At 35.9% G+C, this 125,154-nt stretch overlaps 4 protein-coding genes, 1 long non-coding RNA gene and 2 pseudogenes across 10 annotated transcripts; 4 read left to right on the top strand and 3 right to left on the bottom strand.

Moving 5' to 3' along the window:
- Positions 1-3,393: 3,393 nt before the first annotated feature.
- On the bottom strand, positions 3,394-9,444 carry LOC110006959 (protein MAIN-LIKE 1). Of its 5 annotated transcripts, none has more exons than XR_016052218.1 (5): positions 9,174-9,444; positions 4,774-5,575; positions 4,552-4,674; positions 4,291-4,464; positions 3,394-3,803 (listed from the first exon to the last, which is right to left on the bottom strand). XR_016052218.1 is itself a non-coding variant. In XM_088862180.1 (5 exons), the coding sequence occupies exons 2-5, from the start codon at positions 5,068-5,070 to the stop codon at positions 3,532-3,534; spliced, it is 903 nt and encodes a 300-aa protein (XP_088718306.1). In that variant the 5' UTR covers positions 5,071-5,178; positions 9,174-9,444; the 3' UTR covers positions 3,394-3,531. The 5 variants fall into 5 exon arrangements, 4 of the variants coding, with proteins under 4 accessions (XP_088718306.1, XP_088718307.1, XP_088718305.1 ...); XM_088862180.1 differs by having other exon boundaries at positions 4,254-4,464; positions 4,774-5,178; XM_088862181.1 differs by having other exon boundaries at positions 4,254-4,464; positions 4,552-4,671.
- Positions 9,445-14,030: 4,586 nt separating this feature from the next.
- LOC18430832 (uncharacterized) lies at positions 14,031-39,522 on the top strand. 2 transcript variants are annotated; one of them, XM_011623807.3, is made up of 7 exons: positions 14,031-15,345; positions 20,377-20,975; positions 34,718-35,819; positions 35,965-36,249; positions 36,338-37,972; positions 38,082-38,635; positions 39,148-39,522. In XM_011623807.3, the coding sequence occupies exons 2-7, from the start codon at positions 20,524-20,526 to the stop codon at positions 39,212-39,214; spliced, it is 4,095 nt and encodes a 1,364-aa protein (XP_011622109.2). In that variant the 5' UTR covers positions 14,031-15,345; positions 20,377-20,523; the 3' UTR covers positions 39,215-39,522. The 2 variants fall into 2 exon arrangements, with proteins under 2 accessions (XP_011622109.2, XP_088718304.1); XM_088862178.1 differs by lacking the exon at positions 20,377-20,975.
- A 1,519-nt stretch (positions 39,523-41,041) lies between these two features.
- Positions 41,042-53,023, top strand: LOC105420381 (beta-hexosaminidase 2-like; annotated as a pseudogene).
- A 7,277-nt stretch (positions 53,024-60,300) lies between these two features.
- On the bottom strand, positions 60,301-64,154 carry LOC105420382 (obtusifoliol 14-alpha demethylase-like; annotated as a pseudogene).
- A 2,130-nt stretch (positions 64,155-66,284) lies between these two features.
- LOC148782764 (uncharacterized) lies at positions 66,285-67,567 on the top strand. Its single transcript, XM_088860350.1, has 2 exons — positions 66,285-66,417; positions 67,008-67,567. Exons 1-2 carry the CDS (start codon positions 66,285-66,287, stop codon positions 67,565-67,567), a joined length of 693 nt encoding a protein of 230 aa, XP_088716476.1.
- Positions 67,568-77,546: 9,979 nt separating this feature from the next.
- Positions 77,547-83,717, top strand: LOC148782765 (uncharacterized). Its single transcript, XR_016052217.1, has 2 exons — positions 77,547-77,844; positions 83,439-83,717. It is a non-coding gene; the product is annotated as an uncharacterized LOC148782765 (long non-coding RNA).
- A 16,169-nt stretch (positions 83,718-99,886) lies between these two features.
- Positions 99,887-100,851, bottom strand: LOC148782766 (mannan endo-1,4-beta-mannosidase 7-like). Its single transcript, XM_088862159.1, has 2 exons — positions 100,226-100,851; positions 99,887-100,112 (listed from the first exon to the last, which is right to left on the bottom strand). The coding sequence occupies exons 1-2, from the start codon at positions 100,559-100,561 to the stop codon at positions 99,960-99,962; spliced, it is 489 nt and encodes a 162-aa protein (XP_088718285.1). The 5' UTR covers positions 100,562-100,851; the 3' UTR covers positions 99,887-99,959.
- Positions 100,852-125,154: the final 24,303 nt, after the last annotated feature.

The following is a 125,154-nucleotide window of genomic DNA, read 5'->3' on the forward strand; positions in this document are numbered from 1 at the left end:
TTATTTTATTTTTTAATAGAAATTGTCCTAGGATAAGTCAAGTTAATTTGGGAGGAGGGAAGATTTTATGCGTGCTATATTATTAGTGAATGGGGAAGATTTCGTGCATGATGTATTATTGGTGAGTGGGGTTTCTAAAAAATAGGAGTATAAATAGGATAAGGTTAAATTTAGTTAGTTTAAGAGTATAAATAGGATAAGGTTTGGTCTACAGGGGTTTATCTTTTCAACAATGGGTAAAACGTGGGTGGCACGTGAATTTAAGAGAGAGAAGATAGGGATGAGAAAAAATAAGTTAAGGGAGATAAAATAGGAAAGTCATATCTTCTTTTCTTTTTTTTGGTCTATTTAAAGGGACGTTTCCCTTGATTTTAAGGGGGTGAATGAGTTAATAAAATTTGATCTAGTGAAGAGATTATTTTGGGGTGGATTCCCTCTCAGACCTTGAGAGATGGTATGTTCTCTCAACTTTTTTTTTATTGTTATTTTTTTGGACTTATTTTCTCCCTGCATCAATTGCATCACTTGAGTTCTGATACCAATTGATGCATTACTGTAGGGAGAAAACAAGACTAGAAAAATAACAAAAAAAAAAAAAGTTGAGAGAACAAACCATTTTTCAAAGTCTGCAAGGGAATCCACCCCAAAATAATCTCTTCACGAGACCAAATTTTATTAACTCATTCACCTACTTACAATAAAGGGAAACGTCTCTTTAAATAGACTAAAAAAAGAAAAGAAGATAAACAACTGACTTTTTATCTCCCTTAACCTATTTTCTCTCATCCCTATCTTCTCTCTCTTAAATTCACGCCACCCACGTTTTACCCATTGTTGAAAAGATAAACCCCTTTAGACCTAACCTTATCTTATTTATACTCCCAAACTAACCAAATTTAACCTTATCTTATTTATACTCCTAATAGAAACCCCACTCACCAATAATATATCACGCACAAAATCTTCCCCATTCACCAATAATACATCACACACAAAATCTTCCCTCCTCCCAAATTAACTAGACTTATCTATTAAAAAAAAAAAATTAAACCCCAATTTTATTTACATCGCAAATGGGCCAGTAGTTGGTGTAATTACCCTGGGGGGAAATGGACTTGCAGTTGGTGCAACCACATGGAGAGAAAACGGGCAGGCAATTGGTGCGATCACAGACAAAGAAAATGGGTTGGCAGTTAGTACAATTGCAGAGAGAGAACATGAACCTTCAATTGTAAAGAGAGACAGAATTGGCAAGTTGTCGATGCACTTATAGAGAAATAAACTGGGCCAGTCAGTGCAATTTTAGTCGAAGAAAATTTGCCAGCTGTTGATGTAATTGTAGACACAGAAAATGGGCCAACAATTGGAGCGATTGCATAGAGTGAAAATGGGTGTGCTACTTTGGATTGGATCCAGCAATTTGTGCTTAGAGAGAGAGAATGGGGTAATATGGAGAAAGAGAGAGAGATGAGGATCACAAGGAGAGAGAAAGAGAGAAGTTCGGGGGACTGACACGTGTAGAGAGAAAAGGATGGTTTTAAAAAGGGAAAAATTTCGAAAAACACTCTAAATGGATTATCTATGCAACTTACCCCCACTACAATCTTTTCTCTCACTTTTTTCCACCTAACAACCCTTTTTTGCAAAAACCCCCCCGAGGTAAAAAGTTAACAATTTTTTGACAAAAATACCCTTCTCGTACAAACCAAATCATTACGCGGATCCCAAGTAAAGTAGTACCGGAGTGCAGTACAATACTACTGAAGTGAAATGTCAATAATCCTTACCGGAGCGACGTGGTATATTATCGTAGCGCTGTGGCTCCAGGGACTCCATTGCCAGAGCAGACTGTCGGAGCGTGCAGTCCCACTACCAGAGCGCTATTCTACTTATGCCGGAGCACTCAAGGTCATAACCTACTGCTAGAGCGCACATATTAAATGTCGGAGCTAGTATCCTTAGCGCCAGCGCACAGTCTTCCATTGTTGGAGTGCCATGGCTCCAGGAGCTTCATTGCCGAAGCATTGTCATTAATCATTGGAGCACTGCGGTTCCAGAAGCTTCATTGCCAGAGCGTGGTCCCACATCACCGGAGCGTTTTGGCTCCAGAAGCTTCATTGTCGGAGCATGGTCCTACATCGCTAGAGCGTTGTGGCTCCAGAAGCTTTAATGTCGGAGTGTGCTGTCGGAGCACATAGTCAGACTGCCGGAGCGCGTAGTAAGACTACCTGATTACCATGGTATAACAACACGTTGCTGGAGTGCATGGTGACGATGCCAAAGCGCGTGGTGACGTAGCCAGAGAGAGTTGTGATGTTGCCAGAGCGCGTGGTGACTATACCAGAGCGCATTGTGATGCTGCCAGAGCGCGTTGTGACGATGCCGGAGCACGTGGTGACGCTGCCAGAGCGTGTGGTGATGCTACCGGAGCATGTGTTACAAACCATATTTTTGCAAAATCCACAATTGTAAAGTACCATGAAGTTATTGCAATTCACTTTTATTTTCTAAAATGGTTCTTCTATCTTGCCTCAGTTACCGAACTAAAAAGACACCAAGCAAATACACCTAAAATTTGAACTCGGGTCTCATACTTAAGTTTCAACTCTCAAGCAATATAATAAGGTCACAATATATTTCAACTCTCAAGCAATATAATAAGAGCTTCCAAAACATAGCTAAAGGTCATAATATATTTGCATTCCTCACAAGATGAACACATCAAACTCGGAGTAACGTAACTCACACTAATTTTAAGTCAAAATCCTTTAAGATAAAATAACATAACTGTGAATAGAGAAGAAGACATACACATTGCTTCATGGGCAAGTACAGTAACTCACACATTAAACTTGGAGTATAGTATCCAAGCACATTGCTTCATGGGCTTTCCCTACAAATGAGATTCAATAACTTAAAAGAAACAGCGATAACAAATGCATAGGTTCATTTGATGAGAACGATGCATACAAATCCATGAATATATGAAATCACGGAGGCCAAGGTCTATAAACCATAGAACACAAAAGTTACCCTTTGCATGATGTCTTAATCAAGATAACCAACATAAATGAACAAGAAGAGGAAACTTTGAGGGGAAAAAAGAACTTAAAGAGGAAAATAAGATCAGAGTAAACAAGATCAAATCGAAAAGAACCCTCCTCATATAACCAAGTTACATTGTCAAAAAAATATTCAATCTCCAACCTGATGACTTCCTCATAATTGAAAGGTAGATATAACATTTGTTTCAAATATACATATATATATATATATATATATATATATATATATATATATATATATATATATATATATATATATATATATATATATATATATATATATATATATATATATATATATATATATATATATATATATATATATATATATATATATATATATATATATATGTATATCTAAAGGTCATTTTCTTCGCCTCAATGCTTTTATTGGCCAACTAAGAAGATTCTTTCCCCTCACATCAGGTTCCTTATCGGCATTCCCATCTCTCCGCAACAGTAAATTCTACCTTGATTCCTCTTGCAACGCCGGCGCTTGAAAGTGATCAACGCTTTTCTTTGTTCTTCTCTCATATTCATACTCACTATCACCATCATCATTGCCTTCAACATCCTCTTCTCCATCATCATCATGTTCTCCATCATCATCCTCTTCTTCGTCAACATCTTCTCGTCTGTCATCATCGTCTTCTTCTCCATCATCATCCTCTTCTTCTCTTTCACTTTCACTTAGCACTTCTCCACCCATAGTCTGCGTTGTCTCCTCGACACCTGTCTCTACAAAAGTGTCATTCAATAGCAGATCATGAGCCGTTGGTACATAACGTCTGGATTCCCCAGCTAATACTTCATTATTAAGTGCAGCTTATAGCAACTCTATATAAGTATATCGCAGCAAGTAGAGAATAAAAAAAACAAAATTGACCATTAGATATATTTTTCATAATTTTAAGATATATTAAGACGATAAAATAAGAATAAACATATAATAAATAATATCCCAATCTATTATCCGAGGATTGCCTGCTGAGGGTTGTACTTGTGATTAGCCTGCGGCAGTTTGTACATTAGATTGCGACTGCGACGAGGGGCGAAATGGGGTTTTTCTTCCTTGTAAAAACATGTTGTACCAGGCCATATACTCTGCTGTAGGTACTCCACCAGATTTATCTACGACTACCTTAACAACATTACGCTCACGTGCTTTCCAATCTTTTATCTGCTTACCCGATTCTACAGTCCAATTTGTGGAGTGTAAACCGACCTTCTCTCTCCTATCCAACTTGGATGGCCTAACAGGAATATCTTGCAACTTCCCAAATTGTTGCAACACACGATCTGACATAGAGTACTCTACAATGTTGAAACTGATGAGGCATGATTGACAGATAAAGTACTCTGCAATTTCATATAACTCCTCATATGGTTGCCAAGTCACCTACAAAAATAAGCATGAGACGTTATCAAATAACTAACCACAAATTTATTAGCTAATAGATCATAAGCACATAAGCCAATAACTAACCATATCAAACGAGATGCTATCAAATGAGATGTTTTTGTGGTGCGCTTGTTTCTTCCATATGCAAGCCTTAGGCATTTCTAGGCTTATGACCGATGTGGGCTTGGTGGCTAGAGCTCGAAAATGCTCATAGATCCAACATTGTAGAAGAAGTAAAAAGTAAGAAATCAAAGATAGTGAGAAATTGTAATATTCTGAAATTAAATAATAAAGAGAGAGAAATACCTGTAGTAAGGTCACTAATCCACTAAAATGATTATTTTCCCCACTGATGACTTTAGACAACGAATGATACAAAAAAGCAAGCGCCACATCACCCCATCCATACTTCCTTGCCTCATCAAAATCTCGAAACAATTGCAAGTATATTGAAAGTGTCGATCCTTTAGATGAGTCGACAAATATAGTTGTGCCGACTAAATAAATGAGATATGCTTGTGTGTGTTGCTTGAGTTGTAATTTGGTCAGCTTTTTTGTTAGTTGGGTGAATCGACTCCTCAACCATGTATATTTGAGACGCATCGAGGTGACTTCTTTAAGGCAATCTCCCAGATACTCCTTGACGAACGAAACATAATCTTCAGGTCTGATGCCGGTTACAAGCTCACCTGTCACGGGTATCCTTTATATCTGCCACACATCGTATAGTGTTGGAGTCATTTCACCAATGCTTATAAATGCAATATTCGTGTCCTTGCACCATTTCCCTATAAATGCCCTCACTAGATTGCAATCGATATGCGATACTCTAACATCCATCAATGGGCTCAACCCGGTCTTTTGAATTAGAGGTATCTGTCGTTGATCGATCTTCCATTTTACTAGGGCTTGAGTTGATTCATGAATACGAAGTACATTTCTCTCTTAAATTGAATAATAATAAGAAATTGCAATAGTCAATAACATGAGAAATACGTAATCAATGTAAATCATTAACTAAAACAAATATACCATCGTACCTCTTGCCTTTGACCTGATGAACAAGATGGCTCCCCTGTGCCTCTTAATTGTTCCAGGTCTTGCATTGCTAATTTTATTTTCATAATTGACATAAAAAAATAACCACAGGCATCATATCCAATAAAAAAAGAGATAGAATAGTTGCATATTTAATATATGTGTGCTAATCTCGCGAAAGGAATTAAAGTGGAACAAACACTATAAACAAATCAGTAGCATATACAATAAAAAAGAGAGAGAAAAGTGATATATCCAATATATGTACTGGCAAAAATATATCTACTGACAAAATTTCCCACAAATATGTGCTACAATTTAAAAAGACAGAACAAAGAAGATAACTAAAAAAAATGCCCTCAAGTTGATGCTTTACAAGTTGCCTTGTTGTGACCAGTTCCTTTGCACTTACTATAGTGAATAGGTCGCACTGGTACTTCTTGTGACTCGATGCACTTCTTTTTAGGTCAACCAGGGGGCCGTCTTGAGTGAGGTGGAAGTACCCTTATTCCATATGGAGGAAGTTGTCTATGCATACGCCTAGATAGATCGGTCAAGGTAGCTGATACGATAGGTTCGGAATATGTTTCACGAAACTTTGCAACCATGAAATATCCCTCACAATAGTCAACAGGATCTCTATTCATCCATTGAAGGCTTTTACAAGCATGTTTGCAGGACAAGCCCTTTATTTGCCAACCTCGACATTCACATTCTCGTGCAATTATATCTACCTTATAATTCATGCGATCATCCCTTGCTTCAAACACTGCTCCACTTGATACAGTGACGCTAACATAAAGGGATTGCTTTATGATCAATCTAAGTTCGTTTTGCGTGTGCGGGGTAAGCGTTGTAGTTTATGTTTCAGCTTCCTAGCTGCGGGTGGCCATTAGTTTCATGATTTGTCTTCTAATCAAGTCAACACATTAGAGAATTAATACGTCTCGTGCTTCTAGAATCCAGTTGTTATATGACTCAGCCACATTAGTTGTTACTTCGTTATATCGTTTACCCTTGAAGAGTGATGTCGCTCAATGGTTTGGCGATGCTTCCATGAACCACATGAATGTGTCCTCAGAAATTGACCTAATTTCATTCATCTTCTCAAAATACTCTTGCGGCCTCTATGCTCTACATGCTTCGACAAAATATTTAACAACTGCCTTCTTAATATCATTAGGTATGTCTTTTGCTTCCTTCTTAAAATTCTCCGCTAAATGACGCTCACAGAAGCCATGATGGGTATTCTCAAAAACTTGACAAACAATATCAATTAGGCCAGGGAGTCTATCAGACAAAAAAGTAATTTCACAATCTGTCCCAATAGCAATCTTTAAAGATTCCATAAACCATATACCCAGTTGTCGGTACTTTCGGCATCCACAATAGCAAATGCAACATGAAACATTTGCTCTTCCCCATCGAGTGAGTTGGCAGCAAGTAAAGTTCTAAGGTATCGTGCCTTCAGTGATGTCCCATCGAGAAATATAAGTGGACGACATCTACTTTTGAAGCCATGTATTGAGCCATAAAAGCTTATGAACATTCGACGAAATTTGCCACCTTGTAAGACTTGTCATGTCGCATAACTACCAGGATTCGTCTCCATCACACGGTTTACATATGCGGGTAACTGGTTGTATGCCTCATCTTGCGAACCATGTATGTCTTTGATGACCGTTTCTTTCTCGCCAAGCCTCACAATAGGATATTTATAGCCCATATTCTTGAGACAAATCATTCATGATTTCTTTAGCTTGTAATGCGCAGTGTTACTTAATTTATCATTGATTAATGATGTAATAAATTTTTGTGACGTTTGTCTCTGTACATCATTGCTTATCCCAAAATTACATGAGTGTTCTCTTTTTCATGTTTTGATGCTAAAAACGTTCATCCTGCCTAATTTTGAAGCATATATTTCCTATTTGCATCCATGACCCTTGCATTTTGCCCTTATGCGGTACCCCTCATTTTTAACAAGACAGTATGTGAAATGGTGCGCTATAGCAAACTTGCTAAGGGCTTCTCGGAAGTCATCTAGATACTCAAATTGTTGCCCTATACTGGTAAATGCATCCTCCAATGAACTAAGCAACTTTCGCGCATTGTTTTGTTCGGAACCAGAGAGCAACATATTAGATCTAAGAGGGGGTTTGACTTCTTCGAATGCCTTATTATTACGTGAAGTACTTCCACCCCTTTGTTCACTCCCATCAAATACATAAACAAAGAGATTATTCTCTCTTTCATGTGTATTCAACATCCTCTCAATATCATCGTCAATGAATACATTCACAAAAAATCTTCTATTTCCCAAGACAAAATACCTCAATGATATTGGCTGCATATCCAGCGAGAAACGCTTTATTACCTATTTTCGCAGGTTATCTAACCTAGTTCTACTTTCAATCATAACTATACATGCATCACCACTAATATAATCCAAAGTCCCATCGATATTTGATTGGACTTTTCTACAAAAAATACAATAAATCAATCTGCTATCACTTTTTCTTTTTTTTTTCCTGCACAAGATTTGTAATAATTTACACTCCACAGATAGACAAACCCAATTATTATCTAAATACAAAACTAATGACTTTTTGACAAAACTAGTATATATCATGAAGATAAAGGAAATTGACAAAGGTTACAATTTTATGGATCGCCATCCCCAAATATGTATGGCGATGTAAATTGCTCAGATAAATGATTAACATGATAAGGGACCAATTGTGTAAAATAGAAACCAACAAAGAATAAGTGGGTTATCATTAAATTGGATGGTTTTTACTACCCAATTGTTTCTTTCACCATTTATTGACTGTTACCATCCCAATACAAACACAATGCACATAAAGTATGAACATGATATATCAAACAAAAGAACTTGAATAAAGGATAAATATCCAAAGGTAGCAAGTAACAATAAATCAGAAAATATAGCAGGTTTAAGTATAAGAAACACAACAATAAAATTTACAAATAAATGAACAATGCTACCTTACAATAAATCAATAACATGATGATTTGGATATATCATGTACAATAGAAAGAAATGTTCATTTCCAAATGGATGAATTCCAACATTGACATGCCTTTGCAGAATACAGATTTCAAGTTCTCCATTTAAATAAAATAAAATTTGTAGATATATCAATCTGTAACTATAAAATATCCAAAAAAATGCAAGTAATTTGACCTAAATCATTTTGATGAAGTATGAAATGCTAGAACATATAATAACAAAAACACCAAACCCATTAAAAAATGCTTAGATTGGTGGACATGAAGAAAAGGAGATCAATCAAAATAATACATCAACAAATGAGATAAATAAACAGTGTATCAAGAATTCGAAGCCCAGAACATGCTGCAATTTTAGATTTACAATGCAGCAAAGCATTGAGATAATACTTAATTGTAGTCGACAAATTACAATAAAAAAGGAAAAATTGAACAAAATCATGAAAATATCCACATCGATATGTTAATGTTTAGATAGAATGGCCGAACTGAGCTACATTCATCATACAACAACTCATTCTGATTTTTAATTTCTTTTTAGAAGATGTTGAGCTAATAGTGATATGGGATTGCACAAAATAATAAGATCCATAAAAAAATAAAATAAAGAAAGAGAACGAGGAACAGTCACGTACCTGAAAGAGGCAAAACCCCCATAGATCAGGCCTTTACAGAGAACCCAGAGTTTCGTGGTCTCTTTCGTAGAGAGAGGGGGAGAGCTATGGCCTTCTTTGTGTGGTAGAGATGTTGCCCCAATGTTCCTTCGAAGAGAGAGAAAGATGGAGAGGGAACGTGGGAGGTGGGAGATCGGGTCGGAGAGAGACCGAGAGATCGAGAGGGACCTTGGGCTGGAGAGAGAGCGAGAGATGGGCTGTGTGAGAACGAACCTTGGGTAAAAAACCCTTTTTTCCTACGTGGGTAAAAAGATAAGGAAACATAAGAGAAAGAGAGATAAATGGGGTAAATAGAAATTGGGAATTAGGAGAGAGAACCCGTGTGAGAGGAAAAGAGGGTATTTTAATCATATTTGATGGTATTTTTGGGTTGGGGGTTTTTGAGAGAAAAGATTATTTGGAAGAAAAAGTGTGAGAAAAAATTGGGGTGGGGGTAATTTACATAGATAGTTCATTTGAGAGGGGTATTTAAAATTTTCCTTTTAAAAAGGGCAGTTGTTCTACAATTTGTTTGAGTTGAAAAAATAGGATTAAATTGGGTAAAGTTAGTCTAGCGGTTTAGAAGATATATAAACCTAATATTTCTATGTCTCAATATATGTCTTGAAATCTTTGGTGTATGGAGATATGAAACTTAAAAATAACAAGAGATGGAGATATTTTTCCTATAAAATAATATATAAATAGTTTTTTGGATTCGATCGGCTCTGAATTCAGATTGGGATCGAGATTCGGATCAAATATCTCAATCCTATCGGGTCCAGATCCGAATCTAAATCCCATGTGAACTTTTTGGATCCAAATCCAAACACGGTTAGACCCATTCTCAGCCCTAAAAAACATAGATGAACCTACTGATATTGGCATCGAAAATATGGTATATGATGAATCAATCTTAGAAAAAGATGGATCAATTGAGAGTACAAGTGGAATCATATAATTTTGCATGAATACATTAGGACCATATTTAATAGCCATACAAAAAGGGTTTTATATTATTTTATTTTTTCTCATGTTATTATGATGTAACCTTGATTTGACTATAAGAAAGTTTTCATGAATAAAATTTTTAATCACAAAGTAACATATTTTGTACTATTAATACTATTGTTATGACTATTAATTGTTGTATATGTAAATGAAGATATGAACTACAGATAAGTTTCAATATGTATATTTAGGAAAAAGTTTATATAAGGTGTCAACCTTATACTGTACGAGTAAGGTGCACCCAAAAAAACCCATTTGAGAAGGTTGTTCCTATGCTCCCTCAAATCAACCATTTCGACCTTGAGATTCATAGACATAAAAAAAATCCATTTTTAGTCCTAAAAATAGTTCATCTTCCAACACATTATTTGGACCATCCACTTTCAAGATTTTCAAATTTTTATAGATTTGCTTGATTGTTACCATTTCTAGAACTTTAAATTTTATAATTGAGAGCAACAATAGATTTTCATATTAGCGCAAGGCTTTGCAGCACCGAAACTACATGAAACTGCATTTTCAGCATAGTTTTAAGGTGGTCCTTACTTCAATTGTATAAGGTTGACACCTCATACAAACCATATAAGGTGAACACCTCATACAAACCTTACTCATGTATGATAGATAGATATATGCATATAGGTGGACACACATATCTTGTGCCGATGTGTGGTGTCTGGATGACATTTGTTCTGACACTCACATCCACATTACAAATAGACACACATATCCATTGCAATGCAACATAGGTATTTACCGTCTCCTTGGTTTATAAGTCGGTGAAGGAAGTCAAATTTTAAGTTTTAAGGGTACATATCTTGTGTATTTATGAACACTTGAAAATGGATGGTCTAGATCATGTGTTATAATATAAATTATTTATAAAATTTGAATTCCTATTCTTTTCAAAACCATAATAATCAAAATTGAAATGATCGATTTAATGGTTTTCCAACCACTCAATACTTTTCCTTAGGGCTCGTTTGGTACGCGTAAAAGTTTGACAAGAAAATATTTACATGCAAAATATTTACATATGCAAACAATTTACGGGCAAAAAATACTCCTGCATGATTTTTCCCATTTTTGGCAAAACACAGTTGGAAACAAGTAGCGAGAGAGAGAACACAACAAACTTGTACTTTGGGTATAGTTTCTCTCATTCTGAAAAATTTGAAACAGTTTCTCTTTAAAATTTAAATTTGATATGGTTTCTCTCTCTAGATATTTTGAGATGATTTCTCTCCCTTAAATATAATTTTGAGATAGTTTCTCTCTCTAAAAAAATTGAAATAGTTTTTATTTAAAATTTAAATTTGATATAGTTTCTCTCTCTAAAATTTTTGAGATAATTACTTTCCCTAAAACAATATTTTGAGATAGTTTCTCTCTCTAAAAATTTTGAGAGTTTTGTTATCTAAAAATTTGAAATTTGAGATTGATTAGCTCTCTAAAAAACTTTGACATAGTCTCTCTTTAAAATATTTGAGAAAGTTCCTCGGTTTAAAACTTTTCATGTAGTTTATCTATATAAATTTTGATAATGCTTCTCTTTCTAAAATTTAATATACTTTATCTCTCTAAAGCTTAAAATTGAAAGTATTTTTCTCTCCAAATATATTAAGTAGTTTCTCTATCTAAAAGTTTGTAGGTAGTGTTTCTCTCTAAAAATTGATAGTCTCTCTCTAAAATTTTAGATACTGTCTCTCTCTAAAACTTAAAATTTGCGATAGCTTCCCTCTCTAGAAATTTCGAGACAGTTTCTCTCCCAAAATTTTAGGTAGTTTCTCTCTCTAAAAATTTGAAGTTTAAGATAGCTCTAAAGAGTTTTAGGTAGTTTTTCCCTCTAAAATTAGATATATTTTTTCTCTTTAAAATTTTAAGGTACTCTAGCTCTAAAACTTAAAATTTGAGATACTTTCTTTCTTTATAAATTTTGAGATAGTTTCTATCTCTGTAAATTTTTAGCTAGTTTCTCTTTCTCTCTCTAGAATTTGATATAGTTTTCCTCTCTAAAATTTTAATATACTTTGTCTCTCAAAAACATAAAATTTGAATTATCTCTCCAAAATTTTTGGGAGAGCTTTTCTCTCTAAAAATATCAAGTAATTTTTCTTGCTAAAATTTTAGTGAACAAGTATTTTGTCCACATCATGTTGACGGTGGCCTTTCCAATGGTTGAGATATCATATGCCATATCCAATGGCTGAAAATTAGTCTCGTATTTTATTTTTTACTTTTATTTAAATAAGATACTTATCTGAATTTTGGTATGTAGGCGGATTTTTATAAATATGGCTAAATAAAAATAATTTAAAATATATATTGAATAAAAAATTATTAAAATACCTTAAATTTATTTTGGTCAATACTTTTTATTCAAATTTTTATTCAATCTTACATATAAAAGAGACTCGAAAACCAGAATTTCATATTGATATCATTTTTGAATGAAAACTTAATAATAAAAAAAAAAGATTCATTATTGGGCCTTGGATGAGCATGGTTCAATTGGAACCATTATAATGTGCTTGTGACCTTTTGAGTGTCCACATGTTGTTGATGCAATACCAACCCAATTTTTTCTCTATCTAAACTTTAAAATTTGAGATAGTTTTCATCTCTAAAAAATTTGAGATAGTTTCTCTTCTTAAAAATTTTGTGAGCACTTTCTCTTTCTAAAACCTAAAATTTGATATAGGTTCTCGATTTAAAAATTTCTCTATCAGCAACAGTGATTGATGCACGGCCTCCGGAGCACTGCAATGAGCCTTTAGGGTTTAAACCTTAAAATTTGGAAAGTAAAAATGGTAGCCACTAGAGAGAAAGGGGCATGCCGCTAGAGCAGTGGTAGGGTATGTGCTTTTCTATTATAGATAGAGGAATTATTTCTTGGTTCACTTGCAGCAGCAGATCTAGGGTTCCATTTTGAGAGAGGGAGAGAGAGTTGCATGGGAGTTTAGGTGAAAGGGGAGAAGAGGGGAGATTGAGAGATAAGCTCACGGTTCTTTAATGGAGGGGTTCTTTGATGGAGGGAAAGGGTTTAATGGATTTACACGCTCACTTCCCATGCTATTAATTTCCCATTCATTTCTCTTATACTATTCTCTCTCTAAAAAAAACTAAATACAGGGAGAGAGATAGCTATTTGCTGGAGATAGGAGATGATCGTGGGATATGGAAGTTCTTGTGCCATCGTTGTTCGTAGACAATAACTTTGTGGCAAATACTAGGTGCAGAACTGTTTGCAGTGGTGGTGGGCTCATTCTCTTCACCATCAAATGATATTTTTGGCTTGGGAGATTGGGTAAAAAGGGCATGGGGTCTCTCTTATCAGATTGAAGTTCGATCGCTGGGAGACAACAAAGCGTTATTCTTTCTTAAATGTGTGGATGAAGTTAATTTTTTCCTCTCTCTAGATTTGCTAGGTTCTGTGGTAAACTTATGTCTCTAGATGCTTGGTGGCCCTCAATCCACGACTCGTGTGCTGAAAAGGAATGTGTCTGGGTATGGTTTTGCGGTATCCCACTACATGCCTAGAAACTTGCTATCTTCCAGAAACTGGCTAATGTGTGTGAGGTTTACTGTGAGGTTGATTGGAATTTGTTGAAGGTGGGCCCAATGGATTTTGTTCGTGTCAAGGTGTGGCGTGTAGTGAAGAATCCCTTTCCTTCTAAGATTCACTTGATGATTGGCACTGATATTTTTTTTATCGACTCCGTGATCGAAGAAAAATGCCCAGCCCCTGAAAAGATAACCCCAATCCCTAGCTTATGTGACGAGGGGTGGACGGTGGTTGATCATAAAAAGAAAGAGGAGGCGATCAATGGTGATGGCCTGTCTATTCAGAACCAGAGTAAGTACGAGGTTCCATGGTTGAAGAACACACGTGGAGGCTTTTTAGGAATCAAGCATTTGAAATTCAAAAATAGATGGATCCCGGTAGGTCGCTTCCCTAGCAATGTTTTTTACCATCTCTATTCATCTCCTATCTTGGTGGAAGGAAAGCAATCCTCTACATGTGCATTTGCTCCTGAGGGTCCACCGAAGTTGTCGAGGGTTGAAAGAGAGAAGTTATCTTCACCCCCTCAGGAATAGGAAGGCAGCGCCTAGCGGCACTGAAGAGACATCGAAAATTATGCCGGTGTCTCCTATCTTCTTCGGTTTGGGTCTCTCTCCTCATCCATGTGACCCAGTGGCAGTGCTGGAAGACCACACCTCAGGACCTTCCGTTAAAAGGCTTCTTCGTGGGGAAGCTCTACCAACGGGCTGTTCTCTGAAAAGCTCTATTGCCTCGTCGCTAAAGCCGGCAATGCCTCAGAAAAACCTTTTCACTGTTGTGCTACTGCTTTGGTTGAGTTGTGCCTTAAACATGAGGTATCTCCCGTTCTGGCTGCCAAGAAGAAGAGATCACAACATGCAAGGGATAGGGCGCCTGTAGATCCATTGGCTGTGATTATGTTCGAGGATGTGACTGATGTGAATTAGGAGTAGGAGATGGCCACGGAGGATCACTTCAATGCTGCGAATGTTGAAGATAGTTTGCAGGAAGGGGATAGCTTGGCAATGGTGAAAGTAGGCTAGGAGCAGCCGATTGGGATGCTCCCTCAGCCCGAGTCCCTGCTCCTCCACTTTGTTAGTGCTGGGGAATGAATAGGCTTGGAGATGATGACTAACGGAGCAAGGGACTCTTCTGCGGCCCTTGCCGTTGGAAGCCCAATCCTAGTATCTGAAGATCCACAAGAGGTCCCTATTCCATCTGCTAGTTTGGTTGATGATGGTGCTAAGGATGATCTTTTGGCATCCTTAATTGATGATTGCGGGCTCTCCTTTGAAGCCCCTCTTGCTGATGTGTTGAAAACTCTTAAGGAGATAATGAAGTTGGCGAAGGAGGCCAAACTGGAGGCAGGGAAAGCTCAGCCATCGACTCATGTCAAGAATGTTTGTACCAAAAAGGAGAACCCTGCTGTAAAGTTCTCAGCACATCTAGCTACTAGGGGCCCAAGGACCAAGCCTATGCAAAGAATCAAAATTTAGGGGGACCATGTGATCGAAATTAACAACGAGTCTTCAAGCAATGACCAGGATGAATTTCCTCCTCATGTTGCTGGTGACGACTTCGGTCCCTTCGAGGAAGGGCCAGGTTCTACTTTTAACTCTTAATGATAGTTCTTTCATGAAATGTTGAGGTTTGGGAGATACCAGACAAAAAAGTGATATTAAACTGTTAGTAAGGAAATGTAAACCTTATATTGTAATCTTGTAAGAAATTAAGCCTGTTTTTCCAAATTTTGCTTTGGTTAAGGATATTTGGGCTCATGGGGTAGTTAAATTTGAGGGTGTGGATGTTATAGGGGCCTCAGGTGGGCTCTAGATTCTATGGGATCCCCTCTCTCATCATTGTTTGAGTGTGGAGAGAAGGGATATGTTTGTGGCTATCTTTTTTCTGGGGCCGACTTTTGGTAATTCTTGGGGTATTGTTAACATTTATGGCCCTGTGATACTTCCGCTCAAAGAAGCATTTCTTAATGATCTTGGTGATGTTTTACTTGCTTATGATGTGTCAATCTGTTTGGTGGTGACTTTAACTTCATTCGTTGGCTAGATGAGACCTCGTCGAATATTGCGATCAATTTTTCAATGCGATTGTATAATTCCTTTATTGAGCGACATCAGCGCTTTGATTTACCCCTCGCGGGGGAAAATTTTACTTGGTCTAATAACAGTGCTAATAGTCTGGTTATGTCCAAGCTTGACCGTGTTTTGGTGACTCATAATTGGATGGAAGCTTTTCCTCTGGCAACAGTCAAAGCGTTGTCGAGACTTTCATCTGATCACACTCCATTATTACTTAATACTAGCTTAAGTAATAATGGGAAAAAGCCTTTTAAATTGGAGTTGGCCTGGTTGGATGAAACGGGTGTTGCCGATTTGATCAAATCCACTTGGGAGAATTCTATTAGCTTTGGGTAAATGGATTTCCAGCTTCATAAAAAGCTTCTCAACGTTAAAAATAAACTGGTAAGTTGGAGATCTGAGAACTTCTACTCAATCAAAACTAAAATTAGCAATATCCTGGATGAGTTACAGAGATGGGATCAGGACATTCAACAAACGAGCCTTATATCTGAGGTTGCTATTGGGTTGAGAAACAAGTTGTTGTCGTCTTTGGATGGCTCTTAATAGAGCTAAGGAGATCTACTGGAAACAAAGGTCCAGGATAAAATGGCTAAAAAAAGGTGACCGTAATACCAAGTTTTTCCATGCTATTGATAGTGCACGCAAGAGATGGAAGGGCTTGTCCGGTCTCCTGATCCCGGGTGTGGCTGAAGATGATAACACAGCTTGGGAAAATAGTATCTTGACTCACTTCCATAAAGCTTCTCTACTGAAATCCCCTTCAGGCCTAATTTGAACAGACTGGCCTTTTCGACTATCCCTTCTTCTGTTGCTGATAGTTTGGAAAAAGGGGTTTCGATGGATGAACTTAAGCTAGTAGTGTTCAAACTCCTTAGAGATAAGGCCCCAGGACTAGATGGCTTCCCCTTGGCATTCTTTTAGAGATTCGGGCCGGTGGTTAAACTAGAGTTGTTGAAGATGGTGAGGGAGTTTATGGTAACTGGGGAGTTTTTTAAAGGTATAAATGCCACTTTTATTGCTTTAATTCCTAAAAAGTCTGTTATATCTGCTCTCTCAGATATTAGACCTATCAGCCTTCTCACTAGTCTCTATAAAATTGTAGCTAAAATCCTTATTGAAAGGCTGAAAACAGTCATCCCTATGCTCATCTCGAATACACAGTCAACCTTTATTCAAAATAGGTTGATTTCAGACAGTGTTTTAATTGCTCAAGAGTGTATTCACTCTAGATTGATAAGCAGAGAACCGGGGGTAGTGATTAAGCTGCATTTGAAGAGAGCATATGACATAGTAGAATAATTTGCTAAAGACTATGAAACAAATGAGTTTTGTACATAGATGGAGAAGCTAGATCTTTGGTTGTCTTTCAACAGCGCATTTTTCTGTTCTCATTAATGGAAGCCCAAAAGGCTTCTTTAGAGCATCTAGGGATTTTAGACAGAGCGACCCTCTTTCACCCTTTCTGTTTGCTCTGTATGCGGGATGTTTTAGTAAAATGATATGTAAAATTGTGGAAAGGGTATTTTTCAAGCTTTAATATATCTCAAAATAATATCTGAATTTCCTACCTTCAATATGCTGATGATATACTACTCTTTTGTGTGCTAGTAGAGAACAAGTTGATAGGATTGAGAGGTTTTTTATCTGTTGTGAGGTATTAATGGGGTTGAAAGTTAATTTTAGAAAAACGACTATGATTGGGGTTAACTATGACGAGGATATGGTCAGAGTCCTTGCTTTGAGGTTCGGATGTAGGGTGGAAAAATTCCCCTTTAAGTACCTAGGTTTGCCAATATCAGATGGAAGCATACCGGTTGCTGCTTGGGGCAGTGTTATTCAAAGGGTTTAAGATGGAGTTGTGGAAGCCTAAGTACATATCCTTGGGAGCTCGAGTTACTTTACTCAACTCTTATTTAGCAAACCTTCTAATATATCAAATGTCTCTGTTATGTATGTCGAGGGCTGTGATAAAGCGTATCGAAAGTATGATGCACAATTTTCTATGGGGCTCTTTTGGTGAAAAGAGGAAATATCACCTTATTCAGTGGGATGAGGTTTACACACCAAAGAGGGAAGGAGGTTTAGGGGTGAGGAGACTGCCAATTATGAATGAAGCGTTGCTCTGTAAGTGGTGGTGGCGAAGTCTTACATGCAAAGAACAACTTTGGTGCAGAGTACTCCTATCAACGTATGGAGTCGATAATTTTGGTATGTGGATTTGCAGAGGAGAGGGTAGAGAAAGTACGTCTCCTTTATGGAGAGATATTTTTGCCCTAAGACAGATAGTTGATCGCAACACTCGGTAGTTGGTGGGCGAGGGTACAATGGTTTCGTTCTAGCATCACAAATGGCTGGGAGATGAGCTTTTGAAATATGTTTTTCCCCTTTTATATGAGAAGGCCAACTTGCCGCAGGCAACGGCAGCAGATGTGATGGAGTTTAAAGGCGACAAGATTAGCTGGAATATCACTTTTCCTTATAATAGAATTCATAGTCATCTCTACCTGCCGTTTGTTAATATGTTATGAGAACTTGAGCTTACTTCTATTACGCAACATAATGAGGATGAAGTGGTGTGGGAGATTGAAAATGATGGCCAAGTTTTGGTTAAGTCTGTTCCTAATGTTCTGTTCTTTGATAGGGTTTGTTGGACTCTACCAAAGATTTCACAAATATGGAGATGGCATATTCCACATAAAGTTCAAGTATTCCTTTGGTTAGCGACTCAAGATAAAATCTTAACTGTTGATAACTTGATTAAGAGATGAAAGATTATCACTAATGTGTGTCTCATGTGCAAGGAAGATGGCAAGAGTGGACCACACTTGTTTATTCATTACTCGTTTATATCCAGAATCTGGTGGTGGTGTTTTCAGTTGTTGGGCCTTAACTTAACCCTACCACAAATTGTCCTAGACCAGATAACTCAACTTGAGGTGCCTCTACCAAAGATTGGGAATTCTATCTAGAAGTTTCTCTGAGGCGTTATTTTGTGGGAAGTGTGGTTTGAATGAAGAGTTTGTAGATTTGACATGGTGTTAAATAAAATCAAACTTTCCCTATGGTCGTGGTCGTCGATGACCAAGGAAGGCTTGGGCTTGTCGAAGGTTGATGTCATGATTAACCTTTCTAACCTCTTTCTTTTGGATGTGCCAAAGATCAGACCATGCACCAGATGGAAACCACCAGATCGAGGAGTGCTAAAACTAAACTTTGATGGAAGCTCGTTAGGTAACTCAGGCCCAACAGGTTTTGGAGGAGCTATCCGAGATTGGGAAGGTCAGGTTATTCTCGCTTTTGTTGGGCCGTGTGGAGTTACCACGACTAACCAGGCTGAAATGCTCAGGATTCTCCATGGTCTGAAATTATTACTAGCAGAAAATTATGTGGGAGGTATCATCATAAAAGGGACTCAACGAATGTGGTTAAATTGTGTAAAAAAGAGCAATATATTCCCCTAGAAACTCAAGTGGATCGGGAATCAAATCTTTGAGCTTCTGTCCTATCTGACTAGCTCCTTGCAATGTGTGTATAGGGAGGCCAATGATTTAGTTAATTCCTTAGCTAAAAAGGGTGTCTATCTTGCTACTTTTGTTTCCTTTGCTGATATCGCTACAATCTTTTAATTCCGCTTATTATCAATAAATATTGAATTTTATCAAAAAAAAATAAAAATTTTGAAATAGTTTCTCTCTCTAAAATTTGATATAGTTTTTCCCTCTAAAATTTTAATATACTTTCTCTCTAAAACATAATTTGCGATTATTTCTCTCTTTAAAAAGTTTGTGATAATTTCTCTCTTTAAAATTTTTCAAGTAGTTTCTCTCTCTAAAATTCGACATAGTTTTTCTCTTTAAAATTGTTAGATATTTTCTTTCTCTGAAACTTAAACTTTGTGATAGTTTCTCTCACTAATTTGTGGGTATGTTTTAGTGGAATTAATTGTATTTAATAAAAAAAACCTCTGGTGTGTAAAAATAAACCCGCATAAATATTCCCCATCTCCATAATTGAGACTCTATTTTCACTTGAATTGATCCAATTTGTGGCAAATACCAAATGTACTTGAATTTTCACACGAAAATATTTTACATAAAAGTATTTTCGTACCCACCAATGGTACCTGTTATTTAGGCTATTTTGATATTTTCCGTTTTTAAATAGAATAACTTTGTCGACAATTTTGAAACTTCAGGAGGGGAGATCGTTTTTCGTAATTCGACGTGGCCGACACCAAATCCTTTTTTTCCCGTCACCCATCACGAGCACTGACGTAGTCGTGTGCCAAAACTCAAACGGTCGGGCTGACGCATATGTGTCAGCCCGCATATTGTAGAATGCGAACTTGACGATAAACATATTTTTTAAATATAATTTGATCTTAAGTTTTAGAAAATATTATAATTTTTATTGAAAATTAAGAATATAAAAAAAAAATTTAAAATTTAAATAATAATTATATTAAAAAAAGATTTGTTTCATATGGACTTTCATTATTAAGGTGGATCCTTTATGCTATCACCGCATATTGTAGAAATGCTGCCCAGCCCGCATGAAATAACTTAGAAAGCAAGTTCCCCGAACCAAACGGTCGCGTAGACTTCACTGATACAGAACCACTGCACAAGCCTTCTGTGCTGGTGTTCTTGTCTGCACCACAAACTTCTCAAGAGAGAGAGCCATGGATGTGTTCTTGAACTTCTGTCATAAGGACACGGGAAAGCGCTTCACAGCCCATCTCAACAACGCTCTCAAACAATCAGGTCTTTCAACTTCCTTCTTCTTTCAACAACAACAAGATGGTGATGATAGTACGAAAATAGGGGAGATCATATTACCCCGTGATACGCAGAGAGCCATTGAAAATTCTCAGGTTTTTATATGTATATTTTCCCGCAATTACGCTTCCTGTGTCTCCTGCCTTGAGGAGCTATCTTTTGTGGTGAGGTTGGAGGGGAGGACAATTCTTTCTGTGTTTTACCATGTCGAGCCTTCTCATGTCGGATGGCAAGCAGGGGTCTTTAAGGCGGCTTTCGAGGATCATGAAATTAGGTATGATGGGGAGAGAGTGGAGAGGTGGAGAAATTCTCTCAAAGAAGTTGGCAAATTTTCTGGTTGGGATCTTGGAGACGGGTATGGCCTCACTTGCATTTTATACTCTCTCTCTAGCCCACAATGTAAAATTTTCATTAAACTAGTTCAGTTGTATTCTCTTTCTTTTTCAGTTTTCTTATGATTTAGCATGATTAACTTAAGCACATGCTAAGCACATGCAATGCAGAAATCCTCAAGGCCTATTTAGGATGCCCTCTATATAAAACTAGAATATACAGCAATACCAAATTCCTTTTTATCTATGATCCTACTTTAATTTTTGCTTATAAGTTCTATTCCAGTTGCCATTAATTATTAATACATTAAAAGTGTGATTAGTCCCCTTCTTCACGAGTCTGCATTACAGAAATCTTTGAGGCCTATTTGGAAAGGCCCTTTATATCGTGACTTTACTGCAATGTTGTAGGGTACCTGACTGTAAACAGAGAGCAACATAATGGCCCATTTGAATAGCCCGTTGATGTACTCAACGTTTGCTTTTCTTGATGGAGTTTAATTCAACAAGAGTGAAATATTTTTTTTTTTTTCTTATGCTGGGATTTCTATTGCTCCAATTTGTTAAAAGATTAGTTGGCGTAGTTTGGGAAGAGATTAATGATGTTTATGAGCTTGGGTTCAGTTTTTCGTATTTCCTCTGGTATCTATTTCTAGTTGATGCTATGAGGGTTTTTTGTGAATATTATTGTAGTTTATTGTATGGAGAATTGGTGAGGGTTCTTCAGAAGCATCTGAACTTAGTTTTGGAGTTTATGAGAAGTCTTCTTTGTTTCTTGAAAATACAATGACGAATTTTGAATCGATTAACAAAGCCCATTGGGGTAGTTCTTGTTTTTTCGTCTTCTCTCTGCCTGGTTTGCATCATCTGGTATTAGAGCCAGCTCTGATCACCAATAAATCAACGGAGTGTAGGTGAAGACACAAATGATTTGTACGAACTCTCGATGCAAAATGGGCAGGTCAGGAACAGTCTGTAGCTTGTTTTATTAATGGGCTAAAATTTAAGATCCAAAATGAGGTTTCTTTACATTAGCTTTGGAAAGTATATGAGGCATATCAACTTGCTCTCAAGGTTGAAAGAGAAGTTGCAACAGAGCTGTAGTATAAAAGCTTCTGATGTTCGTCGATCACCTTCATCTATGGGCATTGTGGTGCTGCCCAAATTTGTAGGGGATGTTGAGGATGTTCCTTTCATGCTAATCCTTATCCAAGCCGAGATGTAAATGTCCCAAGTACAGATTGTATGGGGCACCATACAACTGCTAGCTCAAGTCATCAAGTGCGACCAATAAGTGGTACGTTCAACTATTTCTAGTGTTGGGAGCAGCACCATCTCTCGCATTGAGTGCCTCTATATATGATTTGATTGAGTAACAATACAAGAATGAATACGAAGGTGAGTCTATTTATGATAAGGAATTAGAAGGGGTTGCTGAAGATTATGTCGAAGCCAATACGGTCATGACCTCACCCGGTGCTCCTATGGAAGAAAGGTATAAACCAACGTCGACCTGATGTACTTGTGATGGAAACGTGTGCAATGCAATCATGGATGGAAGAAGCTGCACGAACATAGTCTCGTAAGAGATTGTGAACAACTTGCTTCTTAAGACCAAAACCGACCCAAAGACATACAAGATTTCTTGGTTGAGGAAGGGCAGTGAGGTAAGTGTCTCCAAGTGATGTCTCGTTTCCTTTTCTATAGGGAAAACTTATTATGAAGTGATGTTGCCCTAGTCGATGTGTGCTATTTATTGTTGGGGCGACTAAGGTATTTGATAGGGTACCAGTCCATGACAGTACAAAAAACAAGTACACTTTCAGGACGAACAGAGTTAAGGTAGTTTTGCTGCCACTTGATGGTGGGATTCTTCCTGAGCTTGTTAAGAAGGGAAAGAATCTATTCTCCATGTCTGATTTCTCACATGAAAGCCAAGATAGTGTGGTTTGTTTCATGCTAATGGCCAAGGAAGTGGATGCACCAAACCCCATTTATTTGGAATTGGAACCATTGATGAAAGAGTTTAAAGTTGTTATCCCTGAAGTAATTCCCGTGGTTTGACACCATTGCGACATATCCAACGCATGTTTCAGTTGATTTTACTCTTGTTGCAAGTCTCCCCAATCACACTGCACATAGAATGAAACCAAAGGAACATTAGGAGCTGCAAGGCAAGCAATGAGGTGGTGAAAATTGGGCACATTGGACAGAGTCTGAGTCCTTGTGCTGTCTCAGACTTACACCAAAGAAGGATGGATTACGGAAGATGTCTGCGGAGATTCGAGCAATAAACATGATAAGAGTTAAGTATCCCTTTTGTATTCCGAGACTTGATGATATGCTTGATATGTAGGCTGTTATATCTTCTCAAAGATAGATTTATGTAATAGCTATCATCAAATAAGTGAAAGGCCTGGGGAAGAGTGGAATACATTATTTAGGACTTGGAAAGGCTTATATGAGTGGCTGGCCTTGCCATTTGAACTGTTTACACCCCCAGCACTTTCATGCAAGTGATTAATCAGATCTTCCTAATGCTCATTGGAAAATTTATGCTTGTGTATTTTGGACTTATTCATGAATAGCACTTGTATAGAGGTTCCCATCAGTCACATCCGTCTAATGTCGAAGTCTTAGGAATGATAATCTCTATGTGCACCTAAAGAAGTGTACATTCATGACATACAATTTGCTGTTTTTCGGGCCACAGCATCTCACCTGAAGGGATAATGATGGATCTAACCAAAGTGGAAGCTATTACTGACTGGCCGACAGCTCGAACTTGTGGGAATGTGCAAACTTGTAATGGTCTGGCAACTTTATATTGCAGATTTATACGAAATTTCAGCAGTATTTCTCATTAGTCACAATATTTTGAAGAAAGGGCTATTCCAATGGACCAAGGGAGTATAAAAGACCTTTAAATTGATAAAGGAAAGATAACTACAGCTCTTGTGTTGGTGCTGCCTGACTTCAATAAGGTTTTCAAGGTTGAGTGCAATGCATCAGAATTAGCATTGTTTGAGCCAAGAGGGAAGGCATTTTGCTTAGTTTAGTGAGAAATTGAACAGAGCAAGGAATGGTTTTTTGACCTATGATTTGGAGGTCTATGCATCACAAGCCTTGTGCTATTGGAGGCCATATTTGGTGTAACAAGGCTATATTGACTCATTGAAATTCATCAATAGCCAAACGAAGTGAACAACCAGCATGCAAGATGGGAATCGTACCTGTAGAAGTTCAGTTTTACACTTCAACATAAGGCTGGTAGTTTGTACAAAGCAGCTGATGCAGATAGTAAATGATATTTTCTACTTAGTACCTTGTTCCTGAGGGTGTAGGGTTTGAATGGCTCAAAGGATCATACCCAAAGGACAAATATTTTGCCACTGTATATCCAGATTGTTCTCAAGAAAATAATGGCCATGATAAATAATATTTGTTGGGATATTTTATTCAAGGGGACTTTGCTTGTATTTCCGAGAGCTGTCTATGAAAGACTATCACTCATAAATTGCGTAGGAGGCTTGGGAGGTCATTTCAGCGTAATTCTCTCCTTTGATTGGACTCATTCTCATCTCTGGCCCTTGAATGGGAAGGATTAGACTTCAATGCAAACTTCAACTCCTTAAAACTCTCTTTCAAGGCATGGAGTTGTCAGCTTCTAGGGAACTTTCAATTACAAAATACCACCTTGCTCCAATTTTATCCTCATGGCCTTGATCATCATCGAAAGTCAGCTAAGGTCTCAGCTGAAGCTAGACTAACAACTCATCCTCAAAAAGGAGGAAATTTTCTGGCAACAAATGTCCAAGGTGAAGTGGCTCAAATCCAGGGACCTGCTTTCTTCCACCGATTGCCAATTGTAGGGGACATGATAATACCATCACCCACATCAAGGTTTCTGACAGCATCTTTGACCAACTAGCACAAGTAGAGGAAGCCACAATCGACTATTTCAAACTACAGTTTTTCGGCCCCTTCTGGCCCAAAACCGAAGATGGCAGACCTCTCTTTTCTCACTATACCCCTTAGCCAGGTGTCTTGGTTGGAACGCCCCTTTCGAGGAGGAAATCCTTACAACCATAAACAAGCTGGGCTAGGATCGCACTCTGGGCCTAGATGGGTTCCCTATTGCCCTTTTTAATTTGGAACGATATTCTTTCCCTTTTCGAGGAATTTCGTAACAAGGGCATTGTCCATAGGGCAATGAATGCCGCTTTCATTAACTTGATTCCCAAAGTAGAAGGGGCCGAAGAAATCAAGGATTTTCACCCCAAAGCCTTCTTTTCCTCTTCTTCTAGGGGTCTCAGACAAGGCGACCCGTTATCTCCATTCTTTTTTTCCATAGTCACCGAGGACTTCAGCTAGTCTGTCACCCATATGTTCTAGTTCCGCCTCTTACATGGCTTCAAAAGTGGGCCTTGAGGTCCAGTCATAACCCACCTCCAATACGTAGACGCCACCCTCATCTTCTGCAGAGCCTTCCCTAAGGAGGTTGACTCCTCTCTTCTTTTCCTCAAATGTTTCGAGTTTGCTACTGGCTTCGAAGTTAACATGGCCAAATGAAGATGATCAGGGTGTCCTTAGGCCCTCAACTAGAAGCTCGCTGATGGATGGGGATGTTACATGGACATCTTTTCATCCAATTATTTGGGTTTGCCTCTTTGCATTGGCAAGTCCAAAAAACAGCAGTGGGCCCACATCATCGACAAGTTCGACGGCAAGCTAGCTGGCTGAACTCTCTTCAGCAGGAAGAATTAGTATCATTAAAGCCACCCTATGCAATATTTGCATCTATGGATGTTGCTCTTTCAAATGCTTACAATAGGGATCAGCCGCCTTGAATGACTCATGAGGAATTTCCTCTGGTTGGGTGAGGGTGAAAAGAAAATGTTTCATCTCATCTCACAGGACAAGGTCTGTTCGCCCAAAAATCTCAAAGACCTTGGAAATACAATATTGCCCTCCTCGGCAAGTGGTGGTGGAGACTAGCTGATAACCAGCTTTGGATATAGGTTCTCTGACACACATACCGCCTTGATCCTTCTGAGTGGGTGACAAACTGTAGGGCTAACAGCAAGTCTTTTGGAGCATGGGAATCCCTCCTTACCTCCTTTAGTCTCTTCACGGCCAACATCCGCTTCCATCTCCCGGAGACTCGACGGGTCAAGTTCTTGTCAGACCTTTGGAATGGGCATACCCCTCTTCAAGACCTATTCCCTTCCCTCTTCCTCCTGGCCCACAATCATCTAGCTACTATGGCCGACCACTTTATAACATCAAGATCCTCCAGAGCTTGAAAACCCATTTTAGGAGATCCCTCTCTAACCCTAAGATAGCTGAATTCCTCAACCTGTCTTCCCTTCTCCATTCCACCTTTGTCCCTTTCCTTGGGATGGACCAAATCATATGGTGCCCATCTCCATCCGGGAAATTTTTGGTTTCCTCTTTCTTCCTAAGGCTTATACAACTCCCACCTTTCCCATTTCCCCAACCTCCATCATTGCTAAGGCATGGTCCTCCATTGCGCCCCCTAAGGTCCACGTTTTCAATTGGATAGCTCTCTCAGAACGAGCCTTAATTGTGGATCAGCTCCAAAGAAGAGGTCTGTCCATACCCACCAGGTGTGTAATGTCCACTAATGATGAAGAAGGCAATGCCCACCTCTTCATTCACTGCCCCCTGGTTTGGGACCTCTGGGGATCCCTCCTACGATTATTCAGTTGCCAATGGGTTTCCCCTAAATCAATACTTCTCCTTTTTAGCTCCCTCCACCCCTTTCCCTGTCCCAAACCCAGCATCCTTCTCTCGAACGCCTCTACATCAGCATCTCTTTGGGTCATTTGGATTGAGAGAAACAACAAATCTTCTGAGGTGGATGGTCCACATCCAAAGCCTTGTTCGAAAAGATAAGAACCCTGGTCACCTTTTGGGCGACCAACTACAAGCACTTCAAGGGTTTCCCTCACTTTGCATTCCATCAAAACTGGCAGACATTGCTTTACTCATGGCAACCTTGCATTCCCCGTGCCTCCTTGTGGAGACCGCCTGAACCTGACCAAGCCAATGTTTGTTCACTTGTCAACCTTTGCCCTATAGGCATTGGTGGTTTAAACAAAAACCACAAGGGTCAGACACTCATCTCTTTCTCCAAACATATTGGATACGCTGATTCCTAATCGGCTGATGCCCTTGCTCTTCTCGAAGGCCTCAAATTTTTCAATCCCTCTTGGAGCCCAGTTCTGATCGTTGAAGGAGATTCCAAGAATGTTTTTTCATGGACCTCAGGTTCCTCACCCTGCCTCTAGACACTTGCTCATATTTTTGATGAAATCTCTCACATCTGCAGGCATATGGTTGTCTCATGGAGGCATATTTGGTGGGAGGGCAACTCAGGGGCTGACACTCTAGCTAAAGGAGCTGTCAGCGGCACTACCTGAGCACATCTTTTTAGCTAAAAAATGCCAAAAAAAAAGAAAGTTAAACAATTAAATACTATTATATATTTACAATATATAATAACATTATATGAAGGGATTGTCTACAAAGAGACCATTTATCTTTTGTACATGTAAGTCACAATCATTCCCACTCATTAGATGTCAAATTGGATGGCTTGGGGTGAGTTACGAAGTCCAATAAATTTTTTTTGGAACTTTGTGTCTATTCAATGACATTCTTACAACAACCCATTTTGAAATTCAAGGGACAAGAATGATTGTGACCTCCATGTATGAAAAATAAATAGTCTCATTGTAGACAATCCCTTATATATAATGCAGTATATACACCAAACCGCTATTATAATAATGTTATCCAGAATATAACAATCTTATTTCTAATATACAAAGATTATTTACTTGAACATGAAGAACTCACGTTAAGTAATAATTATCATCTAATAATCAATTCAGATGATAGTAATGAAGAGTCAGAAAAGATTGCTTGCAAGTGAAATAAATGATTCAAGATATGAAAATGAAGAATCTGAAGCTTAAAAGGGAAAAGAAAAATCGAAGAACCAGACCACCTAGATTCAGACCTAGAAACTAGGCACTGGACACCTGAAGAATTTGAAGATTACCTTCAAAATCTCAAGAAAGAAGAATTTCTTCAAAAAGAAAAACCTTTTCCTTCATTTTCAAATCCTATCCCAGATGTTAACCTCTGAAGGGACGATTTAAATAAACAGAATGTAACAGTTAATGGCACATATCTTGACCTAAAGAATGAACCATTTGGAGAATATAATCAAGATATTAGCGATTGGGCTCAATCAATGACCCTGGTTATAGCTAATTATAAAGGCGTTTGGTCTAAGGAAAAATTCTTGAATATTTGGCCAGAACATTGCAAGGAGATACCCTGCAATTTCTTAAAATGGGAGAATTCAACTAGAGGGCAAGTAGAAAAAGCTACTTCACTCTCAGATAAAGATAAACATATGGAAGATATCTTAAAAGACTTCAAAAAAATTTAAAAAAAAAGAATTTTGTGGACATGTCGACGAATATAGTCTGAAAAACGATGCATATTATACATTGACAAAATTAAAACTCTGCAAGATTCAAGAATTTGAGCCTTTTGCAAAAGAATACCAAAAATGGTATCAAATGTTAAATGATGTAAAAACAGATTTTTGGAAAAAACCATGTTTCCATAAATTACCAATCCGCTGGGATGAAATATGTGAAACTGATTATCATAAGTATATCAGTGATACAATTTCAAAGGACACCCTTGGGAATAGAATAAGATTTTTTTTAAAAAAACATTGTGAAACACTGTTTAAATCTAAAAATGGCAAAACAAGTCAAGAAAGGACTTGGTTTGAAAGACTGTAACCAAATTCTTAAAAATAATTTTGAATTTGGTTGTGAAAAGACATATCAAAAGAAATGTTTCAAAAAGAAAAAGTTTAAATGGAAACATAGAATAAAAGAAAACATTTCAATCGTAAGAAACAATATGTTAAGAAAAACAATAATAAACCTAAAAAAGGTTGTTGTTGCTATATCTGCAATGAAGAAGGACATATAACTCCTTACTGTCATCAAAAAGGAAAAAATGTAAATAAAAGGATAAAAATCCTTGAAGAAAACAATTTTGAGATCCGTTTTGGAGAAGAAATATTTGATAATGAGTCGATTATATTTGAAATAGAAACTGAATCAGAAATCAGTGATTCGGACTCAGATATGGTCTTCATGTTAAATGAAGAAAATTTATCTGAAATCTCTAATGATGAAGAACAGCCAGTTCTTAATCTAGGAGATGTAATTCATGAAGAATTTACATTTGATGGATCTAAATTAGAAAAATTAAAGGTTGTCAAAAAGAAGAAATATATAGACCGTCTAAATTCCAATTTTGGAATGCAAGACATTTTCAGCACTTTAGCGGAAATACATCTGCTAAAGCCTCAGAGAATGGCTCTATTGAAATAGCTATTTTCTGACAAAGCCAAGGTAACGAATATGATATAGATGAATTTTCCATCCAAATAAAAGAACTCTTAGAAAAAGGACTTATAGAACCCACTACAAGTCCATATTCTGGCCTGCATTTACGGTAAGACACCATAATGAAGAAAAAAAGGTAAAGCAAGAATGGTAATAAATTAGCAAAGGCTAAACCAAAATTTGGAATTTGATGGATACCAAAAAGGTTATAGATGAATTTTCTATTTAAAGATATATATGGATACCAAAGATATTGTAAGAATTCAAAAGGATATTGATGGATACCAAAGATATTGTAAGAATTCAAAAGAAAATTCAACAATCTCTTCTAATTGAAACCAGACAGGTTTCTAGTTTTTATCGAAATCCAAAATTTCCTAGTGAAATTTATGATGAGCTAAACGAGGTATGGAAAAACTATATACTCGAAAAAAAGTAAAAATTTCAAAAACATATAGGAAAACTATCAAACTTGATAGCAAATCAAAGTCTGGAATTTTCAAAACTAAAAGAAAAAAATATTTGAGTCCTTTAAACAAATGGATTGGAATGAAAAATTTTCTTTTGAAAAAATTAATTCATTCTTAGAAGGGGCTCATCTAATAGATAGCCAATATACTGAGCCGATTTTCGAAAAAATTAAAAGAATATGTATATATGAGAAAGCAAGAACTGTTTGACCTCATTAAGTATTTGAAAAAATCTCTAAAATTGTTGATTCTTAACTAATCTTTGAATTCTCGGATGAGTATTTTCCTGATTTATATAAGGATTCCATAAATAATATAAATACTATAATATGTTTCTACCATGAAGAATGGTGCCATGACGCCATCGATTGAGGAGTTGCAAGAAGATTGGTCATCGAGCATCTAGATTGGATGAAGACATTTTCCTAATTTCATAAAAAGCATGCTCTATAAAGTTTCCAAGTCATGGAAATTTAACAAATACCTCACTTTTAAACAGTGTTTTTCAGGTCAATGTATAATCTGCATCGTTTTGCAGACTATATTCGTCGACATGTCCACAAATTCTTCTTTTAGAATTTTTTTGAAGTCTTTTAAGATATCTTCTATATGTTTATCTTTATCTGAGAGTAAATTAGTTTTTTCTACTTGGCCTCTAGTTGAATTCTCCCATTTTCTAGGAAATTGCTGGGTATCTCCTTGCAATGTTCTGGCCAGATAGTCCAAGAATTTTACCTTAGACCAAACGCTTTTATAATTAGCTATAACCAGGGTCATTGATTGAGCCCAATCGTTAATAGCTTGATTATATTCTCCAAATGGTATATTCTCTAGGTCAAGATATGTGCCATTGACTGTTACATTCTATTTATTTAAATCTTCCCTTTTGAGATTAACATTTGGGCTATGATTTCAAAATGGAGAAGGCTTTTCTTCTTTATTTTGAAGAAATTCTTCTTTCTTGAGATTTTGAAGGTAATCTTCGAACTCTTCGGGTGTCTAGTGCCTAGTATATGGGTCTGAATCTAGGTGGTCTGGTTCTTCGATTTTTCTTTTTCCCTTTTTAGCTTCAGATTCTTCATTTTTAGATCCTAAATCATTTATTTCATTTGCAGCAATCTTTTCTGACTCTTCATCACTATCATCTAAACTGATTATTAGATGATAATTATTTCTTAATATGAGTCTTCATGTTCAGTAAATAATTTTTGTATATTAGAAATAATATTGTTTCTTACTTTACATCCTTTTCTTCTATATATCTTGATTTCCAGTATTTAATTATTTCTTTGATGGCTTCATAATTTTTTTAGTCATCTTCCTCTTAGGTTAATATCTCAGTTCCATACAATAATCCTTTTCTAGGTTTGTATGGCTTTTTAGAATCAAATGCTTTATCTAAGAGTGACGAATTCAAAAGAATATTTTATTCTTGGTTTAAATCGATATCTTTTAGTGTTTCTAGATTTTCTAGTTTTTCTTCAATATTTATCAAGCTATTGATTATCAGTTTGATTTTTATAGCTTACTTAGAACCAACTATTACATATATCTATCAAACCATTTAGACCCCTACTTATATGCTTAACATATTTTTCTGAAGTCATAACTATATGATAATTATCCTCGTAATTACTTTCCTCTAACTTTAAATCTTTGAATAACAAGTTATTTCAGCCATTAAAATTTCTTCTTGATACCTAAGACCTCCTACGAAGCAATTTCCTTTTACTGTCCTGGCCTAACACGCACTTTTGGCTTAAATTGGCTTGGACTACAAGGTGTTATTCGCAGGTACATGGGTTTTATAAGAAATTAGTACAACTGAATAACAAGTAAACGAAGAATTTAGAAGAGAAGTACATACGGAGTATAATCAACAGAATAGACAGCCTTAAAGATTTATGCTTTCTGATATCAGTTACAACAACAACACAGAAAGCTTTAGAATCAACACAGATCAATAATTTTAGAGATTTTTTCAAATACTTCATGAGGTTTCTTGCTTTCTCATATAGACATATTCTTTTAATTTTTTGGAAAATCGGCTCATTAGATTGGCTATCTATGAGATGAGCCACTTCTAAGAATGAATTAATTTTTTCAAAACAAAATTCTTTATTCCAGTTCATTTGTTGAAAGGACTCGAATATTTTTTCTTTTAGTTTTAAAAATTCCGGACTGTGATTTGCTATCAAGTTTGATGGTTTTCCTATATGTTTTCGAAATTTTGACCTATTTTCGAGTATATGGTTTTTCATACCTCGTTTAGCTCATCATAGATTTCACTAGGAATTTTTGGATTTCGATAAAAACTAGAAACCTGTCTGGTTTCAACTGGAAGAGGCTGCTGAATTTGCTTCTGCATTCTTACACTATCTTTGTAAGAGATCGGTTCGAGTTCATAAGTTTGAGCAAATTGAGAATATAGAGGGACCTCCCTAATCTTCTCTGTCTTCAAGGTCATTTCTCTCCCTTGTTTAGAGAAATCTCCTTTCTTCTCCTTGCCTAGGAGTGGCCTTTTGCCTTTATCCATCAATCTGTATTCCTGCTAAGAAAGTCTGCAAGAATGTGATGAGTTCTTTTAATAAATTAAAATTTAAAATTATAATGACGAATTTGATTTGACCATCTAATTCTTCTAGGATTATCTTCCCTTTTTTATTTGTAAGAAAATTTCTTACAGCTTTATTATCTGTTCTGATAATAAATTATTCAAGTGCCAAATAAATATGAAATCTTTGAATTCCTCTTAGGACTGCCAAAAGCTCTTTTTCATATGTAATATAATTTTCTCATTTGGATTAAATTTTCCTGAATTGTAGCCACATATGAGTTCTTCTATGGCTACGACAGCTTTGAAGACCACGCTCCAATTTTCATTCGAAGTGTCGGTTTCTAGAATAAGTTTATCCCCTTCTTTAGGGAAATAAACAGTTGGCACATTGTCAAGATCTTTCTTAATTTTTTTGACTACCTCTGAATCTTTATTTTCCCAAGTGAATACTCTATCTTTTTGAGTTTCTCTAGTAAGGGTTTTTCCTTTATAGAGAGATTTGGGATAAAATTTCTTTCGTAATTAAGAATTCCTAAGAGACTTTGTAGATGTTTTTTATCTACCAGTTTATAGGGAAATTTTTTAATTTTTGCAATAATTTGCTCTTGTAATATCATACCTTGTGGTCTAAAATTATTCCTAAAAATTCAATCAAAGTTTTTTCTACTTCAATCTTTTTAGGGCTTAGGATAATTCCATTATCTAGGAATTTATCTCATATGATTTTTTGATGTTTTTTGTGATCTTCTAGTGTCCTAGAAAATACTAAAATATCATCAATGTATACCACACAAAAATCTTTTAAGTCTGAAAAGATTTTATCCATCCATCTCTGAAATATTTGAGGGGCATTATATAATCCAAACGGCATTATCTTCCATTGATAATGACTATAAGGTGCACTAAAGGCAGTCAATGGTTTTGACTCTTATGTTAGCATAGTTTGCCAAAAACTAGACTTACAATCAAACTTACTATAGTATTTTGAATTTTTTGTTTGATCGATTAATACATCTTTTCTAGGTATAAAGTATCCATCAAATTCCAAATTTTGGTTTAGCCTTTGGTAATTTATTACCATTCTTGCTTTACCTCTTTTTTTCTTCATTATGGTTTCTTACCATAAATGCATGGCTACAAGGTGGACTTGTAGTGGGTTCTATAAGTCATTTTTCTAGGAGTTCTTTTATTTGGATGGAAAATTCATCTATATCCTTTTTGGTGTAGACCATGGTTTTCACTTTAATAATCCTGTTTGGATCACAGAGTTTTATACTACAATATCTAGTGTTTTTTGACCATAGCTTTAATGGATCTTCACTAAGTACCAGTTTTCTCCTTTTTGAATGGAGAAAACAGGTATTAATTCTAGATAAAATTAATTATCATTGACTGATTCTGATAATTGAGTTATTGAAGTTTAATCTAGGTGTAACACTTTGCGAAACTGGTAAAACTTCTACATAGAACATATGTTAATTTTTCTGCTTGCTATTTCTTTGACTACATCTGGCTATAAACCTATTAGAATCCGAATTTCTTTTATAAGAACAAAAATGTCTTATTTGAGAGGAAGAGGCAATATTAGAGAAGCAATCTCTTTCTTTGTTTATCAAGAAAGCACTATTACATAGTCATAATTATTTTTGATGATGCTTGGCTCATTCAGGTGTGCTGACATTTTTTTGACATAATAATCCTCTACAGGTCATTGAATAATCACACTTCACTTTTGAGGAACTATCACATTTTTCCCAGGAAAACCCCCAAATTTTACCGAGTTTTCTTTCATCGCTTATTTTTTCATGTTTACCTTTATTGTTGAGAACTGTTGTGGATCAAAAGAAACAATTGAGGAAGGTCATTTCCTTTAAATCATATGTGAACTAGGTCGCTGGTGTAACTTTTGTGGGGCCACAGTTTGCAGGAAAAATGCAGAAGTTTTGATCCGATATGGTTTTTCTGCAGGCTAAAGTATTTATGTTAACCTATAGAAAAAGGTGAATGGACTAACCAAACTGTAAGCGAATATAATATTTTGTCTCGAGTCTCTTGACTATAACAATATATGAATGAAATGATGTCTAATGCACCACTTTACACTTCATGTCCTAGATATATATTTTTGCATGCTTAAATTATGACATTGTAATAGCATGGAAATCATGTTCGCTAATATCATTGGGATCTCTAAAACATCATATACACTCGTTAACTTTGTCATGACAAACATATCATCATGGTTCCTTCTTTCTCATAATGATCTACAGGAATGAGGCAGATCTGATCAGCGAAGTTGTTAAAAATGTTCAAGCCAAGTTGAATTATGCACCAATGCATGTTGCTGATCATATTATTGGACTTGATTCTCGGGTTGATGATGTGATGAGACTCCTAGATGTCAATGCTGACGATGTTAGGATGATTGGGATACATGGGATGGGGGGGCTTGGTAAGACTACTCTTGCCAAGGCAGTATACAACAAAATATATACCAATTTTGAGGGCTCGTGTTTCCTATCAGATATCAGAGATGCTTCACGATCAGATCTTGGACTTGTCAAATTGCAGAAGCAACTACTGCTTGACTTGTTTCATGAAGAAGACTCAAATGTAAATGACGTTGATAGAGGTATCATCATTATCCGGAGTAGAATCAGGTCTAAGAAAGTCCTTCTTGTATTGGATGATGTTAATCATGAAAGGCAGCTGGAGAAATTAGCAGGTAAACGGGACTGGTATCGTGATGGAAGTAAGGTTATCATCACTACCAGGGATGAGCATGTACTGAATGTGCATAAAGTGGATAAGCATCATATCTACAAGCTCAAAGAATTAGATCCTAGCCAATCCCTTCAACTCTTTAGCAGGCATGCATTTGAGATGGATCAACCTATTGAAGGCTACATGAAGCTCTCGGAGAATGTGGTATCTACTACAGGAGGGCTACCCCTGGCCCTTGAAGTATTGGGATCACACTTTTCTGTTATGACAACCTTGGAGGAATGGGAAGATACAGTGAGACATTTGAAAAATATTCCTGACGATGATGTCGTAGAGAAGTTGAAGATAAGCTATGATGGCCTAATTAAAGAAGAGCAGCAAATATTTCTTGATATTGCATGCTTCTTCATAGGAATAGACAAAGATTATGCCACTGATATATGGAAAGGTTGTGGTCTTCCCAATTCAATTAGAAAACTCTTGCAAAAGTCGCTTATCAAGATTGATGATGAGAATAGGTTGCTAATGCACGACCAACTTCGTGACATGGGGAGACGTATTGTTCAATTAGAAAACCTGGATGACCCTGGCAGGCGTAGTAGGTTGTGGTGTCATGATGTTGTCTTCAATGTGTTAAAGAATTGCAAGGTGAGGGCTTGCTAGACATATTAATATTATTTTATTCATATGGATTACACTTAAATGAATGATAGAATAGGAATGGGGTTATCTCATGTACAGTCTGATTTTAGTATCTTATAATGACTAACATATATGTTCACTATTGTAATAGGGGACTAGAAAGGTTCGAGGCCTAATACTCAATGAAATTCCATTAGAGGAGAGGCAGTGGGAAACCGAAGCATTTAAACCAATGACCAATCTGAAACTACTTAGTGTTAATCATACATTTCTTGAAGGTTGTTTCAAAGTTCTTCCGTCAGAAATAATATGGCTACAATGGCAAGGGTGCCCGTTAGGGTACCTCCCAGATGATTTTAATCATGAAAAGCTTGTTGTCCTTGATTTGTCACACAGCCCGAGCATGCGGGTATTGCAGGACCCATCTCAAAATAAGGTCAGTTACTTTATTTAACCTTGTCGCTTGTCACTTCTTTTGTTTTCCATCTGCATAACTCTTCATGGACATCTTTTTCTTTTTGTAGACAATTTCTTCTCAACAGGTGGTTCAAAAGTTGAAGGTTCTTCATCTGAATGGCTGCTCTAACTTAATCAGAACTCCCAATTTTTCTCGATATGCAAGCTTGGAGAAGTTGAATCTTGAAGGATGTGTGATGCTGGCTGAGGTTCATGACTCCATTCACGTTCTTGGGAAATTAATTAATCTGAACTTGAAGTACTGTTTCCTCCTCAAGGAACTGCCAAGCAGTATTTCAGGGCTGCATTCTCTTGAAAAGCTTCTTCTGTCTTATTGTTTAAGACTTAGCAAGTTACCAGAACAGTTGGGTTCCTTAAAATCATTATCAGAGCTTATCCTTGATGGAACTACCATAGAACAACTACCAAAATCTATTGGATCATTAAAAAGACTTCGAAAACTCTCTCTACTTTCTTGTATGTCCCTTAAAGTATTGCCTATCTCAATTGGTGAATTGGAATCACTACAAGAGCTTTGGTTGGATGGGACTGCAGTGAGCGAACTACCCAACACCATAGGTTCACTAAAAAAGCTCAAAATCCTGAGTGCATCATGCCAATCACTTAATGCATTGCCCAACACAATTGGAGGTCTAGAGTCTCTGTCAGATCTCTTATTGGAAAGTACATCACTTACTGAGCTACCAAGTTCAATAGGGAAACTTTCAAATTTGAAGCGGTTATGGGTTACTGGTTGTCAATCACTTGGTAGAATACCCGAGTCAGTTGGGGGACTAAATATTCTTGCTGAGCTCCGTTTGGATAGGACAAACATGATTGGGTTGCCTGATTCTGTTGTAGATCTTAGTGGGCTTGAGGAGCTAGATATAAGGGGTGGCGTTTTTTTCAAGAGGTTACCTGATTCAATTGGAAATTTGAGTAACCTTTCTACCCTTCTCCTTGATAACACTATCATAACGGTACTACCTACTTCAATAGGATTTTTGGTGAACCTTAAGAAGCTGTCCATGAGCAAGTGCAGGGAACTCAGTAAATTGCCAGCTTCAATGGGAAACTTGAAGTCTCTGCAACATTTAAATGTGGAGGAAACTCCTATAGTAGAATTACCTGATGACGTTGGACTGCTTTCTAACCTGGTTGTTTTGGAAATGGCACACTGTCGACACCTCAGAGAGCTCCCTGTAAGCTTTGGCAGCCTTAAGTGTTTAAGGACTCTCAAAATTCAATACAATTGTGAGTTGACAAGGCTTCCATCTAGTTTCTCCAGTCTTTGTTCCCTGGAGGAATTGGATGCAGATCATTGTAATCTCCAAGGGGTGATTCCAGACGATTTTGAAAACTTTTCGTCATTGACAACCTTGAACCTAAGCTACAACATATTCCAAAACCTGCCCAAAAGTATGAGTGGCCTTTCTCAGCTTAAAAAACTATCCTTATCTCATTGTACGCAGTTGTTGGAGATCCCTGAGCTCCCCACCAGTTTGGCTTTCCTAGATGCTGTGAACTGCACAAATATGGAAAAGTTGCCTGACCTCTCTTGCCTTTCTAAACTACGAGAATTGTATCTCACAAATTGTGAGAGGCTAATCGACATACAAGGTCTGAATGGGTTGACATCCTTGGAAGACTTGTACTTAAACGGGTGTGGCTCTTATGTATCAAATAGTCCAGGTCTAGGAAAGGTATAATTCTTCCTTGAAAAGAACAAACTTTTGGTCTTGTATCTTTTATTTATTTATTTGATGGCTGAATTTTGTTTCTTTTGATATGATATTTTTATGTAATGTACAGGAAACATTTATACAATTACGTCATTTTGGTGTGTCTGGAAGCAAAGTTCCAAGCTGGTTCATGTTTCAGACACTATCATGCGTGATACCGAGAGTCTCGGATGAGGGCCTGAAGGTTAGAGGAGTGATATTGTGCTTGGTTTTATCTGTTGATAGTGAGATGCCAATTGATGATGGCCTTGACATTCCACATGTTCAATTCAAGGTCATGAATAATGGCATGCAAAGGATGAGTCCTACACTTAAGTTGGGCAACCCAAAGGCTAACCAAGACCAAGTTTATTTATACCATTTTCAAGAAGATGATGCTCTTGTCCTTAACTTGGAAGATGGGGATGAAGTTAAAATCATAAATAATTGTCCACCATTAACCCCATCCATTCATATTAAGAAAGTGGCAATTCATCTTGTTTACAAGCCAGAGGATACCAAGGATTCAATTCAAGAGAAGCTAGCAGAGTTCTTCAATTCAATGGATGCTCATGAGGATGCTCTTGAGATTGTACAGTTCCACAGTTTACAGGCCCACAATTTACAGACCTATCATCCTGAACGGTACTAAATATTGTTTTTTAAGGGCCGCTAAACTATACTTCTTATATATCAAATATACTTGGACAACTGATATTGAATAGATTCAAATATATTCAATATCAGATGTCCAGGTAAACAAATGCATTAAATTGGAATGCATATTTTTCTTATTGTCTTTTAATTCGGTTCTTCACAAATGCATCCTCCTATAAACTGAGTGTCAACAGTCAACAGCCCTTGAACGAGAAAAATGTATCAAATTTAGACCTGCTCGTTCTGATCTTTAAAAGGAATTAAACTTGTTTTTTTATTATAGAGAACTTCCCACACATTTACAATACGATCCTTTTTTGCCTCAACTCTCTCTCTATATATATATATATATCTGTCTATTTGGACATGTAGTTGGTAAACGTGTGTTGCATGCATGTCACCTGTTACATGTGCATGTTTGCTTGCATATCATACTGTATTCTTCACAGTTTGAAGTATGCATCATGGTAAACCTTATATAGAATCACGTGCATGTGCAGGAGGATGCGATCTGGTATTTTGTTGCTGGTGGTGATACTTTGTTGTTTCTATTTCTGGATGATGTAATGCGATCAAGAGTTTGACACGTAACTCTGTCAAAGCAAATCCAAGCCTGACAACGAGCGCCTTCTGTTGAACGTGCTCCCACTCGACCGGAATTGAACTTCTGAGGTATTCTTTATGGGACATATTCACGAAGTTCACTGGGAACTGTTGTCCTTGCCATCTTTTGTACAAATAACCGCACTGTCCTTCAATGACACATCTTCATGAATTCTCGTATGTTTTTAGTGGCTTTTCTGCATGTTACTATTTCGCTTTCAAGCATTAATAAGAGAATTAATGGTGGCAACCTTTCCATCTAAAACATAAAATACAAGTGAGAATCTATTTTAGCATGAGAGTATATTTAGGGAAGCCCCGGTTTTGGGGAAATAGAAATAGGATCCTGTTTTTTTTTTGGTGAAAGTAATGTTTTTGTTTTTTGGGTAATTCAATAGTGAAGACAGGTCTCTACTCATTTTTTTCAAGTAGATTAGGAGTTAGGTTTTTGAAGGTGTTAGTGGGGTGGTGTTGGGGTGGGAATGGAAACTACAACGTGGTGACTAAGGTGTGGGGGTACTCCCACCATGACCCAACGCCTTTTCAAAACTGCAGTGAGCGTTGATTAAAAGTGGTAAGCTAAGAGGATTTGGCCCCATACCTTTTGGTGAGAATGGAATCAGAGCTTGGCAATACTACTGTCAAAGCCGCAGGCCATTCTCAAAATGGGATCCCGTTGTACTCCTCTAGAATCATTTGCGTTCCTTGTGGAAGGAAGTAATTATACAGCAGATTTACAAGGAGCAGAGAGCTGATATTGAGTGAGCTAAATGCTGGAAAACTGAAAATATCTTGAAAGAATCAAAATCATCGTTGATTGTTGGTGTGCGGGTGAACATGAGCTTGGACCGGGCACAAGCGATAGTGTAACTTATGGTTTACTTTAGGGTTGAGAATTTACTCGATTTGGATCCAAAACCCGAATTTCATATCTTATTCGGATTCGGGTATTTAATAGGTTGGAGTCGGATCCAAATTTTGGATCGGATTAGTCATTCTGAGATTATGCAAGCATTTTTGCTACTACACTGTTCATTCTAGTTCCTACTGAATTTCCACTTATCATTTATGTAAAATAGTCAGTCAAAGTGTTGAATGAAACTTGAATTATTAGTGTGATCATTGAAGATATGAAAGGGATTCTAATTCTTACAATTCCAGGTCTTAAATGATGAAGTTTGAATTATTAGTTTGATCATTGAAGATATGAAAGGGATTCTAATTCTTACAATTCCAGGTCTTAAATGAGTGGATTAGATTGAATTAGCAGGGTAGTAGATTAGGTTGAATCGAGAGGATATGGATAGTGTAGATAGGACGGTAGAAAGAACTATATGAATCATTCGATTTACTATCTATTTTATCAATCTTAGACACTCTAAGATCCTTTTTCAAACCTTCACCCACTGCACTAATCTGCTGCGTTCGTAATGGCTGTGTGGGTCGAAGACCAAGTAGTGAGTTATAGTTATCTATACTACATTATTAAGCCAAAGTAATGGAAGAAAGGACCTAGACAGATTCGTAGTGGCTGAGTGGGTCGAAGACCGAGAAGTGGGTATAGTTATCTATGCTACATTATTAAGTCAAAGTTATGGAAGAAAGGACCTCGAAAGAATGTGGGCTACATCCTTTTCAAACAAGACATAGTAAACCCCTAAAAAAATGCTTCCTTAAATTTTAATGTATAGAGAACAGAGAGAAGAGAGACGAGAGTGCAGCTCCTCAACATTCAAAAAAATAAAAAAGATGCTATTGAAGAGATCTTAAAATTTAGAAGGATACTACATAAAAGATATCTTACATGGATAGAAAGAGAGTCATGTGGTAAAATATTAAGAAAAAGAGTTATGTGGTAAAATATTGAGAAAGAGAGGGTATTCCCATTCCATCTTTAGAGAGATAAAGAGGGAAAGTTTCATGGATCGAGCAGATCTACAAAAATTTGAAAATTGAGAGTCTAAAACTGCATTATAAGATGCATTATTTCCAAATCTTGAAATCCATTTTTTTCTCATGTCCATGCGTTTTGATATCGAGATGATCAATTTGAAGATATTTGAATATCAAAAGAACTTCTTTTAATGAAAATTTTTATGTGGGCTTTAATTTGATTGTTTAGAGTCTCGGCTCTATATAAATTTTGTCCTTTAAATATTAGAATATATGATTTGGCCAATCAAACATGACCTACCAACAAAGAGACCCAAACATGACATACTAACAAACTGGACCCAAAAAATTAGGGAAATCTTGCTACCACCCCAGAAAAACATTAAAAATAAAAAATAAAAACTCCTTCACTTAAAACAAAGTCCCAACTCCCCTCAATTCAAAGAGCCCTTCCAAAACAAAACCCATCCACAACCCAACAAATCCTAAAGACAATCCCTACATACTCCACGCAATGACCCAAAACTCCTCCTAGTGGGCCCTCTACATGCATACATGTACAAAAACTTGCCTCCAAACACAAGCCAACCATGAAGGTCCACTACGTACCCAATGCTCTGTGCTCGCTCTCCTCTCTCCTACTACTCCTCCTCCTCCTCCTCCTTTTCATCTCTTTTATTCCCACCTCCATTGCTCAGCCCCCACAGGTCCTGGTGTGGCCCAAGCCCAGGAACCTCAAATGGGCTCCCCCCTACTCCTCCATCTTCCTCTCTCCGACCTTCACCATCTCCTACTCCGGCTCCAATCCCTACCTCCAAAACGCTGTTAGCCACTACCTCCGTCTCATTCTTGCCGAAAAATACACTCCCGTACGCCCTGTCCCCTCCAACCTCACTGCCTCCACTCTGCCTCTCCAAACCCTGACCCTCTCCATCAAGGACGAAATCGCCCCCCTGCAACATGGTGTCGATGAGTCTTACTTGCTCTTCAACACTGTAGTCAGCCACAGTGTGGGGAGCAATGCGTGGTTTGGAGACGGTCTCGCAGTTGGTTTGGGGCCAGGTTACCGGTCGCCCTTAAGATTTGGGATGCCCCTCTGTTTGAGCATAGGGGGGTGATGCTTGATACTGCCAGGAATTACTATGGGGTGAGGGAGATATTGAGGACTCTGGGGGCGATGAGCGAGAACAAGTTGAATGTGTTCCACTAGAACATCACGGATGAGGCATCGTTCCCAATTGTGCTGCCGTCGGTGCTGGAGCTGGCGGAGAAAGGGTCGTATGGGGCGGGGATGCGGTATTCGGCGGAAGAAGTGAGGGGCATTGTGGAGTTTGGGATGAGCCGAGGGGTCAGAGTAGTGCCTGAGATCGACAGTCCGGGTAAGCCCTCCTCCCCGTTAAGCCACTGGGTTGTTAAATGGTTTGTGTTTTTTTTTTTTAATGAAATCCGTTGCTTTCAGACCAGAAAATATTTCTGGTATTACAATAGAGTCCACATTTTCACGAATTTTAGGTTATATTTTTATTTATTTTTTTGTCTTTTTTCAATTTTAACCGCTGTTTTGATTTAACAACATTGGACCACCTTTTGTTTTTATTTTTTGATTTTTCTTAAACTTTAGGGCTTTCGGAGAGGTTGGAGGTCAATTGGCAGTTGTCTTATGTTTAAGACATTTGAATGTCCTAAAGTGGGACAATTCAATCTCCTGAACATAAGACATCCAAAGGTGTTCCCTTATTTTGTTTCAGACTTAACTTTATTCTTTGTTGATTTCGTTTAAAACCGTATCGATGTTTCCAACATTAGATTGGGTTTTTTAGTTATTTTTTATTGTATGATGTTTCATACATTGGACTGGTTTTTGGTCACGAGAAAATGTTTGATATTGGCTATATTAAATTGTCTAGGTTAAAAAAATAGTCCAATGTCACAAATATCAGACTAAAAAAATTTAGAATTGAGGAGATGCCTAATATTTAAGATATCAAATTGGACTATTGCAACATTAATAAATAAGTATAGGACACTCTAATGTTTCTAAATTTAAAGTGTGGAGATGCCCAACATTTGAGATATTTCTAAACCTTAGGATAGCTCTAAAATATAACAAAATATAAAAGAAATAATCTATAGTTCACAACCCTAGTTGTGAAGGGTCTATTTATGGACTGTGGAATTTTTTTTTTTAAATTACAATTTGTGATGTCCTGCTCATCAAGTAAAAGTGTTTGTGTAAATAGAACAAAAAAGCAATGGGTATTTTTGTTATTCTTAGGGATAAAGTTGAAATTTTTATTAAAAGACATAAGCACTTTATAAATAAAGTTTTAATTACTAATTTTCAAAATACTATTGCCCTTTTGTGAAAATTTCAAATTTATTATTATTTAGTGATTAACTACTATTAAAATAATTTTAAACAAAAATTAATGATTTTTTTAGATAAATATATCTATCACAATTCATTCTAACATCACTCTTTATATTTTGAAGGGTTGTCAACTTTAAAAAACCTAATATAAAAAGGTGTGTTGCAACCTTAAACAATCACCTCCAAATTTTGTCATAACATGTTAGGATTATTTGAAAATCTATTTTCATATGTAATTATAAAATTTTAACCTCTAAAATGGTTAAAATCAAGTAGATCTATAAACATATGAAAATATTGAAAATGGACGGTCTAGATAATGTGTTGCAATATGCATTATTTCTAGTACTCAAAATCTTTTTTTTTTCATATTCATACATCACGATGTCGAGATGATCAATTAGAACGTTTTTCCACATTAGAACAACATTTTTAGATGGATTTTTGAGCCGCATCTGTAATTCTACATTTTAAGGTGGCGACCTTATATAAGCTTTTTCTATATAAAAATAGGTTACGTTAAGGTGTTCACACTATATAGCATTTTATAATTGTATTCAACAAATTTTCGACACATATATACCATTGTTTTGTAATACAATATTCTTTTAGTAAGGGTATTTTTGGTTATTAGGAGAGGTGAGACATCATCCATATGAAATGTGATATCACCTTATAAAAATATCCAACCAGTTTAAAATATATAAATATCTTCTTAATACAAAGGTCAACATATTAAAAAAAAGAAGAAAAACATAAAAAAAATTCAACTAGTTCTACATTAGGACTAGGGGCAAAAATTGGAAAAAAAAAATGGAAAAAGGGAGCTCCGCCGAAATTTCATGAAAATGTGGACCATATCAAAAATTCCAAAATGTCTTCTTGTACATGAATTTTCCTTTTGGCTTTCTATGGTCTACAAAATGTCTTCCAGTACATAAATTTCCCTTTTTGCTAATGAAACAAAGGATTATGTTCTATGATCTACATGTACCAGTAGACCACATTTATATAGTCCCTTTTGGCTAATGAACCAGAGGATTATGTTCATATACCAGTAAACCACATGTATATAGTCGTCGCTGCCATCATCAAATGGATGGACCATGATGGGGGAGATTGTGGCTTAATAGGCCACGAAGTGACCCAAGTGGTAGGTCCCAGATTCTCCATCACGGTAAACCTGTTAAATGGAGAGAATTGGTACATTGATATGTTACGATCCTAGGTAATTTAAGGGCCTAATTTTTGCATTTTCATTATCCTAAAGGTTTTGAAACATATTGGTCGGTACTTAACATTCAGCATGAAAGCTACCATTGCAACCTGGGTTCAAATCTTAGGAAAGGCCTACCTATGGAAACGGTTACCTCAAAAACATAAAAATCAAAGTGAGAGCTGCCGTAAAGAAAGAGCTTCTGAGAATGTTAACTCCGGAGGTAATTTAAGGCGTAACTATCCATGTTTCCTTCACCTAAGGGCAATGTTAAAAAAATCCACTCGGCCAAGGTATTTGGGACCTTGCCGAGGCGATTTACTTGGCGAGTCTGAGTAAATCGCTTGAGTCCAGCTCATTTTTTATTGAAAGAAAATGAAAATAATAGTTATATATGGGACCTAGTCGAGGCAATTTACTCGACGAGTCTGAGTAAATCGCTCGAGTCCAACTCATTTTTATTAAAAGAAAATGAAGAAAAATAAAAAAAAAAAATATATATATATATATATATATATATATATATATATATATATATATATATATATATATATATTGTAAGTACCTCTTTTATCAACAAAGTAAGAGTGGCGTGCTGGTTGTTGGGTTTGGCGATAGCTAAATCATTATACTCATAGTTTTTTCTAAAAATTACGGTATTACGAGAAATAGAAAATTGACTTTCTTGGAAAGCAAGAAAACGATATCTTTTATAAGAGAATGAAGGAGGACACAGTACCTATCTTTTGAGGGTCACCCTTTTGGGGGGTTATGGGAATGGATCTCCAATAGAGATATGGGTCTCCAAGAGAGAGAGACATGGTCTCCGAGAAAGAGGCGATATTCCCATGAGTTTTGAGTTGATTAGCTTCTACTTCTAGAGAGAGAAAATCTCTATATTATTCTCGAGATTATCTTTTCGGTAGCGTCATTGCGATGGGAAAGAGGTTGACCCAAACTGCAATATTCATTGTGATAGTGGATTTCTAGTTGCCGAGGCCGTGGATATAGTCTTACGAGGTGAACCATGTAAATCGTGTGTTGTTGTAGTTTGTTTTTTATATTTACTTTATTTTTCGCACTCGATTTATAGTTGTATTCATCTACTTCACATTTAGCCAATGACATACACGATTTTGGGTGGGATCCCGATGTTTGGGACTCTAGGGGATCCCGAGAACCCTACACTGGTTAGTATGCTTTATATACTGACGGGATTCAACCCCTTACTGGGGTACACTTTACTCCTTAGAGCTAACTAGTAAGACATCCTAACTTATCTAATATGAATTTGCGGTAATATTATAGTTAACCTTTAAAAATATTGTGTACAATTAACTCACCTAGCCTATGGGCGAGTCCGAGTTGCCCCGGCTTAGTTTTAAAATGCTGCCTAAGGGTTTGGGAGGCATTGGTTAGGTACCTAACATTGACCATTGGTTCTATATGGTCACATGGATCACAGTACGCTTTATTTTTTTTGGACCGGGTGAAATGGAATGGACTGGTTTGCCAGCCATCCAAAGCAATTTTCTATCATTTTAAGAGCCCTATTCTGGTTTTTAAATCCCTTCATTGGCTTATGTCTTAGAGGACTCTATTTGCAAATACAAGATCCTCTTAGTTATGCAATCAATGTTGTTAGATTTGCTTAGAGTCTTTTTTTGGTTCGGTGAGAAAAATGAAACAATTCTGTGCTTCAGTCGATTTGAGGGAAGAATTTGGATTTTTTTTAATTTAATATAAATAAATTAGATATTTATATATAAAATACATACAAATAATGAAAAAAATAATAAAAAAAAAAAAAAACTTTTATATAGCTATATTTTTGCTGGCCTAAGTATACCCGAAGCACATCCGAATTAAACCCGAAGCAACCCCTAATTCACAGCTCGAAGCGACCTGAATTTGACCGAAGTGGCATGACCATGCTTTGCTTCGCTTACGTTTATGCATAAAATCCGAAGGCTTCGGCCTCTTCGGTCGAATAACATTGCATGCAATCTCAATGGGATGTGGTATTTGGTGCATACATGGGTTCCGAAGGGAAGCTTTCTTTATATAAATTGAATACTTAGTTCAAAAAAAGTTTATATAAAGGTGAGGCTCTAAATAATCAAATTAAGGCACTAAACCATCAAAGTAGGGCGAACCTAAAAAATTCACTAGAAGAGGTTTTTTTGATGCCCAAATATCCTCAAATTGATTATCTCGACCTCAAGATGTATGAACATTAGAAAAAATAGATTTCGAGTTTTGGGAATAGTGCATCTTGTAATGCATTTTCAAGAGCGTCAATTTTTAGGATTATCAAGTGTGCATAGATCTGTTTCATCTACACTATTTTTTAAGCTTTAAATTTTATAATTAAAGATGAAAATGAATTTTCAATCCATTGTAAATATTTTCAATATTAGAATAACATATTTTCACACTATTTCAAAATGCATCCTCATCCTTATACAAACTATTGTTCGCAAAATCGCCCGATGTAACCGCTAACCGCCCTGGGCGGCTCCGGTTTTGGGCGGTTAGGGTGATCAACTGGTATTTAAAAAAAAAGTTCTAAAAAATGCATATAAATTCTCAAAAATAAAGAATTTGATTTTTACTGCAGTTTTTAAATATTCTTTACATTTTGGTACATATTAAAAATTGTTTTGGTGATTAATACTCACTTTTATATTTTCCCATCTTTTTTTAAAAAAATAAAAAATAGCCCTTGGAAAATATAAAATGGGTTAAAATCTATTTTTTTCATTAATTTTCAACTTCATTTGAATGTTTTTTATTTTAATCGTTCTTTATATGTTTTTCATATTTTAGTAGATTTTTTTTTGTATTTTTTTTTACTTTTTTAACACTTTTTTGATCGCACGGGACTTGCCTGGTTAGAGCGGTTGAATTGGCCGGTTTACCGGTTAGGCCAGTTAAACCGCTTCCAGACCCATGCCTGGTTAACCGTTCCGGTTAGATTTTGCTAACATTGGTACAAACCACACCTGTGGCACTCTAAATCGTCTTTCAAATGATTCCTTTTCTAAAAGAATTAAATTTCTATAAAGCCTAGGCTTTATGGAAACAAAATAAAGCCTCACCTCATATACTCATCTAAAAAGCAGTTTAGACAACAGAAGTCACCACGATGACTCCAAAATCAATTTCAAGCACCGACAATAAAATTTGAAACTAAAAAAATATACAGATCTTGCAGATTTGTTAATACTTATTTTTAGAGTAAAATAGACGGTCTAGATAATTTGTATATACAATATTTTTAGAACTTGAAAACCTAAATTTTCTTCACAACCATGACGTTCAAGCCGAGACAATCTATGTAATGGTTCTCTTATGCTTGAATTACAAATTTTGATGACGCTGTGCTTATTTTGATAGAGTTGCAACCCTATCAAACCATCATACAATTTCAATCTACGGATGAGAGACAAAATGGCAACTTTTAGAATTTCACACCCAAAGATATCTAAAGTTGGATTTATGTTCTTGGTTGAGAAGTAAATAACTTCCCACAAGAATTTAAACTGCACAAGTTTGATACGTTAATGGTGGGAATTGAGCGATGCCCCATGCAGACAGACCTGCAAATATGGGGAGAGAATGCGGTGGTGCAGCCTCGTGTGGCCCCACCTTTGAGATTCACCAGAGGCTGTGCCCACCAAACAAAACTCTGAAACCTGGTACGCCAAGCGTCAAAAAACAAGGGTGAAATGGTGGGTAGGAGATTATATTAAGGTATCCCCCCCCCCAACCATTCCCAATTCTTTTTTTTGGTTTTTTTTTTTCCATAAGAGGTTTTTCCTTTTGATCGTACCCAAATAGTGGACTCCTAAGAATGGGGTGAGGGAGTGAATTTCCATGTTCCTATGCTTTCACAGGACCTTAGAGTCTGTTAACTTCTTTCCTTTCTTTTGAACATTAATATAAACTTCCACTAATCAGACTAAGAGTACAAGGTATACAATAGAAAAAAGGAAAAATCATTAGAAAAAGGTAACTCTCAAAGAATAAGAATTAACCTCTCCTTTGGTAAGAGAATCGGTCTCTTCATTAGCTTCACAGTAGCAATGCTGGATTTCAACATTTGTATCTTCATTAGCTTGATAGTAGCAATGCTGGATTTCAACATTTGTAGCCAATAATATATCCCTAGTTTCATGAAAAATAGTCTTTAACCTCTATGGTATATTGGCTTCTCCTTTGCTCCAAGCAATAATATTTGCCGAATCTCCTTCTACAATTTTACCTCCTTCCAATTTAGATATCAGTTTAAATCGTTCCAATAGGCCACGGGCTTCAACCTCACTTGCTCTGGTAGTACTGCTCTGGTAGTACTGGAGGGGCCTCTTGAGTAAGGGCAAATTATGTGACCCAAATTATTTTTAATGAGTCTGCTAAAACTGGCTGCACATGGATTTCGAAAAGAGCTTCCCTTGAAATTGAGTTTGTATGAACTCAGAGGGGTTGGTTTCCAAACAGCCGCTCTTCGAGTATCAGTGTTAATACCCAAAGTTGCCATTGCCAGAGGATTGCTGATGATTAAACTTTTGGGGATAAAACCACTATCTTTATGGGAAGAGAATTGATCTGCTGCCACCGCAATAATGTTTGATTTCAACAAAGATAAATCAATGTTAATACCGTCAAATACTCTTCTATTTCTTTCCTTCCATACATACCAAAAAAGACTAACCCAAATAGACCTCCAAAAGATGGTACCCACCTTCGAAATACCTGGAGAGATCCACTGATTGAGTAGCATCCTGACATTTTGAAGGACCGATAAGAACAACTTGAAGCATTGATGGACCAAATCCCAAATATTAGCAGCAAAAGGGTAGGATAAAAATAAGTGTTGAGCTAATTCATCACTCGCCTTGCATAGGATACAAACATCGGTAATGATACATCATTGCTTTCTTAAATTATCAATTGTTGCTAATTTATCTTGACACAGGATCCATAAGAACAATTAGACTTTAAGAGGCACATGTAGCTTCTTGATGTTATGAAGACCCTGATCCAACTCCCTACTACGATCACAATACAAGAGGTCATATGTGGGCTTAACAGAAAAATTCCCCAATGAAGTAAGATCCCATATGAAAGAGTCCTTCTTGTTTGGAGTTAAGCAAACATTGTTCAATAAATTTAGCAATGTATGATATTCCCCAATAAAACTATACTCTCTTGCACCTACAATGAATAGACCAAACAATGTTAGTAAAATTACCCCCACTAACCTCCTTTACGGATGCTAGTGGATTTGAGACTTTTGAGAAGACCTCCAGGAAAAGGTATCTATCTCAATGGATAATCTCCAAGTTAGTTGTCAAACCAGAAAAGTGTGGACTCTCTATTGCCCACCACTTTTCGGAACTGTTGCAAGTAAATAGGTTTCTCATAATCAATCCTCCTCAAAATATGGGATAGCCTTGTCTTGTTTCTTGGGCTTTTAATGAGTCCATAAGTCAGATCCATGCCATACTTATCTCTCAAAACTTGTACCCAGAAAAGAGTCTTGTTGGATGTGAATCCTTCACCAACATTTCACAAGTAAGGCAGAGTTCATATATTTCAACCTCCTAATACCCAACCCTCAATCTCTCAAAGGTGCAAACACCTTTGCCCAACACACCAAATGAAGTTTATTTTTTACTTCTTTCTATTTAATGATATATTAGTTTTCCAATAAAAAATTGTCTTTTTCCCTAGGAAAAGTCCGTTAAATTCCAAAAAATGTTGTTAAGATTGATTCTTGGAAAATGAAATAATCTTGCACTTCACTATTTTGTTAAAAATATAGAAACAAATTTTAAAAACATTTCTTCAGTCATTTGGAACTTCTAACCCCATTAGATTTCCAATAAGTTTAGTTCTTGAGTACTAAGGTTGTTCGAAGCGATTCACCCCCCAAAAAAAGGTTTGTCTGAAGAAAATCATAGTGCTATGACATCAAAGTCCTTAACAAAAAAAAAAGTCCTTAACAAAAAAAAAAAAGAATTTTTGTTTTTTTTTTGTTTGTGAAATGTTAATAGTAAGAATAGAGCTTAAGATGTTATATTGAAGCAGTAGCCTCCCTACCCACCAATGTCCCAAACCTATTATCAAGGACCTTAAAATTGTGGATGGGCTTCAGCCAAAATGCCCTTCAACTCAATGCAAGACCCCTTCATCCCTATTTCTTTCCCTTCTCCCACTTTCACCTGGCAGATACGTACAAGGAATTGGATTCCACAAAGAACAATTGTTTTATGCGGGCTAGACCATATTTGTACAATGAGTAATGATCTTATGAAACCTTCTCACACCCATGTGTTTAGGATCCCAAAGGATCACTATTAAATTTGGCACAGATCTCTAAAAAAGTTATCACATGGGTGTGAGACTTGACTTTTCTAGAGATCTGTGTCAAATTTAATAGTGATCTTTTGGGGTCCTAGACACATGGGTGTGGGAGGGTCTTACAAGGTCATTTCCCTTGTACAATATACGGTCCAAAGGTATAAAACATCCATTTTAAAGATGGATGCAAATAGGTGGTCCATCTAAAAACAATTGTAATTAACGATCCAAATGTTCTCTCAAAATAGTTATTATTTTTAGTTTTCAAAATTTATTTATTTATTTATATTCATAATTTCCATATTAAAGTTTATATATTCTCTAATAATTAAGATCAAATTATATTAAAAAAATATAGCATTTCTCCATATGCGACCTTGGGGCGCATGCTAACCACGTCCTTCTGCAAAAGGGGAACTATAGTTCCGTTGAGTATGGAAACGCCTAGGTCACAGTTGCTATCATTGTTCACTGTCCAATTGATGGATTTGACCATCAGAGAGAGAGAGATCCACACATGATATGAGTGGATCCGGATCACCATCCAAACCATCAATTGATTGTGATGAGCCATCCTAGATTTATTATGATTTAAGGGAACATTGTAGAGAACATTTTGACATAGGGAAAATTTGTTGTCGTGAAAGTTCTTTCTGGGCCCTCGATAGAACTTTCCCCTCAGCTCTCTCACAAAATATATAGAGCAACGAAGGGGTAGAGAAATACTTTAGGGCATACCGGCTCATGGGCAGCAGCATACCCTAAGATTGTGGCCTGGTAAACACCCGCTGGCTCTTCAGCGTGGCACTGGACATCTTAACCTAACACCTATCCTTTCCTTAGCAAAGTTCTTCGCGACCTTCCTGCACTCTTCCTCGACTCCTTCCTCCATGCTGGAGATGACGAGGTCGTCCCTGGTTGCTGCAAGGCTGATCCCAACATCCAAGCTTTCTTAGCCTCCGGACGAACTTTGGCCAACTCCTCGAAACTCATATTAATGCCACTCACCCTTACATCGAACCTCTTAATCGCACTGCAGTTTACTTTCAGGATGTCCTTCTCCGCTCCGCTATTAACGTGAAGCCTGAGCTGCTCCCGAAGGAGACCACCATCTTGCAGTCATGGAGCAATCGACCTAACAACACCAAGTTCATAACATCCTTGGGTTATAGAGCAATAGTGTCGTCCTCTGCTTTCTACTACTTGGATTGTGGGCATGGTGATTTCTTGGGCAATGACAGTAGCTATGACGAGGGACTATGAGGGCAATGGGGGCTCTTGGTGCGGTCCTTTCAAAACATGGCAGAGGATATACGATTATGATATAACGAATGGGTTAACCACAGAGGAGGCAAAGCTAGTGCTTGGTACTGTGGTCGGAGCAAGCTGATGGGACAGTGTTGAATGCAAGGCTTTCGCCAAGGACGGCGGCCTTTGCCGAGGCAATGTGGTCAGGGAATCGGGATGAAGAGGTATGCAGAGGCCATGATCGTCTCAATGAGTGGCGATATCGGATGATGGCGAGAGGGGTGAGGGCTGAGCCAATACAGCCACTATGGTGCCTCAAACACCCAGGGATGCGTAACTTAAACCAGTAGTTTATGGAAAGAGGTGGTGTGTATATTCTCCTTCAATTTATGGGGAGGCTTGCCGAGAGGGTGTACACAGTGCAATATTGAAATTGTCGCATTTTCATGATATCCAATTATTATGGGCATAAAGTCAATAATATCACGTTATTATCATAAAACAAGTCATACATAGATAATACATATTGTTAGGTCTTTTAAGTAATCCTCATGGGAGTGTGACAACTTATCAAAACTCCTAATACTTTTCAAGGAAAATAAAGATAAAAGTTACAATTGGATCTTAACTCCTATAAGCCATTAATTATTATAATTAATTCTATGAAGTAGGAACTCTATAAAATAGAGAGTTTAAATAATGAAAAATAAAATAAAACAAATGAAGTGAGATGATTTGCGCACATTGTATGGGGTTTGGCCTATAGGATTTGGATTAGCATCCTATGCTCCGTATGTAGTTTGGGGATAGATCCAAGTATCGATAACCCTATCTATGCCTTCTCATTTTTTTTTGGGAAATTATAAGAAAATATACATCAATTTTTGAAACATTAGAAAAGAAAAACCCACAACTTTCATAAACCTCGTCCACACCATTTTCCCTCAGTTTTGGCATTTAAAATACTTCAAGTTATAGCATTTAATTTGTTGTAAAAAATGGGGTTATGGTACGTAAAGTATCATAATGCTAGGGCTTCACAATACTACGATTACTGTGAGTGCTATTTTGGTTAAAAAAAAATGCCAAAAAAAGGTGTGGATGAGGTTTATAAAATTTTTAAGTTTTTTTTTTTTTTCCCAATTAGGCAGAAATAAATGTATATTTCTAATAATTTCCCTTTTTTTATTGTGTTTATTTTTGCATGGAACATCATTTGGTTTTGGAGCCAGATTGTGCTATAATTGTTTAATGAAATGTTTGGGACAAAACTTGTCTCATTCAAGTATATGATATGGCACAAAAAATTTGCATTATACTATAACCCTAGGGCACAATCCTTCATAGACGAGTTGATTCTTCAGTCCGAAACTTTAGAGAGAGAAAATACATAACAATTGATAGGATTTTCTTGGAGTTTTGGCTATGAGCATGGGATTCGTCTATGGCTGCAACATCCAAAATAAAAACAAACTCCGTTGAGTTTTTTAGTAGACTTCCTTCTAATTGTGCCAAATCTTCATTTGTCAAAGTTTAGTCTTTTAATGACCATGGCCAATATTAGGTAGTGTTTCAAAATAATTTGTAAGCTCCAATTATAAAATCGTATTATTTTTTGGTAAGGTTGAATATGAAAATTATTTGGTAGATTTCAATTACAAAGATTTTGTGGTTAGTTCTTTATTGCTTTAAATTAAAATTTTATTGACATTCTATTTTGTCTTCATAGCATAAAATCAATATAAATGTATGGTCCTATTTCAAAATTTAACTTACTCTCTCTACCCAAAGATAAGTATGTTTCTCTCTCTCCATAACTGTTCATCGAAGATACGCATGCTTCTCTCTCTCCATAACTGTTCAACGCGTCGATGAACATGTCAAGAAAGGACGCATTTATTAGCTGTCATCTACACCATGGGCCATGAATCACATGTACACCATCATCTCCATATCCATAGCGATGGAAATCATCGGTGAGTTGCAGGATATGTCTAAGCTCCATGCGTATGCTATATAGGATGGCAGCCGAATGTTTATTTATCTAACAATTTGTATAAAAATATATGGAGAGGGAAAGAGAGATGCACTCTCTTATTGCCAATGTACAAAAACTGAAATTTGGTGTTGACTATTTATTGGTGCTGCCCCACAACCAGTATCATTTGGTGAGAGAGAAAAAGCATCCACAGGCTATCTTTTTCTGAAGTTAGAATCTTTTTTTCCAATCTCAGATCCTAACTGTGGATAAGAAAGAATGGACTAGTATATAATAAACTAGGTATTGGTCTTATTATCATTGTGAATTGATTGATGGAACCTTTTTTATTTCTTTTTTCAAGGAAAAATACTTCTCTTTAATTTTGATGGTGCATGCTGTATTGCAATTTGGATGTTAAAAAATCAAAATAGAAAATATAGGAAAGGATTGGAAGATATTCATGTTTATTTCCAATATAGAGCTCTAGCAATTATACATATTAGGATAAGACAATCATTAGTTGTGAATTTTATATAAAGAAATACTTGATTTGATTTGAAAATTTTCAATGCTCATAAATATTCCAAGTTCAGCAATATATGTACTTTTGTGATGATTCGCCCTCTGGGTCCGGGTAGCCCACCAAACTAATTTGTCTACAAATGACAATGGTATCTGGTACTTGGTTGCTCCACTTCCCTGTCTAAATCGCTTTCCTTAAGCTAAAACCTTACTTCCAACCAAACCTATTTCTCCATTAACATATTTCTCTGGCTTAATATTACAAATGAGAAACGTACATCCTAATAAGTTGAAAAGACACAAAGGAAAAACAAAATAACTTTCCTCTCTATAGGCAACGTAGGCGATAACTTTGAACACTGATAAATTAGTTCAGGTCATTCAACCCCCAAAACAAATTTCTAGAATAAAATCCCATGCCCAGAATGTTAATAAACAACTGGAGAGCAATATATGCTGAAAACAAAGAAATCACCAGGATTTCCTCAATCAAGATGAACGAAAAATCCTACTCGCACTGGTTCAACTGAAACTAAAAAAGCTGAAAGAATGGCCAATGTTTTGTAAGCTCGACATCACCTTCCGGTTCAATTGAGAAGGCTCGGAATTGGGCCGAGAAGTGTCTGGCTTGAAGCAAAACTTTGATGCTTTCAATATGCCTTTCGAGTTTCAACCAAAAAAAGGCTGAAACAAAATGAACCGATCTATAGTCATTTCCCCACATGAATACTACATACGATCCATAACTGGTTTTTAGAGCATCGGATACAACCATCACCATCACCATCAGAACAACAGTCATTTTTCTATAGTTTTCAAGAAACTGACTAATTCTCAACCAATATTGTTCAAACTCCAGGCATATCTATTATCAACTTGCTTTTTCTTAAGGTACAATTTTTTTTGTTTTCGGCCATAAATCTACCCAAAAGTCTGTTTTATTGTAGAAGTGTTCCTCACCAAAATAACTGGCAAAAGCAAAATCAAAGCCTAACAAAACCAAAGAAAGAAAAGGAAACAAAATCACCTCTCACATAGAAAAGAAAAAATAAATAAATAAATAAAATAACCACCTCCAGTTACAAAACTTTAGATTCCACCATGAAGAAGAAAGGAAAAAGAGGGAAGCAAATAATTGTAGAAAGAGAGAGAAGGGAAGAAAAAGAGAGGAACAAAAAAAAACTAATATTCATTGAGAAGCCAACACATCTAAAAAACAAGAGGAATAAAGAAAGAAAACAAGTATTCACGGATAAAGTTGTTAGACGGTTTCATTTTTCAAATTGTAAATCCCTACAATTCAGGGATTTACAATTAGGAATGACATATATCTTATAAAATCCCAATAATCAAATGATCATATTTGGCATGTATTTGTCATATATAATTATCCCCATTGGGTCAATGAAATATATAGATCGATTCTCCAAAATTAACATGGTATCAGAGCGTATGGCCATCAACTCTCCCTCTGCAATTTCTTTCTCCTAAGCTTGAGCCCTTTTCAAAAGCCTTTCCTTCTTGGCAGCTTTGTCCTCAAGCTTATACTTTAGAAACATATTGAAAAGTTCCACTTTCTAGAAAGAAACCCGTAAATTCCCTGCTACTTGTATTCTATTGACGCAGTTCCGTTAAATTTCCCTACTCGTTGCTATTACCATGGACAACCAAATACCTCATCTTTTGGAAGACTCCACCAATGTCATCCCTGATGGGAACACTATGACCAATGGTAAAAACTTCTCTTCCTCTGTTATTGATTTCACTAGCCCTTTTCATTTGACCTACAATGATAATCCTGGCAATATTCTTGTCTCTCACATCCTTGAAGGTGAGAATTATCCGTAATGGAGTCAAGCTATGACCACTGCTTTGAGTGCCAAACATAAGCTCTCTTTTGTGGATGGTTCTCTAATCATACCTCCCATCTCTTCTATTAATCATCTTTTATGGAAAAGATAAAATGACATGGTCTGATCCCGGATCCAAAATTCTATCAATAAAGAGATTGTTGATAGTATTTTCTATGAAACCACTGCTCAAGGCATGTGGAATGAGTTAAAATCTCAAAACAATGCACCTCGTCTCTTCAAGTTACGACTTGATCTTGCACTTGTTTCTCAAGGTTCTTCTACCATTTCAGCTTATTACACCAAACTTAAATATCTTTGGGAAGAACTTGCTTCTTATACCCCTCTTCTACCCTGTTCTTGTGGATCTTCTAAGGCCTTGCATGACTATCTACAACAGGACATATTAATTCAATTTCTCATGGGACTCCATGAGTCTTATCACCTAATTCAAGGCCAGATCCTTCTCATGGCCTCTTCCTAATGTCAATAAAGCTTATTCTCTTCTTCTTTTGGGTAGATTTATGGTGGAATCTAAAGTTTTGTAACTTTCCTTTTTCTCGTTCTACGTGCGTATTTCTTATGTAAAACAAATTTGAGACTCCATCTTTATTAATATATTTTTGCACTTGTAAATACTCATTTTCAATGCACTATTAAACACATAAGGACAGATAATGGATTGGAGTTCTTTTCTTGTACTATTCAACAATTTTTTAAAGAAAATGGGGTCACCCATCAACATAGTTGCGTTTACACACCGCAACAAAAAGGTGTTGCCGAATGCAAACATCACCACATACTTGAAATAGCAATTGCTTTGCTCTTTTAAAGTAATATTCATCTTACCTTTTGGAGAGATTGCATGCTTAGTGCCACATATTTAATAAACCGGTTACCAACACCTTATCATCGAATAAATCCCGTTTGAAGTATTATTTAACAAACAATCATCTTACTCCCATTTACAAGTTTTTGGTTGCCTTTGTTATGCTTCTACCATCGCTTCAAATTGACATAAGTTCGACCCTCGCGCTCGCAAATGTGTATTCATTGGTTATCCTCATGATCAAAAGGGCTATCATCTTCTTGAACTTTCCACCAATTCTATTTTCACTTCTCTTGATGTAGTATTTCACGAGAACATTTTCCCTTATTAAAATCTCCCTTCCACTGATTCCTCTATCATTTTACCCTTACCTATACCCGATGACTTCCCACTCCTTGATTCACATGATGTCCCTAATACTACTGATCCCATCACTTCCCTACCCAATTCTCCTATTTTTCCTCATCAAGACCAATCCCATGACACCCCATCCACTTCTGTCCTAACACCAATCTCTATACCACCTATCATTCTCAACGAGCTTTTCAACCACCTTCCTATTTGAAAGACTTTAACTGCTCTCACACCAAGCTTAGAGCTGCTTCTATATCTTCTTCTGCCACTGGTTCAACCAAAGGTACACATTATCCCTTGTCCCATTTCATTTCTTATCAAAACTTGTCTCCCTCTCATCAAAGTTTTGTCTTAGCTGTCTCTTTTATTCAAGAACCTACCTCCTATTCTCAGACTGTGCAAACCCCCAAATGGCAAAAGGCAATGCAATGTGCGCTTTAGGCAATTGAGAAGAATCGTACCTAGACCCTTATGGCTTTACCTCTTGGGAAAACTCCTATTGGATGCAAGTGGGTATATAAAGTCAAGTACTGATCTGAAAAGAATCATACCTAGACCCTTACGGCTTTACCTCCTAGGAAAACTCTCATTGGATGTAAGTGGGTATATAAAGTCAAGTACTGATCTGATTGTACCGTTGAACGCTACAAGGTCCCCCTTGTTGCCAACGTGAAGGATTGGACTACCATGAGACCTTTGCACCAATTACAAAGTTGGTCACTATTCGTTGTTTATTAGCCATTGCTTCAGTTCTTAACTGGACTTTGCACCAATTAGATGTGCATAATGCATTTCTTCATGGTGACTTGGAAGAAGAGGTATACATGAGTCTTCCTCCGGGATTTTCTTGACAGCAGGAGACAAGAGTTTGTCTATTACACAAATCCATTTATGGACTCAATCAGGCATCCTGTCAGTGGTTTGCAAGTTCTCCTCGGCCCTTATTGATATTGGCTTTACCCAATCTAAAGTGGATAATTCCTTGTTTACTTGCAATCGTCATAATGGTTTTTTGATAGTTTTGGTTTATGCCTATGATATCATTGTTACAGGCACCAATTCACATGTTATACAGTCTCTCAAATCCTTTTTACATCGCCGCTTCCACCTGAAAGATTTTGGCCCTCTCAAATATTTCCTTGGTCTTGAAGTGGCATGGTCTAAAAAGGGTTCATGTATCTCACAATGCAAATATACTTTTGAGATATTTGAAGAAAATGGGTCTCCTTGGTGCCCGACCTGTTCACCTCCTCATGTAGAAAAATCTCAAACTGCGTTATGATCATGGAGAACCTCTTTCTGATCCTACCAGGTACCGTCGCATTGTGGGCCGTCTCATACCTGACTCTCACTAGATCAGACATCGTTTATGTTGTTCATATCATTAGTCAATATATTAGTCAATCACGGCGGCATCATTATGAAGCAGCCCTACAGCTTGTTTGATACTTAAAACTTGCATCGAGACAATGTTTATTTTTTCCCTCAGACAATCATGTTCAGCTTCAAGTTTTTTGTGACTCTGATTGAGCAAGTTGCTCTGATACCTACCGCTTTACCACTGGATAATGTGCTCTTCTTGGTCATTCTTTTATATCTTGGGAAACCAAGAAGGAATATACTGTTAGTCATTCTTCCGTCGAGGTCGAATACCGAGCTACGGCTACTGCTAGCTGTGAGATCACCTGGTTACACTCACTGTTGCATGACTTAGGAGTTCCTCACTCACCACCTGTCGTTTTTTATTGTGACAATCAATCTGCATTATACATTGTTGCCAATCCTATGTTTCATGAACGAACAAAACACATGAAGATTGATTATCACTACATTCGATAAAAGATCCAAAATGGAGTTCTACGGACCTCCTACATTCCAACAACATGACAACTTGCTGATGCATTTACTAAAGCTCTTAATCGCAACCAATTTAATTCTTTGATTCGCAAGTTGGGTGTTCTCTATATTCACTCTCCAACTTGAGGGGGAGTGTTAGACGGTTTCATTTTTCAAATTGTAAATCCCTACTATTCAGGGATTTACACCTACAAATGACATATATCTTGTAAAATCCCAATAATCAAGGGATCATATTTGGCATGTATTTGTAACATATAAATATCCCCTTTGGGTCAATGAAATATATAGATCGATTCTCCAAAATTAACAAAAGCAACACGTCTAAAAAATACTAATATCCCTAACTCCAACTTGAAATCCATCAAAAACTAACCAACCAACAATCTAAAAAACACTAAGATCCTTAACTTCTAATTGAAATCCACCAAACAAAAACTAACCAAGCATTTACACCATCCAAATTCTGACAACAAATCCCCCAAAGAAAGCCCCCAAAATTCTCACAACAAACCTACCAGAAAATCCACATTACAGTGATGAAATCCCCAGAAAATGCCCCCTCATTCCTCTGCTATTAGGACATGCCTCTTGTACATAACCATAACCTTTCCCTTAATTCCTACCACAATTGGATTGCAATCACTCAGGAAAAACCCCCACCATCTCCAACTCAAAATTCCTAAGCAAATGACCCGATATCATTTTCATTTGGAGGTAAGCAAATGATTCACCTAAGCATCGATGACTTCCAGCCCCGAACGAAATGTACAAAAATACTCATGTTTTGTCCTCCACTCTTCCTGGCCCGAACCTATCGGAGTCAAAACTATTGTGCGTGCGGAAGCAAAAAACCTGATGGGTCAATATTTGGCAAATAAAGTATGAGAAATAAAGTATGAAATATATACCACAAGCATAAAAATATTTACGCGGTTCACCTCAAAAGGGCTACATCCACGGGCATGGCAAAATGAAATCCACTATACTAATGACAGTTACATCAAAGATTTTGGAACAAACCTCGACAAAACACAAGTCGAGTAAACCCTATTAAACCTGCTCTCTTAAACGGCACCACTGCCGATCTCTCATCTCTATTCAATAACTAGACCATTGTCATCTAACTAAAAGGGAAACCACCCAAAATCTCAATGGGGACCGCTTCTCTATAAGAAACAAACCTCTCAATCTTCGGGAGTCCAAAAGAGGCATTATCACAATGTTTCTGTCCAAAAGAAGCTCTCTTCTCTAGGAGGAAATCGCATCTTATGCACAGAAGGCTCGAGCTCCCTCTCTCTCTAAATGAACCACCATTCTCATATGGTGACCCAAATAGAGCACACAAATTCTCTGTACTTTCATCCCATATATATAATTAGAAATCCACACAAAATAGAAAACTTCCTATTGATATAACATATATCTCAAAAGACCAAGAGATAAATCCAAGAGTCATAATCTTTTTGGATTTCTCTCAATCCTTGAGGGAATATCTCAATCCCACATAATATGAGAATATCTCAATTTCACATAATCTGGGAATATCTCAATGTTGGTGATTTTGGATAGCACCAAATCCAACAAAAACGTGATCCAGCCTATTAGCAACAGAAGCTGAGGTGACTACAATCTGGCCTTTGGGCATCTTATACTCTTTGCCTTATCATGTTGTTACTGTAAAATCACTATGTGAGGTTCGAAGTATGAGCATAATAGTAGACTGGAGCCTAAGTGCTTCTTTGATACACCGATAGAGCACATCCATCTCAAAGAGGATATTGTAGTCAATTTTGCTCTCATACTTTTTCAAAATGGCCTTTGGTTCCTCAAAGACAGAATTGAAATAGGGTTTGTGAGGAGGTATGTACCAGTCTATATGGAGGTGATGGAGGAGGTGTGTTGACATGTAAAGAGTGCGATGATGAAGAAGGCAGTGACTTCAAAATCGATAGTAGGCATCCTTCCTTATACCTAGAATCCATTTTGCACATATCAGAAAGAGTTTGCACCTAGAGTCCATCTTTTTACAAATTTAAATGCGACATGGTCCAATGAGACTTAGTCATAGATGATCCATAAATCTAATTGACCGATGGTTGAGTACTTGTGACAGTTGTAGAGCATCACACTATCCGTGGTAGACCACCGGCAGTAGAGAACGTGGTCATGCATGCCTTCAGTAGGACCAAGCCTTGAAGGATCATTTTCCCCCTCAGAGAAATAGGGGTGCAATAATCAGGTCGGGAATTTGCCTAAAACTTTTCTAATGGGAAAATGCCAACAACTGTGGTATCCTATCCAACTCTGAGATGGGGGAGTAACTTAGTAATAACCACTTGAATGCCCATCCACATCACAATATTATTGGATATGGATCCAACAATTAATGGATGTTTTCCTACATAGGAAATACATCCAACTTTTCTACCATTACATTCCCCAAAATGTAACTCACCTAGATTTAATCATTTAATATTTAGAAATCAGAACAACCTTTTTCTTAGAGTTTGTTTTATTCAAGGGCCCATAGAGTGTGATCCATATCATCATCAGAACCCCATGACAATCAATGGGTTGAATAGTGATGAAGTGGGAGTGAATCGCATTGTACGATTATCCCTACTTTCTCACATCGCTTTCCAACCAATTGATTGAAAACCCATGGGTGATGGTTGCTCTTATAACCATATGGGTAAGAATATATCTCTTCTATAAATTAAGAATAAAATATATTGTACCTAGAGTCAATGAAGGTTTGGTGCATATCGGGCTTGGGTTTTCAACAAGTTTACGACCGGTAAAGATTCCAGCAAAGGTCTCGCCAAGGCGCTGACAGGCCCTATAGCAACGTCAATGGGCAGGGATGGGGAGGGGGAGAGGAGAAGAGAGATGGGGCGCATGCCATTGACGAGGTCGTAAAAGAGAGATGAGACATCATTAGTGAGCTTTCACTCACCTTGCGACCCAAGTGGCACCTGCTCACTATTAAAATGATGAGGTACTCTAGTTCGTACATTAGGTCTGACATACCTTTGGTCCCCCACTTTGAAAAGAAATCCTACAATATAGATAGTTATGGCTTTAGGTCTACCCCCATTGCATCATTTTCTTATCTCACTAGTCATAAACAGATCATCAAATTGAAAAACAATTGCTCAGCCTCTAGATTTCACAAGAATAATATCAAATGTTTCTAAGATTTTAGGAAATAAAGCATTGCAAAATCATTCTTGCATCTAATGTCGCTTGAAAGGATGCAACAATGATTTTAAATATATACCCAATATAACATCAGATATTAAAAAACCATTAAGGTGTCACAATAGAGCATACTAATTTTATGACGCTTACTTTTGCATCCCAAATTTGCAAAAAGGAAACGAAAGCTACGTGTTCCAGAATTGGATATCGAGTGTAGTGCTAAATCCCACCACTAGCCACACAATTTGAGAAATTCATGTGAGGAAGCTTTGGAAGTGGTACCTATAAAGGATCTGAAAGGTAGATCTTGAAAGACAATCTGGGCATCAGATCAATGAATCCGAAGATTGCAAGTGATGAGGTCAATTTTAACAGGTATTTAATGAGAGTTGCTTCTACTTCCAAGGGAACATATGATTTTATGTAAGAGCCCATCAGATTCCTAACTGCTGCTCAATCCAGGTAAATTCCAGAGGGATTTCCAGAGGGGCTTTTGCCTTCTCTTTTTTTAAAATTTCATAAGAAATAATGGAAAAGTCATTTTATACCTAATAATAGGTTATTCTGCATAGTAACTAAATATATTGAACCATTTACGTAGTAATAAGCACACTTTGAGATGGTCTCCAAAATGGTTACGTATATCTAAAAATTTAGGCACTTCTACTCATGAACGAATGAGAGAGTTGCATACACTGTGCTGGTAAAACAACAAAAAGCACATGATGGGTTTCTCAAAGTGGTGCATTTAACTAGAACCAAAACAAAATGTTTGCTTGATATTTAAGAAACTTAGACACTTTTGTTTGTCATTGTGAGAGTTGCTTATGTCTAGAACCAAAACAACATTGGGTCACAATTGCAAACTTTGAGATTCGGCAAGTAGCAACCATTCAAATTCATAGTCTTTCAAGTTGCTTATAAGGTTATGGATCTCTAACAAATCATGAAACCAAGAACTCCATTAAAAGCGTACATGTGCTTCAACAATCATCTGATCAACATAACCCTTCAACTTGTTCACCTTCAAAGACTTTGCAAAGAACCTGAACTGCTCCTGCCTCATTGAATATTCTGCATCATAGCCCACACTAGGTCTAAAAGTAGGAACAGTGAGCCGATACACCTCTTGCTAGCTAAGATCAGATTCTGGGGCTTTTAACAAATGAGTTTAAACTTCACGCCCAATCAAAAATATGATATTTTTTAACAGTAATTTCACTCCCCCTTTCCCCTCCCTCCCCCCTCTCCCTCTCCCCTACTCCCCTCCCCTCCCGTCCCCCCTCTCCCCTCTGCCCCACCCCCTCAAGGGGATAGGGTTCAGGTTTTGTGCAAACAAGCACTCAGGTTTATGTGGGTACGTCGAGGAGGGTATGAAGGAGAGACAAATAACTACTGTAAATGTCATGGGGATGATCAGGGTAGGTTTACCTCCCCCTTGGTTCTGATTCAAAGAGCGGAATAGAAGCAGCTTAATATTAAGTCTGAGTTCTTTGTATCAGGTTCTTTTTCTCCTCCTATCTCTGATTTTTTTGGCCTCTCTGATTGGGCACAGAGGGGTTGTAATCTTCCGTCTCATCCTGATGTGAAGGTTATTAGTATGAACAAAGTTGTTTTCAAACTTTGATCTAAGGAAGGGGTTAGTAGAGCTCTTCAAAACTAGTTTTGTAGAATTAGGGGGAGTCTACTTTCATTAGATTTATAGAAACCTGCCAACCATGTTTCCTTTGATAAAAAGAATATATCTGGATTAGTCTCTACGGTATCCCACTGTACGCTTTGAACTTTGCCATCATAAAAAAGATAGTGGGTGGATCGGAGTCTACTTGGATATTGATTGAGATTCTTTCTTGAACCCAGTATGTAAGATGTTGCAGGGTAAAATTTTGAAAGCCAAACGTGTTCCCCTCTTTGAGAAAATTTTTCTAGTTATTGGTGAGAATTTTTTCGACATTGTGATTGGTGTTGTTTTCTCTAGGGTGGCACCTGTTGGTGGTAAGCCTGTTGTTACTTTGCAGGACATTCAGGACCGGCATAAGGTATAGATGCCGGAGCTAAAGAAACCACCAAAGATTGGGAAATTGTAGGTTGGTGGGACGCTGAGATCTTGCTGGAGTTTTTCTCGAAAGTTTGAATTTTAAAAAACGGTGACCCTTAAAGTTTCAAAAAGATGGATTCATGTGGTTAGATTTTCGTATCATATGAAGGGTTTTTCGATTTCCACGCCTAAGCCTCAATATTTAATTAAGGGAGATAATGGTGGTATGCAGTTTTCCAAGAATATAGATGGTTTGAAAGATGTTATGGAAATCCCCAAGGATTGGATTTTGAACGACTTTTCTCGAATTCAATTTGGTAGCTTCTCGACTTTGGGGGTTGGTGATCACGTCAGACCACCTCTTTCTCCAAATATTAATTGCGGGAAAGTTTCCCTCAACGCGACGAGTTGCTATCCCGAGATTTCCTCGGGAGGGGAAAGCCTCCCATGTCAGCTAAATTTGTGTTGGGAAGATATTCCCTTACAATTGGCAGATGCTTTTATCCTTCCTGAATCGCCTGTGTTTGGGAAATCTGGTGATTCAAAAAGGGAAAGTTCTTTCATGGTCTCTCCTTCCTCTTCGGTGGTGTCGTTAGTGTATCTCCTTGCCCATCAGAAAGTTGTTGGTCGCGTTTGGTATTTTATGCTAATTTTAAGCCTTTTGACCTCCAAAATGCATCCCTTGCTGTTTCGCCTGACCGCAGCCAACAAAAGTCGCTTACGTTTCGACCCTCTTCTGATTAATCCCTTGGTTATCGTGGTTGTGGAGCCAAAGGAACCCTAGTTATTTTTGGAGAATGTAGATACAGTGACGGAGGCATTGGAGATGGTTGCGCCTGAGATGCAAGTGGTGGTCTCCCTTGATGCTATGCCGGAGGAGCCCCAGTTACTTTTGGAGAATGTAGGTAGTTGACGAAGGCTTTGGAGATGGATGTGCTTGAGATGCAAGTGGTGGTCTCCCTTAATGCTGAGTTGTTGGGCGTCGATCATCCTCCTGCAATCGAGGCTTCTCTATCTATTCAAAGGCCCATGGATGATTCACATATAGTGGAGAAAATGATGATGGAAATGGGCATGGAAGATGTCCCTCTTGCTGTGGTGATGGACAGAATCAGGAAGCGTCGTAAAACCAAAGCTCTGATGGAGGTTAAGGAGAAGCAAGCGGTGGCTATTGAGGATTCAGAAATGGTCGGGGCTCGTACTCCGACAGGCAAAGCTCCTGTTTCTGCGAAGAAGAAGGTATTTTAGAGAGGAGTGTGCTCCTCAGCAAGATTGGAGGCACTCGGTGTTCCCAAAGGAGGATATATGGCTGCTGCACTTGCTTTCCGCCTTGTGATAGTGGACATTGATTCGGCTTCTTCGTCCTCGGCTGATGAAAAGTATTATGAGTCTATGATGCTTGAAGATGCTTTCTTTGGGTATAATCCTTCTGGATCAGGTTCTTCTTCTTTTCCCTCTCCTCCTTTTTTATGAATATCATGTCTAGAAATGTTAGGTGATTAAGTGATCTCAGAAAAAAGAGGGACACTTTGTTTTTAGTTTCAAAGTACAAACCAGTTATTTTGGCTTTACAAGAGACCAAACTTCCAAGCCCTACTCTTTCGAGTGTTAAGGAAGTTTGGGGCTAAGGGACGATCTGTTTTTGTGGAATTGACGCTATTGAAAATTCTAGTGGGGTATGGATCATTTGGTTATTAATAATTTTGAGTATGTGGTCAAAGATAACTGCTTACTTTTGGGTTTCAGGGGTCCTATTTTGGGTTTTTGTTGGGGTTTCATGAATGTATATGAGCCTAATTTTTCTTCTTTGAAAGTTGGTTTTATTAGTGAGATGCATGATGTCATCCATTCTGTGTCTTATCCGGTGGTGATTGGGGGAGATTTTAATCTTATTAGGTGGCCTGATGATTGTTTAGCAGGCTATCCAATATTCTTTTATGAGAAGGTTTAACAGGTTTATAGAAAATAATGCTTTTTTGGACTTACATATTATTGGGTCTAAGTTTACTTAGTCTAATAATAGTGTAGGTAACATTGCTATGTCCAAGCTAGACGGAGTCTTAATTCTTGCGGAGTGGATGGAATCCTTCCCACTTGTTTCTGTGAATTCTTTGGTACGGCTATCCTCTGACCACCTTCCTCATTTACTTAATACGGGGTACCTCAAAGGAGGGCCAAACCCTTTCAGATTAGAGGTGAGCTGGTTGGAGAATAAAGATGTGGTTGACCTCATTAAAAGGACGTGGCTGAATACAGAGGTTGTCGATTCCATGGATTTTCAAATTCATAAAAAATTGTTGAATGTCAAACATAAGTTGTTAGAATGGAAGAAAGAAAATAAGGTTGACGTAAAGGCAAGGATTGACATAATTTTACTTCAGATTGAATCCTTAAAGGATACAATCCAGGAGAATGGTGTCCATACTGACGAATTGGTAGTTGAGCGCAATGTGAAACTTAAGGAGCTCAAGGAATTATGTAGATCTGAAGAAGTCTATTGGAAACAAAGGTCTAGAAACAAATGGTTGAAGGAAGGAGATCTTAACACAAAGTATTTTCATACTATTGTTAGTTCAAGGAGACGGTAAAATAATATCTCGGGTCTAACAGTCCCAAGGATAGATTCAGAGGATAATGCTGCCATCAAAGGGGGAGTTATTAATCACTTCAAGAATGCTTTCACTAAGGAGGTCATTTTGGATCTGAATTTCGCAAATGTTCCTTTTAAGGTGTTGGAGGGGGAAAGAGTGAGATTTCTGGAAAAGGATATCACATTAAAGAATTAAAAAATGTTGTCTTTGCAATGCCGAGTGATAAGGTATCAAGTCTAGATGGTTTCCCGCTAGCTTTTTTCCATAAATTTTGGCAGATTCTTCAGGATGACTTGTTGCTTCTGGTACGAGAGTTTATGCTCTGGGGTCACATTTTTAAGGGCATTAACTCAACCTTTTTAGCTTTGATTCCTAAAAAGTTTGTGATCAGTGAACTCTCTGATATCAGACCTATCAGTTTGTTGACGAGTATTTATAAAATCATTGCCAAAGTATTAGCCAAGCGTTCTAAAGGTGTCTTACCATTCATCATTTCAACATCACAGTTTGCCTTTATTCAGGATCAATAAATTACTGATAGTGTCCTGGTGGCACAGGAATGTATACACTCTCGTGTACTGAGTAAGAAGGAGGGGGTTTTGCTAAATTTGGATATGGAAAAGACGTATGACAGAGTGGAGTGGGGGTGCTATTAGAAATTACGAAATCGATGGGTTTTGGAGTTAGATAGAGAAGTTGGATTTATGGTGGTCTTTCTTCTACCCATTTCTCTGTGCTTTTCAAATGGAGTCTTATTGGCTTTTTCAATGCCTCTAAGGGACTTCGTCAAGGTGATCCACTATCTCCCTTCTAATTTACCATTTACGCTGAATGTTTTAGTATAATGGTAAGCAGAGTTGGGAGAGGTAGAACCAAATTGCAAATTCTGATATAACTGTCCCTCATTTACGATATACTGATGATACTCTTATTTTTGTGATTCGGAGGTAGTACAGTTAGAGAATATTGGAAGGTTTTTGGAAATTTGAGAAGTGACTTCGGGGATTAAATTTAATTTCCATAAATCCTCTTTGATGGGCATTAACTGTACAGGATCGTTGGTGAAAATTTTGGCAATTGTTATTAGATGTAACGTGGGTGCTTTTCCCATTTTCTATCTAGGATTAACGATCTCTTATTCAAAATTCTCTATTGCAGTGTGCGATAAGGTTATTGAAAATGTGCAAGTTAAGTTTGATTTATGGAAACATAAGTACATATCTTTGGGGGTAAGGTTACTTTGTTAAGATTCTGCTTGGCTAATCTTCCAGTCTATCAGATGTCTGTGATCCAAATTCCAGCCTATGTGGGAAGGAGAATTGAGAAAATAATTAGGGATTTTCTCTGGGGTTCGTGTAAGGATCGCAAGAAATTCCATCTTTTGAGGTGGGATAGAGTTTGTACTCCTAAGCGTGAAGGTGGTCTAGGTATTCGGAATGTCAAAAAATTTAATCAGGCACTGTTGTGCAAATGGTGGTTGCATAGTGTTCATTTTAAGGACCATCTTTGGTGCCAAGTTCTAGCTTCTAAGTATAGGACGGATTGCTATAATTTGTGGCTTGATGGTAGTAGAGGAAAGGAGACTTCTTATATGTATAGAGCTATCTTCAATTGTAGACCTATGATTTCATGGTACTTTAGATGGAATGTTGGAAGTGGTAGGCAGGTCCTATTTTGACACCACAAATGGATTGGGGATTTTCGCCTTAAAGTTGTGTTTCCATATCTTTTTCGAGTGGTCGCTAACACAAATTTGCTGATTTGTGAGGCTATGGAAAGGAGAGGTCTTTTGATATCCTGGACTATCCCTCTCATATATAGGCATTTAACTAATTTGATGTTGTCCCAATGGTGTATACTGATGGAACTTTTGGATAAAGTATATATCTCACAAGATGCGGAAGATTTGCTAGTATGGGAGATTGAGAGTGATTGTTTATTTTTGTTAAATCGTGTTATAATTTGTTCTTCCATGATCGCTGGAGATGGTCTTGCCATGAACTTGTTCAAATATGGAAATGGCCTATTCCTCATAAAATTCAAGTTTTCATTTGGCGGCGCATGATAAAATTCTAACTATAGATAATCTTATAAAAAAGGGGGAAAAATTTGCCAAATATTTGTTTGTTATGCAAACAAGATGGAGAATTAGTTTCGCACTTGTTGATCCATTGTTCTTTTACCTCTAGTATCTGGAATTGGTTGTTTAACTGCCTCAGGGTGTGGCTGCGGTTCTCTCTCAATTTACACTTCCTTTTTTGCCTAAGGTGGGTAGTGTGATTTGGTAGATCGCAAAAGGAATGATTTTGTGGGAAGTATGGAAACAGAGAAATAGAAGAACTTTAGAAGGTTTGGCTTTGCCTTTTGAGAAGGTCGCTTATTTAATCAAACTGTCTATATGGTCAAGCCTCTCTGTGACTAAGGAGAGTTGGGGGATCACAAAAGTAGATATTATGGTCAATCTTTTTAACTTCTTCTCTTGGGGTGAGGAAATGTGGGGTTAAGGAGTTATGGTATGCTCCACCTATGGGTTGTCTAAAGATCAATTTTGATGAGAGCTCTATGGGGAATCCTGGTCCAATTGGCATAAGGGGTGTTATTCGTGACTGTTATGGAAATATTGTCTTGTCCTATGTAGGACCTATTGGTGTGGCAACATCGAATTTCACGGAAATGAGTGCATTGCTTAGGGGGCTAAAAATTTTCATAGATCGGAACTTGGGTACTACTTGCATGGTTGAAGGAGACTCACTTAAAGTTATTAATTTGTGTAGATAGGAGCAAAAGGTACCTTGGGAACTTCGGTCTTTATGGTTACATATTATGGACGCTACGGCATCCTTATCTGTTTCTTTCTCCCATGTCTATAGCGAGACTAATGGTGTTATTGATGCATTAGCCAAGGGCGGTGTTTCTCTTGCTTCCTTTTCTATTTCTGCTGATGTAATTTCCTTCTAGTCTTTCAATAAAATGCTTGAACTTTGGTCAAGAGAAAGAGAGAGAGCTAATAATGCAAAACTTATATGATTAGCAATTTCTTCCTAGATAAATCATACTAATAATACTGCAGCATTTATTTTATAATACCTACATGAAAAGAATTCTTTGCAAATGAAAATAAGAAAAAGAAGAGGAAAAGACAATTCAGAACTTTGAAATTGATTTGGTGAAGGATATATTATATATAAGTGTGAAAGATATATTATATATCTAGATGTTGATTTTTTATTTTTTTTAATCTCAAGTTCTCAACCTAAAGTGGACATATGGACCGAAACTTAGGAAATATTGCCAAAAGATAATAGCCACGAACTTATCAGTATTTCAGTGAGAAATGGCCATAAGGACAAATCTGAAACTAAATTAAAAAGAAAAAAAACAAAACTAAGATTTTGAACGAGAAAAGCCTGATATGATAATGGAGTATCCTATAAAACTGAAAAACAAAGAAAGCTTTCAGGAAATGAAAGATGTATAATGCCCAAATGTAAGAAAAAAAAAAAAAAAAATTAGTCAAAAAATAGAAGGAAAAGGTTCATGAACACCTTCTACAAGAGAATGAGAGTCCGTAATTTGAGAGTGAGAGAGAGAGGGAGAGAGGGGTTGTTTTATATACGAAACATTTGAGTTTAATCACGCATCACGCTATACCATAAGCAAAGGCAAGGAGAAAGCTAAATGCTTTAGTGCTCCCGCGAAAATACTTTTTGTTTATTGGCTCCTCCATGTAAAAGTTTTAGAAAACGTGGCCGGATAGAACCGGAACGGGATGGTTAGATCGGAACCTCTAGGGATCTAAGGGTCTGTTTTGCATGTCTAGTAGCCTAGGTGACCCCCCGAAAAAATTTTCCAACCCAAAACCGGTTGTTTAAGGGTCGAATCGGCCGTAGTTTATTCAAACTGGTCGGTTTTATAAAGGCTTTGAAAATAGCGGTACAGTATTAATAACCAGCATCAGTTTGAATAGGGTTTGTTATATATTGCAGGAAAACCATGAATCCACATTTTCCCCTTTTTTTATTCGTTTTTTGGAAAAAAAATTTCGTGATTTAATGCTGGAAATCACTATATAATGAATACAAAACAAGTAATTTGCATTTAAACATTGAAAAAAAGCGAATTTTTTGGATTGAAATGGTGGATTTTCTAGGTTTTCGAAAATTTCCGCCATTCTTTCAATAATATCTTCAATACCTAGTGGTTCTTGAAGAAATCTGAGGGTTTTGATAGATATTATAGGTACTTATCAGATTTATGTTACATTTTGTTCAAAACACCAAAGATAGTGGGCTGATTTTGGCCCAAAATGTTGTTGTACAGAGAACATGTGTTTGATCCAAAAAAAAATATTTTTTATCCATTTATTAGTTGTTCTTTGTCAAATTTAGCTGTGTATTTCGATCATCAAGGTTTCATATCTCAAATAAAATTGGTATGTATATTTATGATTTAGCAATTTTTTTCTATGATATTTTTTGTTCCACAATATCATGAAAATTGTAAAGATCTGAAATTTCCGTCATTTAATTAATTAAATCCAAAATACATAATATTTTTTTTATGATATTTGGTGTGTTTAAAAGATGATTGGAGCCTTTATAATTCATGTGTGTTGATTTGTTCGATTATTCGAACATTGATAGTTGTTTCTTGCTTGGAAATTTTTGTTGATTTTAGGGGTTTTTGAGAAATCAATTTTTTTAAAAAAAAATTATTTCTTAATAAAATTATGTTTTTTTGATGAATATGAGAAGTGGTTTTCTATTTTGTTTGATAAATTAATTTTTTGATGAAATTATGTCTTTTTAATAAAATTATGTTTTTTGATGACTATGGGAAGTGTCTTTCTATTTTTCTTAATAAAATTAATTTTTTTGATAAAATTATGTTTTTAATAAAATTACGTTGTTTGATGAATATGGGAATTTTTTTTTATCTTGCTAAATAAAATTATTTTTTGATAAAATTAGTAATAATGTTTTTTGATGAATATGGGAAGTGTTTTTCTATTTAGCTTAATATTATTAGTTTTTGATAAAATTGTTTGTTCTACTGTTCTTATATGGAAATACAGAACAATAGAATAATAACAACATCCTATCCTATTTTGGCTTAAAAGGATGCTACTTTATTTTGCATTATTGTAGAATAAATATTCATTTTCCTGTTGCTCAAATTTTAAACTTTGAAATTTGGATTTGATAGCAGGCTCAAGAAAAGTGGTTATTGATCCACCTTGATCATCTAAAAAAATAAAAAATATTAACATAAATGCATATAATGAGATGATATATACTAAATCTATGTATTTTATGTTTTTTTTTTTTGTAAGGGGGGGGGAGGGAGGGAATTTTTGGCTTTTTTTAAAAAAAAAATCTACGAGACCTGTCAGTCTAGTTAACCGCCTGCTCCTGCTCCAATTCTAAGCGTCATATCTGGTTAACCTTCCCATTCGATTTTGCGAACATTGTGTAAAACTCAATCTAGGAATACTTTAATGACCCTAAAGTTTGGGCACGCAACACTTTCCAACTTTTCAATCCATAGGCCAACTTTAATAAAATATTTTTCATATCTAGGTGCTTGAAAAGAGTATTGTCCCAGGAGTAAAGTTTGGAGAGCGAGATACTTAAGAATGCCAAACCTAATTTTATTTTTTGATATATATAGTTCCAAAAATTTCAGAAGGAAAATATCATCCCAAATAAGTCTTTAAGATGAGGGAATAAGTGTACTTTATACTCAATTGGAGCTTATTTTGAGAGGGGAGGGCTTTCTTTATGACCCCACCCACATATATGGTATATGTGACGTCTGGTCTCAGCCATCAAATGTGAGTAGATGGATGAGATGGCTTGAGTCACAATGTCATAAGCTAGCAGTTAACTATCAGATCTTGATCATGCAGCTTATAGTGTTTTTTATTTATTTATTATTCTACAAATAATTTTGAAGCAAATTTTAGGGCATGCATTGATATAACAAGGGTGCGCTTGATAAAAATATTAAAAAAATATTTCCGATAATAAAAAATACCAGAATACCCCTAAAAATTTCAAAGGTATTTTGGTTATTTATTTTTATATAAAATATTTTTTTTTTATTTTTTATATGTTTGCCCTATTTTTTTGATGGGAGGCCCTAAATTTCATTAAAAAATATTTTTTTAAAATAAAAAAAAAAAAAAAAAACAGTACTTGACGTGACATTGTGGTATGAACCATCATAAACCTTCGATTCTGATCAAACGGCTAAGAAGTGGATTCACATAGGGTCATATAGAAACATTTCCTTTTTGGGAGAGATTAATACTCTAAGGTAGATATTTTATTAGAGGGAGTAAATATACAGTATTCTCCCAGCCTTTCCTTCTTACTTGTGTTCTTTCCTATTGTTAACACTTGAAAGTGGCCTTCAACTAACTGCTTCTATACTAGGGTCCAACATCCAAAGCAAACGTTATTCTGCCACCCTTTCTTCTCACTAACGTATTCTCCCACATTCGTGACCTTTCCACCCTTTAACACTAAACTTATTTCTCCCACCCTTTCTTTGACCGGCGACCTTTCCCATTTTTTGACATCACCTTCACCCTACTATTTCTATTAGTAGTAGAAATTTATTTATTATTAATAAAATTTCCGATAAGACATATATATATATATATATATATATATATATATATATATATATATATATATATATATATATATATATATATATATATAGGTGTGGTTTCTATAATATTGCAACCTTAAACAATCAAATTAAGGCACACCTCCAAATTTTATCATAACATATAATTTATAATTTTGATGTAAAAAATTCTTAGGATTATCTAAAAATCTATTTTCATGTTTAATTATAAAATTTTAAACTCCAAAAATGGTTAAAATCAAGTAGATCTATAAACATATGAAAATCTTAAAAATTGACGGTCTAGATAATGTATTGCAAGATGCATTATTTCTAGAACTTAAAATCTTTTTTTTTTTTTTCATATTCATTAATCTCGACGTCGAGAGGATCAATGAGAGGGTTTTTCAACATTAAAACAATTATTTCCAATGGATTTTTGAAGCGCATCTGTAATTCTATATTTTAAGGTTACAACCTTATATAAACTTTTTTCTATATATATATATATATATATATATATATAACAATACGTAACGTCTATAGGCGAAAATGAATAGTGATTTCACCTACCCCCATCACCGCCCAAAGTTCATCACGCGGTCACAATTGGCCGATAATATCTTATTTTTCATTTTTTTCTACAAATCAGAATGACTTGAAATTTGGAACGTATATTCATAAAAAATATAGGAATCTTTTAAAATTATAAGAAAAATATTTTACATGAAAAAAATTGATTAAAATACCCCCAAAATATTTCAAAGGTATTTTGGTCAATTTATTTTTGACAGATAGTTTATATATTTTTATTAGATGCGCCTCAATAAGATGTACACACCCCCCAAATTTGAAATCATTCCAATTTGTAGAAAAAAATAAAAAATAAAATACTACTGGACAATTATGACCGCACGATAAAATTTGGATGGTGATGAAAATAGACGAAATCACTATTCATTTTCGTCTATAGACGTTGGAAAGACTTTTCGAAATTTTTATTAATAATAAATAAAATTCTATTAGAGAAGCTGGGTCGCAAGTGAAAAATGTGGTAGAGGGCGCAATGGAAATAGTAACAATGAGTAATTTCTATTATTAGAAGTTGGGGAGCACGTGGGAACTGTGGTATACGACACAAAGGAAGCAACTGATTCTATTACTAGCAGCTGGGGAACACGTGGGACTTGTGGAAATAATCACAATGAGTATTCCTATTAGTAGAAGCTGGGGAGCACGTGGGTACTGTGGTATACGATTCAATAGAAATAATGACAATAACTCTTATTAGTACAAGCTGGGGAGCACATGGAAACTTTGGTACATACGATACAATGGAAATTATAATAAGAAATTATTAGACTATTTACGTGTGGTACATGGAGTTCACAATTACTTGTAATCAAGGTTTTAAAAAATGAATCGGTGACTCGAATCTGTCACGCCGATACCAATGTTGGTTCGAAAAATCGGTGGATCAATTTAGATAATCGACGGAATCAGTAATTTTTTCTTTTGTTTTTTTTAAATCACTATAAATATCTAAAAATAATGTTATTTTAGTTTCTAAAAGAAATTACGAATGGTGCATTATATACTTTCATTAGTTTGTAAAAATAGGTGAATACTGAAACGTTGCTTTCCTCTCTGGATGTTTGTACTCTGTATAATTATCAATTGCAACACTACTAATACAGTATTATATTATTACATCAAAATAATTTAATAAAATTTAAAAAAAATCTATATTATAAGATTTTAAAAAATCATTTCCCTTATAGAAGATATTAGAAAGCATTCTCATAATAGAAATGTTTTTAAAAATACTATAATTTCTTAAAAGTCTAATATTTTAGGTTTCTAAGATAAATAGTGACAAAATTCTTATTTACAACTATAAGAAAAATAATACATTACATAATTTATAATGAAAATAAAAACTACAAGATTTGGTTATCAATGTATAATTATAAAATCATATTATAATAAATATTTTGGTTATTACTAAAAATCTCTATAATTAGTATTTTTTAAGTTAAAAAAAAAATCGGGGTGTTACATTATGTGTTTTCATTTGTTACAAAAATACATAACTACTGAGATGTTTCCTTGTTTGAATGTATCTATAATTATTAATTAAATTTAATACTATAATATTGCATCAAAATAATTACAAGTTTTTTTAAAAAAATTCCATTTTATATGAGTAAAAAAATAATACCCCTTATAAATTGAAATTATTGTCACATTAAATATTGATTACTTACCTTTCCTCATCTCAAATTATAACAATCTAACTACCTATAATATTATATATGGGAAAAGATCCTGTTAATTCACAGGTTGATTGTTCTAGTGTCAGCCAACGGCCCAAATTCAATCGTCCAATCCATGGCCATGATCTCATTTCTTATTTTAATTTTTAATTTTTTTACACAATTCCAAATCACTTGAAATTTTGAGCGTCTATTCTTAAACAATAGTATAATCTAATAAAAATATTAAAAAAATAATTCAAAACATATAAAATAACCAAAATACTCCTAAAACTTTTTGGGGGTATTTTGGTCAATTTATATTTACGAATTATTGTTTCTATATTTTTATTAGGTGAGCCTTGACGAATAAAATAGACGTCTAAATTTTCAAGTGATTTGGATCTGTTGAAAAAAAATGAAAATTCAAATACGAAATAAAATCATGACTGTCAGATCGGCCCAGATTCAATCTGGGCTATTGGCTGAGTCAACCCATGGGATGGTAACATCTATTACCATTATATATTGAAATTATAGTTATTATTTTATATTTTATAATTATCTTACTATACAGATTAGAATAAACTTAAATTCTGTCTTATAATATTATCTAAGTTAAAAAATCCTATTTACAACTGTAACAAAAAATAATACATTACATAACTATTCAAAAATGTCATTGTTACATTGACTCGGCGATTCATAGCCTGTTATGTCATACACACGAGTTGTTGTAGCGACCATTATTAGCAAGTCGTTGACTATGAATAAATCTGCTTACCATAAAATTAGGAAAAAATCGTTTTTATTTTAAAAAGACGGATGAAAAAATCAGATAAAAAATATGGATCGGCAAAAATACTTCATGTAAAGATATCGCCAATATGCCGGACTAGGCTCAAAAAATCGGAGTCAAAAAATCAGATAAATACATATAAAAAAAAATACACCATATACATTTTCTCATTACATATTTTAGCAAATATCACATCCACTAAATATTTTAGCAAATATCACACCCACTTAATTAATGACTAGGGTTTATACTTTATATACATGCTTGCATTTGGGTTTGGGTAATCTGTTTCTACTTTCTAAAGAGTGAAGGCGTAAATGAGAGAATGAAAGGCGTAAATGAGAGAATGAAAGAATGGGGAACTGCTACAAAATTCGGGGAAGGGAGGGCGTGGATGCCACAATTCCTCTTTTCATATTGTGAGTCTCAGAGCAGATGCATATGCATTCAATATCGATGCGCAACCACACTTCGTATTTCAGGATTATGGAAGGAACTGCTACAAAACTAGGTTTACGAGCAGTAAGAACATCGAGGTTTTAGAGAGAAACCACCAGTTTAAGAACAAAATTCTTGCAAACAAGGTTCGTTCTACTCCTCATTAAGGTTCCTGTTTGTTCTTCTTCTTTGTAAATTTTCAATGGGGTTTTTCTCTATAATTTGTAGGTTTCAAAGCTTGAGGTTCTAGAGAGAGAAACATGACTTTTTTTATTTTTTTGCGTTTTTCTCTATAAAATCAGCAGAAAGACTGTAGTTCAATGGGGGCTTTCTCTGTAATTTGCGGGTTTCAAAGATTGTGGTTCTAGAGAGAAACATAGCTCTTTTTTAATTTCTTGGGTTTCTCTCTGTAAAGTCAGTAAGAAAATGAATGTCTTTTTGGTCTCGTTTTATTCGTTTTTTAAAAAATCGCGTTTTCTACGGTATTATGAAAAATATGCTTGATGATTTTTCAAAAAAACTCTATTTTAAATGTCTTTCAAAAAAGTTCCGCTTTTTTAAAAATTTCGACAATTAATTGCCGATTTACTAACTATGGTATAGAGCCTAGGCTCTAAACAATCAAATTAAAGCCTACCTTCAAATAGGATAGAGAGATGTGGTTTCACTATGGGAAATATTTGTGATAGCCTTAAAATATGTGTTCATATTTATTTATAAAGTTTAAAGCTTAAAAAATAGTGAAGATTCACCGATCTACGGAATTTTGAAAATTGATTGCCAAAAAATACGTAACAAAATACACTATTTTCAAAACTTGAAATCCAATTTTCCTCATGTCCGCATCTTGATGTCGAGATCATCAATTTGAAGATATTTAGGCATCAAAACAACATCTTCTAATGGAATTTTTGAGGTAGGCTCAAATTTGATTGTTTAGAGCCTCGGCTCTATATAAACTTTTCCCTATTTTTATTTGGTTTTTTTTTCTTTTTTAGTGAAAGATAAAAGAGATGGCCTTAAAGGCGTGCTCCTCTTTCTTTTCCTTTTTCTTTTTTTAATAGCAAAATGGATTTTTCTTTTCTAAAAAAAAAAAAAAGCCAAATTATGTCGATTTAAAACCTGATAATTAAAAATCGCCTTAGAGAGGCTAGTTGATTAGGTCATTGTTCGCAAAATCGCTCGATCGCATCGCTAACCGCCTGGTTAGATCGGAACCGGCCAATTGCCAGTTCCGATCTTGGGCGGTTAGGGTGATCAACCGGTATATTAAAAAAAAAATTCCAAAAAATGTATATAAATTCTCAAAAATAAGGAATTTGATTTGTAATGTATTTTTGTATTTTTAAATATTCTTTACATTATGGTAAAGATTAAAAATTGTTTTGGTCATTAATACTCACTTTTATATTTTCCCATCTTTTTTAGAAAATTTAAAAAGTAGTCATTAGAAAATATAAAATGGGTTAAAATCCATTTTTTTCATGAATTTTCAACTTCATTTGAATGTGTTTTGTTTTAATCATTACTTATATGCTCTTCATATTTTAGTAGATTTTTATTTTTATTTTTTTCCAATACTTTTTTGACCGCCCGAGACTTGCTCGGTTAGAATGGTTGAATCGGCCGGTTTACCAGTTAGGTTGGTTAAACCGCCGCAACGCCCATGTCCGATTAACAATTCCGGTTCGATTTTGCGAACACTAGATTAGGTTGATGATGATAAGCTTTACTTCAATGGATTGTTGAAAAAACTCGAGGGAAGAGATGAATCCACTCCTAGGATTAAGGGCAGTGTCTTTAGGCTATCGATCGGAAAGATCAAGTTTTTACCAGAACTGTGAGAACCTTGTAAATTTCTGTGTACCTCTCCATGGCCATGAAATCTTTCTTAAAGAGAGATGGAGGAGGTTGTTCTCCAACGTTCGGCTTCTTCCTGAAATCTTTGAGAAAACGTGGCCCTGTAATCCTGGGAAATGGGTACTTACTTTCTAGCCATTAAATAATGGCACTTTCTCTCTCTAAGAAGCCTCACTTTTTTAGTGATAAGCATTAAATTATAAGAGAGAGAACTATTGCACGTTTAAAGGCCCCATGGCCACACCCACGTACCAACATCTCTCACTTGGCCATGATGGCCAGATATATTGAAATATCATAGTCTTCACCACTTAATGAATTTAACATTTATATGCATATTTTTGTCATGAGGCTTTCACGCAAATGTGGTTATACAACTCATAACCAAAAATATCCAAAGTCATGTCATGGTTTTTCACGCTAATGCGGTTTTTCCTTTCATGACCAAGACATCAAAAAATATCTCATTTGAGAGTTCCTGACTTAAATATTTTTAAGTCCCATCAAAACTACATACTTTGATAATATTTTTGCACTCAATCCCTTTGTTAAAGGGTCAGCAATCATATCTAAAGATGGCACATAACTTACAGTTATTTCATTCTTTCCAATAATATCATAAATATAATGATAATCGATTTCAATGTGCTTACCCATGGAACTATAAGCTCCATTTCTAATTGATGAAATAACAGCCTGATTATCACAAAAATTTTAACAGGTCCATCGGCTATATCCAGCTTCAAATCATTTATGAAGCGTTTAATCCAGACGGCATAAATTGTAGCAATGCTACAAGCAATATACTCGGTTTCCATAACATACCGAGCTACATAACATTATTTCTTACTAGACCAAAAAACACGTCCACCACCAAAAAAGAACACAATTCTTGAGGTTGATTTTCTATCATCTGGGTCTCCTACAAAATCTGCATCAGAGTACCCAGTAACTTCTAAGTTGTCAGCTTGGAAGCACAACTTGTAATTTTTAGTTTCTGAATATATCTGAGTATCATTTTTACAGTTTGCCAATGAGGCATCCCAGGATTACTCTGAAATCTACTTTCAAGACCATATGCATGACTCAAGTCAGGTCTTATACACAACATGGCATAATTTATGCATCCTACAGCTTGAGCATTTAGAATTCTTTCCATTTCAGCTTTGTCACTATCATTTAATGGACATATTTTCTTTGATAATTTTAAGCCTTTACAAAATGGTGTATCTATAAGTTTACAATTTTCCATCTTAAATCTCTTTAAAATACTTTCTAAATAATTTTTTTGAGATAAACATAGAAGTCTTGAACTTTTATCTCTTGTTATCATAATGCCCAATACATATGAGGCTTCTCCCATATCTTTCATCTCAAAATGGGAACTTATTCATGATTTGGTATGATTAATCATGCCAATATCATTACCGACTCTCAAAATATCATCCACATATAGTGACAATATAACAAAATTGCTCCCATTATTTCAGATATATACACAATGGTCTAACTTATTGGCTATATAATCAATTTCAGTGATTGCATTATGAAAAGTAAATTATCATTGCCTAGAAGACTGTTTTAGACCATATAAAGATTTCTTAAGTTTATATACTTTGTCTTCTTGGCCTTTAATTACATATCCTTCTGGTTGTTTCATGTATATATCTTCTTTTAATTTTCCATTTAAGAAAGTTATTTTGACATCTATCTGAAATAATTTTATATCATAATATGCAACTAATGCAAGGGTGATCCTAATAGATGAAAATTTCCTATTGGAGAATAGGTTTCTATATAATCTATGCCCTCCCTTTGGGTAAATCCTTTAGCTACCAACCTAGCTTTATATTTATCAATGGATCCATTTTCATTAAGCTTTTTCTTTAGAACCCACTTGCAACCGATGGCTTTTCTATCTTTAGGGAGCTCAACCAACTCCTACACTTGATTTCTTTTAATAGAATCAAGTTCATCATCCATGGCTTGAGTCCACTCAACTGAGTCATGTGAGCTAATAGCTTCACTATAGCTACGAGGTTCATCTATTGTATCCTCACTCATTGAAAAGTAATTATCTTCATTCATAAATACATAAAATTCTTCTAAAGTCGTAGGTGGGGCTTTAATTCTTTTAAGTCTATCTGGTATACTTGATTCAATTAAATCATTCTCACCAAATGTAGAGGGAGTCTGAGAAACAGGGTCTTCTAGACCCTTATTTTTATCACTTTCATGTAAGTCAATAGGCTTATTTAAAATATTTTCATCATCTATATTTTCTAAGAAATGAACATCACGACTCTTTACTAATGATCTACTATTATGGTTATAGAATCTATATCCTTTAGAATTTTCTGAATAGCCTATAAAAGAGCATTTTATAGTTTTATTTTGTAATTTATCTCTATTTTGTAGTGGTATAAGTACATGTACTCAAGAACCCCAAACTTTCAAGATAGTAAGGTCAGGTTTATTTCCTGTCCATAATTCATATGGGGTCAAGTCTATAGATTTAGTTGGAACATGATTAATGATATATATTACAGTGTTGAGAGCCTCACCCCAAAAATGAGGTGATAAATTTGAATGGCTCATCTTGGACCAAACCATGTCCATTAGAGTTCTATTTCTCCTCTCAACTACACCATTTGTTGTAGTGTATATGGCATAGTTGTTTGGTGAATTATACCATGCTCCTTACAAAATTCAGAAAATAAGGCGACGCAATATTCACCTCCCCTATCTATTCGAAGAATTTTAATATGTCAACCTAACTGATTTTCTACCTTAGCTTTATATTCTTTAAATGTTTCTAATGCATCTGATTTCTTACTAATTAGGTATACAAATCCATAACGTGAATAATCGTCTATAAATATTATGAAATATTCCATACTTCTATGTGTTTTCACATTTAATGGGCCACATATATCAGAATGAACAATACTAAGTAGTTCACTAGACCTTTTCTGTTTATGAAAAAGCTTCTTAGTTAATTTACCAGAAATACATGGCTCACATGTTTTGAACACAATTTTTCCTAAATTGGGGAGCAAGCCTCTTTTAACCATTTGATTCATTTTGTCTTTATTTATATGTCCTAATCTTAAGTGTCATAAATACGGATCATCCATACACATAAAAGCATCAAAAGAAGCATCAACATAACTAGAAAATGATGAACTTTCATTAATGTTCAGTCGGTACAAATTGTCAACTTTAGTACCGTACACCAAAGTTCTAGAATGCTTCCTATTGGTAACCCGCCCAAACCTGAACCTTATTTCATAACCCTTGTCGTCTAGCCTTGGGACAAAAATCAAATTACGCCTCATATTGGGCGCATATAATGTATCAGTCAATAAGAGATTTGTTCCTCGTAGTAAACATAGCTTGAAAGTACCAACACGTAGTACATCGCAGATGGTGTCTTCCCATATAAATCTGCTGGTTACCAACTGCAATCTCTTTCAATTATGTGAATCCATCCTTGGTCCTCGAGACATATCGAGTGGAGGTTGAGTCGACCTACCAATTTCTCAGGTCATGATCGGTAACTATTGATTCTAGGACTACGCAGATCAAGTCCTTTCTCTTATTTTGATTATTTCGAATAGGGTTGTTATTTTGGTTTTTATTTTTATTTTTTTAGCTTAAATCAATTAAACTTAATGTGCCCAATTTTCTTACAATAAAAACAGGTCTTCTCAACTTTATTCTTTTGATTTTTAAAATTTCTCCTCATTCCCTTATACCTAGTATTTTTCTGATAATTGAAAGGTTCTTGAGTAGAGCTCATTTGAACTCTTCCTCATTCTTCTCTCAGCTTCAATACTAAGATGCATAGGAAGATTTAACATGGTTATCCCTTGTGCAGAATGGTCCAATGCGATTACAACAGACTCTCAAGATGGAGGGAGACTTTTAAAGACAATGGACACTTGCATGCGATCGGGGACTGGATTCCCAGCTGAAGCAAAGTCCTTTACGCGCACTGTCATTTTATTGACATGCTCGATCACTGAGTTATTTTCTTTCATTCTACAGGAATTGTATTTTTCTAATAACAATTGTACATGGGTCTCAGAAGTGGTCTCATACTTTTCAGTTAAGGGGCCTAATCCTCAAAGACTCTAATTAAATCATCTTCCATAAAGCTCAACATAGTAGTCCTAGCTACTTTGTCATCTTCTAACAATTTTTCAAGACTCCTTCTGGCTTGACTATTGGCATTAGGCTCTAAAACTGGTGGTTCTGTTTTTAGGACATAATCTACCCTATCTTGAAAAAGAATATATTAAATTTTTCTTTTCCACATAGAAAAATTGGTCCCATTGAATTTTTCAAGTTTGGATAATTCTGACATGATTAGCTTAGATGCCATTTTAAGTTTTTAGACACCTAAAAGTTCAAAAACAAATTTAATTGTGTTTAAGAAAAGGTTGTCTGCTAGCTAAATCAATAAGTTTGCCGACTCTCAGTGAGCTGCAACTTCAAAGAAAAATTTTCTCGAACAGTTTATGTTCGCATTGCTATGATGCAACAAAAAATTAATAAAGTAAGGCAACAACTACTTTTATGTCAAATCTTGCATAAGAATAGTTTTCATAAATATGTGAATATGTCTTAGCATAAGATAGAGAGTCTACAATGATATTTGATATTTTTCAACAAAAAATATGGCATTGCATGATCACAAAAAAAAAAAAAAAAAGAGGAAAATTCACAAAATCAAGATCATGAAATTTTCTAACTTAAAGAAACCAAAGCATATGACAATTATTATGCAAATAAAATATGTCGAAAATCCCTAAATTATAGGTCACAAAATAAAATAAATAAATAAACAAATAAATAAATAAATGCAATTGATATGTAAGCCTTTACTCCAATAGAATTGGTTCCTGCATAATAAGATTCAATTATAAAAAAAATATGCACTAATTTTTAGCAACAAAGAGATGGAAGAAAGAAGATGCCAGCCGCCTAATTTTCAGCAGTCCATGGTCAGTAAAAAAGTATATAACAATAAGTAAATTTAGATACTCAGCTACCTTGCGTAGAGTAGAAGAATTTTTTTTTTTTTTTTTTTTTACAGTCTTTACAAATTACTATTATTATTATTATTAATTTTATTAGAAAAAATAGAGAAGAATTATTTGCCTTATTTTCTATTACTTGACCGTGGACTTAAGTATGTATTGTATCATCAACTTGATCTGATAGAAAATAACTACACGACTTGTTACTACTTTACTTTGGAGAGAGAGCCTAATATTGAGGCGTAGAAAGATAACCTAATATTGAGGCATGCTAAGTTAAGATAACTCTTCTATAACAACGTTAAACTTATTTTCTCTCTCTTCCTATTCTTTTGATAATTCTTTTAGTGTCTCTAGCCAAATGCAATATAGAGAGAGAAAATGTGGCAAAAGAATTTACAGAGAGAAAATATTCCAGAACCAACAAAACCAGTAAAAATAAACACTGAATCACAAATGAGGAGCAATAAATTGAGAGAGAGAAATTTATAAAAATAAATAAATTTAGACAATTAAATTTAATGTCAGAAAAAAATTTGCAGCAAGATATATGTGAATGACAAAGCACAATATCAAAGTTACTGTAAATTAAACTCAGGAAAAAAATAAAATATAAAAATACCAAAAAAAAAAGGGTCCTGTAGGTTATGGGCCCACCACGCTTCCACAACCTGCTCTGATGCTAATGTTAAAAAAACTTGAGGGAAGAAATATACCCACTCTTAAAATTAAAGGCAGTGTCTTTAGACTATCGATCGCAAAAATCAGGCTTTTATCAGAACTGTGAGAACTTTGTAAATTTCTGTGTACCTCTCCATGGCCATTGAAACCCTTCTTTAAGAGGGATGGAGGAGGCCGTCCTCCAACGTTCGGCTTTCTCCTGAAATCTCTAAGAAAAGAGGGATGGAGGAGGTTGAAACTCCTGAAATCTCTAATAAAAGAGGGATGGAGGAAGCTGTCCTCCAACGTTCTGCTTTTTCCTGAAATCTCTGAAAAAACGTGGCCCTATAATCCTGGAAAGTAGGTGGTTACTTTCTACCCGTTAAATAACGGCACTTTCTCTATCTAAGAAACCTCGATAAGCATTAAATTATAATAAAGAGAAATATTGCATGTTTAAAGGTCCCATGGCTACACACATGTACCAATATGGATAAGGCTAAACTACAGCTTATATCCAATGTATGAGTTGTCAGTGATTATAGCACGGCTTACTCATGACGGCAATCTCTTCTTCTTCTTTTTTTCCTTTTTGAATTTTCAGATAGAAATAGTAAAACAATAGAAAAAAAAAAAAAAAAAAAAACAGTAAGAAAGAAACTCAAAAAGAAAGAAAGAAATAAATAAAAAATGGTGGCTGGGAAAAGTTCCAGAGTGATCAGAGGCAAAAACCTTTCTAGATGCGTGCTCATAGCCCGGCCTCGAAAAACTCGTTAAGCCTATTTGCTGCTAACAGTGAGAGGTTAACGAATCAGATAAGGGGCAAGCTTTCTATGACTCTCCTACAACATAAAACTTATATACTTCTCCTTATCCAACCCTCCATTTTGAATGGAGGGCTGAGATTGTCCCAATTAGAATGTCACGTCTCTAAACTATTTTATTTTTAATTTTTTTTATATAAACTATTTTGACACCAAATTTTGGACGTCCAATTCTGTATTAAACTTGCACTAGCAAAAACTATTAAAAAAAGTATTTCCTATAAAATAAAATAACCAAAATACCCCTAAAAGTTTTAGGGGTATTTTGGTCATTATATTTTATCAAAAAATTATTTTTAATATTTTTTTATAGGTGTGTCCTAATGAGAAGATGACACATACTAAATTTCATATTCATACAATTTGTATAAGAAAAAAATTTAAAAATAAAATACTTTGAGAAGTCGGATCTAAAATCAAACGGTAAGTAACTCTCTTGATCAAAATTGAACAGCTGGAAGGTAGAGAAAGCATAGATCTTCTATCTTGTAGGGGACGTATAGAACCTTTCCCAAAGGGCTTTCTTTCTAATTGTTAGATTTTGTTATTTTTTTTCAAAGAGCAAGCGTTTTAAAAATGTGAAGAACATAAATGCTTAAAAAGTCATGTTACCCTCGTTTACCCCTCATTAATACTTACACCTGGTTCAATTTTGTTCTCTTATTCCTCGTCTTTAAACGGTAGATTAAATCAGTTGGCATGCATATGCATGCCTGTAGAGGTAACGTGCGCCTCCAAATTTCATCATGGTATGTAATTTTGATGTATAATATTTTTAGGATTATGTCAAAATCTATTTTAATATCTAATTATAAAATTTTAAATTTTAAAAATGGTTAAAATCAAGTAGATTTATAAACATATGAAAATCTTGAAAATGGACGGTGTAGATAATATGTTGTAAAATACACTATTTCTGAGACTTAAAATTTTTTTATTTTTCATGGTCATACATCTCAATGAGATGATCAATCAAAAGGTTTTTCAACATTAAACTACCGTTTCCAATAGATTTTTGACGTGCATATGTAGTTCTACATTATAAGGTTGCATCCTTATATAAACTTTATCCTTACGAAAAATTGTTGCTCATCTAAAACCAAACCGTTTAAAGATTTTACTGAATAGTTGTTTGCACTATTGGAAAATTTGAGCGATCTAACTGTTAACCGCTCGGTTCGGTTTTGGTGATCGATTGGTATTTAACATATATATATATATATATATATATATATATATATATATATATATATATATATGAGAAAAGATCTTGTCAGCTTACGAGCAGATAGCTACAGTGTCAGCCAATGGTCCAGAATGAATCTGGGCCGATCTGACGATAACGACCTCATTTCGTGTTTGAATTTTCATTTTTTTTTCTACAAATCTAAATTACTTAAAATTTGGAGCGTTTATTATTCAAAAATATAAGAATCTAATAAAAATAAAAATAAAAATAAAAAATTTTCATAATGACTAAAATACCCCCAAAATATTTGTAATACATTTTCTAAATTCTCAAAGATAAAGAATTTGGTTTGTAATAAATTTTTTAATATTCTTTACATTATGGTAAAGATTAAAAATAGTTTTTGTCAATAATAATCACTTTTACATATTCCCATTTTTTTCATAAAATTTTAAAAATATCCCTAAGCACAAATCGATTCGTTAAAATTCATTTTTTTCATTAATTTTCAACTGCATTTGAATGTATTTTTGTTTTAATCATTCTTTATATGCTTTTCATATTTTGGTAGATTTTGTTTTTATATTTTTTCTATTATTTCTAACATTTTTGACCGCCCGGGACTTGCCTGATTAGAACGGTTGAATCGGCAGATTTACCTGTTACGTCGATTAAACCGCTTCCAGGCCCATGTACGATTCACCGTTCCGGTTTGATTTTACAAACACTGACTCCCACTCTTCTTATTGCTTATTAGCACCACATTTAAAATTTTCTAAATGTATTTTTTTCAAATTCTATCATTTCTTATCTTGCCATTCATCCATCTCAACATCATCATCTCTGCTACACTCAATTCTATAGGTATATTGTTTTCAAGTACATAAAGAGTACAATTAGACAGTTTTTTTAATTTAAGTTAATGTATGGGCTCAAGAGGTTAAGTTCCGTAATCCTAGCGGCATAATATCTTTGGGCTTTGGCATCGACCCAAAATGCGACGTAGCGAAGCGGAGGTTTAAGAGGCCAAAAACTTCAATTTTATGCATCCTTTAAATAAAGAAAAAGTGTTTTATGCATCGTGGGACGCATTACTACATCAGCGCCCAAGGCATCATACATACATCTATCATAAAGATAAAGATGTAGAGTGGTGATACTTTCTAAAAAAAGATAAGAATCAATGGTCTCTTAATGTTTTTCAAATAATTGTTATTGTTAGTTTTTTAAATTTATTTTTTACACATTAATGATCTCCACATTAGAGATTTTTTTTTTGTTTGCGTTTTTTTAAATCTCTAGTGGTTTTTTAATGCATTAGGCAAGAATGAAAACCTAGACCTCAGTTGGGTTACAAGTGGTACTACCACTAAGAACTTAACCCCATTCTCAAAATACAATAAAAATTAGATACACCTAAAAGGTTAGGTCTAAAATCTATGTTACTAAGAGGTCATAAAAGAGGGGACTCGTATCTATATATGAGTCTTAGGACTAATAAATACCATGTCCTCTAAATAAATGTCATCCACGGCCAAATGGTAAGTCACCTCACACTTTACTCCGCGTAGGACTGCCAATGGATAGGGCTGGGCTTGGTAGATTAGAAGAAAAAAAATAAATTTTTTTCATTTGTTTCTTTTCTTAAGGAAAGTGTGATATTTTTATTTGGTTTTTATTTTTATTTATTTTGTTTTGTTGTTCTCGTTCTCCAAAATTTTAATATTTGTAGTAAGGCAAAAATAAAATAAAAAATTTTACCCGAAAAGGAAACCTGTTTATTTTGGTTATTCCCTTCTTATATTTTACAACCTAAAGAGATAAAGAAACGTAGATTGAAGAAAGTATCAGCCTTTCTTTAATGCATATTGCGATTTTGCCAAAAAAAAAAAAAGAAATCCATTTATTTTGGTTATTCCCTTCCTCTCCTCTATTTTGCAACCTAGAGAGGAAAGTGCCTGCATTTCTTTATGGTGCATATTGAGATTTTGCCAAAAAAAAAAAAGAAGAAACCATTTATTTTGGTTATCCCCTTCCTATATAAGCAATGTAGAGAGTTATTTTGGTTATCCCCTTCCAAATGGAGAGAGAGAAACCATTTAGCTTGGTGCCATCATCCAAGCATTTGTGGTTCATTTGGATAATCTTTTTCTCTCTAAAAAAAATTTCTCATTATTTAGAAATCCAATCTCTTTTTTTCTCTCTAAAAAATCCAATCTCTCCCTCAAAAAACTCTCTTGTTCTTCACAAACTGAATCTTTCTCTCTAATAACTCTCTCTCTCTCTAATCTCAATATCTCTTTTTTTTCTTTAAAAGTTCATTCTCTTTAAAAACTTATTATCTATTTTTCTATCTAAATATCCAATTTCCTTTATAAAAACCCAATTTCCCTCTCTAAAATCTCAATCTTTACCTGTCTCTAAAAACCATTCCCTCTCTAAAAATCCATCTCAATATCTCATTCTCTTAAAGAACCCAATCTCACTTTCTCTAAAACTCAATAAGGGGGTTTTAAATATTTGAAAAAAACAGTTAGCAAAAACAAAATTACTTACAAAAAAAAATTTCACGAGAGATTAGAAAACTCGTAAAAAACTCAATCTTGCTTTCTCTAAAACTCAATAAGGTTAAAATTTTTGAAAAGAACAGTTAGCATTTTTTTTTTCTTACAAGAAAAATAACAAGAGAGATTAAAAATAAATAAAAAAAGCCAGGCAAGGCATAATAGGCTTGCTCTCTAAAAAACTCCCATTTGGATAACCCTCATCTCTCTTTAAATACTCTCCCTAGAAAATTAATCTCTTTTTAAAAACTCTCTCATTCATTCTTGACAAACAGAATCTTTTTTCATCTCTCTAATATCTCTCTCTCTCTCTAGAATCTCAATCCCTCTTTTTCTCACTAAAAACTCATTCTCTCTTTAAAAACTCATTCTCCTTTTCTCTCTTTAAAAACCCAATTCTCTCTCCCGACCTTTGATGGCTACCCGACCTTTGATGGGCTACCCAACCTTTTGATGGGGTACCCGAAGTTTGATGGGCTGCCTGACGTTTGATGGGCTCCCCAACGTCTGGTAGGCTACTGGACCTTTAATGGGCTACCCGACTTTTGGTGGGCTAACCGACCTTTGGTAGGCTACCCGCCTTTGGTAGGCTATCCGACCTTTGGTGGGCTAGCCGACCTTTGGTGGAGAGAGGGCGCGCAGAGCTTTGGGTTTAGGGTTTTGTTCCTCTGTGTTAAAATGGCTGATGAGGAGGAGGAGGTACTAAGTGGGGAGGAGGGGGGTTTTGGAGAGGAGGCTGTGATGAGGGGCTGGAGGCCGAGATAACCAGAAGTGGCTCTTCTTCTTCTTCCTGTGACACTTACACAGTGGAAACCAGAAGTGGCCGGACTGGTTTTTCAGATGCCAAGTTCCAACGAAACCGAGGACTCAGGCAGCCAGATCCCTGAGGCAACCGAGTCGAGCTGCTCCTTCTCAATTGAAGATGCAGAAGATTGATGGTTGGGGATGAAGAGCTTAGGGAATTTCTCTTTGATGACTGATTTGCCTCAAAAGAGAAATCAGGAACTTCCTTTCTGCATCTCTTTTTCTCTTGCTTTTTCTTCTAAGCCCACTGTCCTTTCATTACCTGTAACTGTTTTTCACACTTCCTGTTGGAGATGGCTATGTCCAGTTCCACTCTATATCTTTTGCCAATGTTTCTCTCTTTAAAAGCTGCAAATGGGTTTGTTTTTAGGGGGGACAGAAGGCCGAGGGGTTTTAGGGGGGAAGAGGGTGTAAGACAATGTGGTTCTAAAGGTGGAGAAAGTAGGGGCAAAAAGGTCAAAAGTAATCCCATATTAAATTTCATAACAGGCTGTCCCAGTCAATGATGCTTGGGTCTCTCTGTATGTCTCTCTACCCTCTCTCACTTTTTCTCTCTCCTTGTTTTTCTCTCTTTATATCTCCCTATTCTCTCTCACCCTGTCTCTCTCCACTCCCTCACTTTTTTTTTTTTTTCTATTTTTTTATATAATCCAGCAATGAGTGTGACGGACCGCACAAATTCTAATAACTTCTCCTCCGCCCATAATGCGATTGGCACAACCCTTTATAGAATGAATTTTTTTTGCGGTCTGATAAGTAAAATAAATTTCGGTCTGACAAGATTCACGAACCTAACCTGCGATGAAGTAGGTCGACAAGCCCCTTTGCTGTGTAAAATCCCTTTCTCATTGGTACACCTATCCATACCCATCCACGGGTGTGGGTATACAGTACACGTGCGAGACACGACGCCTTGCATCCCGTGGTTTTTTGAGAGGGGCGATGCCAGACCGGGTCCCAAACCAGATCCCGACTGCAACTAGATCGAGGCCCAACCAGGGTCAAACCACTGTGTGCTATTTGTTGCCTCTATCTTATCTCTACACGTTGCTCATCACGCAAGTGGATTTCCTTCAATTATCCTCTCCTTCCATGGTTTCTAGCACCAATGATTTCAAGGAACATTTATCTATATGTCAAAACTAAGCAAATACTCAAAATCCAAACTAGGCGAATACTCAAAATCTGATAGTCATCGGGCAAGGATAAGATATTATTTTATGTGCTACTACCAAAGCTTTTACTAAAAGACCACACTGAAATTTTAGGATGAAATAGCTCAATATTGGATCATGACAAAAAAAATGAAAAAAAAGAGAGAACTACGAGTAAAATTAACCTTTGCTCAATTAGTCATTCAGTGCACTGAACCAGAAGATATAAAATCATAGTTAAGCAAGCTTAAGAGAAAATTAACGAACTAACTATCACACTATGAGCCACCATGTGAATGACGAAAAAAAGCAGCATAACGAAGTAAAATTATACAAGCTACATAACCACCATGATGAAACTATGGTGCGCTACCCGAACTTTGGACTTAAAGACCAAGGGTGGACGGTATGTTTGAGAAACATGTCGAAGCAATTAATTGGTAAGGTATATAAGAAATCTCATGCATGTAACATGAAAAAATGTCATATATAAAACAATTTAGACCAAAAAATTCAAGTGTGGTGCATAACCACATTGATGGGATATATATGAAATCTTGTGCATGTAGCATGATGCAATATCATATACATGTTTATTGGGGCGAGGAAATCTAAATGTGATGTATGACTACATTAGTAGGATATATATGAAATCTCATGCAAGTAACACAAGGCCATGCTATATACAAGGTTGTTGAGGCAAGAGAATCTAAGTGTGGTGTGTTACCACATTGGCACGGTATATGTGAAATATCATACAAGAAGAATGAGGCAATACCACATACAAGGCTGAATAGGCCAAAAAACCTAAATGTGATGTATGACCACTTTGGTTGGGTTATGTGAAATCTTATGTAAGTAACATGAAGCAATGTCATATACGATATCACTCAAGCAATGAAATACAATTATTATATATGGTTGAGTTGGCTAGTTTATATGTGAAATCGCATGTAGGCAGCATGAGGTAATGCCATATACGTGGTTGTCCAAACTAGGAAATCCAAGTATGGTGTTGATCATTTTGGTGGGGTTGGGGTTATGGTGGTAGTACCACTTGTGCCCCAGCTAAGGTCTAGATTTATATTCTCACCTAATACATTTAAAAACCACTAACGATTTCAAAAAAGAGTAGGAGCTCATCATCCCTACTGAGTTACTCAAAAAAAAAAAAAAAAAGTCATATACAAAGCCATTTAGGCCATGAAATCCAATTGATGTGTATGATGAATATCGATGGGGTACTTTTCTTGAAATACCGCGTGAGATAAATGCTAAGGAAATCAAATTATGGCATGTATGATATATTGGTCGCTTTTTTTGTAACTGAAACTCAATATGAGATGCATGAGACAATGCCATATAGACGTATGGTTTATTGATCCATACTATTCTATACTGACATCCCATGTGAAGAACATAAGACCATATCCCTCCCCCACATTCTGAGAATTAGGGCATTTCACATTTTGAGAATTAGGGCGTTTCTTTCTCCGCCCGCATCCTTCAAGGCCTGCAAATTTGCCTTGAACTCCAAACCTCCGTTTTCTCTTTCCTTCGTGTCCACTAGCATGATCAACGATGTCCTAATGGCTGGTGCACGCGCAGCCAAGGACAAGAAAAGTCGACCTCCATTAAAGCACACAGCCATTGAAAACGTCAAATGGAAGTGGCCTCAAAAGATAAACCACCCTATGCATAAACTGAAGAGTTCGGTTTAGATGACAAAATTTCAGAGCTCTTAAAGAGAGCCATTGATTTCAAGCCACATAGAGCTGCTCAAAATGTTTAGAGAGAGAAATTATCTCTCAATCTCAAATTTTAAATTTTACGGAGAATAACTCAAAATGTTTAGCGAGAGAAACTATATCAAATTTTAAGTTTGAGGATATCAGAAAATATTTCAAAATTTTAAAGAGAAAATATATTACATTTTAGAGAGAGAAAGTACTTGAAAATTTTAAAAAAGAGAAATTATCACAAAAGTTTTAGAGAGAAAATCTCAATTTTAATAGAGAAAATGACATTATAATAAATAATACAATCAAAAGAATTTAATGAAAAATGTAAAAAAAAAAGAATAAAAATATCCTATTATTCAATATTTTTAAGTTTTGTATCTCATCAAACTACAGAATTAAAAATATTACTTCTAAGAAAAATGATTCCATCTTTTCTATCTTCCGATCCTCTAAACCCTTTTGATCATGTATTATTGACTTCAACAACTTATGAAATGATTATCTTTCTTTTCTAAAACTCCATCTCTCTCTCACATCATCGTCTCTCTCTCCAAACTCTATCTCTCTCTAAAACCCAAACTCCTCTCTCTCTCACTTCATCATCTCTCTCTCAAAACTCCATCTCTCTCCTTAAAAGTCAAACTGCATCTCTCTAAAACTCCATCTCTCTCTAAAACCCAAATTTTATCTCTCTCTCTAAAACTCCATCTCTCTCTAAAACCAAAACTCTATCTCTCTCTCTAAAACTCCATCTGCCTCTCACACATACGAAGGTGTGATTGTGTTCGAGCTCAAGCTAAACCCCTTGTCTGGTAAACTCATCAAAAAGCGAAGAGAGAGATAGAGTTTTGGAGAGAGATTGAGTTTGAATATGTGTCATTTTAGTGTTTGTTTGGATAAAAACTTTATGGTCAAAAGAGTCTAAGGAATTGTATGATAAAAAATATCAAGACTTTTTACTTCCAAGTAATATTTTCAATTCTTGAGTCTTATAAGATATGGAAGCTAAAAATAAGGGACAAGGAGATATTTTCTCAAAAAAAAAAAAAAAGAAGGAAAATAAAAAGCCATAAAAATATTACCTATGCGTATATCATCCAAACAGCTCTAATCTATTTTATAATGAATACTTTTCTCAAGAAATACATTTCAAATAAAATAGATTTTTCAGGGACCTTTTTCAATGGATCCAAACGGCCCCTTACACTTGCCCAAATTCTATAAGGTTAAGAGCTTTGTCTATTGGGAAAATTGCTTAGCCTAATTTTTTCTAACAGATTTTTCTCCAAAACCAACTTTTTTAGCTAATACCCCCAATACAAAAACACGACTGCCCCTTCAAAATATCGGACTGCTATTTCAAAACGCCGGACTGCCCATTTCTTCAAAAACATAATCCCTAGACTGACAATAAAACGCTCAAATGCCCATTTCTCCAATAGCATAATCCTTGGATTGTCACAATAAATCACCAAACCGCCCATTCCGGCAAAATAATCGCCGGACTGCCTCTTCTAAACACCTTACCACCCTCTCCAACGAAAAATGATTTGTTATGTGAGAGAAAGGCATTTTCGTCAAAAAAAAAAGTGAACTTTTTTTATTGGGGGTATTAGCGAGAAAAGTTGGTTTTGGGAAAAAATATGTTTGGAAAAAGGTAAAGTGCCTAGAAAGTCCATATTTGAATGTTTTAAGCGATTTTCATTTCTCTATTCCCAAAAAGATAACTAGACGACATTCCGCGAGAGTTTCTTACTGTTGATTGTTGAGCTCAACAGTAACTTATATCATGGATTTTATGTGGGAATGTATCAAATGATATGTTTTTATTTAATAAGATGTATATTAAATTTTAGTTTTAGAATTTATTTTTATTTTTTTAATTTTTTTAGGTATAGTTTTTTTTATTTTTTTCTTTACTATTAATTAATTTGCATTCATGGGTATTGTTCATTGATACTATTCACGATAGTGTTCACGGGTTACTATTTACATAGGTAAATTTGTCATTTGAATTTTGTGCTTAAGTTGGGATTTTTTTTGGGCCATTTAATTATTATATTGAAATTTAATGTCTTTGAATATTAAATTAGGGTGCGGTTTGTATAGAGCCTAGGCTCTAAACAATCAAATTAGAACCTACCTTCAAATAGTATCGAAAAATGTGGTTTCAATATTTGAAATCTTTGTGATAGCCTTAAAATATATTTTTATATTTATTTATAAAGTTTAAAGCTTCATAACTAGTGTAGATGGACAGATCTATGAAAACATGAAAATCTTAAAAATTGACGGTCCAAAAATGTATTATAAAATATAGTATTTCCAAAACTTGAAATCTATTTTTTTTCTCATGTCCATGCTTCTTGATGTCGAGATGATCCATTTGAAGATATTTGAACATCAAAACAACCTCTTCCAATGAAATTTTTGAGGTAGGCTCAAATTTGACGGTTTATAGCCTCGGCTCTATATAAACTTTTCCCATTAAATTATAATATATAAAAAACATGTGAGGCCTTGAGAGGGATATTCCTGATGACTTTTTAGAAATCCAAAGAAAAAGAGGTTCGGCTTTTGGAACTCTAACTTATAATATGAAAAAAAAATTATAAGTTTCTTTTGACGAATGCTTGTATTTGACTAGACCCTTGCTAATTTTACTATTTCTTTCAATTTTCCCAAAAACAAGTCATCTAGTTCTAGGGAACTGATGCCAAAGCGTTAGATTCGTTCATCATCGAAAAGCACAACCATATTTGAGCCATGCTCCTAAAATATATTCCATAAACAAATATCATGAAGATTTAATGGGGAATAACTATGTTTGTCACACAATTAATTACATGGGAACTCACTCGATTTGCATGCATGAGTTCAATATGATGATCACCTTCATCGCTAGATCATCGCATGATTTAGAACCACATGATCCTTTGACATCAATGGTAAGTTTATTAAGAGGGAAATGTTTTTATACTTCCCCTACAGCATAGAAAATCTATGCTTTCCCTACCATCCAGCCGTTCAATTTTGATAAAGAAAGCCACTTATTTTTTGGTGTTGGATCCAACGTCTCAAAGAATTTTATTTTTAGTTTTTTATATACAAATTGTATGAATATGAAATTTAGTATGTACTATCGTCTCAATGGGGTGCACCTATAAAAAATATTTAAAATAAATTTTTGATAAAATATAATGACCAAAATACCCCTTGAAACTTTCAAGAGTATTTTGATCATTTAGTTTATTGAAAATATATTCTTTTTATATTTTTCGTTAGTGCGAGTTTAATAGAGTATTGGGCGTCCAAAATTTGGTGTCAATATAGTTTATAAAAAAAACATTAAAAATAAAATAGTATAGGGATGTGACATTATGATTGGGGCAATCTTAGCCCTCCATTCAGAATAGATGGCTGTAAAAGGGGAAGTATATAAGTTTTATGCTGTAAGGGAAGTTGTCATGGGTATTTTGATGCGCATTTTGAAATTAAATCAAAATGGAAGACATTCAATGGTTCATCTATTTAACATCTAACGACAAATTAAATGAAGAAGTTTATATAAGGGTGAGGCTCTAAACAATCAAGTTAAGGCTTAACTCAAAAATAGATGGACAGAAGGAAAAATAGATTTCAAGTCTTGAAAATAGTGCATCCTATAATGTATTATCTAGACCGTCAGTTTTCAAGGGTTTCGATCTACACTATTTTTTAATTTTAATTTTTATAATTAGAGTTGATAATAAATTTTCAGGCCATCATAAAGAATTATGATACTGAAACAAAATATTTCGACACTATTTGAACGTGCCCTCTACTTTGATTATTTAGGGCCTCGTCCTTGTACAAACCACACCCTAAAAATATTAAAGGGGGCATCCTCCTTGTACAAACCACACCCTAAAAATATTAAAGGGTGCGGTTTCTATAAGGTTGCAACCTTAAACAATAAATGTTTTTTAGTATTATCTTAAAATCTATTTTCATACCTTGGATCCAAGTACAGGTAGATTGAATTGAGATCCAACCCAGGTATTAAAATGTTATATATTATATATATATACATATATGGTATTTTTTTTTGTTATGTATTATTTATATTATTTTATATAGAATATAATTTTTTTGACCCAATTGAGCATGGACCTGGATTTCATTCAAATCCCATGTATATTTTTTGGATCCGCATTTGGATATGAATATTCTGAATTTGATCGTTTGTTGATGTGAATCTGGATCCCATGTATATTTTTTGGATCCAAACTCCTTCCGACCATTCTCAACCCTTGTTTACTTGAGAGATGGTTTTGTAGCTTATGCTCTAGGTTTTGGTCGTTACCACTTCTTGGTGCTCCATATACGGGTACTAGCATGTGTCATGTGTCGCAGGTAGTGCAGGAAAAATCGGGCGGTTTAGATTCTAACCGCCTGGTTAGATCCGGTTTGATTGAAACTTGCCACTACCTGATTCCAGTTTTGGTGAATCGCATGAGTATTGCAAAAACAAATTAAAAAAAAAGTTATATAAGATCTAAAAGAATAAGGGATTTTATTTGTAATATATTTTCTAAAATATTTTTATCATTTTGGTAAAGATTGAAAATTGTTTTGGTCATCAATACATATTTTTACATTTTTCCATCTTGTTTGAAAAATTTCAAAAATTCCTCTAATAAAAAATTGATTCTTTAAAATTTATGTTTTTCATTAATTTTCAACTTCATTTGGATGTACTTTGTTTAATCAAGCTTTAAATATACTTTTCATATTTTATTAGAATTTTTTATTTTTTAACACTTTTAAAAAATAATACATGTATGTGATGGTAGAAAAAAGAAAAAGAAAAACGAAGCTCAAAGTTATAAGGTGGCAATGGACCCGACCACATTCGAGATCCAATGAGTAGACCTGGGACCCAATAGATCGGATCCGGATCCAAAACCTGAACTTGAATACTATTTGGGTCCGGGTCCGGTCCAACCGGGCCGGACCGGTTGCCACCCCTACTTGTGGTTAGAGGGAGCGCCCCAGAGTTTATCTCGAAATGACTTGTGAAAACTAACCAAAGCCCAATATTATGAACCAATCAAAGATTAAATACTAAGAGCTTAACTTGTGATGAGATACTGGCAATCGCAGTCACAAGTTTTAAAGGTTTTCTTTTAAGGAAAATAATTTAATTTGAGAGGGCTACAGCCTTGTCAAAATAATACATCAAAAATTGCAAGTAAAGCATTATAAAGCTTTTAAATCAATTATCTCGACTTTGAACACTACATTTATAAAAAAAAAAAAAAAAGATTTCAAGATTTAAAAAGATTATATATTGTACCAAATTATCTAGACTATTTATTTTGCTTTAAAAATGGGTGTTCACGAATCGCAAAATCTGTACCATTTTTTGAATTTTAAAATTTATTGTTAATGTTAAAAATTGATTTTAAAGTAATCATAGATATTTCTGTCGTTGAAAGTATTTTTCGAATGAAGATTAGCAAAGCTTTATTTTATTTCTACAATGCGTAGGCCTTGTAGAAACCTCATTGTTGTTTTAAATTATATCTACTTTGAAGCCGTGCATGGGGACATGCCTGGCCCAATGTGAGATAAGACTACTTCTTACAAAGTAAAAAAGAAAAAAGTAAAAATAAAAATAAAAGGGTTAGCGTTGCGGTGATAGCACCCTATATTTTAATCATCACATGGTAGATTTGAATCATCAATAAATAAATAAATAAATAAATAATGGCTCTTTTTCAATGAATTATTGAAAACAAATAACTCAAAAAAAAAAAAAAGTAAATAGAAAAATTACCTAAAATAAACTAAATAATAATAAAAAAAAAAAGTCCAGAGGGGTGTCAGATTGAGAAACCCGTGGCCACGCATCCTCTTTACGCTTAATCGCGCCACCTTGCACTCTCTCCATCCATCTCACTCTCACTATCACTATAGTAGAGGTAGTTTGGGAGGAGGACGCGTGGCCTGTTTAGAGATTCTAAGTTTAAACGGAAATATATTTCTTTTGATGAGTGGTGGCTTAGGAATTTGATATTGAAAAAATATCTTCGTACTTTTGTTTTTCAAGATTTTAAAATATAATCTTGATTAATAAAAATGGCTACAGCGATTTTTTTAAACAGCTTTTACTGAAAAACCATCGTCCCAAATTTCTGTCTCCCAGCAACCCTTCTCTCTCCATCTTTCCCCTCTTTAATCCCTCACTCACTCTGTCTCCTCCCCCTCTCTCTCTCTTTCTCTCTCTTTCTTTACGTTTCCTCTCACTCTGTCTTCGATGGGTTGGCCAGGTTTTTAGGAAGTCGGAGAAGCCAAAAATAAGAGACAGAAAAATAGCTTGACAGAGACGGAGAGAAGCATCATATCGACATTCTAGGCCCTGGTTCCTAGAACCATCATACAGAAAAATAGTCATCGTCAGAGCTCAAAGACTGGCCCTGGTTCCTGGCCCACTGAGGCCTTCCTCCAAGATCTTTGTAGTTGTTCACAAAACTCAGCATCAAACAAACACCATATCTCCTAGCCTCTGAAATCACAAAATCCAGCCCCTGCCACAAAACCCACAACTCATCAAGCTTAAAAGAAAAAAAGAAAGCAATGAATGCGAATAATTTTCCATGAATAACGTGATGAAATATGGGACTTGTTGATTAAAATTTACCTTGACCATATCTTCATTATAGGAACCAGGAGAAATTTGCAGAGGCCTGTAACCTCCATCACTGAAAGCCCAAGTTCTTGCTTCAGTTAAGCCATAGCTTGAAGCTTGTTGAAAAACAGAGGTTACTTTTCCCCTGGTTGAAGGGTTAGAGGCCATTTGCACCATCCAGTATACATTGAACCCATTAACATAGAAAGGGGAACCATTAACTATGAAATGGGTTCCTCTGGTTTGCACAAAACCACCTTGAGCTAGAGCAAGGTTCCTCTGGTTTTGGAATACCAGGAAAACGAGGAAAACAACACAAATAAGCTTGTGTTCAGTGAGCCTGAACATTTTGATTCCTTAGAAAACAAAGCCCTTTGGGGTTAAACTCGAAAACCAGAAATAGGTTTGATGAATGGCCTGCTTTTGAGAACGTGGCTATCTATCTCAATATCGGTTCTCTATTCAGGACTTCCCGCATTTCCCTACAGGTTTTCATGCATTAAATGAAATAGCCATGAAAAGCAGAGAAATAGAGCTCGAGACGCTGCATTTTAGAGAGAGAGTGAGAGCACCGAAAAATGCAGACAAATGTCGATCAAAGAGTAAGGAGAGAAGATAGGTGATGCTAGCAGCAAGACAAAGAAGGACAGAAGTTTGGGGGTATATAAATAAGAGAGAACGATTGAATTTAAAAAGTGCATGGCTTTTCAATATTTGTTTAAGTTAAAAAATAAATTTAGAGTGATAAGGGAGTTGGAATATATTTTTTAAAATGTTAAGTTTATTTAAAAAATAAAATCTAAAAATAAAAGATACGAAGATATTTTCTTTTTGATATTATGAATCTAACATTTCAATAAAAAGAGATATTGTATGGAATTCCGAACTAACCATTTCAATAAAAAAAAGTGTGGTGGGTTTTGGAACTTGAATTTGTGAATGCTCTGATTCGACAGAAATGGTGGATTTGAAACTTAAAATTCGTTGAAAAAAACATAGCATGATAAATTCGAACATTGAATTTTAGAACCCACCATTTCACCCAAAAGAAAAAAAATACAACTGAAATCTAGATCAGGAGGTCCAAGTTCCTGACCCATTTTCACTCACAAAATCCAGCCACAACTTGACCTTTTTTTCACTTTAAAAAATATTGAAGTATATTTCAATCCATAATTTAAAGTTCTTAATAGGGTCATTTAGGAAAATAAGAAAAGCAAAAAGAAGGATTTGGGACTTTAATGTAAAATAGAGGTGAATTTTTTAAAAATCCAACTTGGAATTTTCTATAATTTCCCTATTTTTAGATATTTTATTTAAATAATTTATTTCATTTAATTTTTTATTTTAATAAATATTGTTTTAACTGCTAGTCAACGTAGTATTCCTTATCTGCCTTTTGGAATTTTACATCTAATTTCTTTTTTCTTTTTTCTTTTAACCAATGTTAACAATTTTATTGATGGAAAGAGATTACAACAGTAACATTACATCATCACCAATCATAATATCAAAACAAGTCATCCCATATTTAGCCAAAGAATCATCCATATAATTCGCCTCACGATAAACATGAACAGAAAAATAGGGATCAAGTTAGCAAACTGGCAAATTTGCAACCAAATAGACCTTAGTACCATGGTACCCTTTGCTCACCCTTACATCATCTGATAACATTTAAAAAATCCCCTCAGCTATTAAGGGAACGCCCAGATTTTTATCACGATAATTCTTCAGCCTTTGAATCCAGGCAAGAAGCATGACATGGTTTGTAGTAGTCTATCCAGTTGGACCAGCAAAAGAGAAGATAATTCCTCCATGTGAATCTCTCACAATCCCCCCAAATCCTGCCACACTAGGATTCCCTAGTGAACTCCCATCAAAATTAAGTTTTAAACGTCCCAAAGAAGGTGAGATCCACAAAGATCCCGGTTTACACCTAACCAAGTTCATATGATGAAAACTATGGAGATTTAAAGACACTTCCACTTTAGTGATCCCTAGCCCTTGTGATAACACTGACAACTAGCACCGAATCAAATGCTTATAGCACTAAGGAGTCTATGAAAAGGCAGACACACACCCTCAAAAGTTCTTATATTCTTTTCTTTCCATACTTCCCACAGAATTGAGGCTAATATAATTTGCCACACCTTTTTACCAATCTTAGGGAGATGGGGGAAAGCCAGATTAGCAGCCACACCAAACACACTTTGTAGCATTGCCACATATATACCCAACCATCCAAAGAACCAGGACCAAATCCTAGATACAAAAGGGCAATGTAAAAACAAATGGGCCCCTTATTCACTATCCTCTTTACACATCAAGCAGATATTAGTTAAAATCTTCTCCCTCTTAATAAGATTATCTACAGTTAGAATTTTATTTTGGGTAGCCAACCAAAGGAAAATCTGAACCTTATGAGAGATAGGCCACTTCCAAAAGTAGCCACTTGAGGTAGAGACCACCTAAGTTGATCATTGAAAAACAGATAGTAGACAGACGTAACCAAGAATTCACCATCCGCTTCAATATCTCAAATCACTTCATCAGCAGAATAAACACCTGATTTAGCATCTCCTAGAGAGCCACGTAACTAGAGTAAGTTTTTGCATTAACTCTATTATTTCCAAAATGAACATTCCACACCACTTTATTACCCGTGAATCCAACCAACTCTGAGACCTTGGCATTAGGTTGCACGATTCTATCGAACACATCTGGGAAGAGCAATTTCAAAGGCTAATTACCAAGCCATTTTTGGTGCCAAAAGTAGATATTGCAGCCATCTCCCACCAGCCATCTAATATTACGATGGAGTAGCAGTTTACACAAATAAATTGCTCGACAAAAAACAGATCGACCTTCACCACCAAGACCACCCCCAATCCACAAGCCATGCCTATCCATACCATACTTATGATAGAGAATATGATACCACAACTGATATGTAAGAATAAAGCTACGCCACCACCATTTACACAACAAAGCTTGATTGACTAACCCCACTTTCCTTATCCCTAATCCATCTTCACTCTTGGGTGTGCATACTATATCCCACAAATCAAGATGATAATTCCTAGCCTCAGTATCTGACCCCCACAAGAAGTGTCTCATCAATGTCTCTATTTTTTTAACAATAGAAGAAGGCATCTCCATAACTGACATCTGGTAGATGGGTAGATTGGCCAAGCAATAACATAAAAGAGTCACTTTGCCCCCCAAAGATAAATATTTCGGTTTCCATAAGTCTAGTTTCACTTGGACACTTTTCAATACTGTATCCCAAACCGAAATTGGAATCGTACAAATATAAATCGGAATCCCCAGATAAGTAAAAAGGAAAGAGTCCACTCTACAACCTAAGGCCTCAGCTAACTCCTTCATAACCCCTCACTACAGTTACCACAAAAAATGACAGTCTTCTCAAAATTAATTTTCAATCACATAGCTACCTCAAAATTAATTTTCAATCACATAGCTACCTCACAGCAGCTCAAGAAACGAGCAATGGTAAAAACTTGTTCATTATTAGCTGGGCAAAAAATCAGTGTGGCGTCAACATATTGAAGATGACACGCACTTAGCCCATTACTTCCCACTTGGAATCCCTCAAAGTTTCATGCATTCTCCACATTCTTAATCATCAAACTAAGACATTCCGTATAAATCGTAAAAAGAAAAGGGGATAAGCCTTGGCGCAAACCCCTTGAGGCCATTAAAAAGCCTTTGGAGCTACCATTTATAATAATAGTAAAATGGTCTGATGACATACAACCAAAAATCCAACTATTCCATTTCTCGCCAAAGCCAATTATCTTCATGATTTCCAATAATATGCCACATTCAACTCTATTGTAAGCTTTCTCCATATCCAATTTGTTCATTACCCTTGGCTCTTGACTTAACACACTAGAACGAGCACATTCTTGTGCCATCAACACACTATCAGTGATAAGGCGGTCATGGATGAAGGCTGATTGAGGACCATAAATAATTGAGGGGAGGACCCTTTTTAACGTCTCAGTCAAAATTTTAGCAATAATCTTATATAGACTTGTGAAAAGGCTAATAGGTCTAATATCAGTTAGCATCACAATAATGGATTTTTTTGTAATTAGTGTAATGAAAGTCGAATTGACCCCCTTAAAAAGCTCTCCCCTCAGGAGAAAACTCCTAACCATTTTTAGGAGCTCCACTTTCACAAGATGCCAGAACTTCTGAAAAAAGAAGAGGGGAAAACCATCAAACTCCGAAGCCTTATCTCCCGGAAGTGAGAAAACGCCTCATTTCAATTATTCCACAGTCACCATTGCTTCAGAAGAAACCTTAGCTGATAGAAACTTGAAAGGAACCCTATCAAGCCTGGGAGTAAATCTAACTTTTGTTGAAAAGGCTTTTTTAAAACGGTTAATGATAGTCATCTCTACTCCATTGCTATCATCCTCATTTGCACCCTGTATTGATAAGCCTGAAATATCATTTTGTTTTCTCCTGACACTAGCAACAACATGAAAATACTTAGTATTTAAGTCCCCCTCCTTGAGCTATTTGGATCATGACCTCTGCTTTCAATAGATCTCCTCCATTCTATTTAAGCCACTGAGGTCCTTAAGTTTAACATTTCTTTCAGTCAACATATCCTTTGTTAAGACTATTGATTTGGGCGAAGGTCTAAATGGACTCAATAGCTAACATAACTCCTCAATCTTGGCCTTCACATTAAACTTATTATCTTTCTTCCATAAGATAAGCATATGCTTAATATTTAGGAGTTTTTTATGCATCTGAAAATCCATCAAGCCAAAGGTGACTGTATTAGTACAAGTAGATTTGATCAACTCCACCACCTCCTTATCCTCGAGCCCTCCAATCTCCAAACGAAAAGGCTTAGCTACCCCACTCAAGCAATCTGTTGTTTGGAAAAGAATGAACATATGGTCTGATGATAAACGAGATTAGGCTCTAATCGAGGATATCGGAAAAGCATCAATCCAATTTGCCGAGGTTAGAAATCTATCTAACTTTAACATAAACAAATAAGACAAGTTACCATTGGACCACGTATAAGATGCTCCCAATATAGGAAAATCCATTAATGAATTTCTTTCAATAAAGTGGTTAAAAGAGCCTCATAGTAGAAGTAATGGGCTACCCAACTAAAGATTCATCTGGCATCTAATGAGGTTAAAATTACCACCAATACAAAGAGGAATATTATAGCTAAGCATAATTTTAGCCATATCATTCATAAAAAATTCTTTTAAAGCAAAGGTATGTGGCCCATACACATTTATTAAACCCCAAGAAAGACCTAGTATAGGCCCCCGAAAGCCCACAAAAAGCATTCCACAAAAAGCATTCCATCCCCATGTCATCAAATATCCTACCCACCTTGTACTCTTCTAACTTCTCCTTGTTCACCACATTCTGGTTTGCAGCATTGTTCGCAAAATTGCCCGATCTAACTGCTAACCGCCCAATTAGATCGGAAGTAGCTGGTTTAGATTTTGAGCAGTTAGGGTGATCAACCAGTATTTAAAAAAAAAAAAGTATATAAATTCTCAAAAATAAAGAATTTGATTTGTAATTCATTTTTAGATATTCTTTACATCATTGTAAAGATTAAAATTATTTTGGCCATTAATACTCACTTTTATATTTTCCCATATTTTTTAGAAAATTTTAAAAATAGCCCTTGGAAAATATAAAATGGATTAAAATCCATTATTTTTCATAAATTTTCAACTTCATTTGAATGTGTTTTGTTTTAATCATTCTTTATATGTTTTTCATATTTTAGTAGATTTTTTTTGTTTTTTAACACTTTTTTTTACCACCTGGGACTTGCCCGGTTAGAACGGTTGAATCGGCCGATTTACCGATTAGACCGGTTAAACCGCTTCCAGGCCCACGTCCTGTTTACTACTCTGGTTCGATTTTGCGAAGACTGACTTGTAGATTCCATAGTTGGTAGTTGCAAAGGAGGCTCCACCACAAACTAAACTTCCAATGGGTCCTGATTATTCAACTGCACCAGAGCACCCTGAGCGTCGAAGAAGGCTCCACCACCAACTAAACTTTCAATGGGTCCTAGTTATCCAACTCCACCAGAGCACCCCGAGCGTCGAAGAAGTCTTCCTGCTCTCCCAAAATTGATCCTCAGCCACAATTACAATGGGCACCATCTCATCCACTGGGATGATAGCTATAGGGTTGACTTCAAGGGGATCGAACATGGGTCTTGGGGTGGCAGGTGTGTTGAGGATTGGTGTCTTGTATTATGAGGAAATAGATCTATCAAGGTATAGTCGAAAGGATAACTCTTGCTCTCCCAGTGGGGGTTCGGGTGCGACAACCCCTGAGAAAAATTTCGGATATCTGTATACGGAATTCGATATATCTGAGATTCGATATATATCTATACTTGGGGTATTTTGGTAATTTGTACCATCTATCTGAGGCTTGATAAATATTGTTGCGATGGGGGTTTTCTTAGGGTTAAGGAAAAAGCACAAATCTCTTTGTAATTAGAGATAACAGAGAAGCGTGAGGAAGAGAGCTATTGTAACTCTATTCTCCATTATCAGTAGCTCTCATCTCTCGTGGATGTAGGTACGTTGATGAACTACGTATATCTTTGCGTTGTGATTGATTGTCTATTTTTTTTGTGTTTGTTTTTTCTTTCTTGTTTTCATGGATTGCTTTTCGTTTTTACAAATTAGTATCAGAGCCTACCAAGTTATTTCGCTTTCTAGGGTTTACTACCATGATAACAGGAAAGGGATCAAGTATCAAGTATGACATTAATAGGTTCAATGGACAGAATTAACTTCACTCTTTGGAGACGAAGGATGAAAGATCTTCTGATACAACAAGGTCTGGTTAAGGCTTTTGCTAGGGAAATCGAAGAAACCAGCAAAGATAAACAATGAAGAGTGGCAAGAGATTGAAGAAAAGGCAGTAAGCGTGATTCGTCTGAATCTATCAGATGACACCTTACGTTATGTGGCGGATCTAGAAACTGGTCCAAAGGTTTGAACAAAACTCGAGAATATTTACATGACGAAATCTCTGACGAACAACTTGTTCTTGAAGAAGCAATTGTATTCTCTTCAGATGGAAGAAGGCACAGATCTGCTTGAACATCTCAAGGAGTTCAATCAGATGATAAGCCAGTTAGCAAGCCTTGAGGTCGAAATCGAGGATGAAGACAAGGCCCTACTTCTATTGGCTTTGCTTCCAAGATCATACGATCACTTGGTTACGACTCTACTGTACGAGAAGGAGACTCTTGAGACGGACGAAGTCAGTACTACTCTTATGTCAAACGAGACAAGAAAGAAGACTAACAGTATTAAATCTCAAAGAGAAGGTTTCTTTGGAAAACATAAATAAAGTCATGAAAGGGGAAGATCAAATCAAAAGAGGTTTGGAAGCAGAAGTTGGTCAAAATCGAAGGGGTAGGGCAAGTTTATTTGTTATTACTACAAAAAAGAAGGTCATGTGAAGAGAGACTGTCGAAAAAGAAAGGAGGATATGAAGATGATAGAAACGGGAAAAGCATCTGATGAAGCTAACGTGGCTGATAGGTTTGACAGAGATGATGAAGATCTTCTCTCTATATCTTCCAGTAAGAATCAATTTACTGATTCTTAGATTTTAGATTTTGGTTATTCTTTTCATAGGTATCCAAATAGAAACTGGTTAGAAACCTACAAATCATATAGTGGCAGGTCTGGTCTAATGGGAAATGATGCAATATGCAAGACTATTGGAATATGATCTATACAAATCAATATGTTTGATGGGATAGTACGAATCTTATCAGATGTGAGGCAAGTCCCATAATTAAAGAAAAACTTAATATCCTTAGGGGCCCTTGACTCGAATGATTATAAGTATACAACAACAGGTGGAGTCCTCAAGGTTAGTAAGGGATCTATGGTTGTCATGAAAGGTCAGATGGCTGGGAACCTATACAGGTTGATAGGGAATACAGTTACAGGTGGAGCTTTTGTAACCACAGATGTAGAGTCTAGCACAGATGACACAAAATTGTGACATATGGGTTTAGGGCATATGAGTGAACAAGATATGATGAAACTTCATAAAAGGAAATTACTAAAGGGTGTCAGAGCCTGTGAAATGGATTTTTGTAAGTATTATGTTTTCGGTAAACAGTGTAAGATTAGATTCAAAACTGTAGTTCATACGAGCAATGATATACTAGATTATATACACATTGATGTATGAGGGCCTTTATCAATAAAATCCAAAGGTGGGGCAGAATACTTCATTACCTTCATTAACAATTACTCAAGAAAGGTCTGGGTCTACTTTATGAAACACAAAAGTGAAGTATTCACGAAGTTTAAACAATGGAAAGTAGAGGTAGAAAAGAAGACAAGAAAGAAACTGATATGCTTGAGATCAAATAATAGAGGGAGGTACAAGTCTAGAGAATTTCAAGAATTCTGTAAAGAAGAGTGGATTGTACATCACTTTACCACACCAGAAACTCCTCAGCAAAATGATGTGGTTGAGAGGATGAACAAGACTATTCTGGAAAGAGCTTGCAGTATGAGATTGAATGTAGATTTGAAGAACAGTTTCTAAGCAGAAGCAGTTAACATGACCTATTCCATTGTTAATAGTTCACCATATACAACGATTGATTGCAAAATTCTAGAGGAGGTGTGGATAGGAAAGCCGGTAGATTATTCTATGCAGAGGATCTTTGGATATCCAGCCTATGTCCATGTGCAGAGTGGGCAACGTTCCAAATTAGACTCTAAATCTAAGCAGTGCATCTTTCTTGGTTATGAGAAGGGAGTGAAGGGATTCAAGCTTTGGGATCCTACTTCACATAAGGTTGTGCTTAGCAGTGATGTTGTGTTTGATGAATCTCACATGGTGAAGTCAATCAACATGCAAGATGACATAGTACAAGTAGATGAAAGTGATGAAGAAAGATCAACAGTTCAGGTGGAGCTAGAAGAGTATGAAATACCAAAAAAGGAAGAATCATCTAACAACATACTTGAATAGCAGCAACCACATGGTGAACCCTATAGTCTGGCAAAAGGCAAAAGAAACGTGTTCACAAAGCCCTTGTGAGATACGACTTTGAGGACATGGTAACCTTTGCTCTAACTGTTGGTACTGGGGAAATTGACTCATTCGAAGATGCTCTAAGTGATGTACAAAATGATAAATGGATGACAGCCATGATGGAGGAGAAGAAGTCTCTGAAACAAAACAAGACTTGGAAGCTTGTCAAGAGGCCCAAGGAAAAAAAAAGTGATTGGGTGCAAGTAGACTCGGTTGACTCGACCCCTACAGGGGTTGGGAGGATGGCAACCCCCGAAGAAAATTTCGGATATCCGTACATAGGATTCTATATATATATATATATATACTTGGAGTATTTCGATAATTTGTATCATCTATCTGGGGCTCGATGTATATTATTCCGATGGGGGGGTTTTTTAGGGTTAAAGGAAAAACAAAGATCTCTTTGTAATCAGAGAGAACAGAGAGGCGTGAGGAAGAGAGCTATTGTAACCCTATTCTCTATTGCCAGTGAAGAAGCTCTCATCTCTCGTGACGTAGGTACGTTGCCGAACCACGTATATCTTTGCATTGTGATTGGTTGTCTCTTTTTTTTGTGTTTGTTTCTTCTTTCTTATTTTCGTGGATTGCTTTTCGTTTCTACAAGGTAGCCTCATTATAGCAGCCCGCCAATGAGGTAAAAACTTTATTTTGAACTTGATGAGCACAAAGCAAAGCAGCCAAAAGACCTCACGATAGTCGTCCTGACAGAGAATATATGCCTTGGAAAGCAGGACCAAGACCTTTCCAAGCAAGCAGCTCTTCAACAATAAAGCCTCCTCAAGAGAGCATGAGAAAAAAAATTAGATCTCGGTGAGGTGGTGGGAGAAGAGATGGGGTCAATGGCATTCATCAATGACAAGGGACCACTTTCCAAGGGATTGATTGTGCAAACCTCCCATGCACATGCTCCCCAACCCCAACCACCATTCAAACCTTCACCCCGACCGAGTATCGGTTTACACTTATAAAAGACGTCTAATCCAAATCACAATAATAACTACAACTATTCGCTAAACACTTGATTACCGACAACTTCCAGACATAAAAAGGAATACCCTTGAATCTCACCCAGGAAAAAACTCTACGAGCCAAGGACTTGTGGTCAAAAAGTTTCCATAGATCCTAAGAAAGGAGTCCACCTCGGACTCTAGGAAACCTAAAACGTAATGCACAATTGATATCCCTTTAAGATAGAAGCATAAGAACAACTTTATTCTCTCCAATAATCTTCACCTACGGAATGTGGTTCAGTGACCACCTTATCTTTGCCCGATTTCCAAGACCACACATGTCATCTGAAAGAGGTGACAAGGAACCCACCACACAGCACTTAGCAACCAAATGATCAGCTTCCCACAGCTCTTGATCAACCGAGGCCACAGGGGAAGACATCTCCAACACCCAAACTACATCTCTACTTTCTCCAATTATTGAAAAACTGGGAAGCTTAAGCCCTCTCTTCTGATGCTGAAAACCCAAAACCTCTCTCTCCCTCTCTATTTTATGCTCATCCACTCCTCCAAAACCAGAGCTCAGCCTGCACGAGTTTAGAGAGAGAGAAAGGCACAGGGAGAGAGAGAATGGACTCAAAAGAACCTCGAGAGCAAGAACCAACACTTTGCCTCAAAGCGTAGTAAGAAATAAAAGCAAATCACACAATTTCGCAAGGGCATCTTCCATCTAATTTGCTTCATATTTGTTTTCTTTTGAACTTTTTTACCATTTAGCTTCTAGTGCCTTTTATTTTGCAGTTTATTTCTATACATATGTGCATAAATAACCATTCCCCCAAACTAGGGTGTCAGAGAATGCCTCGCATCTTCGGAAGCAAGCTACTCCATTACTTTTTTTGTTTTTCTTACGCTATATTCACCCCATCATTAAATAATTCATTAAATCAAACTTTGTTTTTTTTGAGGACAGCCAAAATATAATTTTGATTGACATATGGTAGCATCTTACTACTTTGAGCTTGAGCCATATGCACCAAAGGGGGTTAAATTTGTTAGGGTTTAAGAAGCACTTATATGCATAAATTGTAACGGGCTAGAAACAAAATAAGGGAATAAAACCATAATATGAGTGAGAAATAAACATAAAAAAACTCACCACAACATAAAGATTTATGTTGTTCAACTCAAATGAGCTATAATTACGAGCGTGACAAATTAAAATGCACTACACTAATGAGAGCTGCATCATAGTTTTTGAGGTATAAAGTTCCTTTTTTAACATTTAAAAAACTCAGTTAAATAATCCTTTTAGACCAAAGCTCTCATGACCGAGATCATCAGCAAACCTCCCATCTATATTCTTCATCTAAATTATTGTTAAGAAAGAAAATATTGACAGCAAATGATACTCTCTTATTAAGAGGGGATACCACCCAAATCCCTATAAGAATTACTTTTCTATAAAAAATTGACTTATTATTGTAAAAGAGGCAGCATCGAAGTGTTTCTCTGTCTGGGAAGCCGAAACGTTTCTATATAAAGACGTTGCCGCTTTAAGTGCAGGTAACTATGTCTCGCTTTATGCAAGAAGCCACATTTTATCGATCTGCCCCATCAATACTAAAATCAGTTTTAAGGTAATCACAAATTTTGTTTACTAATGCCACTATGTTCCACACATAAAGTATTAATTGTAATGACGTGTCTTAAAGTAATGAAATTGCAGCCTCATGTACTAGATGCTTTGACATGTACTAGATATAGGTACCCATGTCGGTGTCCATGCAACACTGGTATGATGCCCGTATCTCTCTTTATAGAAAGCCATATTTCTCATAATGGCGAGTCAATTAAGGCACACATTTTTTTCCTCCTATTCTTTATATATATAACGTTAGGAATCTTATATTAGAAAATAAACTTCCCATAAATGTTGCATATACATGAAAAAACTACGAGATATTACCAACAATTCGGATATAATTGGACTTCTATCTTCTTTCCTCAATCTTAACCCTACTTATTACTTGTGTGGTACTTTTTGGACTGGTAGCTTCACGCCTTGGACATAATTTGGATGAGACTGTGAACTTGGCGTCTATACCGGTCCTCACCCTAGCTTGGTCTTGGGACCAAACTCATTCTAACTATGGACTAGTTAGGCAGACGCAATAAAAAAATATTTGTAAAATTACCCTAAAGTCTATGAAGGTAAGGTTCAAGGTGGGGTTCTTAACTAAGAACATTTAAAATGCGGCTGGGTTCATGGTGCCACATAGGTCCCAAACCAACTATTATGGGCCATGCTATGGAGTCTTACACAATGTGGGGAGCTATTAGAGGTATGAATATCAAAGGGGTGCTCACATTAAAGTTGCACTCCTAATTATTCTGACTGAAGAAAGCTAGGTGATCCCGACGAATTTATCACTCTCAAGGGTTCAAAAAATTGAAGTAAATTTTTTTAGTAAAAAAGTGGAAATGACCACACACGGTAGAAAGGTGTGGCAAGACACTATAATAAGCAAGCAATTGAAATGATTAGAACGCATGGACAAATATGGGAGAAAATAGAAAGCAAGAATATATTTTCTACTTTTCATTTTCATCATTGCTATCAAAACCGGAAAGACCACCCGGACCGAGGGGTCAGACTGTGGACCTATGCCTTGGCCTATCCAGTCTAAAATAAAAACTTGGTTTGATAAAAACCTAATCAAAATAAGTGTTTAACTGGTTTTGGCCAGTCCAATCATCTGCTTTTATCTAGTCCAACTGGTTAAAAACTCTGGGAAAACTCAAGAAATCTCTGAATAGTTAGGTGCAAATTGAGCCCAGGGACATGCAGTGTGCTGCTAGATGAACACAGTGACGCACAATGCATCCGCCATTGCCCCCCAGCTTTCTTAAGTTCTCCCAATTAACTGAGTTTCACCCCCCTTAAATACCAGGAATAGCCTAGAAATGAAAGGAAAGACAATTTCATTATCAATTTTAAGCGGATAGAAGCTCCACAGGCAGATGCCAGACTATTTACACATGAAAATTTAAGACGAGATGGCACTAGATCTACCCCACCTTGATTTACATGAAAATAAATTAAAAACTTCGGAAGAGAAGTTGGTTATGTTGAATTATAACATCTGAACAATAGACAATTTTAGGCCTCTTTCCCACCCATTGTCGGCTGGCTGACTTGAGATCACATAGAAGAGACTTTGAAAACTGAAAGAAATCAGGAAAGGTTTGGAAAGACTTTAAAAAGATGAACTGTGAGCATTAGAGACATATGAAGGAGAAATTAACTTGGAGTGAGCTGGGCTCATAGGCTCAACGCCAAGAGTTGGGGCCCAGATTCAAAGAAGATATTGAGCCGTTCTTTTCCTTGATCTTCGAGATCAACTTGAACCAAATATTTATTTAGTTTGGAAAGGTCATTTCAAACCTAAGGTTACCTAGGTTTTACTTGAACTTGAATAATGGATTATTTTTTATCTTTCCCGATTTTTAGAGGTTTAATGGCTGTTAGAGGTTGATGGAATTGTAGGATACAAAGAACTAGAAGAACCAAGGTTTAAATTGTTCGGGAGTCTAGGGGCCTGAGGCTCAAAAGGCTCATGATTCTAGGGTTTTGGTTCTATTTAGTATATTAGTTATGGCTTATGTGTAAAAAAAAGTTATCTGAATCACACAACCAACTTACTATATTCAATCTGGGCCGTTGGATTCATAGTGCGTGCTGGGCTAATTATATCGTAAACTTGTGGGAATCTCTATGGTTTTCTTTTATGTGAATATTGTAGAAGATTTTGTCTATTGTTTTAGTTCATTTCACGGGTTTTTGAAATTTCTCTTCTCTTTTTCATTAAAACTTGCCATTTTTGGGGCTAACTTGCTATTTTTGGGGATTCTTTTGGTGTTTTCTAAGGATATTCCTATAACATGTGAAGTATGATTATTTGTGCATTAGGATTCCCTAGGCCAGTCTGATCCCAATTGGTTTATGTTATATGTTTTTAGGAATTCCCTTTGCCAATATTCTATAACAAGGAAGGAAAGGGGTAATAATATTGATAAATTATTTTATATTCTGATTTTGTTAAGGAAATATGGGAATGAGCTTCTAATAAGGTTAGAATCATAGTTATTGGGAGTGCCAAAGTAGGGTGGCACTCTCGCTTCAGAACCCAGCTCCGATGCATCGTAGCTGGATCTCGTTTGAAACTCGTTCCCAACTTTTCGGGAGCTCACTCCTACTTTTAGGATTCTCGATCCCATTAACAATGGAGCTCGCTCTTGCTACCTCACGGATCTCGCTCCCACTGTCCCACGGAATGTGTTCCCGAACAAATTAGATCCCCGCTCCCAGAATTTTAGGATCGCGATCCCTACATTCTCAGAACTCCATCCTTAGGGAGGATCCCACTATGAACAAAAACAGAGCCACCCACCATTAAAACAATAGGGTTATCAGCTAAAAAACATATAGAAATTGGGCCTCCAAGACTCAAAGCAGCTATTCTAGCCTTAATTCCAAATGGATAGTTTTTTAGTATTCCATTAAAAATGTTAATTTGCTTTTCCAATCCTTTACAGAGGTTTCTCATTTGAATTCCTATAGAAAACCAGTCACCCCAATTCTTGAATTCGTCAAGGCCAACTTTTATAAAATACCTGAAATCTCCTTGTATATTCAGGCTTTCATGGTTTCCTTGTAAGATTAACATCTTCCTATTTGATTTCTCTGCATCATGCTTGAGTTTTTCTAATAAATAAATGAGCTTGAACTCTTCTCTTCCTCTGTCAAGGATATTACCAAGCTTCACAACCATGGAGTTGCCTGCAATCCAGTGAATAGTTTTTCATCGAAGATTTTAGCCATTTTCAAAGCTTGTTTGGCCTTTTGAAAATTGTCATGGAGGTCCCCAATTTCTAGCAAGTGAGGTTGAGATGGGTATGTAGATTTTTGTTGATGTTGTTCTTTCTGAGGAGAGAGAAAGAGCCCACTCGTTGTGAAGTCAGACGAATGTGTTCATGAAGTTAGAGAGGTGGTGAATGTCTGGTCGAGAGAGAGAGAGAGAGAGAGAGAGAGAGAGAGAGAGAGAGAGAGAGGACAGGTTGGCTTCAAGTTAAGCAGAACGCAATCCAACATTAAATGGAGCTCGATCCACTCCACATAGGAACATATTTTTCTTAGATGGGGGGCGCGACTCAACTTTAAATGGGATCTCGTTCCTGTTGTCTATGGGACCGCGATCCTAGTGAACACGGGAACACGATCCCATTTTACATCGAACGCGTTCCCGTTAAATAAGGATCTCGATCCCAATGTATTGGAAACACACTCCCTGTTCATACAGGATTTCGATCCGCAACTTTTACCCTCACCGGAACTCGCTCCTCGAGCTCCAGAGCTTTAGGCAGCTCTCAATCCAACGCTCCCTCTCCCGAGACTAGAGCCGTTCCTACTGGCGCTTCCGCTCCCGAAACCAGAGCCATTCCTGCTCCCCCTCCCTGAACTGGAGTCGTTCCTGCTTCCGCTAAAAACAACTATGGTTAGAATCCAATGGGATAACCCCGAGGTCAATACAACAACTTCTATACCAATAGTTAAACATACAAATGAGAAATGTATCTCGTGGAAATGTCATATTAAAAGAACATAGTTGGAGGACATCTGAGGGGATATCCAAAAGGAAGGAGAAATCAAAGGCAAGACTATGCTATTGTTAGCAGATAAAGCGAGTATATAAAAGAAATGCAAAGGGACTCCATAATACACAATTTGAGTGTAGTGATGAAGCTAAAAAGTGTGGGAGCTAAGAGGCTTGTTCATTGGATAACCGTCTTCTAAAGGGATATAAAGCTCAATTTTGATGGTAGCTCACAAAAAAATTCAAGATCGGCAAAAAATAAAGAAATATTACGAGATCACAACGGATCTATACTAATGCACTAGTCAGGGTCTTGTTCAGTGCGCTCCACAAATAAGGTGGAAAGAGGATATTTGAAGGTATGAAACTTTGCCTAACTCTCTTAATAAGATGATAGTGGAGGGTGATGTTTCGAAAATGAAAAAATGGGTATAAGGGAGACCAAAGAATAATTTGCTGGTGTGGAAATATCCTTCATGTAATCAAGGACATGGAGGAGGGGCACATAGGGAAGCAAATTATGAGGCAGACAAAAGGTGCTTCCAAAACATTTTTGGTGGTTATAATATTTTAGGAAAAACTAAAGAAGAATGAAATATATTGTGCATTCGATATACTCCTTAATCTTATTTGAGACATGGAGAGAAAGAAACAAAAAAGTTAAGTTGCATTTTGATGGTGGTTATGTGGGCAACCAATGCCCCTCAGGGTTTGGGGGTTTAATAAAGGATCCCTCCGCAACAATGGTACTAAATTATTCAAGGGCAAGTGGTAGTGCATCGGCTAATGAAGCTGAAATGAGTGCAATCTCGCAAGGATTGAGAATTCTAAAAAGCAATTAGATTCGATTATGATCACAAAGGGGATTCAGTAAATGCTACAACGTGGTACATGAAGAAGCAAACAAATCTATGGAGCTTGAGATTATTACTGTTTGAGATTGGTTGAGGTTCCATTTGAACATGTTTTCAGGGAAGTACATGGGAAAGCAAATCAAATTGGTTAAGCATCGGAGTCCTCGTAGGGGATCTTGTTGACAAGGTTTTGAAGTGCTATTGGTTTTCTCATGAGCTTCGTTGTTCTGTACTTAGTCCAATTTTTTTAAAAAATGGAGTAGCTTTCATGAAAAATCAAGAAGAATGAAGTAAATACAACAATTTTATGGGCTGATTCAGCTGAAAACGATGTAAATGATATTATATTGATGAGTCAGAAATAAGTTAAGTACTTGAAAGAAAAAAAACATGGAGTATTTTTTTAGGGAAAAGTATATAATGATGCCATTTACCTTTAATATAAGATGGTTCACAATTAATATTGATCATTGAATCTGAAATTGGGTGGCTGCATTTATTTAATTGACCAAGCTTAAAGTTCAAAAGAATTTTTTTCGAACTTTGTAACATACCCAAACTATCAAATTTCACATGAGATGGTTGTAAGTAATTATGACCTCCCTACGCTGTATACCATATCGAATATGCCTGAATCCTAGTTTCCTAAAAATATGAAAAGTATGTGATACATCCTTTAGTATATGGGAGCTTCCTATTTTGATGGGAACAAGAAGATAACCCATTATTTTAGGGAACTCACTATTTGGTTTGAGCCAAGATAAATCCTATCTTGTAGACTCCCTATTTTATGAGAAATAATATCCTATTGTATAAGAAAGTTAATCCCATTAGATGAAATCTAGTCCAATTAGGAATGAGGTAAAGAGGCTCATGTGACCCTCTATGGGTTGTTTCTTCTATATTTTGTAGAGAGAAAATAATGCAAAAATCTAGAGAGAAAAATGGTTAGTTCTTTAGTACTTTTGGGTGGATATTCTAGTGAGAGAAAGACTCTGTTTGGCTTGAGAGAAAGAGAGCTTATAATCCCTTTGTTCTCCATGATTGCATGGTGTTTTTCTAGGAAGATAACGTTTTTACCCCATGGACATGGACAACTTGCCGAACCATGTAAATCATTGTGTTTCTATTCTTTTATTTTTTTGCACTATTTTTCTTTCCCTTATTTTTATCAAACTTTGGTTTTTATTCTCTACAATTGGTATCAGAGCCTTAGGGTTGTTTAAGATCCTTGTTGGGTATAAGGTTTGTGGCAAATCACAGATCTTTAAAGATGACTAGAAGAAGTTCAACCATATGAGAAATTCCAAAATTTGATGGTTCGAATTTTTCGACCTGGAAATTTAAGATGCATGAGGTGTTGGTGAAAGATGGTTGTGTAATGACTTTAATAGGTAGAGAAAAAAAACTGGAACAAATAGATGATGAGAATTTGATGAATTGGTCTGGGCAGATAGTTTCTTGACGCTTGATAAGTTTGTTTTTTCTCCTCAAAAACTTCTGCGAAAGATTTATGAGACAGACTGAAAAATACTTATGAAGGTAAGTCTCTTCCTAATAAAAATTTTCTTCGTCAGAAACTTTACAATCTCAAGATGAGTGATGTTTGTAAGGGCACTTAAATGAGTGCAATGCCTTGATTAACAAGTTGGTGTCACTAGATGTAAAGATTGATGAAGAAGACAATGCAGCTATTTTACCTTGTTTTATGCTGAAATCTTGGGGTGGATTAATCATGAATCTTAGTAGTGCGAAGTCTCTAGAATTTGATTCTATTGTTTCTGCACTTCTAACAGAGGACTCTAGACAAAAGTCTGGTCAGGATTCTGAGAATGTGTTTGTAGCATGGGGAAGATCAATGGAAAGAACTAGGGGTAGAGGTCAGTCAAGATCCAAATTAAGAAGGCATAAGAAAGTAAAGTGCTAAAGCTGTGGAGAGTTAGGCCATATGAGGAAAGATTGTAAGGCACAAAAAGGGAATCAGGAAACCGCTAAATCTGGTTCCAATGAGAAGCCTAGTTCAAGTGGATCTCAAGGATATCTAGTAGAAGAAGCTAACTTTTTTAAAGATGGGGACGTTTTGTCTTTGGATAGGGAGGAAATTTTGCAATATTGGCTACTTGATTTAAGTACATCATTTTACATGATTCCACATAGGAATTGGTTCTATAGGTACCAAGCATGTGATGGAGGTATTGTTTATATGCGAAATAATGATATGTAAAATGGTGGGAGTTGGAGAAGTGAGAATCAAAATGTTCAATGGAGGCATATGCACTATCCCGGGGGTCAGACATGTTCTGGGTCTCAGAAGGAATCTCTTTTCTTTAAAAAATTTGATGAGCAAGGTTTCAAGTTTATATGTGAAAAAAGATGTCTGAAAATTTCGAAAAGAGAACTAGTGGGTGCAAAAGGAGAGCTAGCAGGCAATGTGTACAAACTTGTTGCTGAAACAGTTTTAGGAGAGACTTCTATTACAAAGGTGGACTCTATCACAATGCAGAGGTGGACTCTATCATGACATGGCACATACGTTTTGGCCATATGAGTGAGTGCGGACTCAAGGTACTTCTCAATAAAAGTCTTCTCCCTAGTTTAAAATATTTTAATTTAGATTTTTGTGAGTCATGCTTATTTAAAAAACATAACAATTTGTGCTTTGCTTTATACACCGCTAGAAGTAAAGATTGTTTTTGGAATTGATACATTGGGACACATAGGAATCACTTGTTTTTCTATAGGGGGTGCTGCTTATTTTGTCTCCCAATTATGCTATTGATTGCAAGATATCAGAACAAGTTTGGATAGATAAACCTGTTGATTATCCTTTCCTTCATTTTTTGGTGGTGATGCAAATTCTTTGATTCCAAAGGAGAAAAGAACTAAATTGGATGAAAAATTCAAAAAGTGTGTTTTTCTTGGCTATGCTGATGGTACAAAGGGGTACAAATTGTGGGATCCTACTGACCACAAGGTTATAGTAAGACGAGATGTTATTTTCGATAAAAATTTCATGTAGAAGAAGAAAGATGAGCCAGATGCAAAAACTGTTGAGGTGGAATGCACCCACGAGAACCAGCGAGATGGTGATTAGGACTAAGAACCTGAAATTGTCCATGATCTTAAAGAATATTTAGGTGATCTTGAATTAAGACCATCAGATAGACCTAAAAAGGTTCATGTGAGGTTTAACGACTATGTTTTATCCTATGCTTGCTTAATAGAAGATAGTAAGCCAGTTTCTTTTTGAGAGACATGTAAGGTCGATGAAGCCGGTCAATAGAGAGCATCTCTGGAATAAGAGATAGAGGCCTTATGAAAAAATAAAACATGCGACCTTGTAGAACTACTAGAGAAGTGAAAGGCAATTGGTTGGAAGTGGGCCCTCAAGAAGAAGAAAGGTCTTGATGATACTATTGAAAGATACAAAGTTTGATTGGTTGTGAAAGGGTATGTTAAAAAATCAAGTATTGATTTTGATGATATTTTATCTCCTATTTGTGCGCATGTCCACTATTAGAGTTATTTTGGCTATGGTTGTTGTTCTTGATTTAGAATTTTTACCAATTAGATGTGAAAATTGTATTTTTACATGGTAACTTAAAAGAAGAAACTTATATGACCCAACCTAGGGTTTATTGAGGAAGATAAAGTTAATTTGGTTTATAGGTTCAAGAAATCGTTGTAAGGGTTGAAACAGGCATCGAGGTGTCGGTGCAAACGATTTGAATCTTGAGCTTGAATTTTCGTAGATGTGAAGCTGACCATTGTGCCTATTTCCACAGATACGGTGATAAAAACTTTATTAGGTTGTTATTATATGTTGATGACATGGGTGTTGCAAGACCAAACAAGGAGAATATTACAACACTTAAAACTGATTTGGCTACGGAATTTGAGTCGAAAGAATTGGGAGCCGATAACCGAATTCTTGGGGTGAGTGTACTTAGAGATAGGAAGAACATGAAAATCTGATTAAGTCAAAAGTGTTATGTGGAGAGGGTTTTGCGGTGCTTTAATATGCAAAATGTCAAACCAATTAGTACCCCATTTCCAGTGCATATGAAGTTGTCTTCGAAACAATATCCTAGCACCGAAGCAAGAAAGACATATATATCTTGAGTATCGTATTCATCTGTAATAAGGAGCCTCATGTTTGCCATGGTTAACACCAGACATAGCGCAAGCAATGGGAGTTGTGAGTAGGTGTATGGCAAATCCTGACCATGATCACTGGACCGTTATGAAATGGATCCTTCAGTATTTGAAGGGAACTTGTGATGCTGATATTTGTTATAATGGAATGGATTTGAAAGTCACTGGTTATGTTGATGCAGACTTTGCAGATGACTTGGATAAAAGAATGCCTACTGCAGGATATGTTTTTTCTTTGGGAGGTGGAGCAGATGGTTATCAAGATTGCAGTCTGTGTGGTGTTGTCTTCTACAGAGGATGGGTATATGTCACTTATTCATGCATCTAAAGAAGCAATTTGATTAAATATGTTACTTTGTGAATTCCAAGTTGTGCAAGATGGTATTCTACTTCATTGTGATAACTAGAGTGCCTTGTTTCTAGCAAGGAATTCAGCCTTTCATGACAGGACTAAACATATTGATGTTCAGTATCACTTTATTTGCAATGTGGTAGAAGATAGAAAAATTTTATTATAGAAAATTCATACTAATGACAATCCAGCTGATATGTTGACTAAGCTCATTGAGAAGGGAAAGTTCACTTGGTGCAAGACTTCCTTGGGGCTTGTGGTTACCTGATGATTAGTACCTAGATTAGTAATTAATGGAAACATGTCTTCAAGTGGGAAAATGTTAGATAAGTGTGAATCTAAGTTTCCTAAAGATATGGAAAGTACGTAATATATCCTTTGGCATATCGAAGTTTCCTATTTTGATGGGAGCAACAAGATAACCCATTATTTTAGGGAACTCATGATTTGGTTTGAGCCAAGATAAATCCTATCTTGTAGACTCCCTATTTTATGGGAAATAAGATCTTATTGTATAGGAAAGTAAATCACATTAGATGTAGGAAATCAAGAAAATAGTTAATTCTTTAGTCCTTTGGGTGGGTATTCTAGTAAAAGAAAGACCTTGTTTTAGGGCTTGAGAGAGAGAGTTTGTAATCCCTTATATTCTCCATGTTTGCATTGTGCTTTTCTTATTAGTGGAAGATAAATTTGCTACCACATGGATGTAGGCAACTTGCTGAACCACATAAATCGTTGTGTGTTTGTTCTTTTATTTTTCTGCACAATTTTTATTTCCCTTATTTTTGTCAAACTTTGGTTTTTATCATCTACATACCAAAAGTAAACGGTCTCATTGTAAGCAATCACTATTTTTAAAGCGTGTGGATTGTGTAAGGTTGCATGTCACACCCCAAGTCTTATAACATTAAAATTCCTGAGATGCAACAGTTTATTCTTAAGGAACAAAACAAATTCTAAATTTTTACTATATATATTGCTCCAAAACAAATTTTCTATTCACCAGCGTTCAGACTTGTACAAAGTTTATTTCACATCTTATAATAACATGATGATTTATATATATATATATATATATACAACTTTGACCGTACTAAAGTTACAAAGGAAAATTTATCGACGACTACAAACTTCTTCCAAAGCTGATCTTGTTGTACACATGGACAAGGAGACTTCAATTATTCTAAAAAACATTACCGTAGTTTGATGAGTTTGGCTATTCGATAAGTGACTATCAATATCCTAAAAATTAATCATAATTGACAAATGTAGATAGTTTCTACAAGAATGCATATTAAGCAAAATTTTGACGTATTGATTTCATTCATTCTAATACATGCTATTAGATAAATTCATTTATGATCTTATCCATATCATGTATTCCTTACTAGACAAAGCAAACAAGCATGATACATAAATCGTATGCACACGATTCATATAAAGATCAACATTAAGTATCACATATAATCAAATAAACATTAACAACCACAGAAATCCTGCAGTAAGCATTCACAACAACATAAGTCCTGCGTAAGCATTCATAACAGAAGTCTTGCAGTAAGCATTCACAACAACATAAGTCTTGTGTAAGCATTCACAACAGAAGTCCTGCAGTAAGCATTCACAACAACAGAAATCTTGCGATAAGCATTCACAACAACAGAAGTCCTGCGATAAGAATTCACAATAACAAAAGTCATGTGATAGGCATTCACAACAACAGAAGTCCTGCGATAACATTCACAACAACAGAAGTCATGCGATAAGCATTCACAACAATAAAAATGAGGTCAACGTGCATTCACATCAATGCAAATCATGCAATAGAAGCACTAACCTCAGATCCTAGGCCTCGGGTCCAGGGTTAAAACTTCTATTATCCCACAGGAAGAACCACCACCAATGAGAAAATCCGTTGCGTAGTGTCTCACACACACACAGTTCCCAGCACGCTTTGGGGCTTTTGATAGGCAAGGGTCTTGCAAGACACGACCCTCTCATGTGCCCTTCTGGCGAGAGAGCGTTCCACTACTAAAGGAGGACCCAATGCATAGTGCCCACGTATATTTTGGGGGGTACGACCCTCCTAAATTCACATCACCTCCTAGCTCCCTTCCTATCATCGGGAGCCAGGGAAAGGTCTCAACTGCCGGTACCATATCACATCATATCATAACAACGGCATGTTTCCATACGCCCATATCTTATCAAAAACATGTTACCATGCTCACATATCTCATCACACATATCTCATTAGAAGCATATTGTCATGCACACATATCTCATCAGAAGAATGTTGTCATGCACACATATCTCATTAGAAGCATGTTGTCATGCATACATATCTTATCATACATATCTCATCAGAAGCACATTGCCATCCACACATATCTTATCACATATATCTCATCAGAAGCATGTCTCCTATATAATCACAAGAACATAACCATGTTTATGCTACACTTATAGTAATGAATAGCATCACTATGTCATATTATTATGCATATAAATTAAAGAACATTATTATGTCAATTGCAAGCTTTATATCAATGTAATAGATGTCAAGAAACATTAACACTAGCACATAACAATTGCGCATAACAGTTGCGCAATAGCCGTATCTGACATTTATGCAGGAATGCATGAAGAAATACATAAAACTTATGGTACCAGATATATTACAATTCAATGCAGAAATATCTATGGGAATGTTATAGCGGTATCAGGAAAAATAAAGCCACTTACAATAACTAATATTTATGCTGGAAATATTACAATTAGATACCTAAATATCCCTGACAATAATATTAGTTTTCCAAATAATGAAAACTTTAAGTCACTTACATATAGAGCTTATGGCCTCTAAAGTTCATAACTATGAACGGAAACATTGCAATTTTATTGAAGCGATAATATCATTTTTATTAGTTTGCAGGAAAATGGGGTCACTTACATACAAGACTTACAGTGTCTAAAATTCATAAGAATATTATTATTTGATGCTAGTTTATCTTTATAGTGTAGACCTTATAGTCTACACTTCATTTACACCTTAAAGGTAGTGTTGCACCAACTTACGTTGGCAAAACTATTTTGTTGGCCTCTCTCTCTCCCAACGTGACAACTTAACTGCCCCTCTCTTATCCTTAATATAATAAGACCCCCCTCTCTCTAACCTTTATTCCAACGAGACTCTCTCTCTCTTACCTCTATTACAAAGAAACTCTCTCTTGGCTGCTTCTTTTTGTGTTTCTCTCTCGTATGGATCAATAGTGGAGATATAGAAGAAAAGGTTTGTCATAGTGGAGATTGTAGGAAGTGGGTATCCTTTGTGTAGGCTTTATTTTGCTCATAAAGAGAGGCTTGCTGTTTTAGAGAGAGAGAATTTGAAGACCAAAGTAAAATAGATGAACACATCATGGCCCAGTTCTAGCTCCATATCGAAAATATTTAGAGAATTTTTTATTCTGCAACTCTAGCTTATGTGTTGCATAATTTGAAGTCTCGCTTTTTTTAAGAGTTGGACTTTTCTCAATTGATGGGGAGATTGATGCATGGGAAGGGCCACAACCCAATACTCGCACTCCTCAAGACAAGCTCGAATTATAGGAAAGACCCAAAATTTTTAGTTTCACAAGAACAACATCATCATTTGGGCAACGACCATGCTTAACTTATATATAAGAGTTCAAGTCAATATCTTTGGGAGACATATCTACGTTTTTACAACCCGTGGTCTCGAGATTTTATTTTCACATGATGAAGTTGAACGTCTTGACAGGCTTGGCCATCATTAATCTAATTGGGGGCTGGGTTGCTTCTATTAATAGTGTTTTAGTGGCTTGGGCCTCAG

This window comes from Amborella trichopoda, chromosome 3, assembly GCF_054954075.1.
Source record: "Amborella trichopoda isolate Santa Cruz 75 chromosome 3, AtrichopodaSantaCruz75HAP2 v2.0, whole genome shotgun sequence".
Lineage (NCBI taxonomy): Eukaryota > Viridiplantae > Streptophyta > Magnoliopsida > Amborellales > Amborellaceae > Amborella > Amborella trichopoda.

Excerpts from the sequence above, each read along its gene's own strand:
- LOC110006959 (XM_088862180.1), bottom strand. The coding sequence starts at position 5,070 with ATGCGTCTCAAATATACATGGTTGAGGAGTCGATTCACCCAACTAACA. Across the intron at positions 4,675-4,773 it reads GATTAGTGACCTTACTACAG|CATTTTCGAGCTCTAGCCAC; the intron begins GTATTTCTCTCT and ends TGGATCTATGAG. Across the intron at positions 4,465-4,551 it reads ATAGCATCTCGTTTGATATG|GTGACTTGGCAACCATATGA; the intron begins GTTAGTTATTGG and ends TTATTTTTGTAG.
- LOC18430832 (XM_011623807.3), top strand. The coding sequence starts at position 20,524 with ATGGATGTGTTCTTGAACTTCTGTCATAAGGACACGGGAAAGCGCTTC. Across the intron at positions 20,976-34,717 it reads GGTTGGGATCTTGGAGACGG|GAATGAGGCAGATCTGATCA; the intron begins GTATGGCCTCAC and ends AATGATCTACAG. Across the intron at positions 37,973-38,081 it reads ATAGTCCAGGTCTAGGAAAG|GAAACATTTATACAATTACG; the intron begins GTATAATTCTTC and ends TGTAATGTACAG.
- LOC148782764 (XM_088860350.1), top strand. The coding sequence starts at position 66,285 with ATGGCTGCTGCACTTGCTTTCCGCCTTGTGATAGTGGACATTGATTCG. Across the intron at positions 66,418-67,007 it reads GTATAATCCTTCTGGATCAG|GTAACATTGCTATGTCCAAG; the intron begins GTTCTTCTTCTT and ends ATAATAGTGTAG.
- LOC148782766 (XM_088862159.1), bottom strand. The coding sequence starts at position 100,561 with ATGTTCAGGCTCACTGAACACAAGCTTATTTGTGTTGTTTTCCTCGTT. Across the intron at positions 100,113-100,225 it reads ATAATGAAGATATGGTCAAG|GGGCTGGATTTTGTGATTTC; the intron begins GTAAATTTTAAT and ends GTTTTGTGGCAG.